Below are 142,598 nucleotides of genomic sequence, written 5' to 3' on the forward strand. Positions count from 1 at the left end.
ACTTTGCTGGGAGCTGGAAGCCTTTGCCTTCTGATTGCCTCATGAACAGACTTACCCTAGACCAGCTCTCAGCTCCAAGCCTGAAGTTTACAGCACCACATCCCAAGGAGAGTTTATAGACTGGAAAGCTTGGCTTCTTTTCCCCAGCTGTGCTATCTGTGTAATAAACAAAATGCTGCTTTTTCCTACCAGCCTCTCCTCCCTTGTGTCCTTGGACTATTCCTGCTGCAGTCCTGCTTCTCTCAAACCACTGCTGCCAATTTATGGGGCATCCCAAAGTGCTTTCATTAACTACCTAATGCTCAGCCAGCTCCTGCCCCTCTCCCCTTTGGAAGAAAATCCCCCAGGGGCTGTTTTGCAGAGAGATTTTCTCTCTGCCTGCCAGATGTGCTGGTGATGGGAGTGGCACAGCCCTGTTGGCTCAGGGTCCCTGCTGTTCCCAGGCTGGCTGAGTCCCCTGTGCCACCTGAGTGTCCTGTCAGTCAAATCCCCACTGCAGGACACCCTCTGTAGCCCTAGGGGCAGGTGTAGGGGAGGTCTGAATCCCACTGGGCTCTTCCACAGCAGCACATGGGGTGAGCACCAGCTTTGCTGGTAAAGCTGCAGAGCTGCCCGAGGAGGAGACCTAAGGAACTTCCCACTCCTTTTCCCTGGGGTCAGAGCAGGGCTGGAGCAGCTCCTGCTTCCCCTGAAGAGCTGCCCATGGGGATGTTCCCCGTGGCTGTGGAGTGAAGGGTTTTTGCTGTGGTTGACACCCATCCCCAGCACCCTCATCACCCAGTCCCCTGCACAGCCCAGCACCTGCTGGGGCTCAGGGGAGGAGGACAAGGGGACATCTCCATCCCTGTGAAGAACATGGAGGATCCACGGAGGGAGCAGAGCACATCTGTGCACATCTGTGCCCCCTCGCTGCTCTGGCTGCTGCTTGCAGAACCACAGAATCACAGAATCACAGAATAACAGAATCACCAGGTTGGAAGAGACCTCCAAGATCATCAAGTCCAACCCAGCCCCAACACCTCAACTAAACCCTGGCCCCGAGTGCCACATCCAGTCTGCTTTAAACACATCCAGGGGTGGTGACTCCACCACCTCCCCAGGCAGACCATTCCAGTACTTTATTATTTTTTCTGTAAAAAGCTTTTTCCTAATATCCAACCTGTATTTTCCTTGGCACAGCCTGAGACTGTGTCCTCTCATTCTGTCATCTGCTGCCTGGAGAAAGCATCCATAGTTCTAGGAAGAGCCCAGAGCTGACGGGAGTTGTGCTGGACCCACCTGTCTCAGAGGGGGAAGGAAGCAGAGAAGAGAGCTCCTTCTGCAGGAGGAACCCTGCCTTGGTGCTGGGATTCTTGATCATTCCACCCTGAATGATGCCTTTATGGGGCTACCTAAAAACAGAGGGCAGACAGAATTAAGGCAATAAAAAGCAGTTCTATTTATTGAAGGGTCTTCAGGTACATTCAGGGCAGACAAAGCCCCCCAGGGGTGACACCAAAAATGGACCCCGGGTCACAGGTTTTCACACTTTGATAAGTTTGGTCCATTTGCACATTGGGGGTTCATCTCCCAATTCCAGCTTCAGGTAATGAAGTCATTCACCCCAAGTTTGCTGCCCCCAACTCACTTTTGTTTACATTTCTCAGGGCCTGAGGCAGTGAGGGGTCCTTGATCCCCAGGCCTGGAGAGGAATTGTTGTGTCTGACCAAAATGGGGAAGCAGCAGCTCCCACTGTATGTGGAGTTTGGAGTTCTGCACTAAAGAACTGCAGGATTACAAATACATGAGAAATATAAAAGCTAAAAGCCTAAGGCACCAGGAATATGTGAGGGCTGGCTTTGGGGAACTCACCCCACCTCACGAGGAGTTGGTTTGCAGAAGAGGTTTCTGAAGCAGCAATGCTTTGAAGGAAGAAGAAAATCACTGTGTCTCATTGGGGATCCTTTCCTTCACGAGGCTGTGGGGCTGAGCCATCCCCACTGGCCACATTAGAGCCTGGAACAGGGGAGGAATTATCTGCTCCCCGTGTCCTGCACCTCAGGAGCCACATGTCAGCACTTCTGCCCTGCCCTCACCCCGAGCACTTCTGTGTTATGAGCATCTAATAATAAAACCCAGCTATTGCATTCCTGAGACACCTGTCAGGCTGAGCACTAAGTGCTGGGGTAATAAATACTTGTTCAGCTCTGCCTCTTCTCTGCCAATTCTCCCGGCTCTGTCTGTTTCCATTACTATTTCTTTTCTGTGGACACTGCAATTACACTCTGTTCCTCTTCAGGGTCCTTGTTCTAGGTTCAAATAGAGAAGTGATAATGCAAGGAAGCATTTCACATCGTTGTTTATTTTTGTCTTCTGAGTCAGGAAGATCTTTTCAGCCTGAGACCAACCCTCCACAATCTTGATTAGGGAAGGGCTCAGGCAGGGGGGACTGGCGGAGTGGTGGGGAAAGGGGTGAAAACTTCAGGTTGGAGTTTTTATGGTTTCAAACAGTGGTGGCTGCTCTTGCCGAGGCCACAAGCCCTGCTCCTTCCTCGGGAAGACATAAGTATGCAGCCTGCACTGCTCAGACCCATGATAACTCTCCATCTGCCACAGCAGCTGCGAGCCCCAGCTCTCCCAAGCCTCCTCTGTCATCCGAATCTCAGAGGAAGAGGGAGGATTCAGCTGAATGCAGCAAATTCAAATGCCTAACTTCTTTTTTTATTTTTTTCCTTCAGTCCAAGGTTGCAATATGTTTGGAGATATTGTCCCTCCAGCAAGTCCCTGGTGCTGCATACAGATGGTGCTCAGGGAACCCGGGGAGGGTGGAGGGCGTTTCGTTCCCTCTCCAGGCGTGGAAAGCAACTGATGCTGTCACTGGAGTTATTTTCTTCTCCTGCTACTTCCCAGTGGTAGCTGGGGGGAGGGGGAAGTCCCCATTGAATATGTTGGATTTTGGGTAAATCATCAACATTTTGGCTAAAGATGCAGAAGAGGGTCCAGGGAAACAGTTTCAAGCTTGATGCAATAGGATGAACCTCAGCGTTTTCTGCAGGTGATTCGTCCTCTGCTTTTGCATTCAGAGAGATTTATCTAATTTCAGAGGAGAAAAATCCTTCTTTCTGTTGGTTGCTAAATGTAACATCTCATGGCTCCAAGGAGATGCAGTGGAGTGTCCAGTGAAGCCCCCACACCTTGAGCTCCCCTCTCAGCAGAGAACACTGAGCACTGTCACACTGCCTGGGGGACAGGGCATGGCCAGCCATGTGCTGTTAGATACAGCACGTGGAGATCTAATATCCACAGGGGAGCCACAGTCAAAACTCCCTGCAGGAAAGGTGTCTGAACCATGGTCAGTTTGGGTTGGAAGGGATCTTAAAGCTCACCCAGTGCCACCCCTGCCATGGCAGGGACATCTTCTACTGTCCCAGAGTGCTCCAAGCCCCATCCAGCCTGGCCTTGGACACTTTCAGGGATCCAGGGACAGCCACAACTTCTCTGGGAAACCTCTGCCAGGGCCTCCCCACCCTCCCAGAGAAGAACTCCTGCCCAGTATCCCATCTGACCCTGCCCTCTGGCAGTTAAGTGCTGGCCAAATCTCTTCTTCTTGTCCCTGGAGAAGCAGGAAGTTTGATTCATGTTGCACACAGAGAAATGCCCCAAAGCTCCCTGGAACAGCAGTGTCTGAGCTTGGGTCACCCACTGTGAGGGCAGAGCACACCTCAGACTCCTCTCCCACCATTCACATCACCACCATCCTCTTTGAGCTGGTCCCCTGTCCTGGGTTGTAGTGTAGGATGTACACAAAGTATTTATTCTCTCCCCATCCCCATGAGCTGCTGGAACCAGGTGGGGCAGTGTTTTCCCAGGCCCCTCCTTTGGGCTCTTCTGCTCATGGCCCATCAATGCCTTGCCCAGGACTCACAGGGAACTCCCTCCAGGAGCTCTCTCTGTTTAATGGGCCATCAAGGAGCCACTGCACGACTCCTCATCCCATTGGGAGATGCTCCCAATGCCCAGGGGGAGGAGCCAAGCATTCCCACCTGGAGAGAATCTGGGATTTGGGACAGGACAAGCAGCCCTGAGCCACTGGATTCCCAGAGGAGCAGAGCTCCCAGACCTTTCTGTGGGATCACTGCTTCAGGAAGAGCCCCTCACCTGGACTGCTCCCACCACCCTGCTCAGGGTGTGTTCTGACTCTGTCAGTGCTCCTTTGTGTTATTGCATTGATTTTATTTTATTTACCTTTTAACCTTTTTTTCTATTAAATTGTATTTCTGACTTGGAGCCTCTCACTCGTTTTGCTTTCAAACCATGACATCCCCAAACCCCCCAGCCAATCTGACTGAACAAACCTTGTACCCTCCCCTGTCACTGGAAGGGAAAACATTCTAAGCATGACACTGTGGCCACCAGAAAATATTCTCAAGCTCTTTTACTTTCCCCCAGAATATTCTTTTTTAACAGGTGGCTTGTTTGCTTCTCATTGAGACAAACTCCCCAAATGGGCAGGTGGCCCAAAGCCCAGAGGATTTGGCTTTGTGAAACAGACTTAGGGGAAATAACCATGACAAAAAAAACCAGATTTCTTTTTTTTAAAATATGAATTTTTATTTGTTTTGATTGGAGTTCGAGAGAGTGGGTAGAGTGGAAAAGCAGAGTGATTTCATTCAGTGAAGAGGTCTAGTCCCACCTTGTGTGCTGCATCAGGAGGTTGGTAGGTGTCACAAGAGTCCTCCTCCTCCTCCACTCAGCTTGCTGATCTTACTCATGTACTTCTTGTTTCTGATGTTTTCTAATCTCTCCTCAGAACTTCACTGTAATTTTTTGAGGCATTTTTTTCTGTTGCTTTAACTTACTGAAAAAGCTAAAAGCTGAAAAAAATGGCAGGACTAAAAATCCTGCCAATTAGAATGGGGCCTTTTTTTTTTTTTCTTTTTTTTTCCAGCAAAGGTTGAAAAATACAATTCAAAAATACAAACAGGCATTGAACATTGCACCAAAAAGCATTTGAAACACAGAAAAAAAAATCTCAGAAAGAAAGAGAGAGAGAGAGAGAAATACAGAGAATAAAGGTCACAGTTTCCATGAGAAATCCCTTAAGAAAGTGGCTACCAGCTAGTCAATAGTGAAAATAAAATCAACAAAAAAAATTTAAAAATGCATTTTTTTTCCTAGTTGTTACTTATTTACAGCTGTAATAACAGGATTGTCATGCATTAAACTGCTGCCAGCTCGATCCTTTCTCATGATGGTGTAAAGAGAGTCTCACAAGATGGAAAACAAAGCCAGGGATGCGCTGGGGCACAGACAGGACCCGGGGCAGTGACAGTGGTGGTGGTCTCTGATTTGCTGGGGGTGCTCTTTTCCAGGATGGGCTGCCCTAGCACGGTGCTGGTGCCACTCTCTGTACCTAAAGGAGCAGCTGGTGCCCTCACCTTCAGGCAGGACATTTGCCTGCAGCTGTCCCCGAGTCAGTTGACAGTGACAATCTGGGATGCTCGAGGCCACCTGGCTGGATTTGGTGGGGCTTGAGAAACTCCCTGGTGACAGCAGAGAGGAACTCTTCCCTCCAAATGCAGCCTGGCAAAGGCAATGTGGCAGTGACTCATGTTCCCCAGCTCTGCCCCTACTTTCTGTGGCTGCAAAAATCCAATCATTCGACGTATGGCTCTGCTGTGACATTCGCTGGGTGCCTTGCAGGAAGGCAGGAGGCACCGACAGACTTTTCAGGGGATTCAGAGTGCAGCTCACAGTGCAGCACCAGCCAATGGTCCTACCAAGCTGACAGAACCTTCAAGCAGCACCGAGGAGAAGAGCCAAGAGCCTTCAAAGGCTGTGGGAGAGAACGTGAAACCTGCCTGGAGCAGCAAACGTGAAACCAGGCTTCCCTCTCTCGGCAGATGGGACTGTTGGAGGTTTGTACAGGAGAGATCTGCACTGGGGGGGAACGGGACAGGGAGGAACAGGGCAGGGAAGAACAGGGCATGGGGAAATGGGACAGGGAGGAAAAGGGCAGGGAAGGACAGGGCAGGGAGGTAAAAGAGTGGGATGAATGGGACAGGGAGAAAGACAACTGAGGAACAGGGCTGGGGAACAGGGCAGGGAGGAAAAGGACAGGGAGGAACAGGACAGGGAGGAAAAGGGCAGGGAGGAATGGGACAGAGAGGAAAGGGAGAGGGAGGAACAGGACAGGAAGGAACAGGACTAAGGAACAGGACAGAGAGGAAAAGGACAGAGAGGAACAGGGCAGGGAGGAACAGGGCAGGGAGGAACAGGGCAGAAATGCCAGAACATGTTTTGTCCTAGAGCATGACCCCACTCCTGGTGAACGATGACAGGCCCAGTGCTGGGACCAACCCAAACCCAAGCCTGTGTGAAGCAGCACAGATTCCTGTGGTGGGAGGCAGGCACAGACCCAGGACAAGATCTGGTGACAGGGTTCATTCTCCTGGCTGGGACACCACCAGGCCCTCGCTGCTGCCTGCCACAGCCTCTCTCCAGCAGCAGAGGAGGGAGCAGAGGAGCTACAAGTGCAACTGCAGGTTCACTGAAGCCTGAATGCTTCTCCTGAGTCAGGGGAGAGGCTGGGGTGGTGCTGAGGGAGCTGGGGCTGGGTGCTCTGCCAGGGGCTGCTCACCACGGCCCCATTGCTCATCTGTGCGTGCTCCTGCTTGTGCTGAGACAGGGGCAGCAGCACAGCTCCTGCTGACACCTCCCACAGGGTTCACACCATCAGGAATCCCTGCGTCCCACCTGGACCAGCAGCCAGCAGAGGCCAAGTGCCAGCACTGCCCTGAGCCAGGCAGCAGAGGGTGAGGTGTTCCCCTGGCCAGGGACAGCTGGGGTGGATCCCAGCAGGTTTTGTGCCCCCTCCTGAAGCAGAGTGAGGGTTAGGGTTAGGGTTAGGGTTAGGGTTAGGGTTAGGGTTAGGGTTAGGGTTAGGGTTAGGGATCCCTGGGTGTGCAATGGAGTGAGGACCAATTGCTGGTAGCACTTGGCTGTTGAAAAACTGTCTCAGGAACATCCCTGTGTCCAGGCAGGACAAGGGCTGGGCTGGAGCAGCTGTGACACTGGGGACAAAGTTTTTCTCAAAGATATTGGTCAGCAGTGAGTTGCTCCAAGCAACAAGGCTGCACTGAGCCCCCAGAGTGCTCAGGCTCCTCTCCCTTGCTTCTTTTATTCCCTGTGCCTCACAAAGCCCACTGGAGAGGGTTCGCCTCACTCTAGAAGATTCAGCAGAGAGAATTAGAGGGAAGTGAAATAATTAAGTGGCCATTCTACCTTTCAAAGACAAAGAGGTTTGATGTTTAGATGTAAAGAGTTTGCGAGCATAAATATACACACCTGAACCTATATAAAAATATGTAAAAACCTTTGGCTGATGGAGGAATAACAAGGTCAAACAGTAAATATTTATACCTGGAAGCCATCAATCTCATCTGGGCTGTGGCCTCTTGCCAAAACCACCTTCAGAAGTAGTTTAGTTTGATATGGAGAGGATTGGTGAGTTGCTTGGATGTTTTTTTCTTCCTACTTTAATATTAATAGAGCGTTTATGTTTCCATCAATGTGTCCTTTGCCCTGGCTGATCCCTCCCCAACCTCAACAGGAGCCATGGAAATGTTTCTCTGCAGTCTCCAAAATCCACTCAGGTGTCTGATCAGGCTGGGCTGAAGTGTGGCCCCAGGGAGGGATAAAATTTGGGGAAGAGGGCCTGGAGTGGGGGCTGGCCTGACACTGTGTGCTGTGACAGCCCCACCCCAGCTCTGCACCACTGCCAGGATCAAGAAGGTGGGAGGGGGCACATCCCTGACAAACCCTTCCCAAGGAAAGGCTGCTGGGAGGGCACCCCTGTGCTGCAGAACTCTCCTGGATCCCCTGGGACAGGCAGCAGCCCCGGGTTTCTGAGTGCCCCAGAGAGGTTCTCAGCAGGACAGAGGAGAGGTGACCTGCAACAGGAGAAGCCTTTCCTGGGGTGGGATGGAATCCTCCCCAAGAGATGGCTGAAAGGAATCCAAGATAAAGACAGAAGAAATCAAGGGTGAGGAATGGATGCACCTGGTGTCCCTAGGATGGACTACAGGGACAGGCTGGGGACAATCTTGTGCCTGGGAGCAGCAAGCCTGGGGTCAACCCAGAGCCCTGGCAGTGCCACTGAGCTGGCAGGGATCAGGACTGTGCTGGCCATGGTGCAGGCAGCTCTGCTTAGGCTGAGCTGGGTGCACAAAGCAGAGCAGGGGAGCTCTGTTTGGAGTGTCACAGCCCTGCTGGGTGATGTCTGAGAAGCTTTCAAGATGTTCTGTGAGGGAAACTTTATCAGCACTTGGGAGAACAGGTGGCACTGAGGGACCAGCTCTGCCCCAGCCCTCTCCTGTCCCCTCACAGGGTGTTCTCTGTGCTGACACTCAAGAAGAGCTCTCAGTGACCACATTGCTGCTGTCTCTGGCTGCTGAGGGACCCCCAGGAGCTGTCCCTGTCTCCCCAGGCTGAGCTCTCTGCTGCCCATGAGCACTTTCAGAAGAGGGAAGGGGCAGTGCCAAAATGACATTTCCAGCAGGAATGCAGCTCCAGGCTGGGGCTGCACTCTGTGTTTCCGAGGTGGTGTGAGCTGCAAGACAAGACTGCAAAAACAGATCGTTTTGATCACCCTCAAAGGCTTCCAATTCCTGCCTGGGAGATTCTCATCAAGTCAGGGAAGTTTGGGCCTTGCCAGAAGAAAAGAAATGCTGGAGTCTCGAGGTTCACAGTGCTCACTCTCTGCACAACAGTGGATTAGATTATCAGTGGTCATATATAGATACATTTCTATACAGACCAGATATAAAAATGGAACCCTTATATGTTATCACAGCAAGCCTAAAGCTCCAGTAATTGGTGCTAGATTAGCTCTGGCCTGGCAAGAACTTAGAAGAAGCCCCCATCAACAGCCTCGTGTTAACTGGGAAGGAAAAGTCCTAATTTGAGTCACTGACAGTTTTATAAAAAAAGAACATTATCTTCTCTGTGATGTCTGCTGGCAGGAGATGTTAAACCACTTATTTATAACTATCTTCCCGAAATGCTTTCCTGCTTGGAAGCCAAACTAGAAATCCTGTTTGGTTTGTTGTCTTTAACCAAAGGATGCCCGTGTTTCTGCTTCCAGCTGGCAAAAAGACTGAGAGCCCCTGCCAGGCTTTGGTTCGGAATAGACTTGGCTTTCGAGGCGTGCTCACACAGGCACAGGAAGGCAGCCTTTATCAGGAAACGTTTTTGGGAGAGCCAGCAGATGGGTGTCAGGGGCAAGCCAGAGCAGTGGGCAGCGTCCTGGGGAGGTGCAAGAGGGGAGGGACAGGCAGGAATTCACCCTGGTCAGCCAGAGCGATCAGATCAGTGCAGGGAGGGAGGGAGGAGGTTCAGGAGCTGCCCCAAATGTGTCCAGCCCCTCTGCTGAGCATCACCCCACAGCACTGAGCCCACCTGGCCTGGGCAGGCAGCCCCAGGGTGCTTGGGCTGCTGAGAAGCTGATGGTAAGACCTGATGGTTGATGGAGAGCTCTGCAAAGCAGGCACTGACAGACAGCGATGTGGCTCCTGGGGTAAAAGGGATTTTGGGGAATTCCCAGGCTAGCAGAGGAAACCAGCAGGGCCAGCTAAGTCACTGGGTGCAGCATTTAAACCTGCTGTAATTCCATTAGTGAACACAACATACTCTTTGTGACCATTTTATTGTGTTGGTTTTGCTCGTTATGGGGTTTCTGTTCCATTCACTTAGGCCTGAGTATTATAGTGACATGAATGTTTTATGAGACACTCTTCATTGAGCTCATTTAAGAAAACGTTTCCAAAACAGACAGAGCTGCAGCCCTTCCCCCTGGAGAGCCCAGGGAGCAGAAGGGTGGCAGGAAGGGAACTCACTGCTGGGGGGGATGTGGGGTGCCTCAGGGGTGAGGGGCTTGGGGACATGTTGAGGCAGTGATGGGACAGCTGGGATGTCATAGTGGGGTGGCTCCAGCAGCAGCAGGAGGCCCAACAGGCAGAACCAGGTGCCAAAGAGGCCAGGATGTCCTCCCTGCCCAGCAGAAGGGATGGGGATGGTGCACCCTCCCCTCTGCTCCTCCACCCCGATGCTGCAGCAGAGGGGGAGAGCTCCTGGGTCTTCCCATCCACGAGGGAGCCCTTGGGGATGAAAGGCACTGTAGAAATGACATGGTTTGGGGTGCAGATGCTGGGAGAGAGGGTGAGGACAGAGCTGGTTTCCTTTGCAGCAGCTTGAGGGGGGTCTGGTTTCTCCTTCCCGATGATGCCTGTGGATTCAACACCCTGGGACTGGGCTAAACATCTCCAAACTCCTCTCCAAAAATCCCAGCTGTGGGCAGGGGGAGTGACTGCACTGCTGTTGAGCCAGTGAGATTGGGGAGGGACAGGCAGGACATGCACCAGTGCCACCCATGCTGCAGGACAAAGTGCCCTGGGCTTCCTCACTCCACACTGACACCTCCAGGGATAATCCAGGTGGGGCAAATCCTGTGCCTTGTGCTCAGCCCTGCTCCTGCACGGGGGAAGTTGAGCCTGGCACAGCTCAAAGCAATGCTGAAGGCATCACCCTGGGGGTGCTGGGGCTTGGCTTGGCTGCATGAGCCCAAAATGTGCTGGGGGCAGCTCTGGGGGGCAGCCAGGGGGTCAGAGGGAGGCCTAAGAAAGAGGGGATGCACCCCTCTGTGTCAGCAGGACTGTGCTACCCCAAGGAATCATCAGGCACAGGATGTCCCTCCTGGTAGAGGACAGTGTGTCCATGGATACAGGGATGGAGGGCTTGGAGGTCACCACTGTGTGCTGCTGCTGGGAAAGGGACAAACACTGGTTTGGGTCCACTGTGGTGGTCAGGAAAGGAGAAAAAGCCCATCTCCAAGGCACTGGAGGGCTGTCCTTGGAAGAGGGTGCAGTGTTAGACTGGGTCTTGCCTCTGTTGCTTTGGGGGATGGCACCTGGCTGACATGGCTCTATGGGACAGCAGTGTCACCCTGCTCTTCCCAAGAGCCCATTCTGCTGTTTTCCTGTGGTGCTGAGGATGCACCAGCTCACCAGGGGCAGGGTGAGGCTCAGGGACCTCCTGTCTCCCCCCTCTCTGTGGCAGACCCCTCAGGGAACATCCTGCATGGAGCAGGGATGAACCGTGAGCTGGATTTCCCCAGGCTGTGCTCCTCCCCATCAGTGTGGCTTACCCCAGAGGAGGGAGCTTCCCTGCCTAAATCCACCTGTGAGCACTGGGATACCAATGAGGGCTGCTGAGCAGCCTGAGAGGATGAAGGGGAAGCTGGAAGAAGGGGCTGGGACAGAGGGGATCTGCTAAGAAGGAGAAACAGATGGGACCATAAGAGGAAGTGCCAGACCATCCATCTGAACAGGAACTCTGTGGTGTCCAGTCGAGGCTGAGCGTGTGCAGCCTCACAGCTGCCAGCTCCTCCAAGGCTCTGTGAAGCTTCTGTCTGGACTTCCCAACTGAGAAAAAACATTTCTCTGGTAGGAACCACACATGAACTGCCCCAAGAGTGCAGGATGCCAGCCAGACAGGACCTTTCTTGTCTGGAGAGACAAAACCAGCGGGGTTTGGTGAAGACAGAGAGGAAGAAGATCTGCAATACCTGCAAGATGCCGCCAGCCCTGCAATGGCTCTGGGGACCACAGCAGTGGTGGGTTTGCCCCACAAGCTGGCCCATGCCAGGCTGTTCCCTTGTCCCCTCAGGTGACCAGCTCAGGTGCAGCACCCAGCAAAAGTGCCAGGCACTGAAGAGGAACCTGGCTGAGTGACTGCCATAACCTGCAGCCCAGGTGTCCAGGAGCATCCCCCATGCCAGGGCAGCCCATCACAGAGGAGGAGCCCCAGAGCAGCAGCCCCAGGGGGCAGCATGAAATGACAAAGGCATGAAGACCATGGGGACCACAAGAGGTGGCAGAGGGGAGATGGCAGCACAGGGTGACTCAGCCAGATGGGTGACAGCAGACTTAAGATGTTAGAGGCACAACTTGTTATGATCCCTTAATTATCATTATTATTTTTTTTAACTTTCATCATCAAAGTAAAGGAAACCAAAGTATATATGGGATGAAATTAAAATCACAGTTTCGTTTACATTATAAAAGAGTGACATAATAATAATAATAATAATAATAATAATAATAAACCAAAGGAACAATAATAATAACTGAACCAAACGAGAAAATAAGAAAGCCCTGGAGAACTCCTGCTGGGATGACGCTCACTGATGGAAGGTTTGTGTGACCGGTTCTATTGTTTGGGGATCATTCCCTTGATAGCTGACTCCCGGTTCACATAGGTGGCCCAGTAGACCAAGTTGAAAATGGCAAAGAGGACTGGGAAGACGATGCGGGACATCTTGTCTACCTTGCTGACGCTGTTGTAGGTCTTCTTGCTCTCGGGGAGCTTCTCCTCCAGGCGGGGCATCTTGGGGGGCACGCTGGTGGCGGTGGCAGTGACAGCAGCACTCTTGGAGATGGTGGGCAGCCCGGGCTCCTTGGCCATGTTCAGGGCGTAGGTGGTGCCGACGATGTTGTAGGTGTTGTTGGTTTTCTTGGCCAGCGCCACCGGCTCCTTTTTCTAAGGGGAGGTGGAAAGGGGAAGACAGACAAACAAACAAGCAGAGGTGAAGCGGCAGAGAGTGGCACGGGGGAAGGTTCTGTCCTCTGAGTTTACCTGCTGGGTCCGGGTGAGGAGGTGGAGAAAAGGTGTGAGTGAGGAGCAGGAGGCCAAGGAGGGAGGGGATGTACCTTGTGAAAGAAGAATGGCAAAAAGGAATGATACCCCGTGCAGTCATCCTTGGGGGAGAACTGGATTTTCTGCTTGGCTGGCTGCTTCCTGGGTCAGGTGAGAGGAGGACACAGCACACAGGATTACAGCTTGGTTTTATTTCTTTTGGTGGCAAAAAGCCATATTAAGAATATATGGGCAACGGCACTGCAGTGCTTTTGCACCATATTTCAATGCCCTGAGTTCCTCACAGGAACACGTTACAATTTAACATAATGATCTTCAAATTGCTTCTGGAACCCTTTAGAGCACCTCACAACCCACCCAGGCAAGATACAGAACAGATGGAAGACGTTTGCACCAACCAGGATTTCTGGAATGCTCAACACAGCTCTACAGGGCAGAGGGAAATCTTTCCTCCTGCCTTCATACCCCAGGGGTGCTGAAAATCATGGGAGGTGAGGGAATCCTTCCCACAGGGCTCTGAGGGACAGCATGTGTGCTGCAGGGAGGACAAAATGCAGAGAGAATGGCAAGACAGGCCCTTGTGATGCAGTGAAGGATGAGGGTGGATGCTGGAGACAGACAGTTCAGGTGTTATGAGGATGGGTGGGTACAAAGATGCACTTAGGGGGTCAGGACAGGTGTTGCCACCACTCTGAGGATCTTCCTGCTGCTGCCAGGGACCTGAGACCAGCTGCACTGTGTTGCATAAAGCAACCCACGCCTACAAAGAGAAGGCCACTGAATGAAATCTGCACTCAGGTACCCCAGGGGTTCCCCCTGCTACACCAGGAGCCAGCACCAGACACAGCGGTGCCTCACGGTGGGACTCTGGTCTCTAAACTCAGAACAAGGTGCACCTTTGGATGATTTTTTTTCTGTTCAAAAGTAACTGAAACACAAGGTGAGGCTCATCCAGGCATCTCCCAGGGCATGAGGGAAGCACTTCAGGAGGAGAGAGTGCAGCCTGCAGGGCCCGTCCCTGTCCTCACACTGCCCTGGGAACTGGGCAGCACTGGGAGCTGGAGGGGCCAGATCTGCAGAGACAGTCCCAGGGCTTTGGCTTCCAATACTTCCATTTAAATGTGTCTACAGTCACTATGGATATTCCTGGTTACCTTAGGAAATGAATTTTTCACCGTGATTTTCAGAGGGACACTAAAACCAGACTTCTGTGCAATCTTTAAACCCCTCTCCAATAACACCACAGCCAGGCAGCCTTGTAATAATGCCAGTAATTACAGAAAATAACTTGTTAGGAGGAAGTTTAGATGTCTTCAGACTCCAGACCAGACTAAACCACTGTTTGGACCATATTCATCGTATTTTATGGCCTTTAACAATTAACTGAGTCTGATTCTGCAGTCATTAGAGCCACGTTAACCTGTTCCCTCTGCACAGCAGATGAACTTCTCCTGATAAAGAACTGACAAAAAGCAAGTAAAGGACTAAAGATGTTTCACCTATTAAAACACTTAAATATGCTTAAGTATGATTGCTTATTAACACAGCTACAGGAGGCAATAAAATAATTAATAATCAGTAACAAAATGAAAACCAGATTGTTGCAATTGGCAGTGCACTGTGATTATCTTAGCATTAATCAGCCATGTCATTCATTAGAGGAGTAAGATGAATACAAGTGACATGACATTTTTAACCTGGACAGCTTCCCTGCCCCAGAGTTTAGGAAGTAGATCCATATGAAAACAGATGAAATGATAAAACCAGGCAAATCTGGGCGCTGTGGGTGGTGACAGTGAGCTGCTGCTCCCAATAGTGTGATCCAGAGACCCCAAGCATTAATTTGGGCTTCCCTGGAGCTCAGGTCAGGCTGTTCAGGTAGAGCAGAGGCCTGGGAACCTTCAGGCAGGGCCTTTTCCCAGCTCACCCTGGTCAGAGCTGGGAGCACCCAGAACACCCACACTGCCTACACCAAGGCGTGCATGTCCTCTCCATGTGTTCTGCCTCTGAGATGGCAGAAGAAATGGCTCAGCCTGTTTGCTGAGCTCTGCTTTATAAATGAGTGTTTCAGGCAAGATTTTGACAATCAAAGTAAAATGTGCTTGTTGCTGTCAGCTGCTAAGTAGCCCCCAATCCTCACCCTGCACCTTTGTCTGTGAGGAATTCCACATCCTCCTGAAACAGAAGGAAAGTGTGGATAAACAGGAGGAACCCCCACATTCGCTTGGAAGGCTTGTCCTATTTAAAACATCTATTCTGCAAAGCAATTCCTGCACTTATGTCCCCATTGAGGCACAGGGAGACTGAATTGCTGCACAAAGATGTCCCTGTGCTGCTCTCCTGAGGGAAAAGCTGTAAAATCTGGTGTAGAGATAAATCTGTTCCCTTGATAGTGCAGTCTGACAAGTTGTTCAACAACACACACACTGCAAAATAATAATATTTTTGCTAAATATTCTTGTCTTGAGCCTCCTTGCTGAGGAACTAAGAACTTGAACATCTAAATTATGGGAACTACTGATTCTGTCTATGACTTGGTTGAGATTTAGTTCTCTGTACCTGCTCCTTGGCAGGAGGAAATTCGGACTGGAAGCATTATGCCTCTGACAGGCAACTCTGAAAGTCACTAGTGTCTGCAGAACTTGGGAGATCCAAGCATTTTCCCCTTGTCATTCTGGAGGAAAGTCACTTTAATGACCCCCAAGCAGCTCCAGTCTCTGACACACATAACTCAAAGCCCAGCAGCTGCAGTTGCTGTTGCAGCAAAGGGATCACTCCTTCCCCACACCAAGCCAAAGCTCCTCCTGCAGTGTGCCAGAGACTTGATAATTCAGATTACATGGGGCTGATCCCAATGATCTGATGCTCCTTGGATCACCAGACAAAGAGGTTGGAGGGTTGGATGGATTAAATGATCAGCCCAACACACCACACAGTGATGAGAGAAAGAGGGTGAAATGTTGCTGGAGAATGATTCATGGACTGTACTGAAGGTGCTGAGGACATAAATCACTTGCAGTGTTATCACAGAATCCATTAGCTTGGAAAAGACCTCTGAGATCCTCATGGAAATCATGGAGACAGCAAGTGCAAGGAACAAAGGACGCGTGGGCTGCAGAGCATGACCAGCAAGGGAAAGTCCCAGCTAAAACACAGTGACCATAGTGAAGCAGACAAAAAAGAGAAGGGTCTGAACCATCCTGAGCCCTAAAGACTTCAGCCTGGTCAAGGCTTGTCAAGGTCAGCTCTAGTTCCTCTAGGATTGTAACAAAGATGCCACAAATGGAAAGAAACAAAGGAAAAAGAAAAATGATTCCCAAGGGGTTTGGATCAAGGGGCAAACTTGAGAAGTGCTGGAGTGGGTTGCACAAAAAAAGTCAGGATTTACCCAGCCAGTAGAAGAGGCACTTCATGCATGTTTTTCTTAGTAAAAAGTACATTAAAAGCCTGGACCTAACCTCACCATGCACTGAAGAGCTATTGTCTTACAAAACCCCTAAAGATCCAGGATTATTGCTCCATCCAAAGCATGTTCTGGTTTTGTGTGTCTGACTGCAGATACCTGCATTGGTTTTGTTGCTTCTTGGCACCCAGAATTCAGGACAATGTCCTTCAGACACAAATACAGAGCTAGATCAGGTTTTATGCACAGACAAGGCATTGCAGGCAGAAGTGGGTTTGTGTCTTCCACAAATCCAAAGCATCTTCCATCCTGAGGAACAGACAACACTTTTTGGGGTAAACTCACTGCTCAATGTCATCCCTGCAGATTCCCAGCAGCAAAGTCACCGTTGCTTGTTCTCTCTTTGGGTCCTCACTGTCACAGCCACTCAGGAAATGACCTTGGTGGCTCCAGGGGTGGCCATTCTTGTGGCTGGGATGGTGGATGGATCTCTCTGTGCAGACACAGCTGTTCTGTCCTGCAGTGGATCCTTTTAACAAGGTATTTTGAGGATGCTGGAGATTGGGACCTTTGCTGGCTACTGAACCCTTTCAATCTTTCAATCTCTTTGGCCTCTCACTCATCTCACACCTCTCTGCCATCTCCTGATGATGTTTTATTTTTTAAAATCACCTTTCCTTTCCTAACAAGTTTTCCTCTTTGGACCCAAATACCTCTCTCCAAATTGCTCTGCACCTCTAGGCTGGTTGCAGCCACTTTACCACACAAAAAGGAAATAAACTTTTCATCTACAGTTAGCAATTACTGATGGCAGGCTGGAAAGGCCTGAAAAATCTTTGGGTCCAAGAAACATTATTCAAACCTTATCAGAGTGCAGGCTAAACTGAGTTTTTAGTGATCTCTGTGGTGATATCTGCCTGCTTTTCATTGGAGAATTGCAGAGAATGTGCAGAGTAGCTCCCAGCCAGAACCAGCTGTGGCTACAGCCAGAACATCATCATGATTTAATGATGCAGAGACCAGCAATTCACCAAGATCACCCCATCATTTTAGATGCTACCTGAAAAAAACCCAGGTGTTCCCATCTAAACCAATGGTTTGGCTGAGGAGGAGAAAAAAAAAAAAAAAAAACCAAAAAAACAAAAAACAAAAAACAAAAAACAAAAACAAACAAACAAAAAAAACCCAAACAAACAAAAAAAAACCCACCAAAAAACCACTGGGAGTGTCTGTCAGCAACCAGCAGCTTTTCCATGGTAGTGCTTTTGGCCAAGTGGGATGGGAAGCATTGCTGCTGTCTACAGCAATTTCTTTTCATGTTCATGCAATCAAACCTGGAGTGAGGATCCTTGCCATCACGCCAATAAAGAACATTACTTTTGGCTGGGGAGAAGGACCTCCAGAGACCAGGGCTCATCCTTATCACTGGCAGCTTCACTCTTGATACAAACACTTTAAACTGCCAAAGTTATTCTTCTGCCTCTTCTTCTTTTTGTGGTTTCAACCACCTGGCTTGTCAATTGTTTCAAGAGGAGCTAATTAAAGGCAGAAACTGAGCCAATGAGGCACCTCCATTGCGTAGCAAATTCACTGCTTGGAAATACTCATTGGAATAAAGATGAAAAGCAAATATGTTGACACATCGTATTCCTAAACTCCCTGAAAGCCCATCACTCTTCAGGGAGCTCTCTGAGCTGCAGAGACTGGGAGTGAGTTTGCTTCTTCAGTAAAGATCAGAGATAGCTTGAAAAAGCATCCACAAATTTGGAACCCTTCCTGATCCTCCAATTGCAGCGAAGTGTCACGGAGAACTCCCCCTCTGAAACATTCCCGGTCCTGCTTTGTTTTCTTGTTTGATTATCATGTGCAGGAACATTCTGTGTGCTCTTACCCTATTGTTTCAGCACTGTTAGTCTTGCAGTGCTGGGTCAGTGAATAAATTGAGGAACACGCTGCTTCTAAGATAAACTGCAGCTTTTGAGCCTTTCCTGCTTTTTCCGCCCAGTTCACATAATTGCCCAGGGCTGAGTGAATCCTGACTCTCTGCTAATTTGCCCATTCCTGGAAGGGACACCACGGATTTGAGGACCTGTCCTGACTCTTCAGTCATGCCAATGACTCAGAAAAGGCTTCTCTCATCTCTAGAGGCCAGGTTAGCATCACTGCTCGTGGTGGAAGGGGAAGGCCATCACCTGACCCCCTCTGGATGATTTCTGCCATGAGTCTGCTGCTCAGACCACAGCTGCAAAAGCAAACAGATAGACAGAGTCCAAGAAAGACAAGAGAGAGGCATCCAACACCCAGTGATGGCTCCGTTCACCTTCTTTGACCTCCACACCAGAGAGATGACTGGCTGCTGTCTTCCCAAAAGTTGCTGCAATTCTGTCAGGTGTTTAACATACAGCCCCACAACAACTTCCAACAACAACACATTAAAATGCAAAGGAGAGAAATATAAAGGCTCCAAGAACCAAGAACAAGGACAAAGCTGATTTTCAAATTGATTCAATAAATATAAACAAGGAGCAGCATGCTACAGTAAGCGATTTCTCTGCGCAGCCAAGATTAAATCAGTTCAGAGGGAGGGGGGCACGAGCAGGGGTAGCAGAGCCTGTCAGGATGGAGCTGCCAGAGAGGCTGATCCCGAGTGGGGAGGGAAAACGTGGGTGATGCCAGGCATTAATCTGCTGCCAGTTGGCATTTGGGATTGCTGGCTCCCCACCCACCCTCAGCGCCCAGGCTCACAGAGCAGCAGCTGCTGGCAGCGCTGGGCAATGGCACCAGTGACAAGAGCTGGCCAGGGGACACGGCTCAGTGCATGTCCTGGGGCAGGTTTGGGGTTTTTGGCATGCTAGAGACAAGGAACGGGGTTGGAGGGCTGGGTTGGGTTGGTTCATGGGTTTGGGAGGGTTGGGTTTGGAGAGAAAAGGAAGGAGACATAAGACCACCAGCAGAGCAAACCCAAAGCACAGATGCCCCCATATCCCCTCTGGCAAACAGCCCTACAGAGGACAGAGAGAAGAGCCAGCAGCCATGCCTGGGTGTTTCCCTCCAGCTAAGCACACTGACCAGGCCATTCCTCCCCAGGCCATTCCTCCCCAGGCCATTCCTCCCCAGCCCTCAAGAACCGCGGCAGGCAGGACCTGTGCTGGGAAGGCAGTGAGTAGCATCCAGCCTCCCGAGTGCTGCGGGGCTGCACGTTACCCACTGCTGCGCCGGGCACAGCTCCCTCGTGCAGCGTTTCTTCCCCACCCCCTGCCCTCCAGCCTTGGCTGACCTTCATCTCCTGGGCCTCCAGCACCTTCTTGCCATCCCAAGCCCAACTGCGCTTGGTGAAGTAGTTGACAGTGGCGAACTCGATCAGCGCAGAAAACACAAAGGCATAACAGACGGCTATGAACCAGTCCATGGCCGTCGCGTACGCCACTTTGGGTAACGAGTTTCTGGCGCTGATGCTTAGTGTGGTCATGGTGAGCACCGTGGTGACACCTGTGGGGGCACAGCAGGACAAAGGGATGGGGTGAGAGTGCACTTGTACACATTTCTTCTCCCCAGATTGCTGCCACTCTGTCTTGGGTTGCAGTGTATGATGTCACCAAAAGCATGTGTTTTATTGCTGTCTGTTGAAACCACTTGGGGAGGTGTTTTTCTCTTCTGTGATCCATTCCTCATAACTCCAGTGGGGAGGGATGGGTGTGTTCTGTTAATGGCCCAGCTGTTAAAACCAGGTTCTTTATGTGGGAACTGACAGTGGTCAGGACATGGATTCTCAGGCTCTAGGCAGTGCTTTGAGGCCTCTGGGAAAACCAAGCACAGAACCCTCCCAGTCTGGCCTGGGAAATCATAAAGAGGAACTCAAAGTAATTTTGTAGATACCATCCTCCTGACACCTGGTGTTTTTCCAACTCGTTTACTGGTAGAGATGTTTACAAAAAGGTGGTGCCCTAAAGGACCAATCCTATTCATTGTACCCAAACACTGTATAAAAGAATCTGTCTCTCAATAAACTTTGCTCTAAGCCCTCTGAAGAAATCGGAGTTCTGTGTGTTGTTACATGAGCTGTCCTGAATCATAATGATATTCTTTATCCCTTCCATCCCATCCTCCCCCCAGGGGATCTCTGCTGTCCATGGCCCATCCAGGCTCACTGCAGGGCTGAGACAATTCCATCAGCCCATGGGGAGATGCTCCACCCAGGGGGAGGAGCCCAGCATTCCCACCTGGATCAAACCTGGCATTGGGAACCCCAGCACAGCCTGTTTGGATTCCCAGAGGGAGACCAGACCCAGCTCAGCACCACTGGACCCTTGTATAGGATCATCTCTGCTCCAGCAGAACCACATCTGGCACTGCAGGAGGGCTGGGCTGGGCTGACACCAACAGCCTGAACCAACAGGGGGTCAGGTTGTGTTCTGACTTTTTTTTGTTGTTTGCTTGGTTTTGTTTTTGTACTACTACATTTGTATTTTTAATATTCCTAGTAAAGAACTATTATTCCTATTCCCATATCTTTGCCTGAAAGCCCCTTAATTTCAAAATTAAAATAATTTGGAGGGAGGGGGTTTACATTCTCCTTTCCAAGGGAGGCTCTGGCTTTCCCTGGCAGACACCTGTCTTCCTGAACCAAGATACACTCCCTTCATGTAAAAGTCAGAGCCACCTCCTGAGCCACATTCCTGCTGTAATTAAGGGAATCTTACCCAAAACTAGTCCTCAGTGCAATTCATGGAATAACAGAACGGGCCAGGCTGGCGGGAGGTCAGGTTCATGGAATCATAAAATCACAGGATGGCCTGGGCTGGAAAGGACCTTGGAGATCATCTGTTCCACCCTCTGCCACAAGCAGGGACACTTTTCACTATCCCAGGTTGCTCAAAGCTGCCTCCAGCCTGGCCTTGAACACTTCCAGGGATGGGGCAGCCACAGCTGCTCTGGGCTGCTCTGGTTTGTCCAACCCCTGCTCAAACAGAGCCAACTTCAGGTTGCTCAGGGAATTATTCTGGTTCAGTTTTGAATACAGTCAATGGCAAACATCTTCATTAGGATGAGATTAACCTTCCTCAAACTCCAGTGACTAGACTTCTGCTCTCCATGAGAGCCCCAGCTCAGAGGGAGGCACCTGCATTCCTCACCTGTTGGCAGGGTAAGTTGCATGATGCTACACCCAGCTCGTGTAGAATATGTCATGGAGAAGCCTCTAGTTGCTTTTGCAACAAAATAAAAATAATAAAATAACAGTGAAAAGAACAGCTGGATGGTGGTGAACCTCAGGGAGGGTCAGAAACTGGCCACTCATCCAAGACAGCTCTCTCAGGGTTTTAGAAATAGTGACCTGCATGGATGGACACCTGGGATCCTGGGTCCTGCTGTCAGCAGCCCAAGCTGCCAGAATAAATGTCACAATGATTTATCTTAAACAAATGATCTGTTGCAAAATGTCTTTTAAAGCTTTTTTCATTAAAGCAAGCAACCATTACCATCCATTTTCCCCAATAATGTGCTTTTCAATTAAAAATGCATTAAAAACATTATAAAAATATTGACTAATTTTCAGTTTCCTTGAGCCATACTCCTGGTAATTTAAGAGTTTCAATTCAATATTGTTGACAATACTTTCTGAGGGGCAGAAAAAAAAAAAAAGGAGTAAACAATTGGAGTTCTCATTATTTTCTTAATAGGAAAGCAAGGCAATTTGGGAGCAGAGACATTTGTCACACAGGTAGGTTTTAATTTTTCAGTCAGCTCTTGGCTGCTCAATCTGAGCTGCTGCTTGAGGAAACTTATTTCACTGCAATTCTTAGGATAACACAGGAGGGAGTAACATATGGGTAGCACATATCTCCTCTCTGCTTGGGGACTTCTGTCCAATATCCTCTCTGTTAAGCAGAATTTCTGGGCAGTGTTACTTCCAGGATACACAATCCTGCAGCATCACACCTGCTCTGGGAGCGTGCCTGTGCAGATCCTGAACTAAAGGTCTTGACAGGAAAGCACAAAGCAATCCTGTTATTAAATGCTTGTAAAAGCTATTAATATATGTGCAGTGCCAGCCTGGCACTTTGCTTCGGTGAGAGGATCTGAAAGCAGCCGAAGGAAATAATAACACTATATTCACCATGCAGTTATGCTGCCTCAGCCCAGGAACTTGTTATGTGGAGCTGTGACCAGGGGCACATTAGCAATTTCAAAGGTAGGGCTTTAAATGCCTCCCCGTGTACCTATGCTCTGCTCAGCTCTAAAGCCAACACGGATAAGCAGACACAGCCAAATGCACAAAATTAGATGATCAATACCTTGATTACTGTTAATATTTATGGCTTGTAGCAGAGACATGGCCAGGAGTATTTTTGCAGGGCTCTGGGGCGGGGGGAGCAGGCTCACTGGGAAGACACTGACAGCCAGCCTGTGGAATGGCCAGCAGCTTAGAAATAAAAAAGCTCTGCTGCACAGTGTGTTTCCCTCCCTATTTCCCTTCCTCCCCACCCTGAGAGGACGCCCTGTGCCCCCAGACTCACCAAAAACCGTGCGGGCAGGGACGGACTCCCTGTTGAGCCAGAAGGAGACCTGGGACAGGATGACGGTCATGATGCAGGGCAGGTAGGTCTGGATCACAAAGTACCCGATCTTCCTCTTGAGGTGGAAGTGCGTGGTCATGACGATGTATTCCCCTGCAGAGACAGCCAGGGAGGGCTGCTGAGCCATGGAGCTCCCCAGCCCAGCTGGCCACTCCACAGATCTGCCCTGAACAAATTTTTCAGTTTTTAGTGGGATTTTGGGGTGTAGGGATGCAGCAGGTGTGTGCCCCAGCACAGCCCAGGGGGGTTTCACATCTCATCTGTCTTTTCAAAACACTTCTATGAGTTTTCTTTAATTCACTACAAAACGGGTGTAGGACAAAGGCAAACCAGGACAATAACCGAGCAGTAAAATCTTTCCCTGTTTTGCCCAAGGCACAAGGGGCCCCTGGAGGTCTCTCTTGACCCTGCTCCCATCCCAGGGAACCAAGCTGTGGGGAGATCCCTTCAGCCTGGATACACCCCAACAGTGCTTTAATAGGATTTCAGGACACAGGTTTTTATTTTCTCTGACAATCCTGAAAATATCCCACCTTCCCTCACTGTAACCATTTCAAAAATCGAGGCAAGTTCTGTTGTTAGAGGTCTCACCTGTGAACTGAAGAGGCAGCTGTCCCTATTTTCCCTCAACATCCTATTCCTCCCCACAAAGCTTTGGGTATTCTGTTGGATTGCTGTGCCTTTATGTTGTGAGCGTGGCTCTGCTAAATCATTACACACAGGAGCCTTTAGCAGCTTTCTTACCACTCCAGGTTATTCATCTGTACATTTTACTACAGCTTAAGTAGAGAGATGGGCCAGATATTATGACATTTAGTTCCCTGGGCTCCCCACATTTCCCCAAGGGAGGTGAAATGAGTTGTTACAGACAGACACTATTAAAATCAAGTGCACCAGAGAGGAAATATCCTCAAATGAGAGAGCTACTGGTGCATAGAGAGGGAAAAAATAAAAGGGAAAATAAAAGAAATATGAGAGACACACATGAGATAACAGAAGCTATCAGTACCTGGATTCAGAGGGGAAGGGAGGAGCAGCAGATGGGAGAGAAAGATGATTAATATTGGTCATTAATCAGAGGAAACATTTGTTTGGGATAATCTTCTATTAGTTATGATAATATTTGTGCAGGCAGATGCAGTGAAAATCACACTGAACATTATGTTGCCTTGGCCTCCCCTGCCTGCAGTGCTTTCCTGAGGGGTTGGAAAGGAATCCAAGACAAATGAACCCACAGCACCACAAACCAGCTGGACAACGCATTTCCCACACAGCAGATCATTTTGAGATGCTCGAGATCAGTTCTCCTAAAGACTGTGGGCAGTAAGGCTCTTTCAGTGGAAATCACTGAGAAACAAACTCTTTACTGCCTCTTGGTGACTGCTGAAGATGTCACCAGCCGTATTCTCCTGCCTTAGGAAGTGCTGTGGTCCTGGAGTGCCTCTATAATTATTCCAAATGGTGGCATTCCAAGCCCACGAGTCCATCTGATCCCAGGAGGAGCTCAGCCCACACCGTGGTCCCACAAATACCTGTGCTGGATCGAACCATCTCTGTCCCAACCACATGGCCCAGCAGGTCATACTGGTTCAGGCGAGATCCACCCTTGGCCACTTCCACAGATTTATCTTTCCCCTGGGTCCAGGTGTAGATCACCTCTGTCTTTGTGTAGGCATCTGCAGAGGAGGGAGAAGAACGAGGGTCTGTGCTCCTGCCTGACCTAAAATACACCAAAATTAGCCTGTAGCCAAATTAATCTTTGCTGTGCATCTCTCAGAGCCACATGGCTGAGCACAGCCAAGCATGGCCAGAGACCAAGGCAGATCAACAACTGTTAAATCAAATGAGCAGGAGCGAGCTGGGGTTTTTGGAAGGGAGCTGGAGAGGGGCAGAGCTCTGTCATTGAGAGACAGGCTGTCTCTGTGACGTGCTGACTCTGCAAGGGCTGGCTGCAAGCAGGGACAACACAGGAAGGCATCCAGGCCAGCAGGACAGCCACAGCCCTGCCATGCCAGGGACAGGGAAAGTCCTGCTGGCAGCAGCTGGCAACTAAAGCTGAATGCAAATAGAGCGAAATTTTCAGTTAAAAAGTTAAAAGTTTTTTACTCTCACTCAAAAGCAAACCTGTCCAAGTATCTCAGAGTTGGAGGTGGTGTTGTCTCACACCTAAATGTTTTTTTCCTGGGTTTGTGACCAAGCCCCTGCTTTGACCCCACGGCCAGTCCCCCTCTCAAGAGTGCTCTTGGTTTTCCAGTCCTGTGATTATCCAAAAATTGAGTCTCTCCAGACTCTGCTAGGAGCTGTTTCTCCCCATAATCCCCAAAATTCCTGCCCATACCAACTTTGCACCAGCTTTTTAAAGCAATAACCAAGTTCCCAATATTTTTTTAACCAATAAACCAAGCCTTCAGTTCATTTTTACCCACCACCTTCTCCTGGTGAAGACCTGAAGGAATTTGTTGACGGGGGTCAGGTTAATCAATGTGTCAGGTCTACTAGATAAACATCTCAGTTCCTGCTTTGTGGAAGATTGTGACCTGAGAAAACCACATTTCTGTGACCTTGCTAAAGCAACCACTGTTATCCCTGCACTGTGGGGTTTGGCAAATCTGTTTAGTGTTAAACAGGGGCTGTGCAAAGCTTTGGGAGTGGTTTTGATGATCAGCCAACGTTTCTCAGCAGGCCAGAGTGCTGCCTAAGCACTTCTGATGCAGGCTGGCACCTCTCACCCCATGTGCAATGCTCTGCTTTTCCAACCCCTCCTTCCAGCCCTCCACACGCTTCTGGAGCCCTCCATCCTCCTTCAGAGCTTTGTACAGCTCTGCCACTGCTCTTCCACCTGATGGCAACACCTCCTGCTCCACAGTCACAGCCCAGCCACTGCCACTCTCAGCCTACAAAAGGCTCCATTGCCATCATTGCTGATAATTCAGCTCCCTGTCCATGTGGTAGCCTGGGACAGAAGGGTATCTGATGTCACACAGGCATGGCAGGGATGCTTGGAGCATGTTCAATGCCAGGCAGCTGCTTTGGTTCAGCTCAGTGCCTCGTTTGCAATGCAAAACCCAATCCAAACAGGGACAGCTCGTGGACATTTAGAGGAGCTGGTAAATTCAGCAACATGCCCTGCTCCCCTAGTGTTGGACAGCTGTTGTGATGGCTTAGGAACAGCTCTGTGCAGTGCACATTCATCTTCCAGGGAGCAGGGTGGTGGGCAAAGCCATCCCTTCAGTGCACTTGTCCTGGGGGATGATGCAGAAGGGCAGCTGAAGCTCCCTGGGATGCCTGATGCCCTTAATTCTCCTGCAAATTCCCTGCCTTGCCCCCTCGGGGGCTGCCGTGGTGGCTCAGGGAGAGAAGGGCACTGCTGAGCCACTTGTGGGGGCCAGCAGAAAATGGTCTGTGAGGCAAACTCAGCATCCTCTGAGCAGCATGGGCCTGGCACTGGCATTGTCCTTCTAATTGTAAATCTGACCCACTTCAGGCTCCTTGAAAATGAGCAGCTTCCAGCTGTCGATGGCTTTTTAGTGAAAACACTGGTTTAATCCCACTCCAGCACAGGAGAGGTGAGCTCAGATGCTGCGTGTGCTTTAGAAAAAGTCACATTAATGTTAACCAGGGGCAGCTTTCTGAGCTCCTTGTCTCCAAACTCTTATCATTCAGAGGTCAAATCAGTAAAAAAAAAATAACCCCAAAGGGTGTTTCAGCAGAAATACACACATTAATCTCTTTTCCTCACCAAGTAACATTATAAGCAATTAGATGTGGAGTAATCTGCCTCTCTGCAAGTCTTGTCATAATCCCAGAGTTTAGGCCTGAGGTATGAGATTTGATATCCCTCCGCACAAGGTCAATTAACATTAATAATTCATCCTTCTCCAAGGCTTGCTATTTTACTGGCCTTGGTGATGTCTCGTGGCAGTGAGTTCTACATTTAATTAGGTGCTGCCTAAGAAATAGCTTTATTTTAGTATTTCTGAATAATCCTCTTTCATGGGTACAGTTTGTCATGAGGCAGAAGTGCAGATGCACATGAAAAATATGATTTCCTCTCCTGCCAATCAAACTTTTCAACTTTGTCCTCAGTTCGCTCCCCAATGGCTACAGGAGGGAAGTGTCACTTTGGGAGGGTTGGGGTTTCTCTGGGGGTCACTGGTGTGGGCTCATTCTTTAGCTGGAGCTGGGAAACTCTCTCATCTAACACAAATACAGACTAAAAGTGGTGTTCAGTTTGTTGGGCCTGGGAAAGATTCCTGGCAGAGCCAGACTAGGATGTTTATTTTCACATCAGGGTGAACCAGGGTCTTGGGGTTTGGCTCCCACTCGCTTTAGGAACAAAGCCAAATGAAATTTAACTTGCATATGGGAGAGATAAGGGAACTTCTATGGGGAGCCCAAGCAGCTGGGCAGCTGCAAGTCTGGGAGCAGCTTTCAACTCACCAGCAGCCTGCAAATCTTCCCTAAAGCAGGACCTTTGGCTGCTGGGACTGAGATTCCCAGAGTTTCCAAGCCTTTCCCTTGGGAGCAGCCTGCCTGACAGACTGAAGAGGGCCAAGGGCTTTGTGAGCTCCACTGAAGTGTGGAGCCAGAGGAACCAGGTTCTCCACAGACTGGCAGGATGGGCCACCACTGCTGCCCCAAATCTGTCCTCCTGCATCCCCTTGTGATAAAGGAAAAGCACAACTCAGATTTATAATCACAGAATTGTTAATATTAGAAAAGACCTCAAAGATTGTCAAGCCTGACCGTTAACCCAGCACTGCCAAGGCCATGTCACCAAATGCCCAAACTACACGTTTTTTGAACACTTTGAGGGATGGTGACTCCACCACTTCCCTGAGCTGCCGGTTCCAATGCTTGACCACCCTTACAGTGAAGAAGTTTTTCCTAATATCCAACCTAAACATCCTTTGGCACAACTTGAGGTCATTTCCTCTCATCCTGTCCCTGTTACCTGGGAGAAGAGACCGGTTCCCACCCGGCTATTTTCTAAATAAATTTAATTTCTAAATAATTTCTAAATAAATTTTACAGCATGGGTGTCTAACCCATCCTGTAAGCCTGAACTGAGCCCAGACTCACTCAGTGACAGTAGGAATTGCATGTATGAGACACCAGAAAAAAAAATTTTGGTCACATTATCATTAGCAAAAATGAATATTGCTGTAACTAAAACACTGTGTGACACCAGCCACACGAAGGACTGCCCTTCAGCTCTGTCCCTCCTCTTTGCAGAGGCTGCTGGGGATACTTACAGCTCCCAAATTTCAGGGGGCAGGCGTGCACATCCATCGGGAAGTCCTCCAGGTGCATGGGGCACTCGGCGTGGATGGTCAGCCTGCAGGACAAAGCACAGGGTTGTAGCCCCACAACCAAGTGGATGTTTTAGGGAGGAGAGTTTCAGTTCACCTCTGAACTTTTAAGGGAGAAAACCCAGAACTTTCTGTGGTTGGCCCGGTGGCATCGGTTGGATCTTTGAGACGTTTCTCAAAGCCTGTAAATGTTTCTGTTGGGCAGTTTGCCCCAAAAAAAAGCCCTCCTTGATAGTGGTGTATTTAAGAACAAGCACAAAGCCCCTTGGTGCTTTTTGGGGTGTCTTAGCCAGGTGTAAAGGGGCTTCCCTGCATCCATGATCTGTTTTGTTTTGTATCATTTGTTATTTCTCTTTAATTAAAACCTTCTGCTTTCCAAAGCAAACCTGATCGGCCGTCTGGCAATTATTGTTAAGCCATTTTTGAGAGGTGCAGGACACCCTCAGAGATGGATACACCTTGGTGGGGCTCATTCCAGGCTGGCCTCACACAGGATTGTACCACAGGGGCTGCTGAGGGACAGGCCTGTCCCTCCTGCCACGGTGATAAAGAAGTGACAAAGCCTCAAAGTGCTCACCAGCCCCAGGGGCTCTGGGCAGAAGCTCCTGAGCTGTGGACAGGACAGAGGGACAAACATCTGGCAGCCTTTTGACCAAGTTCATCTTTACCCACTGCAATGGGAATTTACCCACCACCCAGTGCACTGGCAAAACCTGCCAGAGCCCAGGACTCCTGTTTGCTTACACACTGTGAGCAGAGCTCCTGGGGACCCCTCATGCCTGGGGACACCTCATGGGGCACGCTGAAAGCAGAGGGGAAAGGCTCCAGGGGCTCTCAGGACCCACAAGGAGCTGAGGGCTGACAGGTTGTTCAAAGTCCATCCCCATGAAGCCACCAGGACACAACACAGGGACCTCATCCTTCCTGCCCCGGCTCCTCCCTCGCTGGCAGCACTGCAGAGAACATCCTGGTAGGTGAAAAACTGGAACATCCTGGGGCTGCCTGGGGGCGTGCAGGACAACCTGCTTTCCAAATCCCCCAAATCCCCGTAGGATCCCTCGTCAGGGAGCAGCTTTGTGAGGGAGGCACAGCCATAAAAGCAGCATGCTGCAGAATATGAGGCCAGGCATAAAAGGATCCATTATAAAGGGCTCTAAAAAAGGGAGCTCGTGTTCCTTCCTGGAATAGTGCAAAGCGTGCAGGGAGAGGGAGCCAGGAGAGACAACTTCCTAAGAGATGTCTAAAACAATCTTCTCTGAAGGAACCATTTGTAGAAAAAACAAATTAAAAAGGACTCGTTCTGATGGCTCAGCAAAACAGAAAACAAACCATGGCAGGAGCAGCATGTGGATGCAAAGGGCAACTGCACAGGCTGAAGGTGGATTGTGCAAAACTCAGGTTGAGAAGCTTCTATTGAGATAGTTTCCTTTGGTAGAAAAATGTTCAGCTAAGTTATTCTTCAGAGAAAATACTGAGGCTTAGTCAAATGCAAAATAAGCCCTGAAGAAATAAAGGCTTTGGGTTTTGTTTGCTAAAAGCAAAGAATACTTTTATTTTTTTTTAAAAAAAGGAAATAAAATAAAAAGAAAGGTTATTTATTTTAGGTGGACAAGCATTAAATGCTTCTATTAAAAAAATGAAAGAAGAGAGGACTGCTTTTTTTAAATTTGGCATTAAAAAATTCAGTGGACAAAACCAAACCCTTCACAAATTGTTGTAAATACCCCTGTGGAGGAAAGAAAGCAGAGTGGCTGTGAGGTGGGGCAGGGGTGGCACAGCTGCAGTGACAGTGGCAGCTGGTGCTGTGAGAGGGGACAGCCCCACACAGGGCCCAAGGCAGCAAACCCTGCACAGCTCCTGCTCTGGAACCTCCCCATCACCTGTGAGCTGTGCTCTGCCAGCTGAGGAGGGGAACCCTGGCACTTCAGACCCACATTCAGCCTCACTGCAGCTCCCAGAGAGTCCCATGAGAGAGAGCAGAGGAATTAATTTAAGAAGCAGAGGAGGAGAGTTGCCATAACTCTGGTGGGGCAGAGCTGGGTGGCCCAAACTCTCTGGAGCCCCTGCAGCTCTGAGAGCAGGGCATAACACCCCAGTTCTCCAAGTCTTTGGGGACATTTGGAGACCCAGGAGCTGGCCTGCAGTGAGTGTGCCACTCTTTTCTGAATCCCTGCCCATGGAAACACTGTGTCCTGTGCTGACCTGACACACAGGGGATGCTCACTGTCCTGCCTGCTTCACCTCTGGCTCCAGGCTGGCTTTCTCAGCCAAGCCAAGGACCACTGTGTGCCCAAAGCAGCTTCTTGGAGACAAAGAACTCTCTCTGACTTAGTGATCTCTTCTTCATCACTGCACTGAATGCACCTGTTTTCCATGAAAGAAAAGAAGACCTGACCTTTAGACTTCAGTCAAGACTCACTGAAGACTGACAGGGATTTTGACAAGCCTATGAGCACAGAGTTGTAATTATTTTCTCCTGGACACTCAAAGGCCATCATGAGCAAATTGCTCATTTGCTCTGATGCCTCTCTTTTCCAAGATGCATTTCAAGAAGGAGGTATAAAAACCTGGCAGCTTGGTTTGGACTTGACTGCCTTGCTCTTCCTGTTCTGTTTCTTTTGTGATGTTCTCTTCAGCCAGCTCAAAATCCACTTGGGGAGCTCATGGCTGGAAAACTTGTCAAGCATATTCTCACAGATCTTAGTCTTCAATTCTTTCTGTGTCTTTTCCAACTGCAATGGACTTTTTGCTTCTCATTTTGTCACTGTCACTTGTGTCAGGGAAATGCTGAGGCATTTCCCCTGTCTCCCTCAGCAGCCCACACCAGAATTTTCCTTTCTACTTTCCTGTTTTTCCATCTGCTTCACTCATTGCTTTATCATTTCAAAAGGCTCTTAGCTGGGAGTTCCCAAAGCTGGCTTTTCCAAAGGGCCTCATCTCTGACCAGTGCCCTCCTTCTGATGCATCCTGAGCTCACCCCAAAATACCCAGAGAAGACTTTTCCATCCACTGCATTGTCTGCAGGTGTTGGCTGTGATCATCAGCCACTCTGGTTAATGCTGAATGACCCAAGGACTGCAGATTGTGGGTTTAGAGCAGTCAGGAAGAGCCTCAGGGTGGGCCAGGACAGCAGAAGGGACTGGCCTTGGCCAAACCCTCCTCCTGCCCTCTCCAGGCCGTGGCCAACAAGAGCAAATGTTCTTAAGGGAAGAGGAAAACTCTCCACGGATGCTGGATGACTCCCTTGATGTTTGGGAATGCAGCAGTTGCATTTTAAATCTAAAGCCTGTTTTAGTAGCTGAGCCAGCAAGCAATAAAACAATAAATCCATCAACGAAACCACTGAAAAAGCAACTCAATCTGCCACTTCTTCACCTACAACTGAAGGAGTTTTCGAGTATCCCGAAATGAAATTAAAAAAAAAGGAAGAAGTCGCGTCGTTCCAGCGAGATGAGTCTGGTTCAGCAGCCTCAGCCAGCCACAGGTCAGCAGGTTCACAGGCAGCACATGAAACGTCAAAATGTCAAACTACAAGGAATGTCTCTCCCTTCCCAGACAATTACCAGAGCCTCTGCAGCGTTTGGATTAAAGTGCATTTTGCAGAAATTCTCATCTGTGCCCCTCATCCTGTGCAAGGAGCTGATGGCTGGAGAGCCACTGCGTTTTGCTTCATTGCCCTGATGGGCTATTCACATCTAGGAGCCCTGAAATGTCCTTAGAAAGCCTAAAGAGCAGGTGAAAAATAGCCAAGCTGCCAGAAATCACATCAGCCAGCAGTCGTAGCCTTTGGCTTATCTGTCCCAGGCTCCTGCAGCAACTTATGCAGAACTGTCCTGGAGCCAAGCCCCAAACTCCTCATGCTTTCTCTTCACTTTGCTGCCACAATGGCACCGAAAGTGGAACACCTAGGACAGAAAACCGTGTCCTTCCCCTCTTTTAAAGCCCTTTGAACTGCGCCAACACAACGGGCGAGAAGCGTGAATCAGGCTCCACATCCCCTCTGCCGGGGCTGACGGGATAACAAACCTCTTCAGCTGCGTTCTCATGGTTACCATGAGCTTAGCAAAGCCTTTGATGTGTCATTAGAGCCCCTGTCGTTACCTGCGTGCAGCTGCAGGATGAGCCAGGATCTCAGCCCAATTTCTGGGACGCAAATGTGATAATCCCTCGGTGCGCCAGCGGTACAAAAACATGACAGCACCCAGCACGGCAGGGCTGGCTTTGTTTGTGCCAGGGATGCTGCTGGAGTTTTGTCCTGATTTCTTCTCCAGGAGGTTCATTAATAACCACAGTCAGGCCGAGCGGTGTTTACGGTTTAGGCTGTGGGAGAATCTAGGTTAGGTTTAATTGCCAGGGTTTGAGCTTGAAAGCCAAATTGCTTCTAGGATCCTCGTGCTGGATCTGGAAGCACTGATTTCACTCTCCAGCCTCCCCCAGCCCCTGGAGATTTCAGCCCATGATGGCAGAAATGCAGCGAGATAAGGTGTTCTCTGAAGATTTCTCCCTCCTGGGACAGTTTCCTTAATAAAGTCTTCCTGCACAAAGCCAAGCCTGGAAAACAGATCATTTTTGTCTTTGGATTTGCTTCGGCAGGGAAAAGTTGGAGCAAATCTCATCTTGTTGCCTGCTTGTGTTTTTATCAGCCAGCCAAGCTCTGCTCTGCTTGGATCCATCTGTGATGTTTTCTGGGATCAGCCCTGGTGTGGGACACAGCTGCCAGCCCCTACAGCCCAGGAGAGCTGTGCTGGGCTGTCCCTGCACAGAGGCTGCACCTCCATCGTGGGGGAGGCTGCTGCAGAGCCTGGAGCCATCACAACTTGCCTGGGGAGGCTAAAAAACCCCAGCCAGCAGACACCCAAAGCCTTTGCTGAGGGAGAGACACTGCAAAGCTCTGTGATTTCAGCATGGGAAGCCCAAACCCCTGAGTGTGGCACACCAGGTAGAGGAGCTGCCCTGGGATCCCACAGTCCCTGTGGGTCTGCACCTGTTGTGGGCTCAGCTTTCCCCTCCTGCTCTGCCTCTGCCTCACCTGAGGGTTTGCAGACCCTCCTTGCAAGGACTGCACGTTGTCTTCAGCAGCACAGGCTCTTGAGGCAGTCCTAGGGCATGCAGCGAATGTGTCAGCCTGACAGGTAAAGAAAACATCTTCCAAGTGCATAACTTGAGCACATATTGTCTGGGAACCACTGTGACAATAACCACAAAGCCTCAACACGCCATTCTGACAGGCCCTGTTAAGAGCAGAAGAGCTTTTTTAAGCCTTGATTCACAAAGCTGAATGCCATCAGCAACAGCATTAAACTTTCACAATTTTTATATGCTTCAAGGCTGGGAAGAACCAGAACATTATCTGTGTGCCCCACACAATCCAAGCCAGAGTACATCCAGAGGTGGCTGCAGCAGCTGAGCTTTTGTCTCTTCCTTATGTAAATCCATGCACAATTCCCAGGTTGTTGCACTCGGGTCTGACACCAGAGTTTAGAGACCATAGCTGGGCTTTTGTGAACTGCTTAGATTATGTAGGAGCTCCACAAAAAGAGACTGCAGAGGCAGGGCTACATAATAAAACTGCACTTCTGTGTCCTCTGAGGCAGGGAGGATGCAGAGGGATCAGTAATCCTGGGGGGTAGAGAAATACAGCTCAGTGCAGGGGTCACAAAGGTCGTTTTGTGGCCCAGGTGCCAAGGCCTGTCAGTGGTCAGGGGTGTGCACTGTGACATTGCACTGACCCACGAGGAGAACGTGCCATGACTGAAGGAAATCTCTGGATGCTCAGCTACAGCTGCTGTGCAGCTCCTGGGAGCTCAGGTCAGTGATAAAGAGGCTCTCTCCAGGAGCTATAAATATTGTCACACAGGTGTAATTTTGCTGGATGCATGTGTCAGACTTGCTGTTCCACCAGAGCAAGTTCATCTATAACTGTAAGCCTTGACTAAGAGAAGTTGGCTTTCCCAGCAGGATAAATAGCAAGAGACGTGCCTCTAATTGCACATCAGCAGAGCTGATCCCTCAAGGATGTTGGCTGGTACAAGGGAAAGGAGCAGGATACTCTCAGAGGTCAAACTGGATGGCCAGGGATCACCTGGGCAGTGCTGCCAGGCCACTGGAAATCTGCTGGAGGCCCAATCTCTCTCCCCAGGGCACCCCTTTGGTATTTGTACGTTGCTGGATGTCAGCTGTGTGAGTTTGGCTTCAAGGTCCTGCTCCTTCCTTTAAGGACACACATTAATGTCCCTGGGCATGGGGGAGGACAGCAAACACATCCCTTGGACAGAAAACAAGAGACTCCCTCCCTGGGAGGAGGTTTCAATGCAGTTAACAAGGCAGGGGGGTACCAGCATCCGGATCTGACAAAGGAATTGAGGTGGGAGTGCCTTGGAATGGCAAAGCCAGGGAGGATTTGGTGGCTGAGCCTGAGGCTTGGTCCTGGCCTTGCATCTTCCTTTCTGACACTCCACTCAAAAGACACCCTGAGCAGCACCAAGAAGAAGAAGGAGAATCATCAGATGCCCCAGGATAGACATCCCACCCTGGATATGTTTAACTGCAATCCCAGAGGAGTCCTGCTTTGCCCCAGCACACTGTGGTCATCTGGTCAGCCCTAACTAAACGATCAGCTCTGGAATGTGCTGTCTGGAGCCCCACCTGGGCTGGGCAAAGAAAAGATCTCTGTGCACAAGAGCTCCTGGTTCTGTGCAATTCAAAACAGGACAAAAGGTCTCATATCCACCCTCAGCCTCTGAGTGGTCTCTTCACCTCTGACAAAGCCTTAGAGATGTATTTAAGGGGGACAGGAGCACATGTAAGAGCAGGTCCTTTATCCCCCAATTCTTCAGCAGACAGCTAAACTGAAGGATGGCTTGAGTTTATTTTAAAAAATCCCAAGACTCTCTTTTCTTCCAGAAGCTCATTCCCAAGAGTCTCATGATGCTGCTGCCATCCTGGCACCTGCCCAGCCCTGAATGGAAAAATAAATCCAATACTTTCTTAGTCACACAAAACTTGCTGAAGCTAATGGCTGTTTGCTGAATAAAGAAGTAGTGAAATGATTTTAAAGCTCTGAAATTGAGTCTTTTTTTTTTTCCTGTCTTACGCCAGCAGCTTCTGTAATACTTTACAGTCAGACAATGGTACAAAGTGTGGGGAGGGTGAGTTGTCTACTTGCAGGTCAGAGAGCTGGGAGCAGAACAGAGCCCTTAAGTCAAGCTGGGCTTTTCCCTTCATTTACCCCATCTGCCTTAATGTGAGATCACTGATGTGTGGAGACCTAAACCCCCAGGGCACTGGCAGGATTAGCTCATATTTGAGAAGTGCTGCACAAAAGCAAGGCATTGTTTATCAATGTAGGCTGTAAAACTTGCTGACACCATGTAGATTCACAGCCAGTTTAACTATGAAGAGATGAAATCCTGCCTGGCCCTCAAAAACAGAGGTGAAAGTGCAGCATCTCAGCACACAGAATCCACAATGAAGCCTGTTATTAGTTAGGACTGGACTGGAGATAGAGACAGAGAAAATAATTTTTTTAGAACAAAGATTTACACCTTGCCAAAACCCACTCAATACCTTTCTTGTGCATTTATCAGCAGTTTGTTTATTTCATTTACAACCTATGGCTCCTACAACCCTGGCTTATCCAAATCACAGTTTTTAATTAGCTGTTTGTTGAGGGTTTTTTTTTCCCTAATGATGTGCATCGATCACATAGATTTGGATTTTTTTTTTTTTTAATTCCACAAAGTGGGAAAAAAACAACCCCATTGTTGTCACAAGCAAGCTCAGTTTCATTAGATGCGTGAAATGGTTCTGCTCTAACACGCTGAACAAATTTAGATCTGTTCTCAAGCTGCTGGAGAATAACAAATTCTCCCAGTCTAATGTTCCTACACCATCACTGCATACCTGATCCATACCCCATCACAGGTCAGGAAGAAAATAAAGCCAGGTGGCACATCAACCTCACAAACTATAGATCCCAATGCTCCTACCTCTGATAAAAGCAAAAAAATCAATGTGAACGATGAGGGGAAAATCTACCTGTAAAAAACATGCCAAGCTGAGGATCAGTGATGATGAAATAAAGAGAGCATGGACAGCAGCAGGGTAGAACTCAAGTCTACTAACAAGAGTTAGTAGAAGGGTGCTTGTTATGCACCCTGAGGAGACTTGGGAAAGATGTTCTTCTCAAAGAAGAACATCTTCTGTAAATAAACTTCCCATGGTAAATGAGACGTGCTGCTGGATGTCTGAGGGACAGAAAAGTCAGTCCCAGCTTCACACAGCTCCTTGCTTTGGGCAGGTTAAGGGTGAGGCAGCGGGGAAAGCCAACAGCATGCTGGGCTGTGCCAAGTGCAGCACAGCCAGGAGCTGGAGGGAAGCAATGACTGCCCTTTCCTCAGACACAGGGATAAATCAGGGGGTGGGAAGTTCAGCAGGAAGACAGAGCCACCAAAGCCAGGCTCCTCACTTTCTGCAGGGCAGGAGGATGAGATGGTGAAATAGAAATGGTTCAGTCTAGACACAAGGAAAACCTTGTTCACTCAGAGGATAAAAAATCATCGCAACAGGGATGCAGAAACATGATTCCATTTTGGGAGGCAAAGCCCTGGACAGCCTGGTGTGACTCCACTGTTGATTCTGCTTTGAGCCCTGGATGACCTCCAAGCTTCCTTCCAACCTGACTGAAGCACCTATGATTTGTACCAGTTTCACAACAGAGGACATGTCAAACCTAAGGGTAAGCAGGCCATCATTATTTGGTCAACAGACAGAATCATATTGATAGTTTTATCTGCATAACAGCTATCTTGGGGTTTTTTTTTTATTCTCTGTTCTAAAATTTCAGGCTGTGATGCTCTGGAGAAAACAGGTACAAGTACAGAGTGTGTTATTGGAAGACCAGTAACACCCAAGACTGCTCCCTGATTGATTCTGGCCAATAGATTATTTTCAAGTGATTTTATTCTCCAAACATATTTCTGCATAGAATCAAATTGCAGGAGCCCATTTGTCTGGCCACAGATCTGTTAGAGAGAGACAAGCTAGACAATAAAGCTGATTGAAAATCAGGAAAAACACAACTTCTACTTAGTGGTTTTCCAAGCCTTTGGGAATGTTGTGTCTTTGGGAATTCCCATGTTATGCACCCTGAGGTCCCTGAGATCCCCTGGAGGGAGAGCCAACCTCACCTCATGGTGTACAGGAGGGTCCCGTTGTCCACCAGGCGCAGCAGCTTGTTGGGGGTCGTCATGTTGTGGGCCACAGATTTCTTCCCGTTGTGGAAGAAGGTGTCAGGAGTCCAGATCTTACTGGCCAGCAGGTTGTTCAGGGGGAGGATCTTCATGGGACCATCAAACTTCAGCCTTTCATCTCTCCAGGACTGCCGGAAAAAGACGTCGATGGTGTATTCCTTTGGGGAGAGAGGAGAGAGACATAAGTTGTGTTTTACTCAGCTCAAGAGGGGGATCTTCAGCCATAGAGGAAACTGGGTTTTGGCCCACCTTGGGTGACACGGAGTGTGGTGTGGGATTAACAGCAGTGCAGGAGAGATGGGGTTCAGCACATTTTTGGATAACGACTTACCCGTGGTGTCAAAATGTGCCTGTCAGTGTTTCTGAGCACTGCAGAGAAGCTGCAGCACAGCCTACAGTGGCCAGAGCTGGGCCAGCCCTGCTGCACCACCACCTCTGTCCAGATGTTTTCAAGGGAGGAAGGCCATTATGTGCAGCTGCACGGGTATTTTAGAAGGCAAAAATAAAGATCCTGGAGATGGAATCTGGCCAGGATGCTGGTAATTTTATCCCTGCTCATAAAAACAAAGAAAAAAAAAAGAGGAAATAAACTCGCATGACATTGTCTTAATGTTATTTTGTTCCCTGCGCCACCTTTAGAAAATCATTGAATTGAAGATTTCACAGACTTGCATTACAAGATCCTGTGACTTTTTTCTGTCTTCTTTTTCTTGTTTTATTTCCCTTTTCTTCTTCTTTTTTTATTTTTTTTCCTTCTTTCTGCCAGCATAGAGACCCATTTCCTAGACCAAATTCCAGCTGGGGCAGTTAAAAGTCACCTCTTTGAAACCCTGCAGCCAAGGCCAGCTCCTCACTCAGTGAAAGATTAGGAAACCACTTTTAGAGACAGAGGGATCTTTGGAAAACCTGCCTGTCCCAACTATTCTGCCTTCTCCCAGTGGCTGCAGACTCGTAGTCTTTATTTATGCATTCCTGGAGGCTGCAGGACCAACTAAACTCATCATTGTGAGTGATTTCTTTCCTGCAGCACTTCTCAGCAGCGCTCACAAACTGCTGTGCATCACTTTCCTACAGGACAGAGAAATTCCTACAGGTTTTGCAGCAGATGGCAGCTGAGTGGAGGCATCTCAGTAAATAAATCCATCCCTGCTCCCTGACCATGGAGACACCCCTGCTCAAATATGAACCTTCTGGATCTTGGCTGGGGAAGGAAAGAGAAATTCTACATTCTCACAGACTCTGCCCTGTACAACGTGTTTTGCCCCTTCAGGAAGTGAAATCTCTAATTCATTATTTCTTGGGATAAACCCAAAGAAATGAGACTGTGTGCAGTCCCAGGAGGTTTGGGAAGAGTCCTTGTCAGGAGAAGAGCTCTCTCCTTCCCTGTTCCTATTTAAAAAGTGCCAAACAAAGAAGCAAAACAATTTTAATGACTTCCAAGGCCCTGCTTATCTTCTTTAATGCTTAGGAATCATTCCTGAAGAAAAGAGAAATCATGTTCAGACTCTTTTCCTCTTTTTTATACCACTTTCCATAAAAGCATTATTCCCAACTCACCCCTTCCAAAGGAGCACACTTAATTCTGCGTTATGCTTTTCTCTGCCTACAGAAGTGACTGAAAACATCGAGACTGACTCTGTCCTCAGAGAGAGAGGACACAAACCAAAAAAATTCCCTCTAATTTTTGTTTTCCTTCCCATAATTTCCCTGGGACTGAGGAGAAGTTGCAAGAGCTCGGTCCCAAAGACCGGGGTGCACGCCAGGTCTGATCAGGCTCTGCTCTCCAAACCCAAACAGAGATCATGAGTCCCTTGGAGCACCACAGTGAAAAAGGTCTCCACGTCCTCCTCCTCAACGCTTGGTGAGCAAGCTCTCCCCCACTCCTCATGGCAGCTTTACCTGCCTCTCTCTCTTTTCCACCACCACAATTCCAGGCTCTGCCTGCGCCGGGATGCGCCGGAGCCTGGCAGGGCAGCAAGGAGCGGCTGTGGGAGGGCTGGGAGAGCAGCACCAGGCAGATGCCCGCGGGGAAAGAGGGATTTCCCCGCTGCTGAGATGAAAGGAAGCCCCAGAGCAGGCTCTCCCCACGCTCGCCGAGGAGATGGGGTTTCTCTGCCTTGCTTTCGGCAGCAGAGCTAAAACACATTCGCCATGCGCTTGTAAAATACACGGAACGAAAGCACGCGGAGGGGAAATAATTTATTATTCCTTAACTGTCTTCCTAATTTTAAATTCATTTTGTCAAATCACATTGCGGAGAATACCTTCCTCTTTTCAATACCTCATATTTTTTTTCTTCACAGTTCATTATACACACTCCCTTAATCAAATATGCTCCACCTTGGAAGTAATTATCAGATACTCCCCAAGGGCTACGATTGCTGAATATATTATGGGTCTCTGCTGTGGTAGGAAAGCAGGGGAGAGAGAGGGAGAACTCAGATGAGGTTCATAATCTTGATTACACTGACATCAACTTAACTTCTTACCCTGGAGGGAGTGGTCTTCCCAAAGCAACACAGGTTTGAGTGATGGAGTGAGCAATTCCATGAAACACAGAGATTTTATTCTCCCCCAGCTCCTCTGCTCGCCAGCACAGCATTGCTGTGGGACAGCTGAAGAGATGTTCAGCTCAGAAAATTCAACCCATGCAGCTCTGGAGGGGCTGTGAAAGCCACAGGACACTGCTCCAGCCTGGCCTAGCCAGAGATAATCTGCTCCCTCCCCAAAACAGGCTCCTTCCATGGCATGGACTGTCCACCACTGGCCTGGGCTGTGCCAGCACCAGGTCACCTCAGGGGCTGGACATGCAGGAGGGGCTGGGTCCTGAATGCACAGCTGTCCTCCCTGGAAACTCCTGAGCAACCACCCACAGCCAACCCTTCCTTCTCTGGGTGCGTGTGGAATACGAGCTGCAAGAACTGCAGTTGAGAAACCTCACTATTAATTATGCTCCACAGTCCTCTTTTAATTAGAAGACAAACCGTTGTGGGAATACAAGCCTGAATTCAGACCTCAGGCCTTTTCATTAATAATTTTCCCTGAACATGTCAAAAGAGTGCAATCAGTCCATGATTTTTTTCTGTTTTCTCTTTTGCCTCCCTTCTGGCTCAGGCACTAAGGGTGGTTTGATGGGGAATCATCCTCTCTGACACTGCCACCAAACCAGAGCAGATTCTGGCATCCTCCCCTCTTCCCAAGGAGCACCTTCATTCCTCCAGCTATCAACTGGTTCCCAAAAACCCAAGAACACCTGGGAAACAACTCCTGTCTACCCCTGGACAGAGATACCACCAGCTCTTGTCTCTTAGGAAAATCCCATTTTTGCCCATATTGTCATGGGATGAGGGTGGGACATGAGGAGAAGCCACCCCTCCCTGTGAGATGACCTACCATGTCCGTGTCCGAGACGGGGCCGAAACTCGTCACGTAAATGTCTGTCTTGACTTCAGTTACACTGTCTGGGACAAAAAGAAAAAAAAAAAAAAAAAAAAAAAAAAAAAAAAAAAAAAAAAAAAAAAAGCAATTAGAGAGCTGAATTTCCTTGTGCAGGCAAAGGTTTGAGGTTTGTTATATGGTGTTTATTCCTGCTCTGCTGAACCCTCAGCACCGTGCTCTGTGCCCCAAACAACGGCTGATTTTATCACTCGTAATTGGGCACATTCATCTCCAGTGCAGCTCTGCTGCTTCCCACGCTTACACCGAGGACAAATCTGTCCCACACGGCCAGACAATGCATATTTACAGAATCTATGTGGCTGCATGATCCATTCCCTGGTACAGATCCACATGTTTTCAATACAGAGGTAAGCCCTGATGCTTTGAAACTCCTTTTTTAATCTGAAATCCCTTTTGTGTCTCCCAGCCAGATAAACAGCCTAGCAATGTTCTAGCAGTTTTTAGGGAAACCTGGGTTTGTTACAGCTCCAGGCTTATCTGTATGTAAAAAGAATCAATATTCTGATTGCCTTTTACTGCCATCGTGCTTGCTGTTCTCCTAAGTGCCTCGCTCTGGCAGAGCTGCTGCTCGCCCACATCACGTGCTGCCCCTGCATGCCGGGCTGAGATTCCCTCACCGAGGCTGAGCAGCAGCTCAGGCTTTGCCCCTGCAAAGCCACAGAGCCCCACTGCCTGCCCAGGTGCTAAAACCAGGGGCAATTTTAACCACAGATAACCTGGAGTGCTGAACGCAGCCACCAGCACGTGCACACAGAGCTCTCCTTGCTGACTTCCTTGGATTTTGGTCTCAATTTTTTATTTTTTTTTTTGTCAGTTTTCCTAATTGACATCTCTGCTGTCACCCCACTTTGCAAGGAAATCAGGGCATAGTCATCTCCCAGATTTACAGTCCTATGCTCTGCCCACTGGGCTGTGCTCAAGACATGATGGATGAGCTGCCTTGAGTTCAGCACTCGGTTCCCATAAATCCTCCCCACTTTAGGGATAGATCACGCTGTTGTGTGGCACCAGCTGACTCAGAGCTGCTCTCCTAATGAAAGAACCAATTTAAAGCTGCAAAGCAGAGCTCATGTTTTATGCACACTACCCAATTTTGGCCATGGCAGCAGCCTTGCAAGTAGCCTGGATGGCCCATTGTTTAATTTAGCTGTGGAAATCCTTCTATCCCCCGAGAGTTATTTCGCAGTACTATGAAGCTTAGGTTTGTGCTTCAAAGTTTTACATCCCAAAAATAAGATAATGCATCCTGGCAGGGTTTTCTCCTTAATGGCTAAAATATACGTATACATGTCTTTAGTTATTATGGCTGAGAAGCTTTTGATGCAGCCTGTGGCTGAGATCATTGTGCTATAGAAGTAACCCTTGATCTTGCCTTGATGCCATAAAAAGAAGGTTAAAGAGGAAATATGTCTGCGGTACACTTGCTGAAACACCCACAAAATGAGCCCCCTCTGTAAGGCTGAAACACTCTGGGTGTTCTCAGCCTCCCTCCAAACGAGTCCCCAGATGAGGCTCACAGCAGAGAACATTTAGTGATGCGAGGCTCTTTCCGCTACCCCATGCGGCGAGAGAAAGCTCATTATGTCTTGGAGAAAACACAGAACTCTCCCTCCTCTCCCCTCCCCTCTCCTTCCCTCCCTGGCATTGATTCTGCAGCAGGTCAGGAGCTGTGGCCACCCATGGCCAACAGACAGTCCCTGGGAGGTGCAGGATGAGCTGTTCCCTGCACCAGAGGGAACGGTCTGTGCTTTCCAGTGTGCTCTGCTGGGCCCAAGCACAGGGGAAGGGATTCAGGAAGAATCTTCCAGTCTTTCAGGAGAAGACAAAAGGGTAGAATTAGTTTTGGACACCTTTTGATATGATCCTGCAATTCTTAAATGAGCCTTAATGTCCTCATCATGGCTGTCACAGAGCTCCAGAGACCCCTTCCTGACCCTTCAATCTACTGGTAAATCCAATCAAAGATAATGGCATTAGGAAACTTCAATAATCTATTAATAACTTATTAATATTAATAACTAATTACGACCCATATCTGAAGAGAATCCCCCATTTCCAGACTGCAGATTTACACCCTGGCAAGGCCATGCAGCTCCCAGTGAAGGGACAAGCTGGGGCTTCACCACTGGCTCAGTGATGTCCCTCAGCACTGAGAAAAATGAGCTCCCTGCACCTCTCATGGCAAAAGCCAGACTGAACCCTCCCTGTTAATATGTGCTCCTAAGGGCAGGATTTGGCTGGGATCCGGAGGGATTTCTGAAATTAAATCATTGCTACGCAGGCAGGGATTTCAGCAGAGCTGGGAAATCCAGAGATAAGTGAAACACCAGCAGAACAGAGCAAGCTCCAACCTCAGAGATTCGCTTCCTTTGTGATCCCACAGCCCAAGAGCAGCTGCATTTCTCCCAGTTCTGTGACTGTGAGACCTCCAGCTGCAGAGAAATCAGGAGCAGCCCCAGCAGCCTGCCCTCTCCTTACCCTCACACTGATCCACCCAGAGCCTGAATGAGATGAAACTGCATCTGCTTTTTCAGCAAGAGAAAGCTGAGAGAAAAGCATCTCCTGCCTCTGCTTAGAGACGTGGCAGGGAAATTCCTTTTTTCTGCTCAAGCCATAGAAGTGCTCACACTGTAGCTTGGCTGTCTTGCCCAAAGATTTAACAATTAGGGACTATATAGGGGGTAGGCACTTTCCCTAGAACTGCTGCAGAACACAAAATGACATTTTTTCATTTCCTAGCAGCATCCTTCCCTGTAATTCATTTTTTTTTTACAGGCACGAGTTGAGCTTTCAAGGCTGCTGGGGTGGCAGGTGGATACTGCCAGTCCTGTTTATAACCAAGGAAACAAAAATGCAAAGGACTGGGTTCAGGTAGGGAGCTGGAGCAGAGCAAGGAGCAGAGAATAGGTCTAGCTGCCCTAAGGATTGGCACAACAGAGCCCTTGGTGGGCTGCTCAAGCCCTTCCTGCCCACCCTGCTGAGCTGCTGCACAGGAAAGCAAAAAAATACCCCGGAGCCAACACGAAACTGGAAGAGCAAGAGATTTTCAGGTTCAGTATTTGAACTGAATTTAGAGATCTAAGTGACATGCCATGTTCCCAAGTCATTTGTTTGAGGATGATTCCCTTGTCTGGGGGCTTTGTCCGTTTACAAGCTGAGCTTATTCCCAAGCTTCAGCACAACCACGTTCCTGAGAACAATCTGAAGCACGTGTGAGAGCAGAGGAAGGTGCTGCAGGTCAGGCAGGGCTGCCCCTTCCCCCTGGGGTACAGAGCCTGCTCTCTCTGCCTGCCAGGCTGTGCTCCCACCTGTAGAAACCCCCCAACCCCAGCTGGGCAGATCTGCAATGCAAATGGCAAACAAAACCACCCTTCCCACAGGGTTACCATGGCACTTCCTACACCTGCCTGCTCTTTCAAAGCAGCCCCTCTCCTCCAGGAATCTGCTCCCCCAGATGGGACTAGAGTCGTGTACACCACAATTCCCCCTCCCAGCCCTGTGGGGAGGGACAGGTCCAGCCCCCACAGCCCCACACCAGCAGGGTCTGTCACTCCCTGGGTGTGCACAAGGTGTGAACCAGCAGCAGCTGGCATTGAGATGCTTCAGGCTTTCCATTTCCCCATCTGAGCCCTCCTCATCTCCCTGGCCCTGGCCCAAGGCAGACACCCCCCTTTTCTCCTGCAATCCCCCCTTTAAGTGCTCGTGGCTCCCCGGGCCCGGGAGGAGATAGCTGTTATTTACAAAATGACTGAGTTCTATTTTTACTCGCTTCTTGGAAGCACCGGGAGCAGCGGCGGAGCTGGAACGCAAATTACAGCACCTCGCTGCCTCTCCCCTCCCCGGCTACAGAAACACCAGTGATCCTGGGTGGGGGCACGGGGGGCTGAACTGGGATAGTGCATGTGGAGCTGGGATAGTGTGCCTGGAACTGGGATAGTGAGCCTGGAGCCAGCCCAGATGGTGAGCCTTGTTATATATATATATATATATATATATATATACATATATATATATATAAAATAAAGTTGGCTTTTCGCAAGATGTGTGCTATATGATTAATAACGTTGTGGTAAGGATGTAGAATACAAGTTTTTTATTTCTGCTTTTAGAAAATTAGGCATAGTGGTAGTAGTTGATGTAGTCTGCTTAAACTGTCTGTTTGGTCGGGATAACACCCAGTGAACATGTAAAGCAGACCCTGCTATTGATACACCAACTATCAGCATCTCCCATCTGAAGAAAGCACAGACCAAGGCCCGAACTGGAGGTGACAATGAAGACACAGCCCAGAAACACACAGGCTCTAAAAAGGCAGACCCAAGGAGGGACCATGCAAAACAGTTCCTGGAATATGGAGACTAGTTTATGGAAAAATATGAATATTCACAAACTAATGCAATAGAAAGGGTATTTAGAAAGGGTATTCAACAAATGTCTCTGATATAGTGGGGTGTGGACTTGGCTGAATGCCAAGTCACCCGGCCTGGCCATACATTGCTTTTTTTCTCTCCTAATTATCTTAATTTTCTATTAAACATATTTCTTTAAAATTTACCAAAAAGTGAACCTCATTTTTACAGCCTGGAACTGGGATAGTGTGCCCGGAGCTAGCCCGGATGGTGAGCCTGGAACTGGGATAGTGAGCCTGGAACTGGGATAGTGTACATGGAACTGGGATAGTGTGCCTGGGACTGGGATAGTGTGCCTGGGACTGGGATAGTGAGCCTGGAACTGGGATAGTGTACATGGAACTGGGATAGTGAGCCTGGGACTGGGATAGTGTGCCTGGGACTGGGATAGTGAGCCTGCAGCCAGCGTGATGTGCCTGCAGCCGGGATGCTGTGCAGGCAGCCAGCATGGTGTGCCGGCAGCCGGGCGCTGGGGGCTCCCGAGTGATGCGCGCTGTGAGAAGCAGGGGCGAAGGCGCTGCGGCTCCGTGCAGGGGATTCCTGGATGCTGCGCTGACGTCAGGGAGGCTGCACAGCCCCGGCACGGAGGAGAGGGATGAGCCCGGGGATGGGGAGCTCCTCCAGGCAGCTCCGGGGCTGTGCTAAGGGAGCTCGGAGGTGACAAACCCGCCTGTGCTGGTGTTCCTGTGCGGGGTGGTGTGGCTGAGAATAGAAGGGTTCAGGATTTTCTGCGCCCAGGGGTACAAAGCCTCAATCCACTCCAAGTCAGCTCCTGGAGAGAAATGTTTCTGCCCTGGGCTCCAACGTTCCATCTCCAGCTGTGATCACAACCTAAGAAGGGCAGTAACAAACTGAGAGTGCCCCTTAACTCCCTCCTAGACAACCCCATTTATCCTCAGCTCAAGAATTTCTGAGGTGTCCCTATTCAGTGTCCCCTCAAACACACAAACCCCTTCGGGAAGGATCCCCAGCAGCCTGTGCTGAGAGCAGTGGCTCCATGAAGAAAGAGGATGCAGTGTTGCTCTCTTCCACATCACACAGCCCAAAGTGACACCAGGGTGGCACCCAAAGCCACCAGGGTGGTGTTTTCCAGCTAACTCAGCATCTCTGGGAGGGGAAACACAAGAAGGCAGCTGGTACTACCGACTCCCACCTCATACCTTCCCCCAACTCCTTGCCGTAGTAATTAAAAAGCAGCAGAAGGTAATTTTTGCAGCTGCACACAGAAGCTCTTTGTGTGTTTCATTCTTCGCCTTCTCAGCCTCCCACTGGGTGGGATTTAATTTTCCTTCCACTTTCAGCCTCTGGAACAAAAGAGGTTTCCATGATCTTTGCTACAAGCCCCACTGGAGCTGAGCTGAACCACAGCCCTGGGCAGCCCTCACCTTCAGAGGTGTCACCCTACAGAAACTCCACCCTCGGGTCTCTCCTCTCCCTCTGACAACTTGAGCCCCATCACACCACCTTTCCCAGTCCCTATCTGTGGTGTTCCAGGTGGGGGAAAGCCTTTTAACCCGTGGTGCTGCCTTGTTTGGGAAAGTGGGAGCTGGATGGTGTCTCCTTGCAGGGGGAGAGGCACTGAAGAAGGGAGGGACATCTCTGGGTGGTGGCACATGGCACCTTCTCTGTGACCTGGCACCTGGGAATGGGAGAGGACAGGGGTAGGTGCCCAAGAGGAGAGGGTGACCTCTCTCCACAACCTAAAGCTGCAGAAATTGAGACATCTACATAACCAAGCACACACCAGAAAGCCCTGATGTGCCCTTCACTGCTGCTCTCCTGCTGTGGGGGCAGTAAAACTCCCCCACATGCATCAGAGTTGCTTTTCTTGCAATTTTTTTTTTTTTTTTTTTTTTTTTTTTTTTTTTTTTTGCTGAGGGAGCTCAGAAATAGCAGCAGAGAAGGAAACATTTCAGTGAACATCACTGCAGTGCTGTTGGTGCCTCCTGGGCTTGTCCAGCCCAGCCAGGGGATAAAGCTGACTCCAAGGACATTGACAGAGTTCCTGCCACACAAAAGGCCACAAAGCAGCCTGAGCTATTGCTAATGTCACGACCACAAAGATCCCTACTGCACCTGGAGGGCTTCCACACCAGGTGTCCTGGGGGCAGAGGCTCTGCTGGGCTCAGGGCTCAGGAGGGAAAGGCTGGGGAACAGAGGTGGGAAAAAGCAATGAGAATCTCCTGGCATTGCCTCCAGTCTCTGGGAAAGGGAGAGCAGAGCTGGAGAGCAGAGATGCAGGCAGGTCTCGGCACAAGCTGGGTGTGATTTGAGGATCTCAGACAACACAGACAGAGGTCATGAGCAACCTCTTCAAACTCCCAGTCCCAAAGTAAAAATGCCTCTTTTCAAACATTGCTTGGCTGTTGCAGCACCCCAACAACCTTGAATATGAAATTACTTCCTCAGAAGTGAAAGCCAAGTGTCCTGTCACAGACATTCACCCCTGAGTCTGGCAGCTCAGCCCGGGCACCTTTCCCAAAAGTGGACAGCACTGTGAACGTGTTCTCCTGAGAAGAAGCAGCAAGAACATACACAGGATGTTTTGGTCCTGTCAGTGCCAAATGTCAGCCAGCAGGGCCAGGAGTGTCACCAGGGGGCTGGCAGGTGGCCCAGCCCTTCAGAGGCCAGACAGAGCTGACAGCAACTTCAGCTCCAAGTCCCTGAACTACCTGAAACACCCACACATCTCCAGGAAAACTTACTTGGGCAGAAACATCACAACACAGCCGAGACCCCACTGACCCCAGAGGTAATCCCACAGGTAATCCCACAGGTAGTTCTGCCCACCCAGATCTCACCAGCTCTGATGGCACCTGCCTCTCTCTAAAGGGCACAGATGAGGATGGGCAGGGTCCATGGGTGAAGGCTGGTGACCTGGGACAGTGTGGTTAAAGATGACAGGATGCTCATCTACTGCAAAGTAGGGTCAGCCAAGGACAGAGCACTGGGAAATCTGTACTCTGCAGAATAAACCACAGAGTAAGGAAAGGAACAATATAAATGTCTGAAACAAATGTCTTATCTCAGCAAAAGCAGGGGTGAGTAAGAGCCTGCAGGGGATTGCCAACAAGACCTTTGGGTTGGATCCTTATCTAGCTCTGCCATGTCATGAACAATTTGTCTCACACGGTTTTGCCCAGCTATTTGCTTGATTCCAGAGTAACTGGGTCTGTGTAACAGCTCTGACACCCTCAGTTATGCTTCCAGTGACTTCTGCAGGGTCATGATCAAAAGGGCATCACATTTAGATGGGGAACAAGGCTATCTGCTGCTTCCCCAATCCTGGGGTGCTGAGGGTTTTTTCCACCCACTGCTGCTGCTCCAATCCCCTGGCACTGCCAGCATTTGCTGTACAGCCAGTTCCCAAGTTGCTGCTCTGCGAGCCATGGTGATTAATTACTACCTTCTCTCTGGTGTGATGGCACATCAGTGTCTACAATTGCGTGTCCTCCAGCCAGACTGGAGAGAAATCATCCGATCTGTAAACACAGCTACGCGTGTGGTGTCACTTCCAGCTGTGCTGCTTTCCTTTCTCCCCTCAACCTGGATATTTCAGGGAGAACGAGGAGTTCAAAAGAATTCCAGGGGCTGTCTCAAGAGACAGCCAACAACGAAGCCGCTCACACGTGATGAGAGAGATCAGCGTGGTCTGCAATTACATGTGCTCAGTTCTTCAGCACAGATGAAGGGAGATGATGCCTGTCAAAGCCTCAGAAAGACAGCCTGCCCTGGCTCCCTCTGTGAGCAGGGTCACGGAGAGCTGAGGCAGGGAACAGATTTATTCCCTGTCTCACACCACATGCTGCAGATGCAGAGTTCTCACATGGCTGCAGCCAATGTCCTCTGCAGGAAGGAGCTGCAGGACCATGAAGTGACCCAGTTACCATTTGAGTGTGGCTTGTGTGGGATTTATGGCACACTCTCAGGCATAGACGGATGTCTAACTCCTGGGCTCAAGCTCCTTGGGTTGTGTAGGGAAGATCAGCTCGGTTTTTGGAAGAGAAATCCCTCAGGAGTCTGCAAATGTTTTGCACCTGTGCTCGTGGCTCTGACCCAGGACTGAGCTCTCTCTACACCTACACAACTCCATAACCAACAGAGCTGGGATCAGGGCACAACCATTGCTTAAAGCAGAGCACTCAGACACACTTTGTTCCTCAACACAGTGCTGAGAGGCACAGGGGGCATCTGCTGGTCCTGTTTGAGTGAGTAACTGCACTCCCTCCCCAGCACTTCCATGGGGTAACAGCACAGGCAGCCTGGTTTTCTGCTCTGACCTCACTGCACTGCCCCTTTGCCTCACCACACTCTGGGTAAGGGGACTCCAGGCATACCTGCCACGCTGGGTAAGTCCAGGTGCTGCTGCAGAAGGTGCTACAGGGATTTCACACCCTCCCATGCTGGTGAAAGGTGTTTTCTCACACTAGTCAAGAGTGTGGGGTGCAGGTGACAGCTCTATCCAGCAAAGCAGCCTAGAAGAGATGCTGCTGCACCAGCAGAGGAGCCAGCAAACCCTGCTTCCCACAGACCAGCTTTTCCTCCCTGTTTTTCTGGTGCCTAACACCAGTTGATCCCACCTAGTTACCTCTCTCAGCTTTGGGTCTTTTTCCACTCAGCTTCATAATTCCACAAATCTTGGAGGGACTCCAAATCTCGCAGTTATCTACCTTTTCTGTCAGGCTTTGCTCAGATCAGCCAGCAGGTTCTAAATCTTATGGAAGACAAAAGGCAGCAAGGTGGGTGTGATAAGCCTTACCACCATTAGAAGCCCTGGCTGAAAACCTACCACAAGGCTGCCCAGAATGTGATTTAATTTAGTTTGCCCCCCATTTATCCATCTTGTCACCACATGAGAATACACATCCAAGGGTTAGACTCAGGGTGTGGTGCAAGTTATTGACAAACACCCAGTCCAACAGGGACAGAAGAAGAAAGAGTCAGAAGCAGTGACTGCTGGAGGATGTGCAGCCATGGAGGCTTTATACACACCCCTCATTCTCACACATACAGACTACAAACAGAGCCTACAAATTAGCTGTGCTATTTTTGCCACAGACAGAACTAAGACAGAATGAACAAAGCTACTGTCGTTACTATTTTAAGGACTCAGGACACCCTCAGATGGCAGGAAGACAGAGGAGGAATATGTATGTATGAGCATGCTTTTAGAGGTTCTGCAGTGCTCCCAGGCCCTGTGGTAATGGAAGGGAGATGCTACACAAACATGTTCATTATATATTATAAATACAATGGGAAAATGTGTGAATATAAATTAGCATGCATAATTTACCATGCTCAGGATTAAAGGCTGGCCTTGATGGCTAAGCCAGAGGCACTTGGGAAAGGGAATCCCTGCTGGTCCCTGTGGACAGGGGAAGAGCAGTCAGGCAGCACTGTGGTGCCAGCTGGAACATCCAGCTGTGCCCTAAGGAAACCAAAGCCAGGAGAACTCTGATGCAGGAGCAGTAACATGAGGGCAAAATGCCAGTCTGCTGCCTCAGCACTGGGCAAACCCAGCCCATGTTACCTGCAAACCACCTGTGCTCTGTTTTGGGCCTGCCTTGATGACCTTGTTCAGTTAATTCTCCCTTCAGGGATCAGGGACAGTGCTCTTGCTGACCATGTCAAAGATCTTGGTGAACAGAACCCTCAGGGAAAGACTGCAGCAGGTTCAGAGCCTCAGTGCTGTGGCTGAGGTTGCAAACACAGGAGAGATGAGGCACCAAAACAAAGCATTGCCGTATCCCTCCACGCATGAACAAGCCAGCTGGGAAAACCACTTATTAGCCCAGGCTCATCCATAACCTACATGGATCCTGTGTGCCCCTGAAGCCTCTTCCTCAGGCAGACTGGCCCTGGCAGGTTTTTGCTTATTCTCTTCCCTAAAAACACTGAGCCTTTTGTTAACTCATTCTCAGCAAGTCTTTCTTTAACAGAAATCACCACTTCCCAACAGGCCACAGTTGCTTTGAGAGGAGTTGCAAAACCTTCAGATCAGTGCCAGTAACATCCTTGGTGTTTGTAAAGCAATTACTGAGCTCTGCAATTCATCAGGCAGATCCCCAGGAAAAAAAAGATAAGCTCGAAGGTGCAATACAAAACTGCTGTTGCCAACCTGATAATCATTGACAGGCAACAGAGAAAACAGCTGCAAGGATTGGAGAGCCAGGAAGCAAACAGAGGAATGCAAGAAAAATCAGAGGATCACTAAGGTTGGAAAAGACTTCTAAGATCAAGTCCAACCATCAACCTGGCACCACAACCATGTCCACCACTAAGCCATGTCCTCAAGTGCCACATCCACGTGCTTTTTGAACACTTCCAGCAATGGGGATTCCACCACTTCACTGGGCAGCCTGTTCTGGGCTTTGCCAACCCTTTAGGAAAAGAACTTTTCCCTAATACCCAACCTGAACCTCCTTTGACTCAACATGAGGGAATCTCCTCTCATCCTGTCCCTGGTTGCCTGGGAGATGAGACTGATGCCCACCTGCTGTCCCCTCCTGTCAGGGAGTTGTAGAGAGCAATAAGGTCCCCCCTGAGCCTCTTTTTCTCCAGGCTGAGCCCCCTCAGCCACTCCTGGTGCTCCAGACCCTTCCCTGGACATGATCCAGCCCCTCAATCTCCCTCTGATCATGAGGAGCCCCAAACCAAACAGTTTCACTCAAACCAAACTAGACACACACTGCATTAAATTTATGGCATTGCAGAAGGAGAAGGAAAAAAAAAATGAGATGTCTCAGTGAAGTGCATGAAGTTTTCAGGCTGAGCTCTGAGCTCCAGCCCCACCACTGCTGCCCTGCCCCGTGGCTCTGCACAGGCATTGAAGGCAGCTCTGCTGTGCCTCAGTTTCCCCATCTGCCTTTCAGCCTCACTGCTGCCTGCCCGTGCCTCTGGCTGTGCCTCATTCCAGGTTGCTCTGCAGGCTGAGGGTTGCCAGGACACATGATGAGCTGTAGTGGGCAAAAAAAGTGGAAATAAAAAAACCAGAAAGAGAAAGTGACTCCTGGGGGTTGCTGCACAGCTCAGAGGAAGGGCCCATTTAATTTTCAAGCCTGTCCCCCGAGGCCAATGCCAGGTACTGAGACAAGATACAAGAGTACCATAGCAGGGAGCAAAGCTGTAATTTGCACTCTGGTTCCCTTATCCATTAGCTCCTGGCTGGCATTTCCTTCAGCAGAGAACTCAATCAGCTCCTCAGACACTGTGCCTCTGGTGATGCCACTGGCATCCTCCACCTCCCCTCCCAGGGCACTGCAGACAAATGTTTTCCTTTCTTTCTGCACCCCAACGTGGTGTCTGTGCTGAGCTGTCTGTCTCCTGTCATGCACGGGTCACTGGGCTGCATGGCCAGTGCTTATTTATTTCAGCAATGCCAATACAGTGTGCAAATAAACTTATTTAATTCGCACTGCCCTGCACTGGGCAATTTAGCATTTCCCCTGGGCTCACCCTGTGCCACCTCTGCCACACACTGAGAAAGGCACTGGGAAGGAAAGAAAAAGGAAATGCACTGGAAAACAAAGGAAAGAAAGAATTACACTGACTGCCAGGTGCAAAACACTCCTCCTGGCTTGCATGGAAAAACAGTCTCCAAAGCACAAGATAAACCCCCAAACACTCACTGTGCTGCTGCAGGACATCCCCTCTCACCTGCCTTCCCCTGCTTCCCAGGAAAATCCCCGGCTGCCAAATGGGGCCAGCAAACTCTGGCAGCAGTGGATTCACACCCACGTGGCAAGATGGGCTTAGTTGTGCATTCAGGCTGTTGTTTTATCCCCAGGTGAGCAAAACAATTTCAGAGGAAATTCCATTTTGGCTCTAAATCTTCCCCCCCCCTCAGCAGTGTTCAGACACCAATGTTGCCTGTCCCAAGGACAGGAAGGCTTTTTTTTATTTTTTTTTTTATTTTTTTTTTTTTTTTTACCACAGTTACTCAGAAAAATTCAGCAACTGATATGGAATTGTCAGTCCTGCCCACTACATGAATTATGATGTGCTGCATGCTACTCTGATACTCCCATCAGAGACAGGCAGAGGGCAGATGCCTCTAGATGTATGTAATTTTTAATTTCCTTTGCTGGGGAAAATGTTTTCTTGTTTTAGTGATGTATGTTCAAAGCGTTCCAGTTCCCATGGCAACTCTCTGCTTCCACTGGAGATGTCATTTTTCATGCCATCCCTTCAGAATTCGACATCTCCTCGCAGAAGTTTTGAAGAAATGTCTCTCTTAAATATATATTTATTAGAGACAGTGCCCGAGAGTGTGTTTTATTGACACGTTTCTTAGGTGACTCAGCCTACAGAGGAGAGAGCTGTCTCCAGAAATATGCTGCCTGCCAATCTGCCTTTCCTCAGCTTCTGTTTTCAACCACAACTCTCCCTCTCTTTTTCTGCCATGCAGTTATTTGCCAGCACCTGCTCTCTTTAATTATTTTTTTAAATTCCTTTCTGTTCCCATCACTCTTGTCCATGCCCAGCATCTGCTCCCTCCCTTTTTTTTTTCTTTAATTCCTTTCTGTTCCCATCACTCTTGTCCATGCCCAGCTCACCAGCAAAGCAAGAAGAGCAGGGAAGTGCCCAAACTGTCTGTGCCCATTCCCTGCTGCACATTTGCACATAGAGAAAATCCCAAAGTATTGCAATACAGAGTCTGCAGGAGCCTCTCCATGCTGGAGGTGCAGCAGCAGGAGCACCTGGAGCTCCCTGCCCCTGGATTCTCTCCCTGTGCCATCTGGCTGGAGCTCCTTGGGTGTCCTGTGCTCCTTGGGAAGGCCTGAGGGCATCCAAGTGCTCATCCTGCTCCCCAGTCCATGCTCCCCTGGGCATGGGGCTGCCATCCTGCCTGGGGGAAGGGTTGGTGCCCCAGGTGTTGTTTATCTGGTGCCACTGGGGCAGCAGTTTCAGTGGCTGGTGGTGCTGTGGTGCCTCTGTGTGCCCCACAGGTGTGGGCTGAGGGATGCCGAATGGAGCCACCTCCCTGCCTAACCCCAGCCTTCCCTGCCCCACCAGGGCACGCTGCCTGCCCCTGACCATCACCCCCCAAACCCCTGCACCCCTGGCTCTGCAAAGCCCTGCAGAGAACGGGAGATGCCACATCCCTCCCACAGCAGATTCTTCACAAGACCCAACAGAGAGTTTCTATTCCAGGCTGCCAGGAGCCCCCAGCTCTGCTGCCCTCCAGCATAGAGGAACCCCCAGACCCTACAGAGCTGCTCAGGTCCCCCCACTGAGCAAGATCCCATCCCAGGAACCCTCACTTGTCCCACAACCAGCATCTCCTGGCAGCTCCTCGCAAAGAGGCGGTAGCAGCGCCGCGAGGATCCCGGCGGGAACCCGCGCTGGAGATCCTTAATAGAGCTGTAACGTTACAGCTCCAAATTGCCTTCCTCCAGGAGACAAATCCGAGCGAGGAAATTGGTAGGAGCTGAGCAGATCTGGAGGCTGATGGAGCTAATCCCAGGCATGTTTAAATGCAAAGGCCCAGGGAGCCTCAGTCAAACCCGAGGTGAGCGCCGGAGCTCGCGGCTGGGTTTAATTCTCAGGTGCAGCCAACTCCGAGGGTGGGAAAAACAGGGAAAATCAGAGCACTGGGAGCAAACAGAACACGCCAGCTTCAAGGTCAGGACCTCAGCCAAACCACTCACCAGCCAAACAGCAGCTCCTGTTCGCCCCATTTTAGAAATCACATGGATAAATATCGCTGTGGTCCCTTGGACGAGTTTAGAAATATTTTCTTAGCCTGGCCTCGAGCAGGGACACACAGGCTCAGGGGACAGTTCTTGCTGACTCCAGACTTCACATTAATTGTCCCGTCCCACCAGCCATTAATCAAACGTCTTCCACTTGCATTTTTATTGAAAATCAATTTAATAAAGTAGGTGGGAGTCCGCACGCTTCCATAACATCAGATAAATATTCATGGGCGCTTACACTGCTTTAGCTAAATGAGTTTTTTAAATTTAACTGGTGCAATTTCCTTGTTCCTTAATATATGTCTTGGCTTGTCCTTGTTCAGGAACAGAGATGAGGTGGAACTGGCTCACTCACAGGCACACCAAGGGAAAACTCCTCTGCTCTGGAGGCAGCACCTTTGGGCAAGGATTATGTCACCAGTAATTGGAAATACCAGTGCTGGGGTCAGTGCCACCCGGAGCAAATCCCCAGAGCTGAGGTGGCATTCCAAAGGGCCACTTGGAGCTGAAAACTCATTTTCCACCGCGGAGAGCATGGCCCCCATTCTTACCTCAGCAGGTGTACCCTTTGATTTCCACTTTTCCCTGCCTGTTTAAGCAGCCATTGTGCTCCAGCAGCCAAAGCTAATGAAAATCCTTGGAAAACACACCCCCCTGATGCTTACTGAAGGAGGTTAAAAGGCTTCCAGCTACCAAAACACACCAGGCACCAGGGAAAGAACAGAAACACGCCCACTCAGGACGTGAGAGTCCTTGGAAAAGGGATGAGCACCACGATCAGCACCACGGAGACCATCTCCACCTGCAGCCCTGGGGAGGGCAGGTTAACCCCAAGCAAGGCTCCCTGCTGCAGCCCTCCTTCCCAAAGGCAGTTGTCAGAGCCAGATGGAGGCAAGGCAAAGCCTGACACATTGATCAAATTTAGGAGACAGGCAGGACTCAGGCAGTCCCTATCAGTGAGAGGTTTTTACAGCGTTCTAACAGCTCTTTGTTAACTGGAGCACTGAGGAGCTGCAGCTCCCAAAAAGCAGCAATGCAGGGCAATTCAGCCACCGCCAGGATTCTCGTCATGTTATCCCGGTGATACCCTTCTCCTGAAAGGCAGTGCTTTGGAAATCCAGCACACCATCACTTTGCTTTTGTTATTAACGCAAACTGACTTGTTTTCATCCTCACAGCCCCGACCTAATTCCCCGTGCACACGCTCCCTACAGCGGCTCAGAGCCCCGGACAGGATTTGCTTTCTTTGTGCTTTGGTGACATGAAGGTTGTGACTGGCCCTGCAGACAGGCACAGAGAGCCTGAGCCCGGGGACAGGGCATGGAGAGCCCTCCCTGCCCCGCGGGTCACATTTCCAGAGTGTGGGTGCTGTGAAGACAAATGGGATCCATGAGGTGCCACCATCGTCATTTTCGTCTCGGGTTGGTTTCCTCACCCGAGATTCAGGTTGTTTAAAGTCCTTGCCCCTCTAAAAGCCCCGAGTTGTGTTGGTACAAAGAAGTGGAGTCTTCAAGGCCTTGTTTTCTGGTTTCTTGTGATGTTTATTATTTGATATCTTAGAATTTTCTCCACTCCCAGCCAAGGTCTGGACAGCAGCTGGGACATGAGGGGATGCCCCCCGATGGGGGTCACCTCACATTTATACAGATAATTATGTGTCGGTTATTTACAATTTCATACCAATGCCCAGGGCTCACACTAAAAGGGTCACTTCTGCTCTGACCCAACCCACTCTCACTGCCTTGTGTCATCACCACCTCAAAAGAGGGAGGACAAGGAAGAAGGAGAAGAACACGAGGTACCACCCAAATTCCATCATCCTGTCCCCCATTTACCTCTATTCTATGAACCCTAAAACTACTGAATTTTGTATGTTCTACTGTGCTAAACTACTATTTTCACTTCCTGGTGATTTGCAATTCCTCTCCTTGTGCTGGAAGTTTTTCCCGTGGGCTGAGATCAAACTCAGTGTTTTCCTGGGCTGTGCCAAGGTCTCCAACCCCCCTCGACCGGCTCCACACCCCCTGCCCAGGGCTCAAATTCCCTTTCCCGGGTCCCAGCTCATCCAAAGGGATGTCCTGGACTCCAACATTTTCCCTTCATCCCCAGCAGCTGCAGAGGCAGCAGAGGTGGGCAATCCTCACTTTGTGATGTCACCAGAGCCTCTTGTGGCTCAGTTCCTCCCAAAACACAGCAGGGCCAGTTCTCCTGCGAGCCTCCCAGAGCACTGATTTCCCTGAATTTCCCTGCTATTAAGGGAGAGATCAGGCTCGCTGGAGACAAACTGCCTGTCAGCAAACAGCACTAAATACAGGGTATCATACTCCACAGATGGTGGCATGCTTTTAGTGTTTTCTCTCTTGGATGCAGGTCACACTGCTAATGTCATCTCCAAACACCGAAATCCTACATGTGGAAAGGTAAAGCTTAATTGCCTTGAACAGCAACTCTTGTATTGACTCCAACATAAGGCCCATAAATATTAATACAGCTATATTTAGCCCCTTTCAATTATACATACAAAATTGAACATCTTTCTGGGAACAAATCAGTCCGGATAGGGCTTGGATTTCTTTCTTTTTTCCCTTTTTAATACGTTCTGCATCAAAATAATAATAATAATTCCAATAGAGACAAAGCCTTAAAAAAACCCGAAAACAACAAAACCAGCGGATGGAGGCAAAGTCTTAAAGATATTTTTCTGGCTCAACCAACTCACAGAGCAGGTGTTCAGAGGCACTTGCACACTCCTAACCCCAGCCCTGCTCTACTTGGTTCCCATTTATTTGTTGACTCAGTCCCTTTGCTGGAGAGCAGCAAATTGGCCCCACTGAAGGTTTGTCCCCTCAGAGGGACACACAAAGGAACTGCTGGGACAGGGATGCTCCAGGCAGGTCCCATCCCACCATGGCCATGCCCACACAAAGCCTTCTGCAGTTAAAGACCTCCTTTGTATAAAAATCACATCCACTTTACTGATTTGCAAATTAATTATACATCGCTTCCCTTGCCAAAGTGGACTTAATGGTATTGACGTTACATGACAAAGAGGAGCCATCAGAAAGCTCCTCTCATAAATGATGGCTAGATTGATCAGGGAAGAAGAAAGGAGATTTCATGCTTTTGTTCTTTAACCCTTCCTCATGAAAGCAGACAAGGGCCTTTTCTAGGAAAAGGTGTTTTTAAATTCTCAGGCGAGACCAGGTGCGTCTCTCCAAAGGGAAGAGCTCTCGTCTTTCATGCACAAAAGCCTGCAGTTCAATTTCCACACAGACCCTTCACAGAAAACACAACTTGGGGGAAAAATAAAACCAGAGTTTGCACCTTCATTTTTTGCAGGACTGAGGCCACAGCTGGCTAAAGTGACATCCATATGATGAGATAAGGACTCAGATGAGTAAGTATGAATGCGGGACAGCAAAAAACTCTGATCTGGCCTGTATGGACACAAAACTTCCTCAACAAGAGCTCCAAAGGATGCAGCAAGCCCTGTGCAGAGCTTCTGGCACTGTCCACAGCCCATGGCTGTGCTTTGGGGGGTTTGTTATGGTCCTCAGAGCCTTTCCCCAGCAAAGTTTCTGGTATCACAACTGATCCTCCCAAACCAGAGCTGTCTGAAATGGCTTTTGCCGCGTCAAAACAGCATCTTGGCCTTTCAGACACAATTTATTTCTCTCCAGTCATGAGTCGTTCCATCCACTGACTCAGCCTGAACTTTGTCATCAATAGGATTTTCCAGTAGGTTGGAAGAGGGGGGAAAAAAAAAATCGTATGCTTCTTCTATGCCTGTTGTTCTCAAGACTTTGGTTGGAATTATATCCTTCCAGAAGGTAAAGAGAACGGGGTGTCCTTTCCTCACAATGCAAATTGCAGATTAAAATCCCTCTCTAGGCTATACTCTGTGCCTATAATTGTCAGTACTCCACAAGCATTCTTTTTTTTTTTTTTTTTCCTTAATAAACATTAGCTGCACATCCTTCAGAGGCACATTTTTGAAGTTAAGTTACGAGTTAGTAGACAAAGAAATATTACAGGAAATTCCTGCCCCACCAGGTGAGAGTTTTGGCACTTAATGCAACAGGGTATTTCCCTCTGACTTTTAATAGTCTTTGCTTAAGAGACCTTGCACAGTTTATCTCCACAGTCTTGCAGCACTCCCCAAAGCCTCGTGCATCTTTCACCCTCACAAACGCTCCAGTATTTTTATTTAATCAAACAATAACCTTTAAATGAATGGAAGGGCATTAAGGAGCTAACAGGTCTGAATCAGCAGCATTAATCCCCCCTCCACAGGGGGCTCAGAGAGATGTGATTTGATTGCTTCTTCCAGATGGATCAGGGCTGAAATTCACCACCAACACGATCAATGACTTTGCCTCATCAGACATAAACAATACCTCTAGATTACTACATGAACTGCTGCAAACATTTTATCCTCTAGCTCAACAAATAAAATAGATGCTGTTTCCTCAGGATTTGACCAGTTGTTTCACCACCAGCTTCCCAGAACAAACCAATTAAAGTTGTTTTTAAACTCTGTAACATCCAATAAAAAAATCTTATTTCTCAATCCATATCAAAGCCACATTATAAATCCTTTACATGGGAAGTGAACGAATGGAAATTCTAATAAAGGAGAAGCTGCCATAGTCCAACAGATCAATAAAGACATCCTCACAAGCAGTTTATAGCCATCTATAACATCATCTACTAATGTTCTTAAACCCATCTAACACATGTTCAACACGCTGAAACATCAGCTCTCGCCTTCCAGAGTCATTACAAACAAACACCATCATCCCATCTCTGACACATCCACAGCTCCCCCTCGGGCAGGGATTAGCTGCCCAGCCTTCACACTGCTCCACTGCAGGTGTCTGAGCCAACCCTGGAGCTCTGAGATGTTACTCCAGTACATATTTACTGGGGCAAAAAAATCCCCTCCAGATGGCTTCCCTTTCCTAGAAAAAAATTTCTTGCCCCTTGGGGAAAATCTCCTTGCCTCCACATGTGGGTGCAAGGCAGGGTCAGCAGCTCCTCGCTGGGAAGACGCAGACAGGGAAGGCACCAGCTAAGAAAAGGCGTCCACAGGAGCAGGAGAAACACCTTGTCCTTCTCACAGATCACAACCCCACAGCCTGGGGGTTTGGCTGGGCTGCTCTGGAGAGCCCAGGAGTGTGCACAGCAAGGACAGCTGGTGTGTCCTTGGACTTTGTGTGGACTTTGGCCACACTCACTGCCCCTTCAGAGGGTCAATGGGCACAGACACGGCTGTAGTAAAGCATCCCTCACCCCTGAGTGGGCATCTCTGTACAAGGAAAGAGTTTCAGTTTACCTTTAGACATTTTAGGAAGTTTAGCTGGAAAGTTCCGTGCCCTTCTCATTGTAACCGGCTCAGTGCCAAGAGAGAAGAACCTGCTGGACCTTGTCATTGTTCTTCAAACCCTGCACCTCTCCCTGTTGGCAGCAAACCAAATTGTCCCTCCTAAAACATTCAGTATTTAGGAAGGAGCACAAAGGAACTAAGAGGATTTTTAGAGTGTTTCTAGCAGAGGTTTTCTCAGACACCTGTGCACGGCTTTTCTTTTGTTTTCTGTAACGTTTGTTATTTTTCATTCATTAAACCTTTTACTTTACAAAACACCTCTGAAGAGCAGTCTCCCTGAAATTATTTTAAGCCAATCTGCAGGGGCTGGACCTTAGATATTGATACATTTACACCTGATTCATCACACTCTGGCCATGTATTAAACTATCACCCACCGTGGTGACCCACTCCCAGCTCTGCAGTGACACTGCCACATCCCCGCAAAACCCCCAGTGCTGCCCCAAAACCCCCATGCTGCCCCAAAACCCCCAGTGCTGCCCCAAAACCCCCATGCTGCCCCAAAACCAGGTGTTTCACACCAAAAAGCAACCCCACCTCCTTTACACAGCGGGTTGCCTACCTCTCCCGAGTGCCTGTGACATCCCTGAAGCTTTGATAGAGCCTCGTTGCCCTCAGCACGCTCATAACTTATTTAAGAGAAGACTTTCCACCCTTAGGCACAGCTGTCAGGGCCGTGCTCCTCGCCTGCCTCCTGATGTGTGCGAGGCTTTTCACACAGAGCCCTGCACCAGGGGCTTTAAACAGCAGCACCACTGGGAATTCTGCGCCAGGGAGGAGAGCACCAGGGCTCTGCAAATCCACAAATCTCCAAATAAGCTGCCTTTGGAGAGCTGCCCCCAACAGGGAGACAACCTTTCTTTAATTTGTTCACAGATCTTTGACTTTAGAAGTTTGACGAGACGGAGCGGGGGGTCCCCCGTTGCCCAGAAAGGTAAACAGAAGGAAATGCTCTTCCAGGCAATGCCTCAGCTTCAGATTAAAACTCATCAAGGAAGCTCAGGCAAAGACAAAAAAAATCTGAGATAAGACATGGATTTTGTTTTTCTTTCTTTTTTTCCTTTTTTTTTTTTTTTTTCCCTAAGAAAGGATCAAATTCCTCCCTGGTGTAATCAATGCAGAGCATGAAGTCAGATCAGAGGGAAGAGATGAGAAGTTGGGAGAAGTGGAACATTAATACAGAAAAACAGATTAAACACGCACCTGAAACCCTAGAAATTGTAATAAATCGCAGAGGACAGCTCTGTTTGTCATCTCATGTTTCTGTCACACAAACAGTAGGTCTGGATAATGTTTATGAGGCAGCTTCACCCCACACAGGTGAAAAACCTATCCACAGGTGAAAAGGACAAATTCAACATTTCATCCAGATCTTAGGAAATAAAAGTTCCATAAACTTCAATCTAGAAAATTTAACCATTTTTACCACTGTTGTCGGTTAATTTCACTGCAAACAGATTTATTCTTGCATCCTGCCAGGCAGATAAGGCCCTGCTGTTTGCTTTTGGAGAGCACTGTGCTTCCAAGAGAAGGCAGCTCTGTAATTTAATTATTCTGGCTATTTCAGCCCCTCTGCCTTAATGCTTAATGACAAGCCCTCACCTGCAGGAGGTCAGGCCAAAATCACTGATGCACTGAGGTGTGGCACACCAAACATCTCCCTGGAATGTCTCAGCCTAAAGGGAGCCACTCTGAACCCAAATCCAAAACCTCTTGGCCATCAGCACCTGAGTTAGTGAGATACAGGTGGCCAGGCAGGGATACAGATGTTCCTCAGGAGCCATCCTGCCAAACTGCACCATCATTAGAAGAACAGGGAGAAACATTGCACCGCAGAAAGAGGAAACCAGAGAAACTCCGACTGAGGGGCACTTTGCTGACAAAATAACCGCGGAAATACAACAGCAGGATAAATATTAACAGGTGGCTCTAGAGCAAAACCGTTGGCAAGGCAGAGCTGACACGGTTGGGACAGATAAATGAGGTACAGGCCCAGGTGGGCATCCCTTATGTGAGGCCCTGAGTGCACCAAGTCCTGCTGGGGGACAGTGTGGGAGGTGCTGACACCAAAGAGCAACTCAGGGAGAGGAGGAAGAGGAGCCTGGGTTGTTTTCACCCTCTGGATATACCCAGTTGGGAGGTGTTGGATTATGCCCTTTTCTGAGCCAGAGATGGGGCAACTGAGGGGTGCTTTAAAAACTTTTATTCCATTTTCAGTCTCATGTGAAAGGTGAGACAATACAGATGTTACAGTTCATGCCAGAAGCTTCACAGTCAGAAGCCAAACTATTTCCTAATTATAACCCATTATAAGTGTTTCTTGGCCTATCAGTTTTTGCCACACAATGCTGTTGATGCCTAAAGCCAATCATCTAAAATCACCCCTCGTGGGTCCTATCACAATGCACCTTTCATAGTTCTATTTCTCCAAAGTGTCCAGTCTTATTTGCGAGGCCATCCTCTGAAACTTGTTCCCAGTTCCATTTCTCTCTCAACAATGTCCATCCTATTCCATGCCATTTCTAAGTCAGCATTTTCTGTCTTGATGTTTTCATACAGGTACATACATGTGAGCTTTTTGTCAGGCTTTGAGAATTCTCAACAAATCCATTTCCCACATGGAGGGTAAAAACTGGGCCCCCTCTCCCTCAGTGGGACCACCCCAGGGACAAGGAATGGGTGTCACACCCTGTCCCTGAGGAATGGAGCCCAAGTGGTGAAGGGCCTTGCTCTGCCTGAGGGGTTGTGTTGTTTTAATCCAGATTCCTGTGTTTGCTGGTCCAGCTGCACCCCATGGACACTTCGGGAGGCTCCCAAAGCTCAGCTGTGCAGGAGCCCCTGGGGCAGAGCTGGCCTGGCAGGATGCTCAGTACCACCACCCCCTCAGCAGGGCTGAGCTGTTCAGGGGCTCAGGAGGTGCTGTAGAAGTCCAAGGAAACACCAGGAGTTCCCTTGCCAGCCATGCTGCATCCAGGAGGGACAACACTGAAAACACTGATCGATCCCAGCCTGGCTGCTTAACATGGTACAAATTGCTTTTTAATTGCAATTGGAGAAACTGGCTTATCTGGGATGTTTACAACTCATCTTTTAGAAAACTGAGCAGCCTACTCTCTTCTCCTCTTCCTTGGGGCAAAATCTTTCCCTCCTGGCATGCCCTGGAAAATCCCCAGCAGTTCTCTGGAATGTTTCCCAACTATTCAATACAGGGACTTTGTCCAGCACTGCTCCAGATCCCCTCTGGGTTCCTCACCTTTACCCCAAATGTTCCTCAGGCACACTCCTGGCCCCATGAACAGCCAGTCTCTGGCTGAGCTGGAAGAAACCCCTGCCCTGCTTTGCAAACAGCTGTGGACGGGTCCCATGTGCCTCCTCCTCGAGCAGTGAGCTGCTCCCTCATAGCTCTACATTGCCAAAGCATCTTTAAACCATTCTCGAGGCTGTAAGGAAGGAAAAGCCTGGAAATGTCCCCTCCTGCCCCTTCCCAGGTGCTCCCAGGATGGCTCTGGTTCAGCTGCAGCACAAGGGGCCCAAATGTCACTAATTAGGAAATAAGAGAGAGGAGGTACAGCTGCCCAGGGAGCACCAGTGACTCTCAAACCCCCAACCCCTGTGTTCTCCCTCATGGTCACTGTGCTGGACATCACTGTGCTGGACATCACTGTGCTGGACATCACACTGGCCCTGTAAGGACTGCAAGGACACTCAGGGTAGTTTTGTACATCTGTCCTTCACAATGAATCACTCGTGGTCCCTTCATCTGCATCCCACTCTTTGAGCATCTCTTCTTTTTGGGCACAGGACGTCTCTGCCCTTGGTCAGGCAGTTCCACCTCCTTCTCCTGGCCACATTTCCTCTCTCCTGCTCTTGGCAGCTCCAGGTAAGCTCCAGGTGCTGCAGTTTCTCTGCAGGGAGCCCCAGCATGGAGAACCTGAGAGCTACAGGCAGACACTTCCCACTGCAGCCCATGCAGGCTGGGCAGAGGATCTGGGTGACTTCACAGCCCCAGACCAGCAGCAGAGGCCTGTGCTGACCACAGAAGCTCTCCTGGGACTTTTTCTGATCCTACAAGGTTGGCCATGACAACAGATGTCTGCATTCCCTCGGGGCCCATCGCTGTTCCTCCTCTGACTAAATAACCAAAGTGCCCTGTGCTCTCCCAGGGGAAACACAGGAGTTCTGCTGACAGCTCCTGCCTCTCCTCCCCCACTCTGAGCCCTAGAAGATGTTCTGTTTATGCAGCTACCCCTTCCCTGAGCCCAGACTGTCTTTCAGTGGTCATGAGGGCAAAGAAAAGACTCAGCTCTGTTCCTAGGAGGAATCCAGCCCTGGACAAGAAGAAACCTCCTGCCAGACCCTGTGACACAAATGGTTGAGTCCCCAGTGCCACAGGGTGCTCCTGCAGAAGAAGGGGTCTGACAGCCACCTTCCCTTGCCTCTCCCCTTCTAAGCTGACAAATCTCCCCCTTGCCTCAGCACAGACTCCTGGCTGGGCTGGATGTGCCCAGTTTGGGGCAGGAGCAGCAGGCAGGCCCCTCACCTGGGGCTGGCTCTGCAGCACCAGGCACTCCTGAGCAGCCTCAGCTTTGCCTCAGCTCGTGTCTGCAGCATCCTGGTAGGAAGAGGAGCTCTGGCATGGCAGCTATTAGAGTGGGTGGCAGCAGATGGTGAAAGCAGAGGGGATAAGAAAATAAATACAAAGAGGCTATCTTGAGGGGAGAAGTCACCACATTAACACTCTGCTGCTTACACAGTGTCTTCTCCCAAAGTCTAAACAAACACTGCTCGGTTCCTGGCGCACAGGAAGATGAAGGAGGGGACAGGGCTGAGCACACACAGCACTGCAGAGCCCTGGGAGGTGCTGCAGCCCCAAACCCAGCTCAGCCCTCCGTGTCCCAGATGTCTGCAGGGGCATCTCATCCAGAATGGGAAATCCAGCCAGGCAAAGAGCCTGAATGTGCTGCTTCACACAGCTTTACACACAGTTTAGGGAGCTCCATCCTTCCACCAGCCTGGTGTGGACACAAGGTCATCACATCTGCCCCTTCCATGGACTGCAGGGTGTGGGTGCTCTGGCCTGACGCCTTCAGAAAAGCCTTGAAAACATTTCCAAGGGAAATGGGGAGGGGACAGGGACTGCCCAAAGCTGTACTACAAGAAAACCAATGTTTTTTGTCCATGGCCCAGTCCCAGTGCAGCACAGCTGCTCATCTGGAGCAAGGCAATGGCCTTCCCAGCCCTCACCCAGCCTTGGACAGCAGGAGCCCATCTCTGGCTGACTGCCACCCCAGGCCCTTCCATTAACCCCAGATTTTGGGGTCTGCAGCAGGACCATTTCTGCTTCTCTGGCCACCAGCAGCAGTGGCAGAAGTCTTTCCCTCTAATTCTCCTCCCGATGGACCTCCAAGGCTTTAGCCTTGTGAAAAACAACTAAAAGTGGGGAGAGGGAGCCTGGTTCACCAGGCTGCTCCTGCCACAGAGGACAACTCACTGCCAGCCAAGAGCCCCCAAAACCTGCAGCCCTCATCAATACACCTCCCATCTGGCTCTGCCAGAGTGCCTCAGCAGGGGAACACAGAGGTGAAAGCAGCCTTTAAACACTCAAGGGCTGGCTCAGGCAAAGGCAATTTATTATGTTAAACACGTTATTAAAGGATCTAAAGCAACAGAGCAAAGATGTTCCAAGAAAGGTTTGAACTTCCCCAGCGAGGGGCTCCTGGGACTCCTCTTGTTAATCCTGAGCATGGGCTTGTCTGCAGCTGAGCCTGCAGTGAGCAGAAATGCCCCCTCAGCCCCCGTGCAGAACTTGTTCCAGTTAAATCAATACAGCCATCAGGGAGACTTGAGGAAGCAAAGCTATTAGTGGGACCACAGTTAATTCTGGGGGAAAGAAACAAGCAACAAAAGCAATAAAAGTGACTGATTGCTTATGCAGACGCTGTAACCCTTCCCTGCCTGGGCCCTGCAGCATGGCAAGGGTGAGGATGCTCACTGGAAAAGCCCTCAAAGAGCCTCAAAGGGCAGGGCAGGGCAGAGAGCTGTGGCACAGAGGTGGACACAGGGCTGGGAAGAGGCAAAGCTGCTCTGGGGAAGGAAAGGGCCATTCCAGGAGACCCCATCAGCATGTGAGAACTCAGGAGAGCAGCTCTTGGCAGCAGGACCTTCAGAAAATGAGACAGCACCTGGTGACTCCAGCTCTGGGTGGAAATCACAGTCCAGCAACGTGGGAAATGGATTTGTTGAGAATTCTCAAAGCCTGACAGACAGCTCATGTAGTATGGATCTGTGTGCAAACTTTGAGATAAGAAATGCTGAGTTAGAAATGCCGTGGAATAGGATGGACATTGTTTAGAGAGAAATGGAACTAGGAACAAGTTTCAAAGGATGGCCTTGCAAATAAGACTGGATACTTTGGAGAAATAGAACTATGAAAGGTGCAATGTAGTAGGACCCACGAGGGGTGATTTTAGATGATTTGCTTTAACAGCATTGTGTGGCAAAGGCTGATAGGCCAAGAAAGGCTTATAATGGGTTGTAATTAGGAAATAGTTTGGCTTCTGATTGTGATGATGTGAATTGTAACATCTATAGTGTCAGGGCTCAGAGCAGGGCAGGGACAGCCCCTCAGCAGCCCCAGGGACACACAGCTGTCAGCACCTGACAGGGGCCACCTCTGCCTCAGCAACAACACCCCAGGAACCCTCCCACAGACCCACATCTCCCTAATCTCACATCTCTCCTCCCCACACACCTCCCCATCTCTTCTGCCCCCTTCTATGATGCTGACTGGAGCTGTAGGCATGAGGTGGGAAGGTTTTTCTTTCTGCAGCACCTCAGACAAGTGTAGGAGCTCTCAGAGAAGCCCTGCAGCAGCAGCAGCAGTGGTGGCAGCAGTGTGGGATGCAGCTCAGGAGGCAGCAGGGCCTGGGTGAGTGCCCGGTGCCCAGAGCAGCACGGGGGGAGAGCTTGCCAGGTGACAGCTGCATAGGAAATGACTGAGAAGATGTGGAGATAGAGGCTCTCTAGCAAAGCAGGCTGACTAAAAAGCAACACCAGCATGAGCTGGAGGTTCTGCAAACTGGTGCTATGGAGCCAGAGAATGTTCAAGTTGGAAAAGGCATCAAATCCAGCTGTGCACCAGCACCATGTTCAGCACTAACCCATGTCCCCAAGTGCCACACCAACAGCCAAAGGTGACTCTACCTTTACCCAGAGAGCCTTCTCCAGTGATTTACAACCCTTTCTGTGAGAAGTTTTTCCTTACATCTAATCTAAACCTCCCCTGGTGCAACTTGAGGCCATTTCCTCTTGTCCTGTCATTTGTTCCCTTGGAGAACAGACCGACCCACGCCTGGCCACAACCTTTATGCAAGGAGCTGCAGAAAGTGAGAATGTGTCCCCTTTTCTCCAGGCTGAACTACTCCTCATCAGATTTGGGCTCCAGACATTCTCCAGCCCCTCAATGTCTTCTTTTCTGAATATATCAGCATTTCTGCGAGGGTGGTGCCTCTAAAACAGCAGGAACAGGTTCACCCACAGCTGCTCTACCTACAGACCTGTCCTTGCACTGTCACAGCCACTACAGCACCTGGGACTTGCACCTCTCAGCCCACCCAACAGCCAAACAGACTCCAAACAGCCACAAACCGAGTCTGGCACTGAGCAGCCTCCCCTCCTGACAGCACCAGAGTTATTAAAGGGTCTGTCCTAGAGGCACCAGCTGTGGGAAGCCCCACACTGACCTCCGAGCCCGGGACGCAGGCGGTTGTCGTATCCGTCCAGGAGCCTGTCCAGGATCCGTGTGAAAATGGTGATGTTGTCCTTGCTGTCATCCACAACGTCTGAGACGTGCTTCTGAGAGAGCCTGGCACCAGGAGAGGGGGGAAAACAGGGAAAATATGTTAGAAGGGAAACCTGCACTGTGTGTGCTCTGAGCAGTTCCAGGCAGGGAAGGGAGGTTGGGTCCTGCTCCAGCCTGAGGAGCAGGATGGGGGCTCAGCCTTTAATAAATTCATGTGTTTGCAGGACTCAGCTTTTGATAAATTCATGTGTTGGCAGGACTCAGCACAGGGAATTTCTGATCGGCTCCCCTCTGTCCTCACAGACCTTCCCACTGTTCCCACTGTGCCCACCTTTCCCTGCTCAGAGCCAGCAGCACCAAGGGGGAGCTGCTAATAGGGAACCCTATTTTCACAGGGAGCTGCCCCAGCATCCCCTACCTGCCCCTAAAAATGGGCATTTTCTGAGCAGAGGCTGTGGGAAGCTCAGTTATTCAAGTGCCACTGTCATGCCATGTGTTTGCAGGACTCAGCACAGGGCATTTCTGACCAGCTCCCCTCTGTCCTCTCCCCATCATTCTATGATCAGAGCCAGCAGCACCAAGGGGGAGCAGTTTAGGAATCCTGTTTTCACATGGAGCTGCCTCAGCATCCCTTTCCTGCCCCTAAAAATGGGCATTTTCCAAGCAGAGGCTGTGGGAAGCTCAGTTATTCAAGTGCCACTGTCATGCCCTGTGTTTTGAGGACATCACATCAAAGTCATGTATTTGCAGGACTTAGCACAGGGAATTTCTGACCAGCTCCCCACTGTCTCCTCCCCATCTTTCCCCTAGCTCAGAGCCATCAAGGGGGTCTTCAGGAGCCTATTTTTACAGGGAGCTCTCTCAGCATCCCCTGCCCGCCCCTAAAAATGGGCATTTTCTGAGCAGAGGCTGTGGGAAGCTCAGTTATTCGAGTGCCACTATCTCCTCACAGGCAGCATGGAAGAGGTGACACCAGTTAATTGCCAGATTGAGCCATTTCAAAGATCTCTGCCCCAGGGAAGAGGGGAGACAGAAAAGCGGAATTCAGTAAACAGGGTTAAAGCCTCATCATTAAAACACTTAGTGAACCATCCCTGCAGTTTGCTGAACTTTCCCTGTTTATAAAAACAAACGAGTTTCCACATCCCCATCTCTGCTCAACACAAGAAGCCTGGAAGCCCCCAAACAAGATGATTTCCTCAGAACACACTCTGCCCCAGGTGGAATAAAACAAGGAGTAAATTCCTCTAAAACAGCACATCTCACTGAACAAAATCTTCAATGCAGCTTTGCAAACACAAGGGGCTCAAGTAATACATTTGCATTTTGTGTCTCCCTTTCAATCAACAGAAGAGGAGATTGTGAGTCCTTCTGGAACCACCTGCCTCTAAAAAAGAGATTTCAGATGACACAGAGCAGCAGTGCTGTGGCTTCAAGCACAGCTCTCCCCAGCAGAAATAGCTGTTAGGACCAAAACAAATGGAAAGGCAGAAGGTTAAGTAACAGAAAACAAAAAGGAAAAAAATCTATAGAGATGAGGAGTTCTCGAGGAAGATGCAAGAGGAAATAAGAGAGAGATGAATGAGGCAAAAATTTTAAAAAAATAAAAAATAAAAAATAAAAAAGAAGGAGATTAAGAGGCACAAACAGGCAGTGAAATGGCTGAGGAGCCCCAGGCAGGGGAAAAAAGGCTGCTGAAACAGAGGGATGCTCAGCACCAGCTACAGGAGCCCCTCAGGAGCAGGGAAACCCTGACTGGTGAATTGGCACTAAATGAGGTGAATAACTGGGGAGCACTGGCCAGAGGAAACCACAAATGCCACAGATCAGAGATGGTGGACATGTAATTCATGGTTAACAGGTACCAAGGACAGCACCTATGACCATCAGGGGGAAGAAAAGCCCCTAAATTTTCACTTTCTAACACTTTTGCCCCTTTTTTTCCCACCCCAACCCAATGTCCTCTGATGTGTGGCAGCCACTGGTTTCAGCACACATAATGAAATAACTGGAAAAAAAAAAAAACCAAACCAAAACAAAAACAAAACAAAAAAACAACAACAACAAAAAAACCACAACCACAAAAAGTCTCAAAAAACTACAGAAAAAGGAATATTATTTAAAGACTTCAAAGCTTAATCCTGCTGCCTCCCATGTGGTCAGGCTGGTTACCCCTGACACTGCACCTGTAAATACACTGTGAAGGGTCAGTGAGGTGACAAGCACCAGAGCTGGCTTGGAGCTCTCTATCAAAGCGTTCACCCAAAATAAAACACAGATTCTGTAAGATAAAAGAAGAGCAAGGAGTGTTTCCCAGCAAAAGAGGAAAAATGGAGAGCAGGGTATGGGTACTTATAGAGTCAGGCTGAATCAATACTATTTAGAACGCTGCAGTTAATTGAAATATTCCATTTTGGGCAATTCTGACATTAATTTTCATTGGCTTCATTGACCAAACACTCTGGGAAATCAAATTTCAAGTGCCTGAGGTGCACTTCTCCAGGGGCACATCCCACCTCTCACAGGACCACTTGGCCTCTGTTTTTTAGCAAAGCAACCCCTGGAGGAGTGGTCAAGCTGGGAAGCTGAACCTCCAGGATCACAAGGAGGGTAACACAGAGCTGAAATTCCAGTTTCCATAGGGTGAGGCATGCTTGGGATAACACCTGACCCAGCCAAACACCAAAAACACCCCTGACATCTCAAACTGCACCACAGCCTCCAAGAATTCCAGCTGAATAAAAAAAAAAAAGCCGCTTTTGGCTTTTCATCTGCACTTGAACTCCCTGCAGGTAAGAAGAGTTTTGAGAAATTTAACAAACGCCTGCAGTAATTAGTGAGGGTTCAATTGTACCAGCTTTCAATAGATGTCATGGTTAAAAGCAATCTGTCCCAGTGTCTGCTGATGAGTATATAACCATCCATAACTTATGAATAGCTAGCATGCTCATGAAAAGCTCATTCATTAATGTTTTATAAGCTATCTTTAAAAATTACCCATAATATAAAGAGCGAGAGGATGGGTTTTTGTGAAGGAACTCCTGGCGGAGGCTCAGCGGTGATGGGGAAAATGAGTTTACAAATTTCAAAGCTGTTTTACTTTAGCCTGACATTTGAGGGCTTGACTTCAATGTGAGCAGTGTGGGATTCACCGGGGAGGGGCTGGGGGAAGGAAGAGCAGCGTAGGCAGGACAAGGGAAGGTGCAGGCAGGGGAGAGGCAGCAGCACCTGAATTTGGGCTAATAATTCCTTTCCCAGGAAAGCTCTGGGCTGCCTCACCTCACCTCAACATAAAGCTAAAGCTGCCCTTTAGCAAGGAGTGAAGGAACTGCAAAGAGATGTGCGGGATCAAGGTTTGGAAATAATTAAAATCCTTTAGGCAGGAAGGACGGAGGTTTGCAGCAAATTTAATTAGGATAGGCTTGAGGAAAAGTCATTACCTTGCCACCTGTGCACAGGCTCTCTGGGGAGCTGTGCCACAGCAGCACAGGGGTCCCCCTTGCACACAATTTAGGAAGCAGATCCTCCTGAGGACCAATGTTCTGAGCAATCCCTGCGTGGCAGGTGGAGAGGGAGCAGTGGATCCACGGTGAGGAGGAAAAGGCAGCAGGGAGGAAGGCAGAGCTGCAGGCACAGGGCATGGGGACAGCCACTGTGGGGAGGGGTTGAGAGGCAGTGCCCAGGGCTGAGTGTGCCTGTGCAGGAGGGGCAGGGCAAAGCTGCAAAGTCAAATCCCAGCAGGCAGAGCAGAACGGGCAGGACAGGATGGGAAGGGCAGCATCAACATCTCCTCATGCATGAAGATCCCTGATCCCTTCTGGACTTCTCACTCAGCAGACACCATTTCAGTGTCCACACCTGGCACTCTCAAGGCTTTTCTGAATGTTTTATGGGAGTCATGTATTATTTGCACTCCTCTCCCTCTGTGCAGAGCTCCTCCCTGCCCACAGCTGGCGGCATCTCCCTCTTCCTTCCTCGAAGGGCTCCCCCAGCTCCCCCAGCTCAGGCTCTGGCGGGATGCAGTCACGGACTAACAGGCTTTCATCTCCTCCAGACAGCTTCCAGAGGCTGGGAAGGTGATGCTGGCAGCAGCACTCTCCTTGCCAGGGCAGCCAGAGCCTGCACAGCCAGGCACAGCAGAGCAGCAAGCCCAGCCAGGGCTGGCAGAGAACCCTGGTGCTGCAGCACGTCAGGTGTGCTGCCCGTGGGTCATTAACAGCCAAACAGATGAAGCAGATTGATTTTTCTGTTCTTTCAAAATTGTATTAGAATATCAGAATGAGGTGGGGGGGAATCTCTCTTCCAGGTTAAAACTCAGGCAAGCAGAGTCCTTGCCCAGAATGAATTGTGCAGAGGCCAAATCTGAAAATAGGTTTTGTTGCAAAAAAACGCTGACAACTGATGTCAGTGAGAGCACCTCAAATAATGCCAGTGTCAGCCACATTAGGGACTGAACAGTCCCTGGGTGAAAGGCATGGGGGACAAGGGGAGGGTCAGACACAGCAGAGACACTTCAGTGCTTTGCCCTGGGCTGCTTTGTGCACATGCTGACCCTGGGATATTTAAGTTCAGTAAGAGGACTGCAGCCTTGGCCAACAGCTCAGCACTCACCACCTTACCCAGCAGCAGCAGGGAGAGCCAGAAGCAGGAGCAGGACTCCAAGGCTGAGCAGGGAGAAGGGCCCCGTTCCCAGGAGCCTCAGTGCCATGGTGTCAGTGTGCAGCCACCTCAAAACGAGCCTCCAAAACCTGCCAGGGAGGGACAGAGGGAATGAGGAGAGAAAACAGGTTTTAGTTACTAGGGAAAAGCAAACAGTTCCATCTTTCATGTTGGGCAACAGTCAGTATTTCTGGGGTCATGTCTTTGAAGCCTCAGGAAACCCTCAGGAGCCAAAGGCAGCCCTGGAGCACTGCTGGCCCTGGGGAAGCTGCTTCAGGGGGACACATATTAAAACCCTCACCCCACCCTCACAGCAGATCCTGCAGCTCCCCAGGTGCTTCAGCAGCAAGTGCAAAGCTCACTTTCCAAAATAACCACACTGGCTCTCCTTGCACCCCTCCCTTCCTCCACCTCACCCTGCACAACCTGCAGTCACAACCTCAGTCACAACCTGCCCCCAGCTCACCTGGTTCTTCTGCTACCTCAGTGACATCCACACAGCAGAACCACTTGTGAAGTCTCAAGGCCCGTTTTTTCCCCCCTCAACATCTTTTTCTAGACAGTTAAACCCTCATTTAATTCCAGTAATGACACTGCCAGAAATTATTATTAAGTTTGACCACCGAGGCCCGAGGTGGTGGGAGCGCTCGACGATACTGCACTTAGTGTGCTCAGAGTTTTCATTAATGCTCAGTTTTACTTTTATTGTGATGTTATTGCACATTTAACTGCCTTCTCCTTTTATGGATCTCATTATGTTGATGCACCTTGGAGCAGCACTGCCAAGCAACAGCCTGGATAAATCCAGCTTGTCGTGACATCTCCCCCTCACCACGCTCCCTGTCCCCACACAGGAGGATTCAGCACCAGGCACAGCCCAGCCCCACTCTGAGCCCAGCAGTGAAGGCTCCAGTCAATCACAGCAAGGCACAAACCAGGGCAAGATGCTGGTGCCAGCCAGACATGACCTCTGCATTTCTCCACTCCACGCTGCAGAGCCCCAGGCAGCTCCCTCCAGCGAGGTGCTGGCTGCAGAGCCAAAGCCCAGCACCTGGATGGCGATTCTCAGCCAGCTGAGGCTGCCTTAGGATCAAGGAGGATGGGGAACTGTCTGAGAGCTGCCAAGGAGCAGAGGATTCTGCACAGGGACGTGGGAGAGGAGAACTCCCAGCAGAAATCCCATGCAGAGGGCTCAGGCAAGCAGGATGGAAACCCCTGGGGATCACTCCTGTCCTCAGGGTGTACCTGCCTGTCCCTGCAAGAGAAGAGGCACAAGGCCAGGCTGTGTGTTTTATCACATTTCTGCATTTAGCTGCTCTCCCCACAGCACTGTGGCCCTAGAGCCTCCCTGGAGGCTGTGCCTGATCCTTGTTTTTCAGCTCTAAGGAGCTCAGGAGCTGCCAGGCAGGCAGAAGGTAAGAGCCAGACACCACCAGTCCTTCCCACACACCTCAGCTTTCGCTCTGGCAAGACACTCACTAACAGCAGGCACAGGGTGGGGAAAAAAAAAATAATACAAAAACCAACCCAGCACTTGTGGTCCCCTAGTTACCTTTACCTTCCTCCCCATCAGTCACTTCAAATCCTTGCAGAAATTAATGCAGGGATTAATTTGGGCACAGTGTGCTCAGGCTTTATTAATCAGGATTCTACCTGAAGGCCCCTAGGGAAGCTCATCCTCACACCAGGAGCCTCTGGGATTGACACACCCACGGTTCTGGTGAGAAAAGCTCTGATTTGGGGTGGCTCCTCTGGCTCTCACCACCTTCCAGCTGAGAAGGGACACACAGTCTTGGAAATTCAAGTATTTGCTGATGAGGCACAAATCGACTGGCTGAACATCTGTTCTGTGGGAAATTCCAACGTTTTTGGGGAGACTCGTTCCAAATCACGACAAGGACAGATAAAATGTTGATTTTTTTTCTTACAAGGCAAATTCAGAACTTCTTCAATAAGCAGCTTCTCAACAGATTTCCTTTCAACTTTTCCCTTTCATTTCAACTTGCATATTATACAATAGTATTTAATTGATTTTTCCCCCCCTAAGGCAATTTAAAATACTAGCCAAAAGCAAAAAAAAAAAAATTTATAAAAAAAATTGAAAAGAACCGTTGCTGTCTATCCTCTCCCCAAAACACCGCTGAAAAATTCCCCTGAAATCAACATTTTCCCATTCAACTGCTAATTTCAAAAAATGCTTTGTTTGGACAGAATTTGCAGAGCCAGCAGAATTTGACCAGGGATCCCCACACAAATGAGGACATGTTGGGTTTGCAGCAGGTGCCTCCTGGCTCTGCAGGAACTGTTGAGGCTGCTGTGGAGCATTTTGGGACCATCTTTATCAGGTTTGGTGAAACCATGGGTGGGGCAGATTATGCACCAACAGTGGAAAAGTGAAACTAAAATAAAAGAGTAGCAGAAAATGGAGGAACAAGGTAATTCAGAGGGTCAGGAAAACAGTGACAAAATCCAGAACACCTTCCCTGTGGGTGTGTCCTGTCTGTGCCAAGAAGCTCTTCACTGCATTTTCACCAAACCTTGCTCATCGAGTTTTCCTCCAATATTATACAGAGATGAAGATTAATTTCCTACTTTGGATAGTTCTGATGAGGAAGATGCTAGCCAAGGACACCAGGGCTGCTTGAATTAAGTCAAATTTGGGCTTAAGTCTTATTTTAAGCATCAGAACCAACACTGGGAGAAAAATCTGTTTTCACTACCTGCAAAAGTAGACATTTTGCCTGTCACGTCTCAGTTTGTTCACACTGAGAATGTCCCCAAAATGGGGGTTTGAGAAGGACAGCGCAGCATGGAAAACAGCTTGGCACTCTTTCCTACCACTTTCCTTTGGTTCCTGCATTGTATTTTCCTTGGGAAGCTGGATAGAAGAGGCTGCAGGGTGTTCTCCTCATTCTTTGGCTACCTCACCCTTGGAGATGGATTGAGGAGCAGAGCCAGTCCTGCCCATCACCTGCTGCCGAGCAGGAAACGTGTTGGAAAATACAGGGAGGCTTTTGCAGAGGAGATTTCACCATTCAGAGAGTTTAGGGGATCACCCAAAGCTCTCTGCAGTCAGATTCTGGTGTGATTCCTATGCCACAGCAGCTCCCAGCACCATTTCCCCCCTTTCCTGGGGCTCTTGCAGGCCCAGCCACAGGCACACACAGGAACACAACTGCTGCAAGTGCTTTAGGAGCCCCACAGCTCCTGGCCACACAGCCTCCCTGAAAAAATCAGCTTGTAAAATAACTCTGGAGGTTTCAACAGCCCAGCAACTGAGCTCCTCAGCTTTTAGCACACAAGAGTAGCTCCTGGAGAGGATGCTGATGGCAGAGCAGGCAAAGGGGTCCCTCGGTGCACAGGGAAGGGATGGGAACACCCACGAGAGCTTGAGGAAAAGCAGCACTGGAGCTGCTCCAGCCCGCGCTGGGGCTGTCCCCGTGCAGGGCTATTCAGCTGTCACTTCCCACTCAGGAAAGCTCTGAATCAGCCAACGCCTCGATCTGAATACCTGCAGGGATCCCTGATCCTCAGAAAGGGGAGGGAGGATGCAGGCAACGTGCATTTAAACTGCATGTAACCAAGCGAGGGTTTAGGAATGTTAATTGGTTGTTAACAGCTTCAAAGAAGAAAAATAAAAAAACCCCAAATCTCTTACTAGGAGAAAACCGCACAGTGCACATGAAGAAAAAAGTGCAGAATGCCAAAATTTCCCAGCTCAGAAAAGAGTGGCACCACTCTTTAGACTGACCCCCCCTCTTCCACATAAGTTAAAGAACATCTCCCCAGAGCTCCTGGCTCTCCTGTGTGTCTGTGCAAGATGGAGCCTGGAGGGATGGTGTGTGCTCAGAGCAGCCCTGCACTTCTTCCTTCCTCCATCTGTCCATTGCTCACTCCTTAATGGCACAGTTAGCAAATGCACTCAGCACTAATTGTGCAGTTGCTGGTAACCTCCACAGCTGAATCCAATGCAGATTTTCTAAGGAGCCCTGCTGACACTCTGCAGCTGGAATCCGGAGATACTTGAGGTTCACAGCACATGGAATTTGGCAGGTGTGTTTATAACCACACACCTAAGGGCTTCACAAACATTCCCACTCCTCTCCAAGACAATCTGTCCAATCTCCAGAGCACCACAGCACAACGACACCCCAGGGAGATACAGCCTTCCTGTTGGATGAACAAGGGATTGGAAAAGCTCCCTTCCCTTCCCTTCCCTTCCCTTCCCTTCCCTTCCCTTCCCTTCCCTTCCCTTCCCTTCCCTTCCCTTCCCTTCCCTTCCCTTCCCTTCCCTTCCCTTCCCTTCCCTTCCCTTCCCTTCCCTTCCCTTCCCTTCCCTTCCCTTCCCTTCCCTTCCCTTCCCCTGAGGTGGGTTTGGGAACCAAAAAAAGTGCTGGAAACTTCCAAATCAGCAAGGTTCCCTAGTAGCTATGCCAACATTGGGTATCTCCTGACTTGGCACACTGAGCCTGATCTTCCCAGAAATCCTTATTCTAGAAACCATTAAATATTCTGAAGTGGCTTCCAAGGAAAGAGTGATTAGCACAGGCTTACTGCTGACAAGGGAGAGACACAGAACCCTGGAGGTGGAGGCTGAAAGGTAAAGCTTGCAAAGAAACCTCAGAGACTGGCCAGAGAGGGGGATACTGCAAGCACCAGAAAAGAAATGAAGGCAGAAGAGGCCCACAAACCCACCTGGGGACATTTGTGAGAGTCACAGGAGTATCTCACCCGAATTCCTGCCTCCTGGGAAGATGCACAGCCAGGGGAACCATCTGATTCACTCAGCAACAGTCTCACCATTCAGAAACCAGCCCAAAGACAGATCTGCCCCGGCACTGCACCCAGAGGTGCTGTCCAGCTGTGGTGTCACTGAATCAGCATCCCCACATCCCATGCATGGACACCAGTGACATCAGCTGGGGGAGTGCAGAGCACTGACAGCTCCCACTCAGCCCCCAGGACCTGCACATCTCTTGTCCAGTCAGGTATCTCAGGGAGATCCCTGCCTCCCCTGCCCAGAGGTCTCTGACACTGCCTCAACAAGTCTTGGACGTGATGCCCTTTATTGGAAGAGCTTTTCCAAGAATCTAAAAGTCAAGTTGAATCACTCCCCTTGCAGCCACAGCACAGGCCAGGTTCTTCCAGAGGTGGGGAAGAGACTCATTGGAGTCAGAGAGAACAGAAAGCACCACATGAACAGTGAGCTGCTGAGAGCAGAGCAAGAGGTGCAGCTCCTAAAAAGGGAGGGCTGTGCACTGAGGAGCTGATGCTGGGAGCCAGCTGGAGATCAGACTGGGAAGAAGAGGCAGCCTCAGCCCAAAAGCCCAGCTCAAAGCACTTCTGTGCAGGAAGAAGAGGGTGATGCAGACCCTGGTGGTGCCAAGCACCATCTGCCCACCTGCACGGCCAGGCACAGCGCTGTAGGTGACCTCACACCACCTGCATGTTTACCCCCAAAGTCAGGAGCACTTGCACAGCACAAGAAGCTCATTAAAGCCCTTCCTCATTGCACTGGAGCCTCTCCAAAACAGGTCCCAGGCAGCAGGAGAGGTCCTTCAACACCCCTCAAGGATTGCAGGATCATCCAGCCTGCACAGGCTGGGCTCCGTCCAGCTGTCCCTGACCCTCTGTGAGCACACCAGGCTCCAGGTGACCACTGCTGTGCCTCTTTAATGCTTCTTTGAGCAAAGCTCCAAGCTCTCCCCGCAGAGACAGCAGCCAGCAAGTGCTCAGTGCAGCAGCAATAAACACAGGCGAGGCACACGCTGCCCTGTGTCCCCGCTGGGGAGGGTTTTCTTCAGTTCTCAATCACTCCAGCTAAAAACGAGGGTCCCTCGGAACAAAAACATCTTTTCATTTGAGGGCAGGGGCAGCAATGAGCAGCCACAGTTCGTCTGGAAGCCCAGAAAGGGCTGAGTGAGAGACACTGTGGTGTTTCACAAGACCTCAGTCTCGCATCCCTTCGCTTCCCAGGTTGTTTACATCCCTTTGTTCTGAAATGAGCTGGCTGGGACGCCCGTGTGCGCAGGCACAGACACCCAGCCCGGCCCTGCCAGCTCCCAGCTCCACCTGCACCAGGCAGCACAAGGCCAGGCTGCCTTGGGGAGCCCAGGTCCAGTTTAGTGCCCTGTTTCCATCACCTGAGGTCACCCCGATTTCTCCAGCTTTGCCTCTAGCTCAGTGCTGTCTGGTGTTGTGCAGATGCTGCTGAAGGCCAGAAATTTTCTCATTTTTAGGGAAATCAGAGGCCAAGAAACAGGCAGCAGCACCTCCATCCAGCTGAATACAACTTGCTGTTTGCCACCTACTCAGAGAAACAGCCCTGGCTTGCTGCAAGGGGCAGAGGAACCTCACAGTCCTCGACTCCTGAGCATGGAAATGTTTGTGCTCACCTACCCAAGAGGCACAGACTGGCTCGTCCCTGCAAACACACTCTACAAGCCATAAACAACCTTCCCCTGAATCTGCCACACACAGAAGGTACGAGGCACATGTGATGGTTTATCAAATGTGTTGTCTGCAGCTCTGCAAGGCAGCCAGCAGAAGAAGACACTCGGAAACAGAGGCACCAGGCAAAGAATTTAAAGGTTTAGCTCAACATGTAAATCTTGGGAGAAAGCCTTAAAGTGGATTTCTTCTGCAAGTTGTTCTGCTGGTAACGAAGATATAAGGTCTGTGTCCAACTCCCAACCCAGCTTTAATTTTCCAAAATGAGAAACCGCTTGACAGTTTTTCCTCATCAAAACAAAATTAATCCAAGTATTGCATCTCTCTACTCAAAAACACATCCAGAGGGACTGTAGAGTGATTCACACCCACAACTGCTATGGGAAACCGTTTGCACTCATAGTGTAACAAGCCAACACTGATTCACCCACATAATTACAGGCAGACACTGATTCACAGCTACTGCAACTGCAGACAGACTGACTCACAATCAAAGCAACTGCAGACAGACTCGGGCTCACAATCACAACTGGAAATACAACCGTGCTGACAATATCCCCAATTCTGTGTGCCTGCAGCTCCACGGACACACCAAGCTCAGGAAAACCAGCCAGCAGAGCAAACACTGCACACTGAGCCCCGCGGGGGTTTTTTTGCTGGTGTTTCTGACCTTCACCCCAGAGCCATCTTTCCCCTCGCTGATGGAACAATCCCCACACCTCAGCAGCCCCTGCAGGACTGTCAGAGCCTGGCCCCGGGGGGCAGATTGAGGCACACCATGCACACAGGCACGGGGAGTGGGTATGGTGCAAGGCATCCCCTGCACATCCCCTCTGATGCCACACACGGCTGCGCTGACTCCGAGCTTCCAGAATGGGAGTAAATGCAAGCCAAGTATAATACATTTAGCCCATGGGCAGAGGAGATGGCAAAAGACTCACCACTGGGCAAAAGCCTGAAAAGCTGGATTATTTACTACACTCTCTGGCTGGGTATGTAATTATGTCAGTGTTCAGCCTGGGTATTGTGCTACTTTTTGTAAACAGTTGGCAGGAATACTCTGACTGAGATGAGGGGCTGGGCTCTGTCTCCAGTGTTGAGAGAATCAGGCTGAAGAGGACATGGACTACTTAGACAAAAAAGAAACTGAAGTGAAAGAACACATTAAGCAGGAAAAGGCGAAGGAGAGGCTGAGAGTGAAGTGGGACAGGTGGCAGTCTACAGACAAAGGGAGAGGGAAGGAGAAAGAACAGAAGGAGAAGAGCTCCATGATGCAGACTGTGATAAGAAGCTCCAAAGCAGCAGTCCCCCAGCACTGAGGGTGTCTCGCAGCAGTGCAGACAATGCATCTGTGTCTCCCCACGCCGAGAGCCAGGAGGAGATTCCAGGGGGGAAAAAGACACAGCAGCCTCCAGGCGAGGCTGTGCCCAGGGCCCAGGTGCAGCCGCAATCCCTCCAGCTGCTCGGAGCTCTCAGAAAGGAGCAGCAGGCTGCCTTTGTGCACTGCGGGGCACCCCGGGCTGAGGGGCAGGCTGGGCAAACTCCACTGAACCCCTCAAAACCCCACATCCTCCAGGGCAAGGGAAAAGTTAAGAGACAGGCTACAGAAAGGAGAAGACTTGCCTGAACCACAAGTAGCATCTCCTAGTTGTGGGCTGGTCCTGCCTCAGCACCTGCTGGTTTTCTTTGCGCTCCCCAGAAGGGTGATGGGGGGATGGAGAGGTGAGGGAGCAAACCCGCTCTGCTGTTGCCATCGGAAGAAGTCGGGTGAGCAGCCACTGGGAGCTGCTCTCACCAGCCCACGGCAGCGGGGATCTCACCAGGGGGTCCTGGCTCTCTGCTCTGCCTGGGGACGCCGCTGCATTTGCAGCCAGTCAGCAGCAGATTCGAGGGAGACACTACAGGTGCAATTGGCCAGGGAAATGAACTATTTGTTCAATTGTACTTCTCTTGTCCAGGCGAGAAGCATTCTGGCAGAAGGCAGAGCGAGGAACAATGGATAAGTGTTGCAGTGGGGACCGTCTGCCACTTAATTGCATTAGGCTATTCCTTTCTAATGATCCATATCTCAGTCCTAGTAACTCTGGGAGAAGGAGGAAAGACCCAGAACTCTTTTCCCCTCTCCCCTCATAGCAGCCTCAGAAACTGCAGCCCCCAAAACTCCTTTCCTTTCCCTCCCCAGCCCAACACACCATCTGTGCCCATTAGGCCTGGCCGCAGGATTCAGGGGGAAATTTGACTTTGCTTTACTACACCCTTCTCCCCGCTCAGCCCTTCCCCTGCATTCCCCGTCCAGCTGCACAGCCAGGGGGGCTCAGCATTGTCCTCCTCCGGGCATTTCTCCCGCCGGCGGTGCGGGGCGGGCAGGGCAGGGCAGGGCAGGGCAGGACAGGGCAGGGCAGGGCAGGGCAGGATGCTCCAGGGGGGAGCCCCGGGCAGGGCAGGGCAGGGCAGGATGCTCCAGGGGGGAGCACCGGGCAGGGCAGGGCAGGATGCTCCAGGGGGGAGCCCCGGGCAGGCTCCGCTCCGGAGCGACACGCGCGGGACCCGCTGCGGGAGCGGGGATGCTCTGAGCCCCCCCTTCCCTCCTCGCTCCGCCTATTGTCCACCGACCCCCAAACAACACCCAGCGCTGCCAGAGCCCCCCGGCATCCCCATCCCCATCCCATCCCGGCTCCGCGCTGCCCTCCGCGTCCTCCTCCGCCGAGGGAGCCCCGGGGGAGCGGGACCCGCCCGGCCGCACTCACCGGAGCGCCGGCTGCCCCGGCGGGGGGCTCGGGGGGCGGCGGGAGCCCGCTGGGCTCCGCAGCGCTGCGCAGGGCTCCGCGCCCCAGCCCGCCGTGCCGCCCGGCCGGGGCTGCCCGTGCCGCCTGCGCGCTGCTCCGGCCGCGGCCAGCCAGGCAGACAGCGGGGAGGGAGGGGAGCAGCATCCCCCCGCCTTCCTCCTCCTCCTCCTCCTCCTCCCCGCGCCCCGGAGGAGGGTTTACCCACCCGCTTTGTGCCGAGCCGCCCGCCCCGCAGCGTAGGCGGCGGGGATGGGTCGCTGTGGCTGTCGCTGTCGCTTGTCTCGGTTCGGGGCCACCTCCCCGAGCGATGGATGGATGGATGGATGGATGGATGGATGGATGGATGGAGGATGGATGGAGGATGGATGGATGGATGGATGGATGGATGGATGGATGGATGGAGAGATGGATGGATGGAAGGATGCTCCGGGGTCCTCCGCCCAGCCCCGGCCTCAGAGCACCGCCATCCTTCGGGCGCAGCAGGACGAGCAGAGCAGGGCTGGCTGCTCCCTACCTGTTGAAGGGGGGGAGCTCCTGGAGGCGCTGCTGCTCCTGGAGAGGCGGTGGGAGCACCCCGAGCTGCCCGGCCCGCCCGAACCCCGGCTCTCCCGGGGAAGTTTGGCCCGCAACTTGGGACCGCCGCGAGCTTTATATCGCAATAAAACGATGGGCAGAGGGGAACAAACGCGGGGAAGGGGAGAGGAGGTTAAAATGCAGCCAAGGCGAGGGCAGAAGCAGGGATGCCCCAGGAAGGGCTGGGCAGAGCCGGCGGGGCTCGGGGCGGCTGTGCAGAGCCACACGGCAGCGGAGCTGGGAAGGAGAGAGCTGACAGTAAGGCACACTCAAAATATATTGTCCCTGCAGAGCTCTCCGTGCTCAACACGCACCGCAAGGCTCAGCCGCAGTTACTCCGAGGGACGGGAGCAGCCCTCCATCACCGGGCTGTGGGGTGAGCCAGGGAACAGCACTGCAGGCACTGCTCGCCGCCCCACAGCCCCTCCATAAAACACTCTCGGCTCTGAATACTTAAAATAACACGGAAACATACTTCAGGACAAGGGCCCTCAAGGCACGGGTGATTAAATCCAATTTAACTGTCAGTTCTCTGCATTGAGGTATTAGAAAATGACCCAGTTCTTGTTTCCAGGAGAAAGTTGGGGGAGACCACGGTTCTACCTGATCCCTGCAGAGCATCCTGACTCTGGTGAGAGAGGAGCATTTATCATGACATTCCTGGACAGCAGGAAGAGAACCTCATCTCTCTTTCAAAGCCAAATTTCATCTCCCTGCAATGCGAGGATGGTCTTCACTAACCCATGTATCCAGATGTATCAGGTTAAATGCCTGTAGAATTCTGCTTTCCTCTGCTGGGCAGGGACCACGGGCAGATCCTGAGGAGCTCACAAGATGTGAAGACCAACATCTCAAATAAAAACTGGCTCCACAATCAAATCTGCCACGTTTTAGACCAGAGCAGGAAACATCTTCAGTGTTACTGCAACACTTGGCTCACTTACAGGAGCTCTGAACCACCACAAACCCTAATCAAGATAAGTTTCCTCAGCCCTCAACATCACATCCAACCCCAGACAATGGAGATTAAATACTCACAGGGCGATTTTGCAGCAGCAGCAAGACCTTCAAGTTGTTATTTCCTGTCCTCTGAAAAATATTTTGCCTGAGCAGCAGAGACCTAACTTTAGAGACTTTGTGTGGACAGGCAACATTTTAATTGTCCTTGCACTGCTCACACATGAATGACAGCACCCAGAACATGGCGTGGGGCTGTTGTCATTTAAAAAAAAGGTCTGTTTGTGCATTGAATCCCTCCTGCCATAATATAAAGCATCACTCAAGAAGACAGCTGTGTGTGCACGCCAGCAGAGGAGCTTTTTGCTGGTCTCCAAAACTAGGACAAATCATAGGATCATAGGAAAACTCATCTTGGAAGAGATTTCAGGACTAATCCAGTGTCCTGCTCAGGGCATGGTCAGCTCAGGGAGAGCCCTGCGAGCCACAAAACTTGGCCATGGTTCTACACACGGAATTCCTGCTTACATCCACGTCTTCTGCTCCTCATTTATATGCTTGTGAACAAAAGAGTGTTGGCAAGGGAACAGGGAAGAGCCCAGAGGGAGTCCCAAGGCACAGCCATTCCCTAAGCTAAAAGCCACAAGGGCCTGGCCCACCATCTCCCCACTGGGAGGTTGATGTTTCACTGGAGAACACTCCAGGATGACCACGCCCAGACAGGGGACCTGGCCACTCAAGGACATTGATCGTTGACATAATCATCCTGATGCTTGTTCTCCTTCTTCTCCAAACTGATTCAGCTGCTGGCACGGGCTGCCTTGGATGAGAGGAGAGGCATGGAACAGAATCAGCGAGACAGGCACATCCGGAGACAGGAGTGACTCAGGATTTTAAATGGCTCGTGTTGAAGAACATTCCAAGATTTACACATTTGAGTGCTGCTAACAACACTCAGAGGCAGTGAAAGCCATGCTTCTCTTGAGGCCTGTTCCTCCAGGAGCAACAGTCACACACACTTCCCCAGGAGCAACATCTCTCACTCTGCCCTGAGATGTCTCCACCAAACGCTGCCTCCCCTGCCCAGAGGTCTCTGACACTGCCTCAACAAGTCTTGGACGTGATGCCCTTTACTGGAAGAGCTTTTCCAAGAATCTGAAAGTCGAGTTGAATCACTCCCCTTGCAGCCACAGCACAGGCCAGGTTCTTCCAGAGGTGGGGAAGGGACTCATTGGAGTCAGAGAGAACAGAAAGCACCACATGAACAGTGAGCTGCTGAGAGCAGAGCAAGAGGTGCAGCTCCTAAAAAGGAACACCTCTCAAATTAGGAGCTCCATGGATGTGCACTTGGTAACCCTTTCTGCCCTCCAGATGTGCTGATCCACTCCATAACTGGCTCATGCAAATCCTTGGCAGAGCAGGCGCCTGTGCACCACAGCAAGGTCTGCTTCCAGCTGCCAAACCATTAATCAAAATATCCACCAGTCAAAGCCCTCCTGGAGCAGAGAGGCTGTGCCAGAGATACCAAAAATCTCAATGCCCCTCATGGTTGGCTCACCCCACCTGTGAGCCCTGCAGAGACATCAGTGGAGGCTGTGGAAATCTTCCTTTATCCCAGCCAGTGCTGAAAACCAACTGACCCATGAGGGGAGTGAGTGCTCCCACCATCTGCACAGTGCATGAGGATGGAATTAAAGACATCAGGGCTATCCAGCAGTGGCACAGGAGGGGTCTGGACAGCAGGGGATGCTGTCAGGATGGAAGGAAGAGGCTTTGGCCAGGGAAGCAGGCATTAGGTAGCTTAAGAAGTCCAATTTTAGACAACCTTTTCTCTGGGGGGTATGGGCAGTGTTATCAATATCTAGTTGTAATTGCCTTGATCTCTGCTCTATTTAGAAGTAAAGGTAACCCTCCATTAAGAGTATCAGTCTCTGTGGATACATTCATCAATTTAAGAGACATAAATACATCTTGTGAAACCTGTAAGCAATTATCTTTTAATGCATCTTTCCATCATAAGGCTTTTAATTTCTTTTTTAAACTATCTAACCTCCCCATCCCTGCCTTTACCTGCTGGAACAACTCCCTGAACTCTGGCACAGCCCAGGAGCTCATGCTTTTTTTGAAGCAAAACCTTTCTTATGGTGTTCAAGGTTAAAATGTGGCTGTCACCATATTATTGAAGAGTAATCTCTCAAAATGGAAGTACAGCAACCTGGGAATACCTTGTTAATAATTAGCAAAGCCTTTCCCTCCCATCAACCTGCTCAACAAGCCAGAATAAAAGTCTGCTTGCTTTTAGGTCCATGCTGCAATGCCCTTGAACAGAATGGGATTGCAGATTTGAGCCCTTCATCAGCAAAGCAGGAGGGTCCATTCTGCAGGTGCAGGTTGGAGCAAGAGTTTAGGTGATGCCTTAAGTTTCAGCTTCCATGTATTTCAGGTTCTGTGGTGCCCAGGGGGGCAGCTCTGAGCTCACAGTCAGTGTCACTCAGCTCTGCACACAGCAGGGACACAAAACAAATCCTTTTCCTGCTGCACACCAAGGACAACTCTCAGGCCCAAAAGCACAAACAAGGGGGGCTGAAGGGAGGAACAAGAAGGATGGGACCTCACAACCTGGAGCTGCAATTGAACAATTAAACCCCAATATGCGAATAGACCAAAACTTATCAAAGTGAGGCCTCGTGACCATTTGTCCATTTTATGACCATTTTGGGTCCACATTGGGTGTAGCCCTGGTCAGTCTCTTGTCCTGCCCAAGGTGGATGCTTAAAGGCCTTTCAATAAATCCCTACTTTATTCTCTATCTGTGTCCAGTCTCTGTTCCAGCTCAGCATTTCTAAGGCATCACAGGGACGTGCAGCAAACCTCCAGGACACACAGCTCTTGGGGGCAAGCCCAGGCCATCCCCATTCTTCCCACCCTGCATCCAAGGCAGCATCCAAGGCAGCATTCCAAGGCATCTGGCTGCAGTCCTGCTGCAGGGCAGGGCTGAGCCCGGGCACAGCTGACCTTCCCTGGCCCTGAGGGGCAGGAGGGCAGCGTGCTGGGAGGGACACGGACCAGCAACACCTCCCACAGGGGCCCTGGGAGGCACAGAGCAGCTCCAAGGACCAAAGATCATCGGCACAGGGAGGGCCCTGCAGTGACAAATGTCCTGCCTTGGCACGGAGCAGTCGGCGTGTGGAGAAAACAGGACCCAGCGCTGGGCACAGCAGAGTCCTTTGTGTGAGGGGGTCCCTGCGAGCTGACAGAGCCCTCTCCTGTGCCAGGGCAAGCAGCCAGCCTGCAGACAGGCGGCCAGAACAAAGACACTCTGCCTTTCCCTGAGAGCCGCCGGTCACTCACTGCCAAGGAGCACCATGGTGTGATGTCCTGCTGCCCAAAGAGCTGCGAGAGGAGGGCTCTTCCCCCCATTCCCTTTGGCTCTCAAAGCACCCAGGGACAGCCCTACACGCCAAACTCTTGTCCCACTCTCCCGGTGTCACCTTCTCTCTGTCCATCCCCACGTGGCAGCTGCCCCTTCTCCCCACCCGCCCGCTCTTTGCAACCGGAGCGGCGTCAGAGCCGCTGCTGCCGGTGCTTTATTAGCCCATCTCCATGGCAACTCGCCTCCAGCTCCACTCCGAGAGACCCCCGGCTCCTCTCTGCCATAAATCAGCCTCCCGCTTCCATCCTTGGCCGGGCGCGGGGTCACGGCTGGCGCTGGGTGCTGTTCTCCCTGCTCTGGGCTGCAGTGTGCTGTCTTTGCCACTTTCCCCCCTGGAGCAGAGTGGAATATCCATCCAAAGAGGCAACAGCCAAAAGCTGGTGGTTTGGAGCCAGCCATGCAAACCAAGCCTGGAGTTGGAGCTCTGCTGCCTTTGGGCAGAGTGCAGGGACAGCCCCATAACAGCACTGGGCTGGGGGAGAACAACTGTCGCCCCTGCATTTCTTGCTTTCAAGTGTTTGAACCTTTGCAGCACCATTCTCACGCTGTTTCATGTAAACAATATTATATTCTTAGAATTTATCAGTATGTTTTGCATAGTTGTTCCCTGAGAGAGAATTTGACTGATGGTCACAGTGACCAATGGAGTCAGGAGGTTGTGACCTCCTTGGGCCAATCTTGGCCCTCTGTACAAAGTGTATATAAGTTAATTGGAGTCAGATAATAAAATGCCTTCCATGTTTGACCTGCTGCTGCCTGCTGTCCTCTGTGAGGGTCCACACCCACGTCACAACTTGTTACCCCTCTAAGGGCAGGGGTAACAAACAACTATCTCCTTCCCCTTGGGAAGGCAGCTCTGCCCCTCCATGCCCATGGTGAAGCCCTCAAAGCCTGTCCTGAGGGGACAAAAGCCACCCAAAATGCTGTGCTCTCCCCGGTGTCCCAAACCAGCTCCAGAGCTGTTTTAGCCCAGCACGGCTCATCCAATCTGCTGGTCCCCACAAGGACAGATTTGTCCACAAACTTTTTCCCGATGGGAAGGGGCTGCAGGAACATGCTCCTTTCACCCTCTCAAACACACAGCAAAACCTATTCCTGCTGCTGAAACTCCCCCTCTAAACCCCAGAGAATGGAGAGAGCTTTTGCTTTGCATCCCACGTGTTATGCAGATTGTCACTTCATCCATAAATTCCAAGCACCTGGTAACGCTGGGACTAAATCCTGGCAAGACAAAGGTGAAGGTGGCTCCTGCCCCCAGAAGTTCAGGCAACTGAAGAAGCAGCCTGGCAAAGTAAGTGAGAAAAATTATCATTTTCAGGAGCTGTTGGGGCAGACAGGGCTGTGCTGGTGGGAAGGTGATGGGCTGAGGCACAGCCATCCAGTGGCTCACCTGAAATCACTCACAATCCACAACCAAACAGGCACTAAAGATATTTTTTCCTCACCTTTCCACATTCCCTGAGAGGAGCTGATTGATGTAGATACTGATATACAACCCTGAGGGATGCTTGCAGTGTTTCTACACAGGACCACAACCTTTGTTGGCTCAATGAAGGTTCTGGTGTATCTGAGGGTTCACCAACAGCTCAGACATGCCCAAGGAAACCCAGCAATGACCATTAGGGTGGCTGTAAATCCTCATTTCACACAGATGGTCAACATGAATACCCAGACAACACCTCACAGAGCTGAAAATCCCTTCCTGCAAGGCACTGCAGAGCTCAAGGGCTGTGTCTAGGCAGATCCTGGTACAGCAGAGAGCTGGAGTCTCGTTTCTATGACAAAACATGCCATCCAAATCTCCAGAAGCCAGGTCCAACTACATGGAGAAGTACCAGAGCTCTTTTAGCAGGGGGAGCTGTCTCGAAATCCAAAAGCTACGTGCTGGCAGTGGAACAAATTCATAAAAGCTAATGGGCCTGAAAGAGACTGTATTTGTCCTGCAGTCCCTTGGCAAGAGCAAAAATAAACCTGGAGAGAAGGACCTGTTCTCATACTCTCTGTTTTCTGTTCTGCAGCTACAACAGCAGCATCAGTTCAAAAATCCCCCTGTGGAGTCATAAGGTTTTCGATGCCTCAGCATTTCTATTTCTAACGTTGCACATGCTTGTCAGCTCCAAATATTCCTAAACAATTTAGATACTAACACCTAAATCGAGTGCTTATGAAGGCTGCCTTTGAGATTCCCTGTTTGCGCTTGTTTTTTTTTCTCATCCAGGGTCATCCCGAGTTTTTCTCTGCACCCACAAAGCTGTGAACTCAATTTTTATTCAGAGGGAATCGAGTGGCATGGAGCCAAAGCCTAGAACTTGAAGCAGGGCCAGATATGAGGAGGTTCACACTAAAAATTGCCGGGGTTGACAACGCCAGCTGAAGCGTTTGGAAAATGCCCTCTGTTCATGTTTCATGCAAAATGTGATACCAGGTCTTCGTTCCAAATCCTCTCCTCAGCTTTCTGTGGCAACCCAGAGGAGACCCTGGTCTCATCATAGCTCGGTAAACTGAGCTCAGTTTATATCAGCAACCTCCTGGCACAACGAGGCTGCTGAGCTTTGGGTGCAAAGGCCACCAGGAGAGTAAATCCCCAGGGAAGATGAACTCTGGTGCACTCAGGACCCACCACATGTGGGCTCTGAGTGTGTTTCTCCCAAAAGAGCCACCTCAGGATCCTCTCCATCAAGCAGGAGAGTCAGTGTGGTTGTGGACAGAGCCTGTCAGCAGCAGAGCAGAAGATTCCCAGAGACCTCAGTTGAACCTGCTGTTGTAACAAGAGCTCTAAATGTCACCACACTGCCTGTGCCATGGTCCCTGGAAGGATTCAGACGTTGTCACGTTTGGTGGAGTTTACAGGGAGCACAGGAAGGCTGAGGCAATGCCTAACAGGGAGTGGGTTTTATCAACTCTAATTAGCTGAAAAAAAACCCAGCAGAGGGCCAGGTAATAAGAGCTCTTCATGATATGAAGGTGGCTGCAAGGGCCAGGCCACTCCAAGCCCTGGCTGCTGGAGCCACCCTCAGCCACCCAGCAGCTCACTGGTTAATCAAAGGAAGAACTTCTTGATGCCTGGAATGGCCACCTAGAACAGAGGGTAGGCAGAGTTAAAAGAATAAAGTGGGTGTTTATTAAAGGCCTTTAACAGGTTCACCTTGGGCGGTCAAGAGCCTGGCAGAGGCCACACCCAAGGTGGATGATGGGCATGATCTTTTCAGACAATTATAAGTTTGATCTATTTGCATATCAGAGGTTAATTGTCCAATTACAGCTTCAGGTAATGAAGTCACATTCCCTTAGTTTTCTTCCCCCCAATTCACTTTTGTTTATACTTTTTGGGGGCTGAGGCTGTGATGGTGACCCTGTTCTCAGGATTGTTTTGTGGGACCAAACTGAAGGGAGCTCACTGACACTCTGTGTGGAGTTCAGAGCTTTACACTAATGCAGTTCAGGATTTGAAAAATATAAAATCTGAAAACTTAAGGCATCATTCTCAGAAATGGTCTGTTTGTTAACCTTGTCCTGGCAGAAAGGCACAAAAAAGGAGCAGTTCAGAGCCCCAGGACTGTCCTGTAATGCCACAGCTCCTCATGCTGCACCATCTGCACAGCTGGGGACCCCCACTCTCTGGAAGACCCCCAGTGACAGGCATTAGACCCCCCAGCACTGTGTTAGAGGTCTGTGCATGAACAGGATGGGGCCATTGGGAGATGTTCCTTTGAACCTTTATTGTGACATCAGCCTCATAACAGGGTTTGAGACAATTGGAAGATGGCAACAGCTCCCTCCTGCCAGCAGCAGCTGAAGATTTCTTTGTTACAGGGCATTTTAAAAGTTTTCCAGCCAATAGCACATTGCTAAAGCTCACAGACAATTGTTCTAGCCAATCACTAAAAGCACACATACACCTGCTTCAGACAATGTTTGCTTGTGTGCTTTCTATTAACAACACACAACATTCCATTATTAAGTTTTAAACCTTCTACTGTCTTGCTGAGCATATTTTTCTGCAGTCTTAAGGCCCATCCTAGCCAAAACCAAAACTCAAACTATTGTTTCATGCCCTTGCTTGCTGTACCATTGTAACTTCTCCTACCTTCAAGCTTTGCAGTTGCAGCTAATCCCAAGTTCTTCTGCTCTCTCTGTCCCTGGGGCCTGCCTTCACAGCTTTCTGAAAGCCTCCTCACCTTTAATATGTCCCACACAGCACCAGTTTTCAGCCAGAACTGGGCCAGCAGTGAGGCAGGGACAAGGCTCTGCATCCCAGGGCGGGCAGCTGGAACTCCTCCCTGGCACTGAGCTTTGGAGGATCCAGCTGGAGCTGTGAAATGGTCAGAGCTCTGCCAGGGCCTGCCTGCTTCACCAGGGGGAGTTTGGTGCAAGCAGGGCACAGCCAGCCAGCCAGGGGAGTTGTCCCTTTGGTGACAGGATGGCTCAGGGCAGAGCACAGCAGCTCTGCACGGGGGGAACGGGGACAAGGCAGATGTGCTGCTGCTCTCAGTGCCTGCCATGGCTCGTGCAGCCTCTGGAAATGCAGCCAGCCTCAGCCAAGCAGGAAAACACAGACCCAGGGACACTCGAAATGAGAAGGGAGATGCTGTAACTTCCCCCAAACCAGCAATGCTCACAACAGTGTGTGATCCAGAACAGCCCCAGGCAGCAGGGAGCCCTGGGGCTGGCTGGGCTGTGTGGTTTTCACTCCACATCCCAAAGCCCATCAGCATTCAATGCTGGGAAATTTAAACCAGCAACTTCCCCTATGTCTTCTCCCCACCACAGCAGCTGAAAACAGTTTGAGTAAGACAACTTTGGTCAAAAGCTACCAAAGGTCCAGGTTAGTTGTTTCCTTCACCTGGGTTATTCTGATGACTCCACAGCAGCAGGGAGAGTGAGTTGGGGTCCTGGCTCAGAGTGAGCCCCAATACTGACAGAATTCCCCTGCAGGGCTGGACTTGGGCCCAGCAGTGTAGCCAGCACCAGGCTGCAGCATCTGAGCACCAAACTTTGCAGGATTTACCAGAGTGAGCTTTACTTTGCTCCAGATAGGAGAGGAGAGGACAATAATGGTCAGGATCCCTCCTGCCTCCCCCAGCCCAGCCAGCCCCACTATTAGGGAGGAGGGCTCCTCCTGTCTGGGAGCCAATGCACACATCACCCTCTTGATTTGTAATTAGTGGAATAAGAATGCTCAGTCAGCTGGGAAATCTGCCTGAGTAAACGACATCCTCAAGTGCTTTCTAATCCGAGGAAGGCAGCCTCTCACTTCACTGAGCTAATGGGCTGCAGTGGGGGGCACCAACATTTCTCCTGTGGACCCACATGCACCCAGGAACACTTCTTTAGCTAATTCTCCATGCCAGCAGCCCCAGCTGGTCACCTGGGAGTAGCTGCTAGGTCCTGCCAAGAGTTTGTGTCAGTAATTAATCTGCCTCAGCCTCACAGCACTTGCTCCCTCCTCAAGGCATGAACTGTTTAAGGAATGGTCCAGGCAGAAAGGACTTTTGGGTCAGGGATTTTGGGAGCTACAGAAAGCCCAGAGGCAGGTCCAAGGGCAGCTGCAGTGCTATTTCTCTGGGGCAGGACTTGAGAAGTGAAAGAACAGAGGTTATGAGTCGAGGCAGAAGCTGCACAGCACCTGGCAAGTCACTCGCTGGAATATTAACTAAAATAACCCTCTGCCTCATCTCTTTTAAATTCAGATGCACGGGGGAATCCATCAAGGTAATTTATGGTGTGTAGCTCCTGAAATGCCAATCAAAGAAAGCCCAGAGTAACAAGTGTGTTAAAAGGGACCTCATTGATCACTATAGCCACAAACATGGGCTTAATTCCTTCAATCCCGGTTAATCAGGCGACTTTGTTACTTTTCTTGCACAAAAGAGCAGTGGGAAGCATCAGGCATTAGCTGTGCAGCCCCCAGAAAGCTCCCCTGGCCTGGAGGAGGCGTTTGGTGATGTGGAACATCTCAAAGGTCCTCAAAGGGCCCCAGACAGAGTTTATCAGCAGGACAGGGATTTTCTTTCCCCCCTCTTCCATAAGTGGAAATCTCTCTGCATGCAAGCCACCAAGATTTTGATGAAAACCTGACAATTAGCAGATGCAGAGATGATAATTAGGAAGGCAGAGAGAAAAGAGAGAGCTCTGCTGAGTTCCAGGAGCCCACAGCCCCGTTCCACAGAGGGAACAGGCTCACGTGTTCTGCCAGGAGCAGCAGAAGGGACCTTGCTCTGAGGATTTGCAAATCTGGATCCATCCAACGTGTCAGGAGCCGTGGAAGGGAAAGAACCACTCCAGCAGCTTCTCTTTCCACCTTCTGTTTAACAGCACAAGACCTGTTTAACCACAGACCTGGGTTTCCCTAGGTCTGATATATTTTTGCTCTTTGCTTGTCAAGGAAGCCCCTCTGACCTTTTTTTTTGCATGGGCTGATGTGCTGCTGCTTTGCTGTGAGCTGTAACATCCTGGCAAGCTGGAAAGGGTTGGGAGAGCAGGAGGTAATGCACAGATCAGGACTAGATCTGGTCTTATTAAATATAATAATTACTGATCTGGAAGAGGGAATAAGCGGCGCATTAATTAAGTATGAAGAGGATCTGAAACGGAGGAGCTGCCAACAACAAAATTGAAAAAAATTATATAAAGAGGAGGGAAAGAAAAAAAGAAAAAAAAACGCACAAGTGGGAAGAAAGCAGAACCTATGAGAAGAAAAGGAACCTATGAGAAGAAAAGACACCGAAGAGAAGCTGTGGGGGCAGGAGGAGGTTTGGCTCTACTTCACCCCAACAGCCCCAGAAATCCTTTGCTTTTTTCTCCCTTTTTCCACAAAGCCAAAGCAGCCCGCAGGCAGGAAGGGCTTTGGCAAACCATCGGAGAAAGAGAAGCCCTCCCATGTTTTTTACTTCAACACTCTTAGGAAGGAATGGTGGAAGCTTTGTCCCCAGATGAGAAAGCTTTTACCAAAGGGCCATTTTGTCAACCTGCAAAGATTTATCCAAATTCAAGTTTTTCCTGCAGGACATGGCAATAAAGTCCAGCAGGGCAGCCCTGCATTCAGCCCAGCACAACAGAACTGCAAAATTTTACCCCTTCCTATTTTTTGAGGGTGGAGGGGTTTAGTACAGCAGTCTGCAGATGCCAAAGGAGCCAGGGAGGGGCATGGCACAGGAAAGCTTTTGCTGGGCAGCAGGGTAACCTGATGGAGCTACGACTTCTCCAGGACTCAGAAAGTCCAAGCCATCACCCTCAGACATCACAGACTCACGCTCCTCAATCCAACTGCAAAACAAAAGGGCAAACTCCCTCTCCCTGTCCTGAGCATTTTCAGCTTCCCTGTGTCTGTCTTAAAGCAGCTCCACATTATGCACTCCAGTGCAGAACACTCTGTTGAGGATTAGATCTACATCGAAAGGTGATGTTTCAGCTGGCCTGCCCTGGGACTGCCAGTAGAATGACATCACTGCTAATTAATCAGCCTCTGTACAGACATTTCTCAAATCCCCTGCATTCAAAGCACAGCAATTAGTCACATATTCCAGCAGGAACTGCCACCTCCCTTTGCACTTGCTCTGCTCTCCCATCCCTCTGACATCCCTGCTCTGAGCCTGTGTTGCCGAGCCAACCCCAGCATTGATCCACGAGGAGAAGGATCACATGGCCTTGCCTGGAGTCCATATCATTATCCCTGATAGAGTGTTGGCCAACATCACCATTAACAGGAGCAGAAATGGCAGGGGCAGAGGAATGTGTGTTTCCCACTCTGCTGCAGGGAGCTGGACTCCACTTGTTAGTGCAGGAAAGAACACACAGTCATGGAATGATTGGGTTGAGAGCTCTGGGAGCCAGGGGGGTCCAGGACCCCAATCTTGGCTCCACCAGACGTTCAAAATGGACACAATTTTATACTTTTCTTGTTACAAAAGGATACATCTTAATCATTAAACCCCGTTGCTCTCTTGATTCTACCCAAGCCTAAACCTGTAACAATGATTCTCGTGATTTTTGCTTAAGATTCTGTTTTAAGAAAATAATCATATTTAGTTATCAAACTAATGTTACAATTAACAATAATATCATTTCTTGTACTGATGATTATACAGGTACAGATCCTCCTGACCTAATATTATTCTCAAGATCTACGTACTTTATTAAGAATCACCATCGTCCTCCCTTCTCCCCCATTACCTGAGCAAAGTTATACTTGATTTGGTTAAAACAATAGCCTGGAATAACATCCTGGTTGCAATGAAGCCAACGTCCCATTCTTGGGCCCTGCTACCTCAGAAATCATTTTAACCCTCTACTATCACACTCAGTGTAGCCCTGGTGTTTTGGTTTTCTGAAATTCTTTACCCAGGGAATTTTCTGTAAACAGGAGAAGTGTTTTTGTAACTGGAACTTTGTTATTCATTCCTTTCCTTAGGAGGGACTTCTTCTTGATGTCCCTCTGGTCTGACCAATGGGAGTGAAGAGGTTTGTCTTTGTGTCACCAATCCAATTGGTCTGTGTGAAATAGTATAAAAGGGAGACACATCCCAAAAATAAAGGACGGAATCTGTGTCGTTGTGGTGTAGAACAGCATCAACTCAGCCCTGAGCCAACCCTTCAAAAAGCCCATACTGAACACTCACAGTAAAATAAATCTGGTTTTGGGCTGTGGTAGGTCCTGAGTGCAGAGCTCACTCTTCCCTTAACATTTATCCTCCAGCACCTTCGTGGTGCTGTTTGGTGGCAGCTGCAAACTGAGCTCAGCTTCCCCAGCTGTGAGGAGAGCAGGGTCCCCCTGGAGCTGACAAAGAAAGCTGGGGAAGGGATTTGGAGGGGTGGAAAGACCTGGAATAATTGAAAAGGATAAGGAGGAGTTCAGTGGCTGACAGCTCTATGTGTGAGTGCAGGAATTTTGGGATTGGTGGGAGAGGTAGGAACAGGCAAACTGGCCAAATGCTGGGCTGAAAACACAGGACAAAGAGCAGCCAGAGCACATGGGGAGGGGACCAGAGCCCATAAACACAGCGATGGCCACAAGTGTCTGCTGCCAAGAGCCTGTGAAGCCTCTCCAGAAGCAATATCCACGGGGTCAGAGAGTCAAGCACTGCAATCAGGAGTGCCAGCACTCAGAGCACCCCCGTGCCCTCACACACACACACAGAGAAGAGCAGCAAATTACCAGAGTGTTTAATTACAGAATCCCGTTACCTCACCACCGCAGCACCTCCAGCTCTTCCAGCCAGCCAGATGTGTCTGTCCCAGACGGAATTAGCACAATGCAGGAGCAGCAGTTCCTGTTTACAGGGAGCTGCTATTTGTAGCTGATAATGAGGGACAAACAGCAGCCAGCCATGGAGCTGCGGGGAGACAGAGGATGCTCCTCGTGTGAGGGCACATTGTGGGAGCAGGTGCTGCCTCTGGCTCTTACAGAAGGATTTGATCCCAGGTTTCCACAGGGAGACATTTGCTTTGGTTCCCAGATGTGAAACACGAGTTCCGCCCTCTTAGAGAAATTTATAAGTTTGATAAAAAAATACAAATAGACAATTGGGAGACAGAAAGGCAAAAATATCTCAGCCAAAGGTGCTTGGTGCAAGGCCTGACAGCAGCACACACCCTTAACCCTTTCAGACTTCTATTTATAAGGGTCACTGTGTTGCCTATTCAATAGATTTTAATAAATGATTCAAACATTCCTTTCAAGTTTTTATCTGTTTCAGGTATCCCCAGTCATCCTATCCGGTAGATTTATTTGTAGCTGGCTCCACTCTGTCTGGTAACTTGGGTCTTATAAATCTTTCTCTCAAGGTTTTTGGTTATTTTCATTTTGATAAAAAACCCAGAAAGTCAGCAGTCTTTATGCAGGTTACAAGGTGACTACCCTCCCTCCCCACAACTTCCGGCTTGGTCAGTTTAGATGTTACAAAGAAGAAAACAACCCCAGTCTTTTTACTGTTAACTCTCTGGTACAATCAAAAAATATACATTCATTACTTTTCTAAACTCTATTAATAAAACAGAATACCGTACAATTATATATATAGTATTCAGTATTATTATACTGAATTATATTATAACTATTCAATATATAGTTAATACTTGCAAAAAGCCAACTATATAATATGCATTTATAACACCAGAGGTGTAAGAGGCATCTTGGGTCTGACTTACAGGTGGGCCAGGCACCCTTTACTCTTACTCAGGGGCAGCTCCCCTGCAGGGAACCCTCTGGGGTTAAGTATCCCAAAATCGTGACCCCAGAGATCTCCAGCTTGACAGCCAGAAGCATCCAGTGCTCTCCTGAAGCTCTGCACGTCAATTCTCACAAATTTAAAAAGGGGCTAAAAATAACCTGCCTTCCAGTAGTGATGGTGTGAAATTAAATTCATTACCATGTGTGAAGCACTCTAATACAATAGTGATGAGTACTACCGAGCAGAGGAGCAGATTGTAAAATAAGCAAGAGAAAAAAATAAAACAAAACCACCCTAAAAGCCACGTTGAATGCAAGTGCTCAGATAGACAGAGGCGCTGGAGAGAGGAGCAGGGGGTCACATAATTGGGCTGTATTGATGCATGTGCACAGCAAGGGGTGGGGTAAGGTAAAGGAGGCAAGTTCAATTTTCGTCTCCCTGAACTTCAGGCTTCACTGCCAAAACCTTTCAGTGACATCAGGATGCAGAGCAGAGAGGAGCTTGGCAAAGGGCAGAAGGTTAAAAAATTAAGATAGGGAAAGAAAAAAACCAACAACAAACAAAAAAAGCACAAACAACAAAAATGTGTCCTGGGTTGTAGTGTGGGATGTACACAAAGTATTTATTCTATCATCATCTTCATGAACTGTTGAAACCAAGCGGGGCAGTGCTCTAGTGTAGGGCTGTCTTCTGCTCATGGCCCATCAATGCCTTGCCCAGGACTCACAGGGAACTCCCTCCAGGAGCTCTCTCTGTTTAATGGGCCATCAAGGAGCCACTGCACGACTCCTCATCCCATTGGGAGATGCTCCCAATGCCCAGGGGGAGGAGCCAAGCATTCCCACCTGGAGAGAATCTGGGATTTGGGACAGGACAAGCAGCCCTGAGCCACTGGATTCCCAGAGGAGCAGAGCTCCCAGACCTTTCTGTGGGATCACTGCTTCAGGAAGAGCCCCTCACCTGGACTGCTCCCCCCACCCTGCTCAGGCTGTGTTCTGCCTCTGTCAGTGGTCCTTTGTGTTATTGCATTGATTTTATTTTATTTTACCTTTTTACCTTTCTTCTTATTAAATTGTATTTCTGACTTGGAGCCTCTCACTCATTTTGCTTTCAAACCACAACAAAACGCCACAGAAAAACAAAAGCAAAAAACCAAACAAGAACACAAGCACCACAGAAGAAAACTTTTAGGCCAAAAAGACTAATAAAATCAAGATAGAGAATACCAGGTTTGCAAAGAAGCTCAGCTGCTGAGAAGGAAGCACAATTTCTTGAGAAGGCTGATCTAAGAGCCAATATTTCATTTACCATGAAACCCTTGGCTGTAAAAGAAAAGATACCCAGAGTGTAGAGATCAGGGAAGAGGAACAGGGCAAACAAAAAGATGGAAAGGCACACGTATGAAAGCAGACCTGACATCCCAAAAGTTCTGTGAAAGCAGACTCCAGGCATCCTAAAAACCATTAAAAGCACACCCAGGCAGCTCTGCTAACCCCTCCCAGCACAGCCACACCAATGAGGTCTCCCACAGGCTCTGGGGAGGAATTTTCAGCCATCTGATGCCTTTGCCTGGCTGGGGTTTGGCAGCTGCAGCTTGAGGCTGGCAGAGCAGCAGCCAGCTGTCCTTGGCCTCCAGCCCACAGCAAACACATCTGGAACAGCTGAGGACGGCCAACTGCTGCTGGCCAGGAGAGGATTCATCATGTGGATTTAATATCCTGAATTCCATGTGATGCTGTTGATGGGGAGTGAGGAGCAGCCACACTTGTGGTCACCTGGGCAGCATTTGGGTGGCCTCTGCTCTGGGCATGGCTTTGTCAGGAGAATTAATCCACAAACACCAGAGGTTTATGTCCAAAAAGGGGACAGAGGAGTCCTTGGACTTTATTCTAATAAAGGGAGAGGCCATGGGGCATTTCCCTGGGGTCTCAATTTTTGGAGGATGCAGCCTCCTCTTTATCCCAATTTCCCATCCCCATTTCCCTCTCTCTTCCTCCATTGGCTGAGGTACTTGAGAGGTACAGACTTCCCAGAGTGCCTAATACCTAAAATTCCCCTTTCATGTATAACTCCCCCTTAATTTTTAATTCTTATTGAATTTATGGGATTTCTCCATTGTTTCTTTCATCTTTCAATACCCAATTTCATTTATCAGCAAACCCACAGTTTGTTTGCAAAGGCAAATATCTTCTTTTCCCATTCATCAATCAATGGAATCCTTCCCATTGTTTCTTTGATCTCTCAGTGCTGGTTTTGTCTACCAGCAGACCCAGAGTTTGTTTATAGAGACAAATCTGTCATTCCTCTCAGCTTTGTGGACCACAGCAAAGGCTCCCTGGGCCACTTGCAGCTCTTCGCTTCCTGAGGGAATTTAGTCCTTCCCACCCGAGGCTCCTGCAGGCAGATTGATTTCCATCCCAGTCATCTTCAGGTAGTCTGGTTTGATTCTTTTTGCTCCATCTTCAGAGCACCTTGCCCCAGACACTTTTGTTTTCCAGTATTTTGTCTCCTGTTCCACTGGACTTTTTTTACCTTTCCTCTAAAAAACCCCAACCATTTTTACTTTAAAAATGTAAAATGAAACTTTTTTAAAAACTGCATTTCTTTTCTTCAGGGTCTTATATATCCACTTTAAGCTCTCTACAGGCCAGCAATAAAAAAAAGATGAATTTTTCAGAACAAACAGAACATCTCTTTCAGCTCTTTTCTCCTTTTTATCCTTCTATTTTCACCTGAGTGACAAAGAAGTCAGAATATTTGAGCAAGTAGTTACTGCCTTAGTCCCTTTCTTCACTCCCATTTTACCAGCCTGAAAAGCAATGAGGGGTTTTCACCACTTTGAGGGAGGTGGAAAGGCCTGGTAAGTCTTTGCATTAGAAGGTTTAAAAAATAAACCGAACAAAAAAAAAAAAAAAAAAAAAAAAAAAAAAAAAAAAAAAAAAAAAGCTTTGTCAAGTGCAAATTCATGAGAAACCACCCATTTGAACCAGGTTCAACTCTTGTGCTAAGACGTTCCTCTTGAAAATAAAAAGGAAAATAAAAAGAAAAAAAGAATGTTTAGTACTTGCTGCTTTTTTGAACTTGGGTTGATAATAGCAATGTAGTGGTTTGAAAGCAAAACCAGTGAGACACTCCAAGTCGGAAATACAATTTAACAGGCAGAGAAAAATATAAGTAAAATAAAATAAAATCAATAATACAAAAGACCACTGGCAGAGTCAGAATACAAACTGACACCCTGTAGGTCAGGGTGTTGGAAACAGTCCAAAAGTAAACCCTCCTGGAGTGGCAGATGTGTCCTGTTGGAGGTAGAAATGGTCCCATAGAGAAAAAAGGTCCAGAGATGGGTCTGATCTTCCTGTGGGAGTCCCGTGGGAATACTGGATGTCTGGTGACACTTGTGGCTCCTTTTTATCTGGGTGGAAATGGTTTGGCTCCTCCTCCCTGGGTGTGGCATCTCACAGTGGGATGATGTAATGTGTGATGTCACTGGTGAACCTTGATGGCCCATTAACAGGAGATAAGGAACACTGGGATGATGAAATGTGTCCTGTCATTGGTGAGCCTTGATGGCCCATTAACAGGGGATATCCCAATGAGGGTAGTGGAAGACTGAATAGAGATAAGAAACAATGCCCCACCCAGTTTTAACAGCTGGCTTGTTATCAGAAAGGCAGTCACCCCCTCCCTCCTGGAGTTACAACAGATAAAGAAAAAAACACCTTCCCAACCATATTTCAACAGATGGAATAGAAGAAACATTTTTTGGGGTTACAAAACCCAAGACAAGCAATCAGTTTGCAGAGTGAAGAAACTGCAAAGGCAAAGCTCAGAGCCTCGGGAGCCAGGCAGTGCTGAGCAGTAATGGATGCAGAACAAGGAACAGTCCCAGCCCTGGCTGTGAGGAGGGTCTAAGGGACACCCTGAACCCATGGGATATGTTTTACAGTGGGATTGCACACCTGGGAAGGTCCTCAGGTGCCCGGAGCTGACAGCCTGCCCCTGTCCTTGCTGCTGTGACATCTTTTGGTGAGACCTCAGCTCTGTGACCCCAGCACAGGAAGGACCTGGAGCTGATGGAACCAGTCCAGGGGAGGCACCAGGATGAGCAGAGGGATGGAGCAGCTCTGCTGGGAGGAAAGGCTGGGAGAATTGGGGTTGTTGAGCCTGGAGAAGAGAAGCTTCAGAATGACCTCATTGTGACCTTCTAGTACCTGCAGGACCCAACAAGAAACATGGAGAAAGACAATTGACAAGGGATGGAGTTACAGGACAAGGGGGAGTGGATTCAATCTGACAGAGAGGAGGTTTAGATTGGCTATTAGGAAAGAACTCTTTGTTGTGAGGGTGGTGAAGCACCAGAGCAGGTTGCCCAGAGAAGCTGAGGCTGCTCCATCTCTGCAGATGTTCAAGGTTGCTCGAGGCTTGGAGGAACCTGGTGCAGTGGAAGGTGTCCCTGCCCATGGCAGGGGGTTGAAAAAGGATGATTTTAAGGTCCCTGTTAAACCAGGCCACTCCATGGCTCTGTGATGAGAACAGCTGTACCTTTTCCTGCATTGCCAAGGGAAGTGAAACCACACCTGGGAAGGTGTTTGGCTGTGCAGGGCAGGACCTCTCTGCTCTGGCACTGATAATCAGCAGAACACCCTGTGTCAGGAGACCTAGAAAGAGGCATCCCTGAGAGGGAGCTTGCAGAGGGATTCCCTCAGCCATTCACACCCTGAGAGCCTTGGCAAGGCTGGCTCTGGAAGCTGCAGCAATACAGATGCTGTGAAAGCTCCCCTGGGTCTTTTAGGCAGTGCCTGACTCAAATGGAAATCGATGTGAGCCTGGAGTCAGCTGCTCCAGGAGAGAAAATCCTCAGTGCAGTGCCCAGCCCAGGCCAGCCCCGAGCCCGGGGTGCTGTCCCTGGCACCAGGGTGCTGTCCCAGAGGGGTCCAGACTGGGCTGGCCCCAGCAGGCACTGCCACCACATGGGGGATGAGTGTCACAGAATATCCTGAGCTGGAAGGGACACCCGAGGATCAAAGTCTGACTCCTCACCCTGCACAGGACACCCCAAGAATCACACCATGTGCTCAAGAGTGTTTTCCAAATACTTCTTGACCTCTGTCAAGCTGCTGCTGTGACCCCTGTGCTGTGAGCTCTGCCCTGGGGAGCCTGTTCAGTGCCCCACCACCCTCTGGGGGAACAACCTGTCCCTGACATGCAGCTAAACCTCCCCTGACACAGCTCCAGCCATGCCCTGGGGTCCTGTCACGGGTCACCAGAAGAGCAGAGGTTGGTGCTGTCCCTGTGAGGAAGGTGAAGCCTCCTGAGCTCTGTCCTTCTCTGGGCTGAGCACACCAAGGGACTTCAGCAGCTCCAGACCCTTCCCCATCCCTGTAGCCTCCTCTGGATGTGACAGCTTCAGATCCCTCTGACCTTGCGGCACCCAAAACTGCCCCAGCACTCGAGGGGAGAGCAGAGAGGGACAATCCTGTGCATGTCCTGGCTGGGGCTGCTGTGCCCCCCAGGACAAGGCTGGATAGAGCTGTCCCTGCTGGGGCTGGCTGTCCCCTGTGTCCCCAGTGTCTCCCAACACAGGACAGTCTATGAGAGGCTCACTGTCCTCAGTGTCCCCCAGCACAGGACAGTCCATGTCAGGGCTGGCTGTCCCTCGCATCCCCTGTGTCCCCTGTGTCCTCCAGTACAGCCCAGTCCATGCCGGGGCTGGTTGTTCCCAGTGTCCCCTCTGTCCCCCAGCACAGCACAGTCCATGCTGGGGTTGGCTGTCCCCTGTGTCCCCAGTGTCCCCCAGCACAGGACAGTCCATGTCGGGGATCACTGTCTCCTGTGTCCCCCAGCACAGGACAGTCCATGTGAGAGGCTCACTGTCCCCTCTGTCCCCGCTGTCCCCCGTGTCTCCGCTCGTTCCGCGGGGTCTGGCGCCCCCTGCCCGCCGCGGGGGGAGCGGCAGCGGCCGGGCCCCGCCGCAGATCGCACGGAATTAATCAATCCATCAATTTGGGCGGAAAAAACCCCCCCTGAGATCACCGAGTGCAGCCTCTGATGCGTCCCCTCCCTGCCGACCAGACCATGGCACCGAGAGCCACGTCCAGGCTTTGCTTTAACACCTCCAGGGACGGTGATCCAGCACCTCCCAGCAGCCCATTCCGATGTCTAACCACCCTTTCTATGAAGAAATTACTCCTGATAGGCAACCCAACCCTCCCCTGGCACAGCTTTGTCCCCTGATGCTGTCCCTTGTTCCCTGGGAGCAGAGCCTGACCCCACCTGGCTGCCCCCTCCTGTCAGGGGGTTGTGGGGAGTGATAAGGGGAGTGATAAGGACACCCCTGAGCCTCCTTTTCTCCAGGCTGAGCCCCTTTCCCAGCTCCCCCAGCCTCTCCTGATGGCACCTGTGCTCCAGACCCTTCCCCAGCTTTATTGCTTCAGCAGCTCAATGTCCCTCCCGAGCTGAGGGCCAGAGCTGGGCACAGGACTGAGGTGTGGCCTCAGCAGAGCCCAGCACAGGGGGACAAACCACTGCCCTGGTGACACTGCTGGTGATGCAAACCAGGTGCCACTGCCTTTCTTGGGTGACCTGGGCACAGCTGGCTCATGTTGAGCCCCTGACAACCCCCAGCACGCCCAGGTCCTTCTCTGCTGGGCCACTTCCAACCACTCTGCCCCTGTAGCACGGCACAAGGTTTTTGTTTTTTGGGACAGGCCCCTCACAGCCCACTGACAACGGGTTGCTGGGCAGCAGCAGTGACCTGGGTGTGCAAAACCACATATTTACACCTGCAGAGAGGTGACGGAGCAGCAGGCAGGGAGCTCCCTGGTTCCTGAGGGAGGAGACTGATGTCAGAGCCTCTCTCCTGACTCCAGCAGAGACAAATCTCTCCAGCCAGATGGACCCAGAGCAGCTTCCCTCACCCCCCTCCTTTCACACAGGACTTGTGGCAGCCCAGGGCTCCCAGAGTATCTTTGCAAGGCTCACTTGGTGATGTGAGAAGCTGTAAAACAATAGCAGAGTCACCTGCAGACACGTGCCACAGCTGTTCAGGTCACCCTGAGCACTCTGGTGAGTGGCCGTGCCCACGGGAGACCTCTGCCTTCCCTTCCCACATGAACTTCCATTTAAACTGAAGCTCATTCAAGCATCTGCATCCCAGTGATGCATGAAAGTGTCCCTCTGCAGGTAAAGTGACCGTAAGATGGCATTTTCATGTATCTGGGATTTTTATTTTTTTTTTCCCCAAGCTGAGCTATGGATAGTTCCTTCTTCAGGTTGTTGCTTTTCAGCAGATTTAGAGCTACAAGCTCTGCTGCTCCAGCCTGTCAACCTCCCCAGCAGGGTAAGGAGCAAAGGCAGGGGGCTAAACCCTTCCTGCAAATCTGCACAAGTTCTCTGCCCACACAACTGTCCCAGCTGGACACCTGAGAAGTCTCTGGCTTTGTTTTGGAGAGAGGGAGAAATTCCATTTCCCTGCCCCTGTGCTGACACCCCACAGAAATCTGGCAGCACCTCTAACCCTGGGGCTCCATCACAAAAATACTTAATTGTTGGAGAAGATGCATCAGGGAAACCTTATAAATACAATTGCTTAGCAAAAGATTCTGAAAATATGAAACCTATAATCAAAATAGAAATGGAAGCTTACTTTGAGTTGTAGGATACTGAACCTTAATTACTATATAACCTGAAGACAACAGCCTGGGCAGGTGAAGGAGAATCCCTTTGGATTGAACAAGACCTTTCTGCTGGCTGAGGGATCCAAAGGTCAGTGTAGCAAAACAGAAAAGTCTAAAGAGCAGTTTTTAGAGTTTAAAATATAACACAATATGGTAATGTAGTAGTTCTTATAGGCTGTGTGTAGATTCTGTAGGATTTTGTGTCTCGTATTGGTTGGTCACTGTAAATTAGAATATTCATCACAAAAGGAGATAGAATGGATTGTAACAAAGACCTCACTCTCTTAGCTCTGTCTTCCCCTACTTTCTGTCTCTCTCTCACTCTCTTATCCCTGCTCTCTCCCCCCTGCTCTCTGACCCTGCCCCCTTGCTCTCTCTCTCCCTTCTCTCTCAGCTCTTACCCTCTTGCTCTCCCTCTCTCTTTGGGGTCCCCTCCAGCCCAGGCTGGTGGCTGAAGACAAAGCCCTTTTTACCCACCACCCTTGCAATAAACCCACGTGTTTCTAGAATATCTCAGGTCTGCAGAGTTCCTTCTCCCTGCTGTCCATGGATGATCCTAAACCCCTCCTGCAGATCTGCACAAGTTCTCTGCCCACACAACTGTCCCAGCTGGACACCTGAGAAGCCTCTGGTTTTATTTTGGAGGGAGGGAGAAGCTCCATTTCCCTGCCCCTGTGCTGACACTCCACAGAAATCTGGCAGCACCTCTAACCCTGTGGCTCCATCACAAAAAAAACTTCATCCCTGCAGCTCCCAACAAAATCTAGGCAGCAACTCTGCACCAGACACACCAGGGTTGGCTGCAAGAGGCTCCTTGCTCTCCTCAGCCCCACAGGCAGCAGGGCTCAGTGGGGTGAGTCCCCTGCCCTCAAGGCCAGCCCCACACCCTCTCTGCTCCCATCCCTTTGTCTGCACCTATTTTAAGCCACAGAGGGACAAGCCCTGCACCAGCCAGACCCTGCTGTAAGCCCTGGAGAGGCCCCATAAAACTGTGGGGTTTGCTTGTCTTCCCTCCTAGAGCTCCTTGGCCACACAAAGATTTTGGGTTGAAAAGCCTTGGTTTCATCTCCAAAAGGAAGATCATTTTTTTAAAGAACTGTTTAGACAAAGTGTGACATAACAGGGTATCTATTTCTTGAACAGAGCTGTTTCCCTGCATTTGTTTGAAGTCTGACCTGATTATTCTTTGCAATTGTATTTTTAATGCTCATCAGGTATCCTTGGAGAAAATGGAGAGTCACTTTTTTTAGATCATGCATAAGTAATCAGACAAACAAAATATAGCTCACCTGCCCCGTTCTTCCCTTCTACAGCAAGAAGCACAGCCTTAACCATTGCTCCAGAGAAAGCAACAGCTATTCAATGGGACAGAGCACCAGTTTCTGACCTGCCTTGGGCACTTGTGGTGCCATCTGTCTTCACTGCAGGGACAAATGTTACCCTCAGACTGGAATAAACAAGAGTAAGTTGTTCCTCTACTCATAACATGCACACAGTGCCTTCCTCCAGGATTGCTCTCACCTCTTTCTACAGGTTTAACCCAGCTTTTCAAGGTGGCCAGTTCAGCTCCATGGTCACTTTTAGTCCTGTTTTACACAGTTTATCATTGCCTGGAGCAGACAGAGGCAGGGAGCAGCACTCGGGGTTGGCACTTTGCAGTTGTGACCTTGCCATGGAGAGGAGAGGAGAGGAGAGGAGAGAGGAGAGGAGAGAGGAGAGAGGAGAGAGGAGAGGAGCTCTCCCTCAGCAGGTGATGCCCCAGCAGGTCAGCACTTTGTCAGCCCCTCCCTCAGGGAATTGCTGCCAAAATCTCAGCCAGCCCAGCCCAGTCTGAACCTGGGACATCCCAGCTGGGAGCACACCCCAGATCCCTCTGGGCTGAGGCTCAGCATGTCTCACAGTTCAGGACACACAGCAAGAGAGCCCCTGACAGCAGGAAATGCCCACTCCTGCAGCTCAGCTCAGCCCCATCTCCCCCTGAGCACTGGGTGAGGTTTTATTTCCCTGCTTGGCTCCACCACAGACCAATTCCTGGCTCAGAGCTCCCTTCCTGCTGTGACACCTCCCAGGCAGGCAGGGCTGGGCTCAGGCTCAGCTCCACACTCCCACCTCAGCAGCAGGAGCCACAGAACCCCCTCCAGAGCCAGGCTAGAGGCACCAAGTTTGAGCTGCTGCAGAGTGCTGCCATAAGCAGAAACCGTGGACACGGGCAGTCCCCGCACCTCATCCATCATCAGGAGGGGGCAGAGAACTAGTCACCATTTCATCAGTTAATTACAACTGTTAATCATATTTTCATTAACCTGGAATGAAGCTGCCAGCATTGCCCCTCTTCTCACCCCATGCCCCGAGTCCCATTTCTCACAGGGCAATTCTCCTCCAGGCAGAACACACTCTGACCTTCATGGCACACATCTGGCCAGACCCTCTTACCTCACCCCTTTTCCACATCTCCACCCCTTCCTAGGCCTCAGCAGGCACCCACACTGCCTTTGCCATGCAGGAAATGGCTTTATTCTCCTCATACTCTCCCAAACCTGCTCAGGATGGGTTCCTGAGGTCCTGCAAGGTCTGTGCTCCTGACTGTCAGCCTTGCTGCCACACTGAGCACGTTGCTACAATAACATGCCCCATTTCTCCCTGTTTTTAAAGATTACCTCATCTATAAGGCTGTTTCTGTAAAGCATTTTTAGTTCTCTGTGTGTATCTGTAAACAGAGCTGGTGATGCCATGGGACAGACAGGAGGGGCAGGAAAACCCTGACCTGCAGGGCAGAGGGTCACACTGCTCAGTGCCCCAGGGGCAGCCCTGCTCCCTCTGCCCCATCACCTTCCACTCCTGGCTCCCCTTGAGGAGAAAGGGTGTTAATTAGAGTTAATTGGAGACTTTGGATGCTACACCTTCCCCCAGGGTACAGAGAAATAGTGAGCAGTGTGACATTTGAGGTCCCCTTTGCTGTTACAGCCCTGCCTGAGGGGACAGCTCACCTCTGGGGTGAGGCAGGGAATCAGCATTTCCAGGTGTTTTCTGCTCTCCTTGCCTGCTCCAGGCCTGGAGATCCCCCTTTCCAGGCTGAGGCATCACACCCCTCATGTCTCTGTGTTCTTGGGAAAGCAGGTCCTGAGCAGAGCCACCCCCAAAGCTGCCAAGCTCAGGACACCAGATCTGTGGAGCAGAATTTACCAGAGGTAGGGGAGAGGAAGGACAGGAGAGCAGTCACAGGTCTTGGTCCTTCCTGCTGATGCCTTGGGAAGGCTGAGCTGGAACAGAGACTGGACAGAGCTGGAGAATAAAGTAGGGATTTATTGAAAGGCCTTTAGGATCCACCTTGGGCAGGACAAGAGCCTGACCAGGGCTACACCCAAGATGGATTTAGAGTAGACACAAAATGAACAAAGGGGGCACCAGGTCTCACACTTTGATAAGTTTTGGTCCATTTGCATCTTGGGGTTGAATTGTCCAATTCCAGCTCCAGGCTGTGAGGTCCCATCCTTCTTGTTCCTCCCTTCAGCCACCCTTGTTTGTGCTTTTGGGCCTGAGAGTTGTCCTTGGTGTGCAGCAGGAAAAGGATTTGTTTTGTGTCCCTGCTGTGTGCAGAGCTGAGTGACACTGACTGTGAGCTCAGAGCTGCACCCCTGGGCAGCGCAGAACCTGAAATACATGAAAGCTCAAACTTGAGGCATCACTGCTCACCTTGTTCTGGTCCAGCCTTGGCCAGTTCAGGTCACTCCCATTCTGAGCTAGGTGTCCCAAGGGTGGTGACCACCCTGGCCCAAGCCAAGCCCTGCAAGGGGCAGGACAACACTTGTTCAGCCTCCAGAGCTGTCCCAGGCTCCTCAGGTGGGGAGGTTGCACCTCTTCCTCCATTTGCTCCATCTCATCATCCACCCCTAACACTCCAGAGTGGATTCAGCTCTGCTTGCACTCCCTGCAGGTCTGGGAGGATGTCAGGAAAGCAGCCAGGGAAGGGAGGAGAGCCAGCATCAGAGGCTCCAGGCTCTGCAGCTGCTTTTGTCTCCCTCTCCTCTCCCCCCACCCCTCCAGGAGGCTCAGATGTGCTAAGCAGCCTGTGAAGGTGTTAATGGGGAACGGATCACCCCTGCCACAATTGTGATGCACCATGGCACCCAGGACAGAAATGAGATATAAACTATGTACTTACTCTCCCAGTGTGAAAACTGCTGGGTTAAATATAACTCGGGCTGGCTGGCTCCAGGAGGCATAGCTGATCTCTTCATTTGATGGCAGAGTGCTTGCTTTGCCAAACAGCCCTCAATCCCCACGGAGCCAGCAATTCCCCCTGTGCTAAATGTGGATTTACATTTACCAGGTATGATAGAGGTGCATAAATTGCCTTCTTTTTTTTTTATATATTTATATTTCCTTGTAAAGTGTCACAACCCAGCCTCTCACCAGCCGAGCCTGGCTGTTGTTTTTTTTGGTCCAATTAGGTTTCTGATTAGGCAAAAGTCACACTGGTTTCTGCAGGTGCAGAATTGAATGAGGGAGGTGCAATGAGGGGTCAAGAAACTTCCTGCACCTCCCTGGCAGCCTCAGGGCAGCACAAAGCAAACAAGACACAAGATTGTCACTGGTTGGGGCCTGTGGCAGCCTTGAGCATTAGCACCTGCCTTCCAGGAAGACTTTTAGCCAGATTTCCTCTCCCTTTTGTGACCTGTTGGGCCCCAGACACAGGCTTGGAGTGATGATGAGCTGCATTTTTAACACACCATCCCCCTGACAGTGTGGACTGCTGGGCATTCACTCCAGGCCTTCCACGGGATCATTTTTAACCCCCTCGGCTGGAGGGACAGCTCTGGGCATCCTCAGCAGCTCCAGGGAGAGCTGAAAAGCCAAATGAACACTCCCAGGAGCTGCTCTCCCACACCCTGCGCCCACGGCAGGACAATGCAGGTGCTCACACCATCGAAAATGGAGCTGCAAAGACAAAGTCCTCGAAATTCAGCATAAAGCTGGGTTAGTCTGACACAAACAAGGCTTGCCTGGAGGATGGAGAAACTTCTCTGCCAGAAGTGACCTCCAGAGTTTGAAGTTGGCCAGGGGAAAAGTCACAAACCACACACTTTTAATGGCAGAGGTAATTAAGGGCTGCATTTCCTGCTGCTGCATTCCATGCCTGTGTGCATAAGATCTTCTGTTTACCTGAGATCTATAAATAAAATACAACCCTTCTAATGAGCTTTGCCCAACACCTCCTCTCCTTCATCCAGCTGAAGTTATTGGGCTCATCAACTGAGAAGTGTCAGCCAGCTGAAACTTCAGGATACCCAATATAGAATAAAAAATAAATAAAATAAAAAAAAAAAAAAAAAAAAAAAAAAAAAAAAAAAAAAAAAAACAACAACAACAAACCAAAAAAACACAACCAAAACTTATTCAAATTATCCCTTCTGGCCTCAAACTCCGAGAGCTCAAACCTTCTTTGAACCCTTATCAAAAGTGAAGCCATTTCTTGCTGAGTGCCAGCAACACAAGAACACACCACTCACCTTAAAAACGTCAGCATTAATATTTACTGACTGAATGCAGAGCTGCAGAGCAGCTCTTATCTGTGCTGTTTAATTGTGCCAGCTTTAAGAGCAGCCCAATAAAGGCATGTCAGCAAGGCTTCTTTTTTTAAAGAGGGTGCCAAGGGATCTTGTTGTGAGTGAAGATCTTGGAGAAGAGCGAGGAGATTCATTGCATTAAGTGCACGGTGTAAAAGTGGGTTAGACAGAACTGCTCTCCCTGGGGGGCTGGCTCTGCCACTCACCTGGGGAGAAGGATCTTTCAGAGAAAAGCCAAACAATCCTCAGCACTGCCCAATGAATTTGGGATCGTGGCCCTTTGCCAGCCCAGTTTATCTCCTCAGGGAGCCCTGGGTGGCACCTCCACCCCCTGTTGGGAAAGATGGGACAGGAAAGGCTTGCAGGTATGATTACCTAGTAAGAAATACTGGAGATGTAAAACCTGTGAGCGAAATAGAAATGAAGGGCAGCTTTGAGATGTGATCATGGCAGGCAGGAAGACGGGGATGAGCTGGAGATGGGTGGAAGGACAGAAAACAAAAGGACCCAAGGGTGCAGCCCCTCTCCACCCTGCCAAGGCATCAGGGAAAAGGTGGATAAGAAAAGCATCTTTAGAGTTTAGAATACAGGATGATGTGGTGATAGAGCAGTTCTCATGGGCTGCATGTAAAGTCTGTAGGTTTTGTATCTGGCGCCGGTTGGTCATTGTAAATTAGAATATTCAACACAAAAGGAGATAGAATGGATTGGAACAAGATCCTCGCTCTCTCTCTTACCTCCCTCTCTCTTACCCCTCTTAGCTTTTTTAACTCCCTTACCTCATACTCTCTCTCTCTCTCTCTTTGGGGTTCCCTCCAGCACAGGCTGGTGGCTGAAGGCAAAACCCTTTTTACCCATGACCCTTGCAATAAACCCACGTGTGTCTAGAATATCTCAGCTCTGCAGAGTTCCTTCTCCCTGCTGTCCACGGATGTCCCTACAGGCCCCCTCTGTCCATTGTCACAGCTGAGTGAGGACACCCCACAACAAAAGGCCACTGTCAAGGCAGCTTTCCCATCTGCCCCTTCAGGTGCCACTCCTGAGGTCACATCTGCACCACCACTGTCACTGCAGGCACCAAGGTCCCTTCACAGCTTCCCTGTCTGGCTCCCTACACCCCACACTCTCACTGCCAGACAATATTCTCTTACTGCCTCCAGTCCAGGTTTCCCACAGCAGAGTCTCAGACATCTTTGGTTCCTTTATTTTGATTGTGGCACAGCAACACAACAGCTCAAGGCAGGGAGGGACTCCAACAAAGCACCCCCTGGCCTTGCCTGCCCTTGCAGTCTGTGCACCCATTCCTCACACACCCTTCATGTTTGGTCCAGTGGGGATATTTGTTCTGGGGCTTTCCCTGGGTGACTGCCACAGCCCACACCTCCATGGCACCACAGCTCCAGCATCACCAGGGTCAGCTCCAGCATCACCTGGGCCAGCTCCAGCATCACCTGGGTCAGCTCCAGCATCACCAGGGTCAGCTCCAGCTAATCCAGGTCGTGCTCTGGAGAATCCCCCAAGGGCAGCTTCCAGCACATCCCAGCCCATTTGGAAGGAAAGGCCACACACAGGGCATTTCCCGGCCTTCCTATGCCTGTGGTGTTTTTATATCCTGTTGTGGTGTGCATTTGAGTTTTTTGAAATTCTGTATGGTTTTTGTTATGTTTTGTTATCTGTTTAAAATGGTTTATTCCTAACACCCCTTTCCCATATCCCCTGATGGTCTCCTCACTGAGGGACGCTGTCCATCACCTTGTTAGATCTGGAAGATTCAGGGCAGAAAGCCCTGGGATTCGGTCTGATTGAGGGGGCAACACCTTTTTTCTTTGTTCTGTTAAGTTCCCCTGTTCTGGGTCACACCGTCCCTCCCCTGCTGTTGGTTCTGTGTTCTCCCCTCCTGGGGGACACCCCTGAGTTCTTAAGGGGAAGCCCAAAGTCCGGAGCTTTGGCACTTGCTCTGGCAGCTCCAGGGACAAGAATAAAGCCTGGTAAAACCCAAACAAGGGTCCACTATTTCTTCCTCACCATTGATCATGCTCCAGCCTGGGGTCCAGACCTGCCAAAACCTCCATCACATCATGGCCAGGGCAGGGTAGCCAGTGGGCAGCTCTGAACTGTGATAATATCCCTTCACTTTACAGCCCAGCCCTGAGGCACAGAGCAGGGCAGGCTGCAGCTCCATCCCAGAGCCTGCAGACTCGCTGCTGGGAGAACTGGGAAGCAACAGAGGCTGATTAGCCTTGTTTCTCCAGGCTGCAAGGAGAGCTTTGAAGATGCAGGCAACAAAGGGGAAAGTTTCGACTCACCTGGAGCGCTTTGCTAAAAATAGCTGCTCTTCCCCGTCACAAGCTGGCATTAGGCTGCTGTAGTATTTCAAAAGGGAGGTTATAACACACAGCTCCCTCCTCTTACCTCACCGGAGCTCTGAGCAGCAGCTGCAGCACATGCACACACACATTACAGCATGCACAGCACCCTGGCAACCAGGCTGCTCTCAAGGCTCGTCAAGTATTAGGTCCAGCTCAAAAAGCAAAACCCAACATGTTTTCAGTGGGGCAGTAATTGCTCATGGCCCCTCAACGCTTTGCAGGGGAATCACAAAACTCACTGCAGAAGGAATCAGGCTAAAACAAGAGGCAGAAGCAAGAAACAATCCTTAATTACAGCAAAGGATGAAAAAAAAAAAACAAAAAAACCAGGCTCTGCAGTGCCCCAGACCCATCTCTGAGAGCATCTGGTGGCACTGCTGACACAGCCCCTCATCACAGTCCAGAGACCTCTGCCCCACAACTCTGCTGCCAGGATCAGCCCAACCTGTGAAACTGCCCACAGAAGCACAGCACCTATCAATCAGTAAACATGCTGATGGTGATTAATTGCAGATGATTTTGCTGCAGTCTGTGGGGTGGGTACTGAGGCTCCCTCCAGTGTCACAGGTGGCTGCTGGAGGCTGGAACCTTCCTGTGCTGGAGAGGAGATGGATGCTGGCAACAGTTGCTGCTCCCAGGCTCAGATTTTGTCCCTCCTCAGGCTGGGAGTGCCCTGGGTGAACACAGCACTTCGCCAAGATAGTCAGTGCTTAGAATAATTCCTCAGCAAACACCTCACCTGGAGAGCAGAGCCCTCCCCTCTCACGCTCTGGTTTTGACACAAGATGTTTCTGCAGGAGGGTTTTAAAGTCATCCAGTCTGCTACAGATCACCAGTGGGAGATGATGTTTGGGCTAATGCTCAACTACATCTCTTAGGGCAAAGGCCAGTGAGAAATACTGCAGGAGAGCGGAGAGGGAGGGAGAGGAATTCCCTGAGCAGAAATTATTTTGAGCACAGAAAGCTGCAGAGCAGTGCTGAGCAAGGCAGAAGGAATTCAGGAGAGAGAGAGAGAGAAGTGGTTGTGCTGGGAGGACACAAAAGAACTGGGGAGAGAGGAAGCCCTGAGGGTTCCTCTGTGGGGGAAGGAGGTGGGATGCTGCTCGGGGGGCTCTGTGTGTGTGGGGGGGATCCCTGTCGGGAGCTGGCTGGGCTCAGAGAGCCGCTCCCCGCAAAGGGATTCCCTGCGCCGCCCGCGATTGGTGCTGGCACAGTGACGAGCTGCTGGAGAGGATTCCTCTTCCCTGCACATCCACCAGGGCTGCAGGAAAACAGCAGCCCCATCATCCCCCTCTGCTCCCCTCCAGAGATGGGGGATTCCTCCCTCTGCCATGGAGCTGAGCTCTCACACAAAACCACACAACCTCTCCCCAAGGAAATCCAGGGCTCTGTGCCTCTCTGCAGGGCTCAGGGGGAATGGGGCTGTGCACTGAGGAAAGGAGTCAAAAATTCAGTTCCTAATGAGAGCCAACACATCAGCTGCTGTGGCTGAGACCTCCCTGAGCCACGGGAGGGTCCTGTCTGTCCCCACAGATGGGGACACCAGCCAGCCCTTCAGAGCACTGTGCTCCTGCCCAGGAGATGTGGGACTGGGTTCTGCCCACCCCCTTCTGCCTGTTCAGCCTCATGAGAAAAGATCACAAGGGTCTCCTCACCTACTCAGATCATGCTCAACTGTCGCCCTGATTTTTCAGCCTTCTGATGTTTTCATTCTTGGACTGGAGAGTTCTCACGCATTGCAACAAAAACAAAGACCGATGTTTGGTTAACAGATTCCTTTCCAGAGAAAAAACCAAATTAATAAACTTCTAAGTTGACCACTGGGGTCAGAGGGGTGTTCCTCTCATCCCCCAATTCTTAACCAAATCCCAAAAACTATATAAGTCAAGATTGCCAAAATAAAGCCCTTTTCCTTTTCATCTCACATTCTGATGGGTGTGTGTGGTTCTTTTTGTGTCCTCTTGCAACACTTAACCACGTCTGAGTGCAAAATATTAGAGCCTAAGCCCTGTCTGGAATCCCAGGTTTGTTTTAGTGACAAAACACTGCTCTGACACAGACCTCCGTGGTGACCTTAGAACACACTGCTCCTTTCTTGTCCCTCCTGCCAAGGGAAAGGTCACCATCACTCTTACCTCAAGGAGGGATTAGGAGCAGGAACTGGCTCATGCTCTGCCCAGCTGGGAGGTATCACAATAGAAATTGAGCTGTGGGGGACTCAGGGAGGTCACTCTTCCCCTGTACTCAGCACTGGTCAGGCCACACCTTGAGTTCTGTGTCCAGCTCTGGCCCCTCAGTTTAGGAAAGACATTGAATGCTGTGTCTAGTTCTGGATGTCTCAGTTTAGGATGGACATTGAGTGCTGTGTCCAGTTTAGGATGGACATTGAGTGCTGTGTCCAGCTCTGGGTGTCTCAGTTCAGGAAGGACATTGAGACACTTGAGCACGTCCAGAGGAGGGAACGAGGCTGGTGAGGGGCTGGGAACACAAACCCTGTGAGGAACAGCTGAGGGAGCTGGGGTTGTTTATCCTGGAGAAAAGGAGACTCAGGGGTGACCTGATCACTCTCTACAACCCCCTGAAAGGTGCCTGTGCTCAGGTGGGTTGGTCTCTTTCTCCAGGCAGTAACTCACAAAACAAGAGGACACAGCCTCAGGCTGAGCTAAGGGAAATACAGGTTGGATATCAGAAAAAAGTTTTTCACAGAAAGAGTGATTAAATACTGGAATGGTCTGCCCAGGGAGGAGGTGGAGTCACCATCCCTGGATGTGTTTAAACAAAGACTGGATGTGGCACTCGGTGCCAGGGTTTAGTTGAGGTGTCAGGGCTGGGCTGGACTCAATGACCTTGGAGGTCTCTTCCAACCTACACATTCTGTGATTCTGTGACTCAACTGGGACCTGCTTTCCAGAAGCACCTCTGGTGTCTGCCATCCTCCTTGGATATGAGCTGCAGGAGGATCCACAGAGAAGCACCTCCCTCTGTGCTGGGGAAGATCCAGGTGGACATGCCATGCCCAGGTGGGGCAGGGGATGCCTTCAGGGCTCTTACACAGCCGTAACATCCCTGGGAAAAACTCTCCAGGGGTGGGTGTGCTGTGGTTGAGCATTTCCAGATGCCACAGGCGACTCTTTCCAGAGTCACCCCTGGCTCAGGGTGGTGGTTTGGGGAGGAGCAGCACCCAGAGCCCTGGTGTGAAGGCTCACAGAGCCATTGCAGAGCCGGGTGATGCTGGAGGGGAACCTCAGTGAGCCCTGCAGGAGACCTGACACAGCCTGGAGCAACCTGCAGCCCTGGCCAGGGAGAAGCCAGAACCACATTGAAACATCCCCTTGGCATCACAGCCAGACAAAAAGCAGCTGGATGTTTATCCTGGTGTTAGCCAGGCCCGTGTGGCACTGTGTGCTTGTCACACTGTCCCAAATTCTGTGCAGGAGGGTGACACAACAAAACTTTCTCCTGACATTTCAGAGGCAGCTGTACTTAGATAAAGTATTTGTGCTCGTCTTTTCAAATTGGGATAAATTATCTGCTGGGTTTGGAATTTCCTGCCAGGGCAAAGTCCTGTTACAGCACTGTTTATAATCAGGCTGGGTGAAAAACCAGCAAAATGGAAAGTACAGGGGTAAAAGTTTTAATTATTAAGAGTCTAGAGCTGAGAACAGGGAAATCACAGCCCATCACAACCCCACTGCTCCCTCACCATGTGAGTGTCTCCCAGCCTGCCCTGCTGGGGGACAAACTCCTTTGAGTTGGGAGGTCACCCCTGGAGTGGGAACAGGAACCTCTGCAGCTGCCATTTGTGCAGGGAGTCCTGATCTCACCTCCAACATCCCAGAGATCTCAATGAAGGTTTTGGCTATGCCGAAAAAATCTGCTTTTTTAACCCCTCTGCCTCTTCCCTCCTCTTTGCTCCCTAAGGGAATACTCTGTGTGAGTTCTAATGCTGAACAAGAATTACTTAATGCTTGAAAAGCTCTGGATCTTAAACCATTTTAAAAATAAAAAAAAGGTAAGTCAGAGTTGCCCTCTCCCTCCTGCAATGGGGAGGGTAAAGAAGTCCAGAGTGTTGATGAGCAATGTGTGATATCACTGCACAAACAGAGCCTGAGCCTCCTGCTGAACCCCAGACCCCTCTCCACCGCCTGACTTTGCCTCCAGACAGAGAGATACTGGCAGGAAAAGGGGGATTTTCAGAAAAAAAAAGTGGTTCAACCCTCTCTGCCCCTCTCCCTGACAGCCGGGCTACAGATGATGCCGTTTTTCTCCCACCACAATAACGTCGTTATTCAACTCGGCAGCACAAGGTGGAGTGAGTGAGTGCGGGAGGAGGGAGGGAAGGAGAGGACGGGAGTGTGCGAGGTTGGCATTTTTAAAATCCACCAAACATCTCTCCGCGGTGCCGACCGCAAAACTCCTGCCCCTGCTGCAGCATCCCGCGTTGCCATGCCAACAGAGCCTGCCAAGCCCTGCGTCCTGGGGGACCACGGGGCTCCTGCACAGGGGTGTGCATGTCCCTGGCCGGTCCTGACTCCTCACAAGTGCATTCTTTGGTAATTCCCCCCCGCCCAGAACTGCCGGTGCTGGGAGATGATTTACCTCTCCTCAGCGCTGGTAAGATGCCATCAGCAGTGCTTGGCTTAATCAGGACATCCTGGCACAGAAAGCAGCCTCCTCCTGACCCCTGCACTTCCACTCTGAATTAGACATAATAAAGCAAAGAGCTTTTCCAGTTCCCTTAAAAGAGCGTTTCCAGTTCCCTTAGAGCACAAGAGTTGTGGGTGTAAATGCAAGTGGCACCTCCAGGAGAGCACAGAGCCCCCCAGGGTGTTGGCTGACCCCAAGGACAGGGGAGCAGGGGATTTGCTGCCTGGTCCTGAGCTCACAGCACTGTGACAATGTGGGGATGTGGCACAGGGCTTGTGCTGGGAGGGAAATCAGGAACACCTCAACCAGCACCCACCTGAGCCTGGGAAAACAGAAATCCCCTCAGGATTGTGTAGATGGCTCACAGTGTGAGGGGAGGCTGGGCTGGATCTCCAGAGCTCTATTGCCACCAAATTTCTGTGATTGATGTCTGGGGATCACCATTTTTTTGGTTCAGTTTTCTCTGCAGAGCTGGGCTGCTGTTACTGCAAGAATTTTGTTGGTGGTCTGGGAAACAGCTTCCCATCCAGGAGCTGGAATGGTGGCTTGGGAAGCAGGCTCAGGAGCTCTTCCTTCTGCTGGGTAGGTGTCGTCATGATCTTTTTCAGCCTTCTGATGTTTGCGTTTTTGTAGTGGAGTTTCTCACAGATTTCATGTAAATGAAGTGATGTTATTGTAACTGTCCTTCTTGTTTATAATTTCTTTCCTGAGGAGGGACAACTGATGGACTTCTAGTTTGACCAGTGTGGTTGGAGAGGTGGCAACCTCATCCTCCAACCATGGTCATTGTCCAAAATCCATATAAGCCCATGTAAAAAAATGAACTCCCCTTTCTTTTGCCCTGATGACTGGACTGTGTGTGTGTCATTCATTTCTTGTCTTACAGCCACAGGTGGGTGCTGGCTAAGGCTCCTCAGGTGCAGGTTCCCTGGGGACACCCAGCCCTGCCTCTGCCCCTGGCCTTGCCCCTGCAGCCTGTCCCTCGTGGTTTTCAATACAAAGTGCTTTGTCCTCTCCAACCATGGAGGAAAAGCCTCCCCTGCTCTGGGGAACGAGGGAACAGCAGAAATACAGGTCAGTTCAGTGAGGGTGGTGTGCTGTGTCCTCCTTAAAGAGGACCCAGGATGATGTTAAGGCCTGAATTGAGCTGTGCTGTGGGGTTTTTAGGCTTGGCAGTTCACTCCCCTCAGGACTCTGGAGAGGGCACCAGGGGGATTTGCTTTTATTCTGTTATAGAAACAAGCAAAAATGCACCACTGGTATCTGCAAGCCCACTATGAGCAGTAGAAAGCCATGACCAGCTGAGAGGAATGACAGACTTGTCTCTACAAACAAACTCTGGGTCTGCTGGTAGACAAAACCAGCACTGAGAGATCAAAGAAACAATGGGAAGGATTCCACTGGTTGGTGAATGGGAAAGAAGATATTTCCCTTCACAAACAAACTGTAGGTTTGCTGATAAATGAAATTGAATATTAGAAAGATGAAAGAAACAATAGGGAAAACTCATATATTCCATAAGAATTAACAATTAAAGGGGGTTTATACATGAAAGGGGAATTTTAGGTGTTAGGCACTCTGGGAAGTCTGGACCTCTCAAGTACCTCAGCCAGTAGGGAAAGAGAGAGGGAAATGTGGATGGGAAATTGGGATAAATAGGAAGCTGCATCCTCCAAAAATTGGAGAGACCCCCAGAGGAAATGCCCCATGGCCTCTCCCTTTATTTGAATAAAGTCAAAGGACTCCTCTGTCTCCTTTTTAGACATAAACCTCTGGCACTTGTGGATTAATTTTCCTGACATGTAACTCAGATCCTGGTGTGATTCTGCATGCCCACCCCATGCCTGTGTTTTAGCCCAGCCCCTGCTCACCTCCTGCAGCCTTTTGGGATGCACATGAAGGCCAGAAACACCAAAGCAAGCAAAGGAAAGGGTGATGTTTCCATGATCTGGGAATTTGGGGTTTGCTGGATCCCAGCCCAGAGGTCCCAGCTCCTGCCTGCACATCCCACAGGAATTCTGGGCACTGTGGCCATTCCTGCTTTCCATTCATGAAGGGAGCTGCCTGTCCCTCCTGGAGGAGGTTTGCACTGAGCAGTTTTGCAGGATGTTTTACACTTCTCCTTCCCGTGGCTTTGTTCTCTCTCCTCCCTGCTGTTTCCTTGGAAAAGTTAATTTCCCCTATGGACTTCCTTTAGATGGAAACATTCCCCCTCAGTGGGTTTGGTGAGCACAGAAAACATCACTTTCGAGCCTGAATGGAAATAATTAGAAGCACCTTGTGGTGAGGAAGAAATGGGCATGAACTGAGAAATCTTCCACCCCTATATCCAAGCCTGGGGTCATTCTGTGTATGAGATTTCTTACATTTTTTTCTTCCTCTCTGTTTTTTCTCTTTGTCTCCCTTTGTTTCCCTCTCTTTCTCTTTCTGTCTCCAAACAGCTTAAGATGAAAGAAATTAAGATTAGATGTGGCCTGGATTTTATGGCAACAGCTTCCCAAAATCTCCTGTTCCAGCTTCATCTCACTCCCTACCACCTTCTGCAGCAGCTGGCACAGGCAAAAAGCAAATGTAACATGTTACTAAAGTGTTATGTCTCTATGCACTCGCTTTAGGGTGGTGCTGGCTGGAGCAGGAGGTGTTGGGGGGTGGAAAATCAGATGTTTCAGCTATTGCTTCAATTATAGAGAGCTCTGCCTGGGAAAAGGCAGTGGAGCGAGAGGGACAAGCAGCCTGATAATGGGGATGGAGGATTCACAGGGAACACGGTGTAACCCTCCTCTGTCCAGATTTTGGAGTATTATTTTTGAGTAAAAAAAAAAAAAAAAGTTTTTTTTTTTTTTTGTGTGAAAAACGAGTTCCACTCTCTTAGAGAAATTTATAAGTTTAGTAAAAAAATAAAAATAGATAATTGGGAGACAAAAAGGCAAAAGTTCCAGCTGAGGTGCCTCAGCAGAACTCACACACTTCCTTTTCAAATATTTTGTTTTAAGGATTGCTGTTACATATTCAATAGATTTTAATGCACGATTCAAAACATTCTTTTCAAGTTTTTATCTGTTTCAAGTACCCCCAATCATCTTATCTGGTAGATTTATTTGTGGGTGGCTGCGCTCTGTCTGGTAACATGGGTCTTATAAATCTTTCTCTTGAAGTTTTTGGTTATTTTCATTTTGATAAAAAACCCAGAAAGTCAGCAGTCTTTCTGCAGGGTTACAAGGTGATGACTCTCTCCCCACACCTTCTGGCTTGGTCAGTTTAGATGTTACAAAGAAGAAAAAAAAAACAATCCAGTCTTTTACTGTTAACTCCCTGGTACAATCAAAAATATATATATATATATATACATTCATTACCTTTCTAAACTCTATTAATAAAACATAATACAGTGCAATTATACATATAATATTCATGTTAGTATTTGCAAAAAGCCAACTATATAACATGCATTTATACCACTTGTGAAGCTGAGGCAAGGGCAGCAGTGCTCAGCAGCTGACACAGGGTCAGTGCCACCAGTGCATGTCCTGGGCTCCAGCTGCTTCACCCTGCCAGTGATTCATTAAAAAATATGAATATTGATCTATTGTCCAACTGAGACGGACAAAAACTCTCTAACAGTTTAAAGTTAGAAAGTGTGTGTTTATTACAGCAGGGCAGAACATGGGATGGCTCCCAAATGCACACCACAATTTACAGACAATCACAGGGTTCTTTTATTTACAAAGATGTCCAATACCCAAAACACAAATGGATATTCATAGCTCAGGTACATCCCATTCCCTGCTTCCTATCGTAATTAGCTAAAAAAACAATTAAACATGCGTAGTTTGCCCTTTGAAATGGGTGGGTGGTCTTTTTCAAGGGGAGAGGGCTTAAAATATGGAAATAAGAGAACTCTTCCTTGCTCTGAACTTTCTACCTTTTCAATGCAAATGTGACAAATGAGCTCTGGTTGGACTCCCATTTCCCCACGTGTGTGACTTTCAATGGGTTTCTGGATAGGGGAGTTTCTGTAATTGTCTTGTGTTCCTAAATCTATTTATTAGGTTCTCTGTTCTTCAATACAAACCCAGCTAAGCAAAACAAGCAATCAATTACTGAGGCATGGGAAAGTTACCTCAATCATGATTTCTGTTAACTAACCACAAACTTTTATTTTTTTAAACGAACTTTAATTAATTTCAGCAAAAGCTTATCTCTAACTAAAATCTTAACTTCTCTAAAATTCCTAATTCTTTAAAGTCTGTGTCTCACCAGGAGCACCAGCTCCCAGGAGTGCTGCCTCCCCTGCTGCTCTCAGGTGCTCTGCTGAGCCTTCATTTTTTAAAGAGAGAGCAAGAGGATTAATTTTCTCGGAAAACACGGTACAAAGTGGAGATGTTCTGCAGAGAGAGAATGATGATTTTCTTTTTTCCCCCCTCCATATCCATGATAGGAAATTGTAATAGGCTTTGTTCTGATGAGTGTTACAGTACTTATCAGGGTAAATTTAGTATTGCCTCCTATTATAAATGACGAGGAAGGCACAGCTGAAAACAAAACTTTATCCTGACATTTTCAGAGGCAGCTGCACTTAGATAAAGTATTTGTGCTCGTCTTTTCAAATTGGGATAAATTATCTGCTGGGTTTGGAATTTCCTGCCAGGGCAAAGTCCTGTTACAGCACTGTTTATAGTCAGGCTGGGTGAAAAACCAGCAAAATTGAAAGTACTGAGGTAAAAGTTTTAATTATTAAGAGTCTAGAGCTGAGAACAGGGAAATCACATCCCATCACAACCCCACTGCTCCCTCACCGTGTGAGTGTGAACAAAATACCTTGTTTTACGTGTCCCAGAGGAAACATGGATGAACTCCCCCTCCTGAGGACACTGTGGGATGGTGTGGGTGGGCTAAAACAGCAAAAGGGGAAGCCAGAGGGTGCCCAAAGGGATGGAGATGTAGTTTTTTGCAATGTGCTCTGTGCAGGGGCAGTGTTGGTGTCAGGGGAGTGGTGTGGAGGGCTGAGCTCAGCCTCCATCTTGACTCAGTGATGAAATGGGCTGAAATGTGAGCAGAGAGAGCTGGGGAAGCCTCACATGTGGGACAAAACAGAACTTCAATAGATTTCTGGGGAGAGTCTGGCAGGGGGTCCCCTCTGCTCTGGATGCAAACACAAGGACCGAGGTACAGGGAGATCTGTGGCTTTGAGAGGGATTCTGAAGGCCAAAAGCATTTGGTATGGATGGAAACCACTTGCTTTCCTTGTCATTTGTCCTTTCCTTTCCTTTCCTTTCCTTTCCTTTCCTTTCCTTTCCTTTCCTTTCCTTTCCTTTCCTTTCCTTTCCTTTCCTTTCCTTTCCTTTCCTTTCCTTTCCTTTCCTTTCCTTTCCTTTCCTTTCCTTTCCTTTCCTTTCCTTTCCTTTCCTTTCCTTTCCTTTCCTTTCCTTTCCTTTCCTTTCCCCAGTCAGTGCAATCAGCTCCAAGCCTTGTCTGAGGTGGTGAGGGCAGCAGGACTCTGGGTATCCCTCAGAGGTGAAGAATCACCCCAGGTGCTCAAAGGAAAAGTGCATTTCCTGCAGTTCTTTAGTCAAAGCTGGGACACACCTGAGCAGAGAGAGCAGCTGTCCCTGGGAGGTGACAGCCAGGAGCCTTTGCAGCTCCTTGAGTGGCCACACGTCTCCTCTGGGCTCTCCTTTCCCTCTCCCCTCCCTGACTTCTCTCTTTCTCCCTCCCCTCAGTTAGACTTTAATCTCCCTCTTGGTTCTTCTCACGTTTTTGTGACCGTGTCCTCACTCCAAGTGCCTGTCCCCCTTTCCCCTGCTCCCTGCACATGCACAGGCAGCCGCCGTGGCTGGAGCTGCTGCTCCCCAGCCTGGAGAGGACCTGCCCTGTGCTCCATCACTCTCGGCCTGTTGCCAGGCAACGCAGCATCACACGGATTTCACTCCCAAGCTCCCAAACAAACTGCAGATACAGGGGATTCTTCTCCTGCTCTTCCAGAGAGGGACCCTCACCTGCCTGGCTGGCAGGTCTGAGGGGTCTGCAGTGGTCACTGCTGGCTTTGCTGCAGCTCCAAGCTTTGCCTCCCCGTCTGCCAGCTCAGCACCTGGGAAGTCACAGTGAGTTTTGTTGGAAGGCAGAGGCTCCCTCTGGGCACAGCCCCACTTGGAGTGGTGGGAAACCCTGGTATGACCCTTCTACAAGGAATTGTTTAACAGCTGTCCCACTCTTGGACTGCACAGGGCTGTGGGATTACACAGGAGTTTTGTTCTCACAACTCCAAACGCTGAAATTCCTCCAGAAGTTGAGGCAGGACCTCAGATTGCTCGTTGTCATTGGGCTGATGGACTGTCAGATCCATCTCAAGAGCAGGACACACGTCTCACTGTTTCCCAGCCCATAATGCACAAATTGCCTTTCACGACAGCCATACAACACTCCTGAGGGATAGTTCTGGCACAATTATCACCCTTTTCAGGTCATAGAAGTCACTCAGGGCTCAGCCACCTGTTTAGAGCTGTCAGCCAAAGCCTCCTGCAGCCACTGCAGTGGTTCAGCACCATGGGAAAGCCCATGGGGGTTATCCCACAGGAAATGCTGAGCCAAGGAGGAGCACACATCGTGTTCCCAGGGGGAATGGGTTGCAGATTCCCTGTCCCAGGCAGGAGGAGGGCTGGAGGAAGGAAGCACACCTCTCCCAAAGCACATTTTGCATCTGTCCTCCTGCATTCCCACACTAAAAGCTGGACTCAGGAGTGTCCTCATCACACTAGCTGGCTTAGGTGTCTGGTCAAAACTGAGAGAGACCAAATTTGGGGAGTCAGAAAGCTCTCAGCTGGGAATGGGGCACCAGTGGAGACCCCCATGGTTAAGGGGGTCCTGATCTGCTCCAGGGAAGCAACTGAGCAGAGCAGCTCCCTGGCACGGTGGGGCACTGGAAAGGTGCAGACTGACAGCTCAGGGGATCCTCTTGCACCCTTTATTGGGAACTTTCAGGCTCCATTAGCTCTCTGAAGTGCCTGTGCACCAATGCACACGGCATGGGGGATAAACTCGAAGATTTAGAGATCTCTGTGTGGTCACAGAGCCATAATCTCATCACAGTTACAGGTCATGGGGAACAGGAGAGGGAGTCGAGGGCTGGAGAAAAGCCAAGTCACTCCAGGGCTCAAAAAGGGCACAAAGGAGGACCCAGGGAACTACAGGCCAGTCAGCCTCAGCTCCATCCCTGGAAAGGTTATGGAACAGCTCATCCTGAATGTCATCTCCACGCATGTGGAGGAAAAGAAGGTCACCAGGAGTAGTCAACATGGGTGCAGCAAGGGGAAATCATGCTCAGCCAATCTGATGGGCCTCAGGGATGGAATGACTGCCTGGGAAGGTGAGGGGAGAGCAGAGGTTCCTGCCTGCCCTGACTTCCGCAGAGCTCTGGACACCATCCCAGAACATCCTCTGCGAGAGGGTGGGGAGGCTGAGGAGCTGAGATTGGGCAGTGGGTTGAGGGCTGGAGGAGTGTCAGAGCTCAGAGGGTTCTGAGGGTGGCACAGAGTCCAGCTGGAGGCCTGTAACTGCTGCTGGCCCCAGTCCTGTTCCACTGAATCCAACCACAACCTGGAGGAAGGGGCATTGCTGTGGAGGACACACCATGAGCTTTGTCACGGGATAAACACAGAGGAGAACTGTAGGAGATCTGGGCTTGACCCCCTGAGGCTGAGTACAGTGCAGGTGTCCCCAGGGACCTCTCTTGTCACCTCTGCTGTGTCCCTTGGTGCAGGTGGTGGATGCTGCAGGGCTTTTGGCGGAGGCAGGTGGCACCTGCTGTGGGAACACATTGTCCTTACAGCCAGCAGGGACCAGCAGCTGGGCTCTCAGCTCCTCCCTCCTCCTGGGTGCTGGGGCTGAGCCCTAGAACAGGAGAGCTGTGGGGCCAGAGGGAGGAAAAGGAGATAAAACCATCCCCACCTCCACGTGGTGTTCAGGAGTGGAATGTTTTACCTGATGGTCCTTGTCATCCATTCCACTGCTGCTCCAGATGTTGTTGCTGTAGCTCCATGACTCAGAGCAGGAGCTTTGACTCAGAAGGGGCCTCCTGTGCTGGCAGGGGTGGGAGAGAGCACCCATAGGAGTGGGAAGTGTGACACCCTCTGAATTGGGAAGGGCTGATGGGGGACTTGGACCAAACCCTCAGTGTCACAACAGATTCCATCACTAACAATAATGAGCAGGGAGGCATTTTGGGCACTTCTTAACTGTCTGCAGGAGCTGAAGGGCCTTTTCCTTGCCTTGTGCCCTCCACACTCCCAGTCACAACACGATCAGGAATGCCAGTCCCAGGGGGCATCACTGCTCCTCCTGAGCACCACCATGGACATGCGCAGAGAAAATCAACCAGGGCACCTACAGACAGACACAGATCCACAGGGTTGGGGCTCTGCATCCCTCAGCACACATCCAGGGATGGATTCACACCTCCCCTGGCACCACAGCTCTGCTGGGGATGTGTGTCAGCCCTGAGGCTCCCTGCAGACCTGACTCACCTGCCTTCCCCATCGCCCACCTCAGGTGTGGCTGGAGCAGGTTGTCCTTGTGCCACAGGCTCAGGACAGTGTCACTGTCACCCTGCAAACTGTCTCTGCATGGCAGGAGGAGCCTTTGGCATTGGCACTGATGTTCTTTCATTGTAGACATGAGAACTAAACCTCAACAACCACAGCCAGGAACAACCACAGCCAGAACAACACTCCTGCACTCTCGTTACCAGAGGTCCTTAGCTCAGCTGGACCATTTCTCAAGTGAAGGAAAGCCCAAACTAAATGTTGTCTGCAGCCTCCTAAGCTTAAAGACAGGCTGGAATGGGAGGTGGTGCATGAACCCATGGACAATCCTTTCTCCCTTCCCACCACACTTCCCATGCCCTACTTAGAGAGATTTGAGCACAGAGAACACACAGGGCTGCAGGTAAATCCTGCTCATCAACTCCTCCATTCACAGTTCCTAAGGATGGTCAATATTTCCACCCACTCTGGACCAGTCTCACTGTCTTGTAAAATGGTGAAAGATCTTTAACTCAACAAGGATGGGGAACCCTGTGAATGCACTCTGAGGCCTTTCCTCAGGAATAGGTAACATCCAGCACATGGTGTGTCTGAGCAGAGGCTCCTGGGCTGACACATGAGGAGGCATTTGGAATCAGAGGATGCAGAGTCACCAACACAGGAGTCACAGCTGCCTGAGCAGTTGCTGTCAGCCCTAAGGGGGCTGTGACTTGTGGGCTGTCCTTGCCAGCACCTGAGGGTGTTTAGATGGCACTGTGGGGGATGATGGAGCCTTTGTCCTCTAGGATAGCTTGAGGGAAACCTTTCCTGCAGGAACCTGGCACTGGAATTGCAAAGGCTCTTTGTCTTGGTGAGCTCAGTCCTGGGTGCAGCTGCAGCAGGAGACAAAGGCTGTGTCCTAGACTGGGTGGGAAGACTTCCCTTTGCCTCTGCTGGTCTCTATTCCCACCTCATGAGGTGCACTTCATTTACTTTCAGCTTGCTTTTTACCTTCTGCACAGAAATGCCAGCTGTAAGACTGCATTTCCTCCTTTTCTGCAGGTCTTCCATTAAATTTCTGGGTTTATAAAAGTTCTTTCACTTTCTCAGCTCTTGTCCTTTTTCTGCTTTAGAAGAACAACCACCTTCTTCTGGGAAGTGTTGGCTGGACAGAAGAGCCAGCTCTCCAGCAGGCTGGGAGAGGGGATGAGGGAGATTTTTCACCTTGATGGCAAGCCCTTGGGAAAAGCAGCACTTGGGGCTTGGAGTCAGCAGTGGAGAAGGAGGGAGGCCAGGGTGTGGAGCTTTCAGCCGAGCAGCAAGTAAGAGAAGAGGGGAAATGAGTGATTTAATAGCAGAGGGCAGCAAATGGCCACAAAGACAATGCTCCGTGGCCTCTGCCGGGTGATTGCAGCCACAGCAGGGCACCTCCAGCAGCCTCTCACAGACATTCACAGGATCAGGATGTGAACTTCAGAAAAACCCATCACTGGAGAGCAGACAGGCCCCAGCAGGGGAGGGAGACACAGTCTGGGGCTCTGGGAGGGGCTCGAGGATGCCCATCTTCAGCAGGGCAAGGAACAAACCCCTCAGTGAGCTTGGTCACGTTTTACTCCTCATCAGCCTTGATGAGAGCCAGCAGAGATGGGTGACTTAGTCCAGAGCAGCTCTTTATTCCAGAACGTGGCTCCAGGTAGGTTGTTCAGGAGCTCCTTTGGATGCATTCCCTGCCGAGCAGCCGGCTCTCCAAAGTTTCCCGTCGTGGCTGAGTGGTCAGATAATTCATGAGACACGCTTTGTGCTCCCCACTGGGTGAACTTGCAAGACACAAATGTCACCATTTGTGAGCGTAATTTTTTCCTCTTCATGTGTGCCTCTGACATTTGCCTTTCACTTACCTTTCCTGCCTGTAACTCCCAATCATAGCTGGTGGGAGGGAGCAGAGCAAAGGGGTCAGAACAGGAAGGGACCAGGCAGGGCTTTAATGGGGCCTTTGGTGCCCGGAGGCAAATGCTTCTCATCTCCCCAAGAGATCCTCCCTGGTGCCCAGCAGTTAAAAATCAGAATAAATGCTTCTGAAAGTCACTGCTGTCAGGGGCTCCATGTGCTGGCAGCAGCAGAGGAGGTAAATGCTGTACCTGTACAGCAGGCAGCACCTGATGGCACCAGGCTGCTCATCCTGGGGACATCCTGCAGGACCAGACCTGCTGGGCTGCTTCCTCTTCTTCAACAGAATTGTGGAGAAACCCTATAGGTTTGGTCATCTCCTCAGGCACAGGAATCAGGGAGCCACAGTCTCCTGGGGGTGTTGACAAAGCATGAGTTGCTTGTGACCTGGGCTGTGTGGAAACCCAGGAGCATCCACAGTGCTGGGAGCCAGGCAGACAGGCTTGCTCTGGGCTGTGATGCAGTGAAATATCCCCAGCCAGGTGTCCTGCTGAGGTCCCTGGGAGGCCACAGGGAGGGCCCTGCAGTGACAGCCCACTGCCAGCACGGCTCTGACTCCACAGGTACATTCACTGGTGTGTGACAAGTGCCACTTACCTGCTGTGGTCTTTGGGAGGGCAGTGGAGATCACTGCTCTGAGCCTAATTTGCATTAGCCTGGACAAGCAGGGGAGGTCTGGGAGAACCAAGCAGAGAACCTTTTCCACCAGCCTCAGCAGTAAGTGAGAAGATCTTCTCCCCTCCCATTCCAGCACAGCCTCACTGTAGATGTTAAACCTCACCCAAACCTTCCTTTTCCCCACAAGCCCCACACATTCCCTGTCCCCAGGACCTCCCTGCCCAGCAGTGACCCCAGGCCAGCACAGCACACACAACACTCCACTCAGCTCTTCCTTGCTTTGATGTCTCTGCACTGCAACAGCCCAGTCTGGCCTGCCAGGGGGGAGCTCTGCAGAAAGGTCACTCCCCACCACACGTTTTGGGAGGGGGAGATTGGGAGCACAGGATCTGGGCCATGCCTCTGATGAGGAAACCATGTAGAGCCAAGCCAAGCATGAGGGAAAGGAGCATTAGGAACCCTGGAGACAAGGATTCTTCCAGATCTCCCTGCAGGGAAAGGCAGGACAGAGGAGCTGCCCAGTGGCCACTGGACATTGCCCTGTGCCCCTTCAGAGGCATTTTGGACCCGGCCCTGCCCAGCTGCAGTGACACATCTGCTCTGCCCCATCTCCCAAAAGAAAACCATCTACACACAGGTGTAAACCAGGACTTACCTGCTCTGGGTTGCCAGGCAGGTGCAGAGGAGATCCCATCCAGGGTGGTGAGAGCTCAGATGTTTCCTCCTTGAGCCATGGCTTCTGCTCTGCATTCAAAGTGCTGCTGGATCTCTTCTTTTTCCTAGGGAAAAAAAAAAAAAAATCCTTCCTGGTAGTACATTACTACATGCCTGATGCAGAGTTCCTTAATTATATTACTTTTTTAAGACAAAGAGCAGAGGCTGGTGCACAGGAGACTGACAATTCCAGTGGCTGTTACCATTCCAGCAGGCAAAGCCCCAGCACCAGGAGCATTTCTGGAAGTTCAGGCTCCCTTTTCCCCACGAAACTCCATTGTATGCACAACAGCATCCCTCATGGAGAGTTGAGCATCCCTCTTGGCTGGGTTTCCCCAGCCTAGGGGAGTCCCCAGCCCCACCAGAGCCTCCAGATCTCCCCCAGTGCCCCAGGGGGAGGCCACCAGGCCACCAGGCTCTGTGGCATGGAGACATTCTGAGTAAATCACCTTATTTTTTCTCTCTGTGGCTGCAGGAGGAAGCTCAGCCTGTGCTGATGACAGTGTTCCAGGCAACCACAGCACCCATCAGCCCTCACAGCCGAGCCACTCTTGCCCAGGCACAGCCCCCCACTTGCCAAATCCCATCACCTTCCCCATCATCTTCCCTGTTCCCACCTCCCCGGGGAGGAAAAAAAAAAAAAAAACCAACAAAAAATCCACCTCAGCAAAACCGCTCATCCGTCCCCTCTGCAAGCCAGCAGGGGTTAATGTTGTCAGCCATGACGTCAGGATCCCAATTTGTCCGGAGAGTCCCCCTCCCCAACCACAAACTCCCTCTCTCCTCCCCTCCTCTTGTGACTTTGCAATGAGCAGCAAAACTCCACAGGAGCTGCGGCAACAGCGCTAGGGAGACATCCAGCCCTCCCCTGCGAGAGCAGCGTGTTCTGCAGGCACGGATTGATTTATTTCCTACACATGCATATATGTATTTTTATATTTTTATTTATTTATTTATTTACCCGGCTGCGTTTGCTTGTCCTTTTTTATTTTATTTTATTTTATTTTATTTTCCCTTTTTTTTTTAGCCTTTTCGCAAACCTCCCAAATGACGAGGCTGAGATTTCCCTGAAATAAAATAAAACTGCACGGTGGGGCTGGGTGGCTTCCCCTTTTCCCCCTATCAGAAAATAAAGAGGAAAGGGGGAGCAAATAGGTAAAATTGAGAATAAAATCATATTGCTCGAAAACTCACACGTTCTCCCTCCCTCCATCCCTCCCTCTCTCTCTCTCTCTCACACACACACACACACACACGCTCTTTCTCCTCCTCCTCCTCTCTGAAGGTGGGTAGCAGGAGCCATGCAACATCTGCAGAACCGGATGGCAAAAGAGCAGGAGGAAAAATAATCCAAGTGGAGTGCTCAGGGGACACTGAGTTGGTTTTTTTTTTTTTTCTTTTTCATTTTATTTTTTTTTTTTTTTAATTTTTTTTTCCTTCTTCTTCTTCTTCTTCTTCTGCCGCGTACCTGTGAGATTCGATTTCCCATTTTGCTGAGCCCATTTTGGGGCATTTTATTTTTCTTTCTCTTGGGATTTTCTCCATTGCCAGAGGATGTCTCTTGTTGAGAGGATGCTGAAAGGAAGAAGAAACGAATTCTTTGACTGGCACTGAAGGAGTGGGGGGGTATTTTTCCCCCTCATTTTTTAGTTTTTCTCCATCATTCTTTTTCTCTAGGAAATCATTAACTGGGGGGGGAGGTTGGTTTCTTTTTTTTCCCTCCCCCCCTTTTTTTGGAGGGGGATTTCAGAAGATCCATCTTTCCTTCCCCTCCCCTCCAAAGATTTTTTTTTTCCATCCTTCGCCTTTGTGGAAATGTGGACATTCCAAGCAGACAGATTGAGTGGAATTGTCTCTGCTTTAGCAGCTCTTTGTCTCGCCTGCTGTGCGCAAAGGTAAGGGCTGCGATCCCGGGCTGCGGGGACGGCGGGGCTGCCACGGCGCTTGTTTGTCTTTTTGGGGTTTTGGGGAAAGGGGAGGGGGGGTCTCTCCCCAAATCGCTTCCCCTGCCGCCCGCTATTGTTATTCCCCAGCCCGTGCCGCTCCAGGGGGAGGAGGAGGAGGGATGCTCACACTGAGATGAGGATGGAGCGGGCTCTGCGGACGGAGCCCACCTCGCACAGTGTGTGTGTGCGCGTCCCCCTGCCCAAGGCGGCGGGGGGGAAATGGCCAAAGCAAGGGCTGTGCTGGGGAACATGGTGCCCGCAGGAGCCGCCGGAGCTGCGCTACGCACCCGGCACAGCCCGCCTTGGCCGTGCCCGAGCCCGCACACGCAGCCACACTGGCCCCCGAGCGGGCTGCGCTGTGCCACAAGCCGCGGCTCTGCGGAGCTCCGGGGGCGATGCCCACGGCCGTGCCTCCGCGCGCATTCACGGCATGCAACACCCTCCTTCCTCCGTGGGTGCCATCCATCCGCATCCCTCCCTGCGTGTGCGCAGCCGGCCGTGCCCCCCCGTGTGTGTCACTCCACACCTCCGGACGCGGCTTCACCTGCCCCTGCGAGGCGCCGGCGCCGCGCTCAGCATCCCGAGCATCCCGAGCATCCCCAGCATCCCGAGCATCCCCAACATCCCCAGCATCCCCAGCATCCCCAGTATCCTCAGCATCCCCAGCATCCCCAGCATCCCGAGCATCCCGAGCATCCCCGGCATCCCCGGAGCGCTCCGCAGGTGCGGGAGCCCGGCCAAGGTGTGCAGAGCACACACACACACACCTGTTTGCTCACACGCGGGAGGAGCGCTGCCTGCCGCTGCCCGCCCTCCCTGCGCACACCTGCGGGCAGGTGCGTTTGTCCCTGAGGCATCTCCCTGCTCAGCCATGCACGGGGGGCAGCGCGTTCCCGACGCGCACACACAGGTCCTGGCAGGCTGTGGATGACCACATTTGTGTTCCCATAGTTATAAACAGGCACACACAGGTCCTGGCAGGCTACGGATGGATGCCCACATTTGTGTTCCCATACACACATAGGTTCTTGCAGGGCTGCAGATGCCCAGATTTTTGTTTCCATAGTTATAAACACGCAAGCCTTGCAAGGCTGAGGATGCCCACACTTGTGTTCCAGGTCCTGGCAGGGCTGTGGGTGCCCACATTTGTGTTCCCATGGTTATAAACACGTAGGTCCTTGCAGGGCTGTAGATACCCAAATTTGTGTTCCAGCTCCTGGCAGGGTTGTGAGTGCCTACATTTGTGTTCCCATAGTTATAAGTATGCACACATGCAGGTCCTGGCAGGGCTATGGATGCCCAGGTTTGTGTTCCCATAGTTATAAACGCACACACACACAGGTCCTTGCAGGGCTGTGGGTGCCCAGGTTTGTGTTCCAGGTCCTTGCAGGGCTGTGGGTGCCCAGGTTTGTGTTCCAGGTCCTTGCAGGGCTGTGGGTGCCCAGATTTGTGTTCCAGGTCCTGGCAGGGCTGTGGATGCCCAGGTTTGTGTTCCAGGTCCTGGCAAGGCTGTAGGTACCCAGGTTTGTGTTCCCAGAGCCATAAACACCCCCAGGCGCAGGCGCACACCCACCTTGCCCACACCATTCACGCGTGGCCCTGCTGTGTGGGGACACACACAGGCACTCACAGAGGCAGCTCAGGCACTGTCCAAGCCAATATGTGACATTTAAAGCCCACAGCAACCCCCTTTGCTCAGACGTGTGCCCTCACACGTGTGTTTGTACATCCAGCACTGATTTTCACCCAGAGTCTGTGTGTGTGTGTGTGTGTGTGTGTGTGTGTGTGGTGTGTGTGTGTGTGTGTGTGTGCACAGCTCGGAGACAAAACACTCTCCATGTGCACAAGCCTCCAGCTACTCCTACACACCCCAGCCAGCAGCACGGGGTGCTGGGATGGAGATGTTTGGCTGCAAGTGTACGTGGATATGCAAAGCACATGCCCACTGACACAGAATCAGGGGCACAGCGCTCCGGAATTCAGATCACAGGCTGGCTGGATGCGCTCCCCAAGCGGATGCAGACCCACATTTGCCAGGAATAGCACTGCCATGCAGCTGCTCGCCCACAGCTGGGCAAAGGCATGACTTGCCTCCTCGGTGGGAGGGATGTGGCTTTTTGGATCAGAGAGAGTGCTGGGAGGCAAAAGACCTTGTCCTTAATCATGATGGTTTATTCCCTCACTAGGCCAACTTGTGGCTGGTGAGGAGGGAAGAGTCCCCACGGCCCTCTTCCCACTCTGTCCCTTTCTGCAGGGGCCTGACACATTGTTTACTGTCTCTACCTCAATTTCTCTGCTTATATTAATGAAGTAAACACTGATTCCTGAGTTTATGCACTGTAGGAAGGCAAAGAGGGGTGTCTAAATCCCTTGGGAGATGCACAGTGTCCATATTATGACTATGGAAATCTGTGTACGTAGGAATGGCTGTCTAGAGATGAACAGATGCTGGAGCACACTCTCAATCCTCAGTGACAGGACTGTGTTTTGCATGCTGCAAAGCCTCACACACCTGCAGAGAAATCCACAGATGCAAGTGGACCTGGCAAGCCTAGACAGGGTGTTGTGAAGGCGCCCACCTGCACACACCTCTCTGGCCTTTTCACAGTGATTAAAGCTGAGCTGCACCACTCTCAGGAGCACACCCAGGAGTGGAGCTCAGACCCCTTCCCCTGCCAGCACGAGGGCTCATTGGCTGTCCATGCAGCAGAGCTGGGTGCTGCCTCACGTTTGCACATCCCTGTCCTGCTGAGGAATCCCTGCACAGGCAGAGCCTGCACATCCAGAGCCCTCAGAGCTGCCCAGGTGTTCCTCTGTGCTTCCACCCACACCCCTAGGGAGAGTCTGGGCACCAGGGAACCAACCCAGCCTCAGGAGCCCACAGATCCCTGCTGCTGTGTTCCTCATAAATCACACCCCAGCAGAGCAAGGTCTGCACCCACTGTCACCTCCAGCCACCTGCAGCCCCTGGCTGGGCTGTGGTCACACACATGCACACACATCTGTGCATGTTTTAGAGCTGTGCTCTCCTGTGTCTGTGTGCACAGGCAGGGAGTCCCTACAGGCTCTGTGCAGACAGGAGAGCACGCCTGTCTGTCTGCCTGTCTGTCTGTCTGTCTGTCTGTGCACAGACACACGGACATGCCAGCAGCAGAGCCGGTGTCCAGGCAGGCCCGGGGTTGGCAGGCAGAGGCAGCGCCGTGGTGCAGCTCCCCAGGTTGACTGGGATGGATGTGGGAGGCGGTGTTGACAGGGAGACATGCCGTTGTGGTGGGTGACTGCAAAGAGCAGCAGTTGTCAGCGGCAGGGTCTCTATTCTCATGCAAAGCAGGGGACGAGGGTGGCACAGAGGCTGGGAATGCAGGCACAAAACCTGATTTACCCCGCAGCACTGAACAGGTCCAGTATTTTTAGCATCCTCTGCTTTCTGATCTCCCACCTTCAGTTTTGGTTTGGCCCTTGGGCTGGTTTCAGAAGGAACTCCCTTCTTGCTGTAAGGGCTGGGTTGGTGTCAGGGAGGACATCTGCCCCCTCTGCGTGCAGGTTAAAGGGCTGGGAGGGAAAGGATTGCTGCTCTGGCACACAGAGGGGAAGATGGACTCTCCTTCCCTGTCTCTGCCTCTCGATCTGCGTTGCTAAGAAGTCACAGTGATGCCGAGTGACAGAAACTGAATCTTTATGTGGCAAAGATCAGCCGTACACTGAGGCTGTGGGAGAAAAAGGAGCATTGTTTTCTTGTTTGCTTCAATAACCTGAAGGAAGCCCTGGGAGCAGGGAGAAGCAGAGGTTGCACTGGGGTGTGTGACACTGCAGAGTGCCACTGGTGTAGTGGGGACCTTGGGACACGCCAAGGCTGTGCTGGGTGATGTAAGAGCTGGAGCAGGAGCCCAGCCTGGCTGAGGAAGGGGAGTGAGACCTGCAAGAGAGAGGCTGCAGCTGCCCCATGCACAGCCTGGGGGACAGAAAGGACAGTTTCTGTTGGTGCCTCCCTCTGTGGGCAGGGCACAGGGAAGCCCCCCAAGTGTGTGGGTCAGTGGCCAGGGTGCTCACTGAGGGTGCAGCAGCAGGACGTGGGGTGCTTACACCCAAGGGATACCAAGGGACAAAGCTTGGGGTGCCCTGGAGTCAGGGTGAGCTGCAAAGAGGAGCCAAAACACTGCTGAGACTTCTGAGCACCTCTCAGGATGGCTATGAGGCCCTGTGGGGCTTGTGGGCAGGTGGGGGGCTGAGGGCTGTGCCAAGGACAGAAAGCACAAAAAGAGAGAAAACAGAGAGGCTCTGCCCATGGCTGAGGTGCTCTGGTGCCCTGGGGTGTGCAGGATGCTGAGGTACCTGGCCAGGACCTCTGGTGCCGTATGGGATGATGACATCTCTCTTCTTTTGTCTTTCAGCCCCTCCACTGGAAATATTTCTGTGGTGAAAGAGATTGTGGACAAACTGCTGAAGGGCTATGACGTCCGCCTCAGGCCTGACTTTGGAGGTATGGTGAGGGCTGGCCGTGGGCAGGGGGACAGGGATGGGCAGAGGGGCAGGGATGGCTCCAGCAGGGCAGGGGTGGCCCAAGCAGAGCAGGGATGGCCCCAGTGGGACAGGGATGGCCAGTGGGGCAGGGATGGCCCCAGCAGGGCAGAGCCATCCAGCAGGGCAGGGATGGGCAGGGATGGTCTGCAGGGCAGGGATGGCTGGCAGGGCAGGGATGGTCCCAGTGGGGCAGGGCCGGCCAGCAGGGCAGGGATGGCCCCAGCAGGGCAGGGATGGCCAGTGGGGCAGAACAGGGATGACCAGCAGGGCAGGCACAGCCGGCGGGGCAGGACAGGGATGGCCAGCAGGCCAGGCACGGCTAGCAGGACAAGGATGGCCCCAGTAGGACAAAGATGACCAGCAGGGCAGGGATGACCAGCAGGGCAGGGATGGCCAGCAGGGCAGAGATGGCCAGCAGGACAGGCACAGCTGGCAGGACAAGGATGGCCCCAGTAGGACAAAGATGACCAGCAGGGCAGGCACGGCCGGCGAGGCAGGGGCTGCTCCATGTCTCTACCGGCCTCTTGGCCACTCCTGGCATGCCCAGACTGCAGGGAATGCTCTCCTTGGGCATTGCCAACCCCAGCCCTCACATCCTCATGGCCTTCTCCCTCCCATTTCTTTCACCCCTCCTGCTTTTCCTTCTCCTCTCGCTGCCTCCTCTCCTTCCATCATCACCCATCTCTGCAGACAGCTGCCTTGTCCATGGTGTGCTTTTTCTGGGGATATTTTGCCACCACGGAGACACTCAGCTTTTCCTTTGCTCCAGGCTTTCCTCCATCACAGACAACAAGTCATCCCTCCTCCATTTCTGCTCCCAATGCCAGATATTTTGGCTTTTTTCCCAGCAGAGGGTCGAGGTGATTGCTGGTGGGGCTGTTGGTTGGCCTGCAAAGCTGCTCCCTCAGCAACAGTGAGGCATAAAATATTCCCTGGGGAGCTGGTGGCCTGACTGCCATTCATTGGAGGTGCAAGGATATCTTCAATTCCTCCCTTGGGTCCTGTGAGCAAACAGGAGAATCACAAGAGCCTGGTGGAGATGAAATATGGAAAATCTTTGGGCACTGTCCTGTTCCCAGGTCCAGTTGAGATCCATTCCTTGGAGAGGAACAGGCACTGGAAAAGCAGTGGAAAAGGGAGGGGGATTTGAGGACTTCTGAGCTCAGCCTGCCAAGCTTGGCTGTTTGAAGCCTTTTCTGGGTGATTTCCTATTTCCTCCTCATGAGGAGATGTGTGGGGCAGGACAGATACACGTCAGGGTGCCCCTGTCCATAGGACTGATGGGAAGCAGGCTCATGTCTGTGCTCTCAGGGGGAAGAGAGTCCAGGGACAGTTATTTAGGGGTTCAAGGGAGCAGTTTTCTCCCAGCGGGGCTGATCTATAGCTCCTAGAACCTGGGAGTGGAGGAATATCCTCACTGATTTCATCAGGTTTTGAAGGCACCCCAGTGTATCACTGCTTCTCACGACCAAACCCATCTCTCCTCAAAGCCTCTGGTTTCCCTGCACCTCATCCATCCTTGCCCCGTGCACTGACCACTCTGTACCCTTCAGCAAACACTTCCATCCATCCTCACAGACACCATCCCCACTGCCCTCATCTCCTTGTTCTACCCTGTGGTGGAGCAGGGGCTTTCAGGTGGCAGCAAGAGCTGCAGGACCCCTGGAGTGGAGGAGATGATGCCCCTGGAGGGCTCTGGGGGGGGGAGAGGATGCCCATCCCTCTGTAGTGCTCAGGAGGTCAGCCAGTGCAGTGTGGAGACACTTTGGATGCAGCATTCTGCTGGCAAACAGGGCTTCCAAATCTTCCCTCTCTCCTTTGGATGTGGGTTATGGCTGGCTGTGATTGAAAGGCTCTGCCCAGCAAACATGAAATGTCCCTGTTACCTGGCCAGCCCTGACCATGGAGATTGGTGCAGTCGCATTTCATGAGGTGGAAGAACTGTGGGGATGATATAAACGTGGAAGAGAAGCAGGGTGTAAAGCCATGGCAGTGACTGTGATAGAGGGAAGCAGGAGGTGAGCTGGCAGAGGGAGCCGTGGGCTGGGGGTCCTGCAGGTTTTGTTTCCTGATTCCAGGTCCCCAGGGCATCCAGGACAGGGCCCAGCCCTTCCTTCAGTGCAGGGCTCTGCTGACCCTGCCAGATCTGTGCTCTGCTGGGGCTGGGTGAGGCAGGCACTGCGTCCTCCCAGGCTGCAGGATGGATGGGGCTGGGCAGCCGTGGCATTTGATTTGATTTTACTCTGAATTTCCACAGTGCAAGCTGCATTTCTCTTCACTCAAGCAAAGAAATAGAATTATGACCATAACCTCCTTCCCTGTAATCACCTCACTGTTGTCCTTCACCCTTTCTTGTCCTTCCCTTTGCTGATGAGAGCAAGGTCCTGGTGGGGAGCTCATGGTGCAGGGATGCCCAAACTATCAGCACCCCTGGCTCCCTCCCCTAAGGACAAGCTTATCCAGGCAAAAATTCCTGCAGCATTTCCAGCTGGGCTGACACAAGGGTCTGGAAGCTGGAGATTGTTGGCGTTACAAGGCCAGGGGAAAGGGGTGGGAGTTACCCTGCTGTACCCAGAGCTCACCAGCTCTCTGGGGTTTTGGATCAAACCCAGTTCCAGGAGAAATCAAGTGGGATCATGCCAGGAGGTGTCTAACCCTGTGTGGCTCCCAGTCCATCCACAGTCCTGCTGTGGAGAGGGTGAAGTTCTCCCCAGTGAGGTGTGTGCAGCTGGCACAGCCATAGGACCCACAGGAACAGCATGAAGTTGTGCCAGGGGAGGCTCAGGTTGGATATTAGGAAAAGGTTCTTTCCCCAGAGGGTGATTGGAACCTGGAATAGGCTCCCCAGGGCTGCCAGAGCTCCAGGAGTGTTTGGACAATGCTCTCAGGCACAGACTGGGGCTGTGGGGTCAGGAATTGGACAAGGATGATCCTTGTGGGTCCTTTCCTGCTCTGGATGTTCTGTGGTTCTATGGAAAAGGCACAGTTTGGGCAAAGCCCTGTGTGTGTACAGCCCTGCTGTCTCCCAGGGACGTGTGGGGCTGGGCTGAGCTCCAGTTCCAGTTTCCTGAGGACTGGGCTGCTCTCCAGGGCTGCCCTGTGCTCCACCTGGGCTGCCCTGCCACCCCTCCTTTGCCCTCCAGCCGGGCACAAAGGCTGTGAGCCCTCTCTGAGGGGGGATGTGATCCCACCACACAGCTGGGGTGAGCTGGAAATGGCCAAGGTGGCACCTCAGAGGGATGGAAGGTCCTGCCCTGTGCCCTAAAGGAATGTCATGGAGCTGTCTCAGGGCTGGCCAAGGGTGACCAGGGGGTCTGGCTGGGCCTGCCCCAGTGGAGGGGGCTGGAGCAAAGCAGCAACCAGGGTGAGCTGTGCCTCTAAAGCCAGAGCCTTCAGCTCTCTGTGGCTCAAGATGAGGCACTGGGGGCAGGAAGGTCACAGCAGGCAGTTCTGGGTTCCCTGGGGGTGTGGGCACAGCAAGGCCCTTCCCAGACAGATTCCCATGTGAGAAACCCTCAAACATGATGAACTAGTCTGGCTTCCCCTCCTCCCTTCCCTGCTCTGTCCTACCTATTTCCCCATGTTGTCCTCCTGCAGCAGAGTTGTTTCCTCCTTGCCATCTACATCAGTGGCAGTCACCCTGCACTGTCCCCACCCTCTCAGCCTTGGGGACAGTGTCCCACCTGCACACCCTGGGGTGCCTCCTCCATTCATTCCTGCCTGTAGAGCAGGAGGAACTGGGATCCTTTGGATGTGAAGAACCTGTTCCCATGTACCATGGTGAGGCAATTCTTGCCCCTCACAATCTTTCTAAAAATCCCCCAAGGCTCCTCCCTGCCCACCTGCCCAGGATGTGGTGCTTCCACAGCTCCAAACACAACTTGTGCCTCCCCAGCCCTCTTTATTTTTTTTTAATTTTTTTATTTTTTTGAAAAAGAGAAAGACAACTCCGCCTAATGCCAAAAGGAGGACAGGCCTGCTGGGGATTGCAGTTCACTTTTTAATTTTGAGATGCCTCGTTAGCTCTGGGCCGAGCTGAGTGGCTGAGAAGCATCAGCCACTCTCTCCCTTCCCTCTCCCCCACCCCCTTGGAAACCCATTAGGCCGATGAGCAGGTCGGCTCTCAGGGGTGGCTGTGAGTGCCTTGTGCTCACCTGGGGGGCTTGGAGGGGTGAGGGGACACCGAAAGGGAAAGCTGGAGCCGTGTGGAGGTGATGGAAAAAATCTGGGATCAACTCCACTGGAAAGCCACGCTGGTTGGGTGGGAGCAGCCTGAGGGACTGTCCCCAAGCCCTGGAGTGTCACATCATGCTGGAGGGGTGTGGGACAGTGCAGGGACCACAGGGCTGAGGGGACAGGAGGGATCGTGGCAAACAAGTCTAGAGGGTCTGGCCAGGGATCTGGAGCAGCCTTCAGGAGGAGAAGGATGCAGCAAAGAGGGAGATCTTTGTGTTGGTACTGCAAGACCAAAAACAAGGCAGAGAGAGGGTTTTGTGCTTTGGGACAGCACAGCATTCCCACAGGGACATCAAATCACAGGTGGGTGGCATCCAGCTGGCCTGAGGGATGGACAGTCTGGGGGGTGATTTATATAGCACTAATTACACCACGAGGCAGGCAGGATGTTCCCAGGTTTAGGGCTGGGTGAACAGGGGATGCTGCAGATAATGTCTGGGAATCATTGCAGAGCCATGGGCAGGGAGCTTTCAGAGCAGCACCCTGCCTCTTGTAAGTGCTCTTAGCCACTCACTTTCAGAAGCATTAGCTCCACAGGAGAGAAAAAAAAAAAAAAAAAAAAAAAAAAAAAGAGGAAAAAAAAAAAAGGGAAAAGAAAGCAAACTAAGATCATATTTGCCCCAGGGTAGAGAAGGCAATGAAGGAATGGCAGGAAGATCCCACTTGAGCTCAGTGACTCAGCTGCTCTCTGTTGGTGCAATGTTCCCAGCCCAAAACTTTACAAGAGTTCCAAGCAGGTGGCTCTGGATGGTTTTCCAGCATCATTTGCAGGAAAAATTTGGTAGCCAAAAGCAAGGAGAGGGCACGCTCTGCTCCTCACTGCCAGCCCTCCTGGAGTGCAGGGGTTTGTCCTGGGGGTGTCCAAGGCTCTGGAAATGCCTGGGGAAAACAGAATGACCCTGAAGCCCTTGGGATTGCACAGTAAATCCTGGGGTTTGATGCCTGTGGATCCAGCAGCTTTTCCTGCCCCTTTTTTAATTCAAAATTCCCTAAGGAAAATGAGCACTAAAGGGGACTGGGGTTGGAATGAGCCTGTGTCCTGCTCCTCATCTGCTTTGTGTCATGGATGAGGCTTCCCAGCTCTTGTCCCCCCTATTTGGGATATCCAAACCCCTCTCTGCAGCAATATCTTGGCCTTCCTCCTTCCTGTCCCCTGCCCCTCCTGCTCTCAGCTCCTCTCTGCTCCATCACACCTCCTCCCTCCTGGGCACCCAGCCCTGCTCCCATGTCCTGTTTATTCCAAATTCAATGGAGCTGGGGAGGGGGGTGAAATCCTCAGCCTCTCCCTGTGTAACGGCATCACTTGAAAGCCAGAATTGTAAAAATAAATGATTGCTGATGCATAAAGTGTTGCAGTGAAGCATCTTTAGTGGTTCAGGGCTCCAAAACTGGAGTGGCTGCACTGGCTGGTGTGGATGCAGCAGGGGATGGGGGCTTGTGTTATTTCCCTGCTGGGAAACAGCTGCTCTTAGTGGTCCTGTGCTGGAAGGAATGGGAATTTAGTTTCTTCCATGGTCAAGGCTAGTGGAACTGTTAAAGCCTTCCCCAAAACCTCCCTGTTTTCCACTGCGCATCAGGAGGTGTTGTTTTTTTTTCCCAGGCAGCTAGCTTGTTTTGGATATTTGAAGGGGAGGGGGGGAAACTTTAGGAAAAGTGATTCAGAAGTTTCTGAGAACAAGCCAAAACGTGTACATGGTTGGCTTTTTTTTCCTGTCCTAAAATGTTGGGGGATGAAACCAGTGGCACCTACTGCAGGGCTGGCCCCTGTGCATGTGGAGCAGGTGGGTCCCCAGGGCCACCAGGCACCTGAGTGGCACAAGGGCTGTGTCCTCACTGCCTCTGGTGCTGGGGCAGCCCCTCAGAGCAGTGATGCAGCTGCAGGAGGACCAGGGTGTGGGGCTGGAAGAGCACAGTGGACACCAGTCCTTGTGCTGCCTGTCTGGGGAACCACAGGAGCTGCTCACCCGCCTTTCTAGGCTTTAGTTCTCAGCTTTCCCCTCCTCTTCCGTGGCAAAAAAATTGTTTAAATCTCAGAGCAGCCAGATTCAATTTTCCTTTTTCTTCTGAGATGCCTTGAGCCAGCTCTTTTGGGGCAGGGAGTTGAGGTTTAGCAGGAAGGCTCTGGTCCCACCAGGGACAGCTCCTTCCTGCCCGCAGGAACTTTCCTGGAGTTGGGCAAAGGGTGAGCCTGAAATGCTGCACTTCACAGAGCCTGGAAATGTCACTATTCTGTTGTGGCTGGGCAGAAGAGCAGCTCTGGGTTTGAAAGCAGAGGGGTAATTACGGATCAGGCTGGAGAAGGGAGTTAATTGAGGAAGGAGAGGCAGAAGCTGTCAGGGAAGTCTGTAAATCCCAGTGTCACTCGAGGCCAAAGGAAAGGTGGATACCTGCTAAGGCTGTCAGTAGTGCCACTTTCCTTCCTGAATAAAGAGCATTAAGAAAAGGCCATTCTTGGTCAGTAAAACTGGCTGCAGCTGTGCAGCCCTCACCTCCTCCCCAGTTTATGTGACTTCTGGCTCCAGACCATGGGTCACATCCTCTCTAGGGCTAATCCAGAAGGAAGATGACAACCTCCTGCTGTTGTGTCTTACTTCATTAACTGAAGTGGCAGGAAATGAAAGGATCCCGTCCTTCTTGGGACATATGTGGATGTTAACACATTGCCACATGATGGAATTTCTATTTTTTTCACTTTGCTCTTTTTATACGAAATACATGCTGCCAAAAGGACTTGGAGGCTGTAAAGTCAGACACACAAGGCTTCAGAAAAAAGCCAGAATTGGGGTTTCTCTGGGGATATACATTTGTTCCCTTTGAGAGGGTG

At 50.5% G+C, this 142,598-nt stretch overlaps 2 protein-coding genes across 3 annotated transcripts in view; one reads left to right on the plus strand and one right to left on the minus strand.

Annotated features, from left to right (window-relative positions):
- Positions 1 to 12,246: 12,246 nt before the first annotated feature.
- LOC310917706 (gamma-aminobutyric acid receptor subunit alpha-3-like) lies at positions 12,247 to 67,982 on the minus strand (the record flags this gene model as incomplete). Its single annotated transcript, XM_083876200.1, has 8 exons — positions 67,929 to 67,982; positions 40,628 to 40,695; positions 37,172 to 37,392; positions 27,927 to 28,009; positions 24,204 to 24,347; positions 22,612 to 22,764; positions 19,374 to 19,585; positions 12,247 to 12,576 (listed from the first exon to the last, which is right to left on the minus strand). The coding sequence occupies exons 2-8, from the start codon at positions 40,628 to 40,630 to the stop codon at positions 12,247 to 12,249; spliced, it is 1,146 nt and encodes a 381-aa protein (XP_083732326.1). The 5' UTR covers positions 40,631 to 40,695; positions 67,929 to 67,982.
- Positions 67,983 to 129,470: 61,488 nt separating this feature from the next.
- Positions 129,471 to 142,598, plus strand: part of LOC310917809 (gamma-aminobutyric acid receptor subunit beta-4) — a gene marked incomplete at its 3' end in the record, with an annotated part of 79,553 nt that continues 66,425 nt past the window's right edge. For both annotated transcript variants that reach the window (XM_083876363.1, XM_083876364.1), the window contains exons 1-2: positions 129,471 to 130,966; positions 135,409 to 135,497. In XM_083876363.1, the coding sequence (XP_083732489.1) occupies positions 130,887 to 130,966; positions 135,409 to 135,497 (169 nt within the window). In that variant the 5' untranslated portion in view covers positions 129,471 to 130,886. The remainder of the gene's footprint in view (positions 130,967 to 135,408; positions 135,498 to 142,598) is intronic.

Source organism: Zosterops lateralis (genome assembly GCF_965231275.1).
Source record: "Zosterops lateralis genome assembly, chromosome: 21".
Lineage (NCBI taxonomy): Eukaryota > Metazoa > Chordata > Aves > Passeriformes > Zosteropidae > Zosterops > Zosterops lateralis.